Source organism: Mesoplodon bidens (assembly GCF_964165515.1).
Source record: "Mesoplodon bidens genome assembly, chromosome: 1".
Lineage (NCBI taxonomy): Eukaryota > Metazoa > Chordata > Mammalia > Artiodactyla > Ziphiidae > Mesoplodon > Mesoplodon bidens.
The window spans coordinates 128,530,258-128,674,436 of NC_138176.1; the positions used below are offsets into that span (position 1 = coordinate 128,530,258).

The following is a 144,179-nucleotide window of genomic DNA, read 5'->3' on the forward strand; positions in this document are numbered from 1 at the left end:
ACGACCTCCTGATAGTCTCTGCCCCTCTCCTAACATATCTCCTTCTGCAGTCTTAGTTGTTTATAACAAATCTACCAGCAACTCCCGTTTGTATCTTGTTCCAGATTTTGATCTGGGGACCAAATTATCCCCACTACTGCCTATCCAGTGTATGTCCATCATCTTTGGCCTAGAACATTAAAGCAACCTCCTAACTGGTCTCACTGCTTCTGTTGTCCACTCTTTAGTCTATCCTCAACAAAGTAGTCAAAGTGATACTCTTAATTCAGGTCATACCACTTCTCTCCTCAGAATCCCCAAAGACCTCTCATTTCTTTCCCAGTAAAAGGTAGATCCTCACCACAACCCCTAAAATCCAGCATGACCTGACCCTCTGGTACCATCTGATGTCATCCCATGCTCTCCAATGTCTCCTTCAATCCAGCATTCTGGCTTCCTACTCATGGCATGTTGCCACATTGAGACTTTGTACTTGCTGTTTTCTCTTCCTAGCATGATCTTCCAGATATCTGTATGCCTGGTTTCTTATTCATATGTTAATCAAAACACTTTCTCAGAGAAACCTTTCCTGGACATGCTAATATTTCACACAGCAAACCCTAATAATCTGTATCCACCTTTCCCACTTCATATGTTTTTTTCCTCAACATTCATCACATTTTTAAAAAATACTATATACTTACTATTATGTTATTTAATGCTTGTTTTCACCAAGTAGATTGCAAGGTTTCTGCAGACAAAGATTTTTCCACATTTATTTCACTATCATATCCTAATAACTGAGCATAAGAATGGAGAGATGGGAACAACTTAAATATTTGAAAGCTAGATGATTGTTTAAATTGGTTTATATATATAATACCATAGAGTCACCAAACTTATGCTGTAGAAGAATATTAATTATCTTGAGAAATAGTCTATGAAACTCATTTATATTAAATTTCCTAAGTATATTTTTTTTATATTTTAGTAAAACAAAATCGAAATAGTTGCTTATACTAAGATGTTATCATTTCTTGGAGTTGTGTTTAAAAGTGTTTTTTTGTAACTTTTCATATACCACAAATTTGCTAAAATGAACCTGAACTATAATTGTAAATAAAAATTCACACTATTTTCAAAAAAGCTAAACCGGGACTTCCCTGGTGGCGCAGTGGTTGAGAATCTGCCTGCCAATGCAGGGGACACGGGTTTGAGCCCTGGTTTGGGAGGATCCCACATGCCACGGAGCAACTAGGCCCGTGAGCCACAGCTACTGAGCCCGCGCGTCTGGAGCCTGTGCTCTGCAACAAGAGAGGCCGCGATAGTGAGAGGCCCGCGCACCGCGATGAAGAGTGGCCCCCGCTTGCCACAACCAGAGAAAGCCCTTGCACAGAAACGAAGACCCAACACAGCAAAAATAAATCAATAAAGGATTTCATTTCTAAAAAAAAAAAAAAAAAAAAGCTAAACCTAAAGTGAATTATTGAAGACAAAATGACCAAGACATACATAATTGAATGACACCAATTCTCACACTCTGTTAACCTAGTGACTCGAAAGGATGATAAGTAACAAGAAATTCCCAGACAGATATATTTTAGTGAAATCAGAACCAAAGATAAAGAGGGTATCTTTAGAGCATCCTGAAAGGGAAAAAGAGAAGTTGGATGGGATAGATAGATTATTTAGAAAAAAATGAAAATAGAGGTCCAGTTGATAACTTAGTAGTAACAATGGTTGCATAAACAACAAAATAATATCTTCAAACAACTGATATTAATTGCACACTTAATGAAACTCTCTCTTGAGAAGAAAAGGGGGAAATATTTCCAGATATACAGTATCATACTGGGTTAGTTCCAACAGAGCATGTCTGTAGAATACTGAAGGATGAGATTCAAGGAAAAAGAAAAATCATCTAAGAAATCTGAGGGAAAAAAATGGTAATCAAAGGAAATAGTAAATGTTTGGAAAATCTAGACAATCATTATTTACAGCAATACTGCATAATAATACCAAATACATGGGATAAATAAATCAATATAAAATAAACATGCTGAATAACAATAGCAAGTGTTAATCACACAAAATAATCTAAAGTTCATTATTTCACTTCAGAACTGAGAAAATCTATCAAATAGGATTCACATTCTTAAGTTGAATGTGAGTACCAAAATTTTCAGATAAACTGTTAACGAATATAAATATGTGTAAAATTCCCCCCAAAAACGGAATAGGAAAAAATAGTGTAACAAAAAGGAAAACAAAGAATGCATTAGAAAACAATCTAAGAAAGTGGTTAAAGACAGAATAGGCAAGAAACATATAAAAAAATAGAAATGAATCCATATTCATCATATTGCATATGAGAAATATATGATAAATGTAAATGGTCTTAATACTCCAGTTAAAGAAAACTATTATCAGAGTTGATTTTCAAAATCAGATTTCAGTTTCCTTGTTCAAAATAGGATACAACAGTCTGTGGCAGGCTAATCCTTACACTGAGAACAATCACTAAAACAATTTAAAATATAAAAGTGATTTGTTCAGTCCAGGCAGAGGACTACTGCTGGTGGAAAAAGAAAACAACAGAGCTTTTGGTGGTTGCATGGGGCTGCAGTGACAAATTTGGACACTTGAGAGTCCTGAACAAACAATGGGTCAAAGAAGACATCAAAAGAGAAATCAAAGAGTGTCTCGAGACAAGCAAAAATAGAAATGCAACAGCCCAAAACTTATAGGATGCAGCAACAGCAGTTCTATGAGTGAAGCTTATGGCAATAAATGTCTATATTAAGAAAAAAAGAAAGATTTCCAATAAACAAGCTAACTAAGAACTAGAAAAAGGAACAAACTAAGGAAACAGAAAAAGAACAAACTAAGCCCAAAGTTAGTAGAATGAAGAAATAACAAAGATGAGCAAAAATAAATGAAATTGAAAGTAGAAAGGCAATAGAAAAACATCAACAAACTGAGTTTCTTTTTTTGAAAAGTTAAACAAAATTGTCAAGATTTTAGCTAGATTAAGAAAACCAATGAGCAAACACTGAAATAAATAAATCAGAAATGAAAGAGGAGACATTATAACTGATACAACAGATATATGAAGAATCACCAGAGATTACTATGAATAATTATATACCAACTAACCTAGAAGAAAGAAATTCCTGGAAACATATAACCCTCCAATAATGAGTCATGATAAAATAGAAAATCTGAACAGACAAGTAAAGAGATCGAAGTAGCACTAGAAAATTTTCCAAAAAAGAAAAGTCCAGAAACAAATAGCTTCACTGGAAAATTCTACCAAACTTTTAAAGAAAAATTAATGTCAATCCTTCTCAAATTCTTCCAAAGAATTAAATAGAGAAGAACTTTTCTCAACTTATTTTTACAAGGCCAGCATTTCCTTGATATCAAACTCAGATGAGGACACTACAAGAAAAGAAAACTATAGGCCAATATTTCTGATGAATATAGATGGAAAAGTCCTCAATCTGGTCTGAGATTCTGGCCCCTCTAAAGTCTTTGTGTTTTTCCAAATCCCTACCTCTCTTCTTAGCAGCCCCCAGGAGATTAGAATATGTCAAGTCCAGTCAGTGACCCAAAGGTGGGGAAATTTCCACATTCCCATTCACATTCCCAGAGGACTTCTAATAGCCTGCACTGTCAGCTCCCAGATAGGGGCTGAGTGGAAGCCTTTCAGGCAGCAGCTGTGAAAGCTGGGATGTTCTATAGGCAGTCTAGCTCTTCTCAGGCAGAAACTGGGAACTGGTTATTCTGTCTACTAGCTGTTTGCTGAGCCAGAGGGAATAACCACTGGGGTGCTTGTGCATCCATATAAAACTGCCCTTTGTCTTTGTCTTCTGGTGGACTTGAAATTGTAGAACTCCATCAGCTCCTAGAACTAGGTGATTTAGGAGCCAGTCTCTTGAGTGGCAGCCTTAGAAATTGGGGCACAAGATGGTGGACACTTTCTTCTGGGAAGAAACTGGAGACTGTTTTATTGTTGGAGCAAGCTGGGAGGAGAAGACAGGGCAAGTGCCAAAAGCCCTTTCAAGCTCCCAGAGGACCCCAGTCAGCTCCCAGATGCAAGCTGATTAGAAGTTTGACCCTCAGCTGGGAAAGTATGCAGTGAAACCCCATTCAGGGAAAAACTGGGAGCCTTGAGTTTTCACCTGCTCCTTCTGAGCTGGTCAGGGTTGGGTCGGGGGTGAAACAAAGCTGCCTCTTTGTTTCACATGGTCCGGGAGACTTGCAAATGCTGAGCCTCATCAGCTCTCAGAGGTGGGTAATTTGGGAGCCAGTTTCTCAAATAGCAGCCTTAAAAGTTGGGATGCTAAATGTGCATCTCTGGGAGAAGCTGAGAGTTGAGGGTTCCATCCTGAATAGAAAACTCTGTACCAGGGGCTGTGTTGTATGGTATGAGTGTTTCTCAGATTTTCCTACTCTTTTCAGTGTGGGTATTTTCTCAGTCACTGAATGTATAGGAGTCAGTCAATTAATTTTTGTATTTCTCTCAGAGGGAATTTATCCCTGTGTAGTAGTGTATTCAGTGTACCTGTAAGAGGAGAGAAAATCAGAAGTCTCTTTTTTCATCATTCTTGCTGACATCTTGTCATCATTTCTTTTTAAAAATGAGTTACAAGTCCTAACCAGCAGAATAAGAAAAAAAGACAATGTAAAGATTCAAAATATTGTTATTTGCAGACAATTCAGAGAAAAAATATAAATCATACAAAATTATTAAAGGTAATAAAATATTAGTTTCTCCAAATCGTAATCACAGTCAAAATCTACACAATTTTCCAAGGAATGTGATAACATATATCTAAAATTAATATAAAAGAGAAAGAATCCAAACATATACAAGATACACCAGCTGAACAACCAAATGGAAGGATTTGTCCTAGTTCATATTATGGCTCCTTACAGTAATAAAAATACTGTAGTAATGGTACAGGAATGGGCAATTTCACCAGTTGCACCAAATAGAGACCCTGGAATCAGATTTATATGGAAATTTCATATAGAGAGAGCTGGTGTTGCAAATTAGCAAGGCAATAGTGGCCCATTAAATCAATGGTGCTGCGTCCATTTGTTATTCATGTGGGAAAAAAAACGAACCCTTCATTATAACATACATTTTCAGTTCTAATGAATTATGTAGTTATATTTGGAAGGAAAATTTTGAAAACCTTTAGAAGAAAATATAGAGGAAAACTTTACCATTTTAGTAAATAGAAAGTTTTCTTAAAGATCCAAAAGCAGTTAGGCAAAGAAAAAAACCAACAAATTATACTACGTTGAAATTAAGAATTTGTGTTTATTAAATACACTACAGAGAGGGAGAAATAACAATTCAAAAATTTGTATATTAAAAATATACATAAGCAATAAAATTTAAATACAGGAACTGTAAAAAGCCTATACAAATTATTTGAATGAGCAAACAATTTAATATATAAATAAATATATAAACAAAAATCTTGAGTTGGCTGTATTGAGCAAGGAAAAGCATATCATCCAAAAATCTACGATGACATGTTTAACCATATGAGTAATCTAGAAAATGGAAATTAAAATTGCAGTCAAAAAACATTTTACACATATTGTGTTGGAAAAAAATGAGGTCGGTGATAATATCAAGTGCAGAAAAGCTTGTAGGGTAATGGAAATTTTATGCACTCTACTGAAAGTTTATGCAACAACTTTGGAAAACAATTTTTATTTCCCAATACAATTGAACATGTATGCACATGTACTTCTGGGTGTACAGCACAGCTAATGTGTGTACCAAAGTCATGTTCTTACATTTTTGTTGCAGAATTGTTTGCAAAATAAAAAATTGCAAACAAAAACCCTGACAAACATATAATAAAAATATTATGTACAATCACAATTAAATAAATTTTACTATATGCCAAAACATGGAACGATATGATCTGACCATGTCATGTCTAATGATTGGTGACTATATTCTTCTATTAGAATCCCCTCTTACTGCATGCATGAATATATCTAAGTTTCAAAGAAAGTATATTTGGGAGAAAATGCAAATCACAGAAGAATGAGCACTGCTTATAGAGATACCAAAAATTTGTTCTCAAAACCCCAAACAATACTATGTTTTTTAGGAATAAATAACCCAAAATTAAGGAAAGGGTTAACTGAAAGAGAAACCAAGACGCTTTTGTGGAGGCGCATAAAAAGAACTTTAAATATTATTTTTTAATTCTATGCCATGATTCTTCAGTTTTGTTTTATTAATAGACTTTAAACTTTAAAGCTATATTATGTGGAGCATTTTGTATTCACAATACATTTCAGAAATAAAATGATTGAAACTCAAATGTACAACCACGTTTATGTATATTTTCTTTTATATAGACACAGTACCCACTACACTTATATAAACATGCACAAACACAAAGATTGGAGCCTGTTAGGGTTAAAGTTTTAATATATGTCTCCGTCATACAAGGAAACCTCCATTTTGCTTATAAATATTTTCGCTTCTCTTCATATTTTCTCCTGAACAAACTTTTGGGTTGAAATACTTTGTATCAGACAGTCATTTAAATTTTCCTCAGAAGACTTGGAGTCAAGCCCAGATGTGCCCTTTTTATAAATTTGTCAAATTGCTTAACCAACAGTTAAGGCTTTGCTACCCAGTTCTATTTAATGAAGACTAAAAAACCTTTAAAAACACACACACACACAAAAACCCTATCACACATGATTGTTTTGAGGAGCAGCTAAGATTATTAGAAAGTGTATGAGTGGCATTACACAAAATGTGATAATTTATTTGTTGTTTGTTTTCCAAAATCAACCTGTATGCTTTTCTGAAGTACAAACTGAAATAGTATTAATGTAATTTGAATCAAGAATATAGTTAGTTCTTCTCTGTCCTTCTATAATAAAAGCAAACATTATCTCATAGCAAATTACTTATTTGCTAAACTAATGATGACAAAATTCAAATAACTCAGTGTGCCAGGAGCTATTCCACACAATGGAGTTTTCAACATCCAACATGACCTGCCACAAACAGTATAAGATTATGACTAATGATAGTGCCAGAGGACTATTAAAAATGTCAATTTATTTGTTTCATGTTGGCATTGGATCTTCAATTAAAGTATGTAATTATTAAGTAGAAAATCAAACAAAATTATTTTTCAGTTTTTCAAAAATATACATTCAGTGAAATGAATGTACAATCAAATATAATGATTAAACTGTATTTTAAAATGAGCTTAGTTTTTTCTTAATCAGATTTGAACTAGAAGAGTAAGATCCTATAACTTTGAAGTGTCTTTCCTTAAATCTCTTCAGACATAGAATTTACAAATTTATTACAAACAGTAGAAATGGATATTAATTGCTTTAGTAACCTAAAGAGCATATCTTAAAAATTAGCCAGACTTTATAACAAGTTGAAATGAAAAGTGGTATAGAATGAATATGTGAGTCTGAGCAGCATGCATGTGTGATAAATATGTTGTTTTACTGATGTAAAACTTTAACACTTTATGTAATGTAACACTAGTATGGACCATAATCCCATTACAGGCTGAGCACATAAGGGAAAGCAACATTTAAGAGAAAACCCCAAATCTGAATCTACTGAAGCAGCCATCAGTACACATTAGTTTTTACCCTAAAAATATATTGTCCCTCTGCAAAAGGTAAGCCGTCTTCTTTTTAGTGCTGTGGGAAGTTTCATATCCCCATGTGTTCCTTATTATGCCAGGTAGTGTATTTATTTTCCGTTCTCTATTGATTCTAAATTTTCAAGTCAATATTCTATTCAATATTATTCTTTATCAGAGTAACTGGATTAATAGATCATTTAGTTTTGCCAAACTAGTAAGCATCGATGTGGACAATATGAAATACTGAATGACACAGGTTGATTTTTACGAGAAAAATGTATATTTAGAAATTTGACAAAAAATACTTTGTATAATTATGATGTGGATTGGGGGAAATGAGAGGCTGTGAGATAATGCATTAAATAAAATATACATAACTTTGTTTAAAGAACAATTTCATGATTACTTAAAACATTTTTTTTTTTTAATTTATGTATTTATTTTTGGCTGTGTTGGATCTTTGTTTCTGTGCGAGGGCTTTCTCTAGTTGTGGCAAGCGGAGGCCACTCTTCATCGCGGTGCGCGGGCCTCTCACTGTCATGGCCTCTCCCGTTGTGGAGCACAGGCTCCAGACGCGCAGGCTCAGTAGTTGTGGCTCACAGGCTTAGTTGCTCCGCGGCATGTGGGATCTTCCCAGACCAGGGATCGAACCCGTGTCCCCTGCATTGGCAGGCAGACTCTTAACCACTGCGCCACCAGGGAAGCCCCAAAACATTTTTTAAAGAATTGTGACATATAAGCACTTTTAAAAGATTTAAACTGTTGCTGAACACATTAGTTAGCCAGTGTTTGTGTCTGTTCTCAAAACTGGGATGGTCTACATCCACACTTTTTCTCACTTACTACATGGAAAATTCAAGATTTCTATTTAGATTGGCAGCTAAGAAATATTACTTATTCTATAGTATACTTGCATAATGTAGTCTACCTGAAGAAACAAGAAAAGAAATCCTGGAAATTCTTTTAAGAAAAGCTTCTGGTGTAAACATTTTTCTAAATGCAGAAGCAAATACATGTATATTTACATATACATACATTATTGTGTATCTTGTCCATTTTGGTTTTGAGAGCTACAAAACTACTAAATCTTAAGACTACTTTCAGTTACAATGATCTACAGTACATTTAGACTGTCTGCTTTGTTTCATGTTTAACTTATTCAAGATACATTTAATAAATATTTTTCTTATACCTACTATATGCCTGACAATTATTCTTGGTGTTGAATATACAATGGTAAACAAACAGATTACTTCCTACTCTGTGGAGCTTATATTCTAGTGGAAGTAGGAGGAGGATGTTTAAAATACATTCTTAATGTGTCAAATGATGATATGTGCTCAGAAGAAATGATGGAGGATAAGGACCCAGGCTTGTGGCCAATAGAGACAGAATGGTTAAGAACATCCTCTTTAAAATGATGATATTTAAGCAGAGACCTGGAAAAAAATTTTAAGTGGTCTTGAAAATTCTCTGAGTAATTGGACTCCAAGGAGAGTGAAGACAAGTTGCAAATCTCAGGGGAGAGATGTTTGATGTTTTCCAGAAACAGCTGAACCAGAGTGATGGAGCAGAGTGAGCAAAGAGAACAGTGGGAAAAGACAAGAGATTGGGGCTCCAGCAGTACAAGACTCTGCAGTGTACATTATCTTTGTGTTTACTTTTTAAGGAGATGATTAGATAGATTTGGTTTACTCAGGGCTTGGCTTTTGAGAAACAAGATTAGAAGAAGGAATAGGAGCTTGAAGGCTATTGCCATATTCAAAATGAGAGATGATGATGTCTTGAGCGATATGACGTCTTCACAGCATTTTCTGTGAAGGTTGTGAAAATGCTCGGACTCCAGTTATTTTTAAACAATAAACTCAACAGCATTTGCTGTTGGACTGGCTATGGGCTGTGAGAAAGGAGAGAGAGAAGGTTGATACATGAATGCTAGTCAGAAGAATTAGAATTGACATTTACTGAAATGTAAATGACTGCAGGGAGAATGTTTCTTGGAGGAAATCAAGATTTTCAAATTTTGTTTTGTTTTTAGACATGCCATACTTGAGATGTCTCTTAGGTTATTTATCCACATGAGATATAAGTAAGTAATTGGACATGGGAGTGTGGTGTTTATGGTACAGACCAGAGCTGGAGCTGTGATTTTTTCCCCCATGCATAGGCTGCATTTAAAAGTATATGACTTCCTGAGAATCCATTGCTCACTATTCCACTTTCTTCATGCCTTTGCTCAAATACCACCTACCCAACTTTTCTTAACACTGATTTATTTTTCTCCTTAATATTTACCACCTTCTACTACACTGTATAATTTGCTGTATATTACAGGTCTCTCTACCCAACAGAATGTGCGCTCCAGGAGGCACGCTGCTTGTTTAGTTTGTTCATTGATATCTCTACCAGTTGAACCAGGCCATCAAAAAGATGTGACCACCAATTGACCTGTGAGTTGGACCTGAGCAATTGGAGGCTCCCCACCCCCTCCCTGTCCTTTGAATATGCTTTCAGCTTGCCTTCCCTGCTCCCAGAAGCTGCTCCAAGCATGCAGCCTTGAAATAGAAATGTGAAGCTATCCGTAATGGTATGTGACTGTGACTGAACCCAGTTAGGCTCTAAATAAACTTTTAAGGTTCTGGTGGGCAGGTGAAGAAATCTACTTGTCTTTTGGCTGCCTAAGACAAACCTCATAAGTAAATTCCCTTGCTCTTTAAAAGTTACCCCTGCCAATCTGGAGTGGCTACCTTTTTCTTAGGATTCTCCCTACCCTCTGTGTAAGGGGGCCAGTTTCAGACAATACCCAGAAAGATCTGAGGAGTTTTTGAAGTAACACTATCACCCAGCATAGTGTCTGGAACATAGCAGGTGTTAAGTGAATATTTTGTTGATTAAAGAAAAAGCCATAAAACAGGATAGTATTATTTAGAGAGTGATTGTTATGTGGAGAAAGCAAGAGTTTTGGGACTAACTCAAGGGAAGAACAGCAGCATTTTGGGGTTCAGGAGGAATTCTAGAAAGAAATCCTTGGGAGACCATGCAAGTGATAAAGAAAGAATGAGGGGAGATGGAGTCTCAGAGGTCAAAGAATGAAAATGTTTTAGAGATTGTGACTTACTCGGTTAAATACTGCAGACTGGTTTGAAAATTGAAGACAGAATTGAAAATTTGATTTGTAAGAAGAGGAAAGGAAATGGGACAAGGATTTCAGATAAAATTTGTAAGGGTTTCTATATAGAGAGGAACATAGAAATAAAGGGGAGCTAGATGGAAGAAGACATGGGGTAAAGAGAAGTTGCTTATTTTTTAATATCAGTGATATTATGACATTTATAAGCTAATATTAATGATACTGTAAGAAGAATTAAAAATGATGATACAGAAAACAAAGGACTAATTGCTGGAACAATGTTCTTAACCAGCAAAAGGAAATGGGAATTTGTGTACAATTGGAGGCTCTGTCCTTAGGTGGAAGAAGGTCAGTCTTGCAATATGAGTGTAAAGAAATAGGAATATATGGGCACAGAGGCAGGTTTATTGACAGATGTGGAACTTGTCTTACCACTGCTTATATTTTCTTATTGGTATGTGAAGAAAATTCAACAGCTGAGAGACAGAAGAGTGGGGTAAAAATATTAGAAGAATAAGAAAAACGAGAAAGTTCCAGACACTCAGATATGTCCAGTTAAATACAGATGGGTCGGGAGTGGGTGGCAAAATGTACGGATTAGTCCTTTCCAAACAAAGTCTTACTATACATATTGGGCAGACGAGAAATGATTTTATAACACATAATCTTCTGTTAACTTTTATTATTAAGAACTCATTTTATACATAGTTTGATATATATGAATATTATCACATTTACATATATACACATATGCATTTTCCTTTTTCATTAGCATTTAACATTCAAAAATTTTAGTTTAATTTTCAGTAATTTATTCAGTTTAAGAGCTTTTGAGGTCGACAGGCATAATAATAAGATTTATTAACAAGAAAGTTAATAGACATAATACTTGTTTGTTACATAAACTTGAATAGATGTAAAATAATGTTAACAGACACATACTTGTTTATAGAAAGATTTTAAATTGTGTTATATCAATCAGGAGTGAAATAATAAGCACATTAATATTCATCACTTAGCTGATGACCTATGTGATATTTAGAGCCAACTTTAGAGTGTTTATAAAATCATCCTGCAGATTTACTATTTACAGACAGAAGAAAAGAGTCAAGAGAAATAACTCTAAATTAGAAGAAAAACAATTTATGGCATTTTTCACAGTTCCTGGTATAAGGTATTGGTGCAATGTAAATTTCATAGTCATTTTATGGTAATTATTCATTTCTATAATTTATTCTAAAGTGCCCTTTATGTGTAGACTCCACTAAAATATAAATGATGTAATGTCATAACAGTGAAACTCATTGCTCTGAAAACAAGTCAGGATACAAAGCTACTAATACACTTACTAGGAGGTTAAAAATTGCAAGATGCCATGGATACCTGGAGGAAAACTCCAGATCCCTACTATTTTTTTCCATTTAATCTCATTGCAAATGAGAAATACATTTTAAATTAAAAGCTTGTAGCCTTATATATTTATTCTTCATCTCTTTTGAGTCATATAGTTTGAACCTTTTTCATTTATACCAGAAGTACTTCTTATTTTTAAGTAGTTACAAGGTTAAAGAGTAACAATAATAATATAAAGAACATCCTTAACCAAGATTTACCATTTTTTGACTTGTATAAATACATTTTATTTTCCTAAAACTATTTGAGATTTAGTTCCAAACATCAAGGCGCTTTCTTCCTAAATAATTCAGCATTTATTTCTCAAGTACACTTTCTTACATAATTATGTTAAAAATTATTCAACTTAGAACATTAACTATTTTTACAAAGATACTATTTAATATACAGTTCAATGTGTCTTCATTTATCTCAGATTCATCCTTTATAGCATTACACTAATTTCTACCTTATCCTGCATCCAATTGAGAAGTAAATATTAATTATTTTTCATGTTTCTTTAGTCTTTCTTCATCTGAAACAGCTATTTAGTAATTATTTTACATTGTAATTTTGAGGAATTTAGTTCAGATGTCTTATTTATTTTTATCTGATATTTCCTTATGACTAAAGTGAACAATTATTTATGGAAAGAGTACTGCAGAATTAATATAGTCTTCTCAGTATGTCATATCAGGAGATACAAGATATCAGTTTATGGTATTTTGTTGATGTTAATATAGATCACTTATGGTGATGGCTCCCAGATTTCTTCAATGAAACATTACCACTTTCCCTCTATAATCTGTGATTATTTGATAGACACGTTGAAACTATGTAAATATCATGTTTTATTGTCCATTGAATATTCTTGCCAGAAATATTTTAATATGATGATAGCAAAATGGTGTTTTTGTGGTTCTCTTATTACTTGATATTCTACTGTAAAGAATTGCCATTCTTCACTATTTATGTAATTGCATAGACGAATAAGAGAGGAGATACAATAAAAATCCTGAATTTTATACCTTTCTGATATATGATATTTCTTAATTCATCTATTGTCAGTACATTCTACCAGGAGACAGAAATGGCAGAGTTTGAGTATGACTCTTCTGTTTTCTTTTCTTTCTTTCTTTCTCTCTTTTTTTTTTACTGGAGTATATAGTTACTTTACAATATTGTGTTAGTTTCTGCTGTACAGCAAAGTGAATCAGCTATACATATACATATATCCCCTCTTTTTTGGATTTCCTTCCTACTTAGGTCACAACAGAACATTGAGTAGAGTTCCCTGTGCTATACAGTTAGTTCTCATTAGTTATCTATTTTATACATAGTAGTGTATATATGTCAATCCCAATCTCCCAATCCATCCCACCTCCTCCTTCCCCCCTTGGTATCCATACATTTATTCTCTACAGAGTATGACTATTCTTGACTAGATGTTTCTTTGCTAATATAATCAAAGGAATATTCTGGTCCCACATATAATCTAACCCAATATTGATATTCACTGTACTTATTAACATAAAACTATACCTTACCCATTGTTTTATACCATCTTAAGCATAATTTTTATATTGCCATTCATTTGTACATTCATTAATTTTTTAGCACCTTCCATACTACACACTAGGTATTGTGCTGTATTCTTTTAAAAAAGGGTTAAGATAAATACTGATATTTAAAGAAAATACAATTCCTTTAGAGAAACTGCATAATATACCAAATCAAAAGACAAAACAACATGGCTCTGAGTATAGTGCAGTTTAATTTCCTTATATAGTAAACAGAAGGATCCTGTGATGTCCTATTTTAGTCCTTAAGAAAATTGTGTAACTCTAGGTATAACTATGGCCCAAGTAAATTCCAGAATGGCTAGCATGTAGGAATGGCAGGAAAATTGACTCATGGGGCAAATTTAGAGTGAACGGAAGTCAGAGAAGCATAAGCCTATATATATGTCAAGGGACATTATGTTTGTTATTTTGTTAAGAGCAAGCTCCCCAAAGAGCAGCACCAATTGTTCTAAGATATCACACACACACACGCACATGCATTTATAAGCAAAGATATACTCACACATAGATGATATTGTGTGTTTGCCCTTGCAAAATGTGTGTTTATCATTTTGCAGCCACATTTATATTTTGATAGTGTATACATGTAGCTTGTTGAATGACTTTAACTATGCAATGACAAATAATAGATCCCTACATATGTATTTAGCTCTGTATGTGTATGTATGTGGCCATAAAAGGTGATGCTGGAAAGTGATTAAGAACTTGGACTGGTTTGTGACTATGACATTTTTTGACCATTCACTTTGGTGAAGTTACTTAAATTCTCTGTGCCTCTTTCTGCATCTATAATAAAAACTATATTATACAGTTGCTATGTGGATAAGCACTGAGTATATTGCCTGAACCATAATAAGCCTCACATGGTCACAGACTATTATTCTGTGAATACCAAATACTTCACTACAAGCATAACTTCTGCTGTTTTCTAAATAGATTAAACTATGCAAATCTTGTGGCATAAAATGTATAAAAATGAAAACAACATTACAACCCCAGAGAATCACCAGACAAGATAATGTTTCAAATAGTGTTATTCAACCTCTCTCCTTCAAGGTGAAAATGCACCTCAAACATCTCAGGTCATGCTACTTAAATTATTTGAAATGTGCATGAAAAACCTAAATAAAAATAATATTACTGACTTTTAAATTATGAGGTTGAAGAGTTAATACCCTCACTCTGTTTGTACTGTCTCATTCTTATCTTTCTGATGTTTTTTAAGTTTTCTTGAATATCTATGAAACCAAAAAATGTGCTGGCCTCAATCCCCCAAGCCCAATGATGAAAGAAGCTGTACATAATAAAAAATGAACACAATGAGTTCTTATTTCTCAAATGGAAAACTTTTTGTTTGACCATGATTTCCTCACAACTTACCAAAGTAGAGATAAAACTGCCTAGAAAGTGTATGCATTTGTTTCTAAGTATATAGACCCCGAGTATTTGGATTTTTTTTTCAAGTTTTTCTTTCAACATTGAGAAAGGAACTCTATAGTCCACACAGTTCATGGCAACAAATCCCTTACAGAGGAGGAACAGGCATGGCCTCAGCTCCCAAAATAAAGGGCAGCACTTGCCAACACACATCAGAGAACAACTGCAATCGCGTGGCAGACTCTGGGAAGGGCAAGCCTGAATGTCTGGAAACTCTCCAGGGATGAATCAGAGAACACAGGAGAGGGCATATCCAACTGCCTTAATGAAAACATAATGTGCAATCAAGGAAAAATGAAGAAGGCAGAGCTGAACTAAAGACTGAGATTAAATGGTTTGTGGTGAGTTTGTAATTTATGTAAATGGCCCAAAGAAAACATTTTGGTAAATACTGAACTCAAAATTAAAAAAAAAAAAATAGAGACAAGTTAAATAGAAATACATGGTCTGCTTGAAACTGAATATGAAGTACGTTCCACCTCCTTTTTACTTTTACTTTTCTACAGATATTTTAATTTTACAAGAAATTTGAACCTTGTACACACAAGATGAGACTATGTTTCACTCAATTTAAAAAAATGATTAGATCTCCGTTCAATTGCTTCACTTTTCAGGAAACCATTTAGTTTCACCATAGTCTTAGTGAAATACAGAGACTTCCATTCCAGTCTAATTTGTTAATTACTAATAATGTATAGGATTTCATGGTTCATTTTCACAAACATTATTTTAATGGTACAATAACCTTGTGAGGGAAAGACTACTAAGCAGATCTTATTTCTATTTGTTTTTTCTTATTACAGCTGATTTTAAACAGGAAACAAACTTTTAAATATTACTTGGATATCATAGTTAGAAGGATCATTAGATATCATTCTGAGCGTGCGTTCATTTTATGAATGATACAACCAGTATTAAGAGAGGTTTCCCAGTTTATCCAGAATCACACAGCAGACATTGGCAGAGTTAGACCAAGAATCTACGGCTCTGAATTTAACTCCAGAGTTCTTTCCCCTACGTTTCAGCCACAGTCTTTTTTAGTAGAACAACTATTATTTATCTACAATCTGAATTAATTTATTCATCATTATTTCTTATTGATTACTGTTTTAGATCAACTATCCTAATCTGTTGGTCAAAAATGTAAAACTGAAACTTTGTCATGGTAAGAACACCTGTTTTTCTCTCTTAATCCTTTCCTTTATTAGAAGTAATTTATTTCATATAACCAAAATAAATACTCAATTATTATATAAAATGTTTCAATCATTATCTATTAGTTCAAATGTTAACATCAGTGGTTTTAACCACTTAGTAGTTTCAGGACTTTAATAAGTTTGTGTAATAAATCAGGATATAAAATATTCTTTTGGGAAAACTCATATCCTCTGGAGACTCAGAAAATAATTTATTTTCATATTACTGAAGTTCTTTCTATCTGCCTTTAGCCTGCCTATTCAGAGCCCATTTCATAGTTCATTGGTATCACTAAAATTGAGAAAATTAGAGAAAAAAATAAGACTATATAAACTTTATAGAGGAAGAGGATGATAAATATACTTGCAGATATTTTAAGGAGTCAATTGAACTAGGTTAGAAATCTGTCGGCCCATCAGTGTGGTAATTATGAGTAAATTTCACTTTCCAGTGACTGTAACCATTTAGATTTAGAAAAGTAGAGAAGAGGAATAATCTGAATGCTTGACTAGGGTGATTGGAAAGAAAAGCATAGATCTGATTTTGGGAGGTATAAATCTGATTTTGGAGACCAAAACTGAGAATGCATGTTGTATGTGTATATTGAATGCCCTCCATTTTTCAGAAACTTCTCTATTTACTTTATATGCATTGTCTGACTATATATCATAAGAGTCTTGTGAAATGCATGATGTTATCAAAATGCGACTGATAATGGAAAGCTTGATATCACATAGTTATTTAACTATTACAAGGAACTTCTTGAACCCATACTACTTCCACTAAAAATGTTATTTGCTAGACACATATTACTTGCTTATATATTTGCCTAAGTCCAAGTATAATATGACTTGATGTTTATTTTAATATTCTGCTCCCACCTTAACTTCCTAAAATCTAATTCTTTGTACCTTATATATAAAATTTTCTTATAAACATTGACCAAAAAATATCCATGACAAGTGTTTGGTCTTTTGCTTCCTATTTCTTTCTCTTTCACCCAGCTAACTCCAGGTTTAGTGTCTTTGAGGATTTACTCAGGAGACAGTACAGATTAAAGACATAGGTCTTATCATGAAGTTCTTTCTATTATCAAAGGAGTCCAGTGACTACCTTATTGTGATGTCATTGATTAGTAGCTCAACTTAAAGGGGAAAATTTATTCACATGATGATTTATTCGGTCAACAAACAATGTTGAGTACTTAGTATATGCCAGGAATTATACTATGCCTTGAAGATAGAGTGATGGACAAAATTAGATCTGATTTTTGCCTCATGAATTTTATGCTGTGGTGGTTAAATATCACAAATATGTTTGGATAATTACAATTTCCATTACTTGACTAAAGTATCAACAAAAAATGTAAATACAGAGAAATGAACTACTCTCTAGAAAAATGGCTGAGAACAATTTACCCAATGATGGGCATAATGTCCTTTCTTTTTACATCTTTGCCATTGATTCAGAGCAAAAGTGTATCAATTCTGTAAATTCCCAATATTATAATTTTATAAGAATATTCATTGTTAACATGGAGATGTTCAAATTTAAGAGACTATGAGTTAGAAAATCCACAATGCAATTTTGGAAATACATGGAGTATCTATCATAAAAATTGAACTAAGAAACAGAAGACCCTCAATATTGAAGAAGAAGAACAAAGTCAGATGGCCAACATTACCAGACATTAAGACTTATTATGAAGTTACCATAATAAGGATGATGTGGTGTTGGCAAAAGAATAGACAGATCAGTGGAACAGAATAGACAGCCTAGAAATAGACCCACACAAGTATAATCAAGAAATTATAGGCAGGCCAATGGAGAAAGGATAGTCTTTCCAACAAATGGTACTGGAACAGCTCGAAACCCACATGCAAAAAGAAAATGAATCTATTCACAGACCTTATATCTTTCACATACATTAACTCCAAATGGATCATAGACATAAATGTAAAATGCAAAACAATAGAATTTATAGAAAACAACACACCAAAAGCCCAGTCCACGAATGAGAAAAAGTGGTAAGTTGGACTTCATTAAAATTTAAAACCCTTGCTCTGCAAAAGATACTCTTAAGAGAATTAGAAAACAAGACAAACAGGTAGAATGTATGTGGAAAACAATATATGATAAAGGACTTATATCCAAAATACAAAGAAACTCTCAAAAATCAACAGTAGGGGGAAAAAAAAGCAACTACAATATGGACAAGGTATCTGGACAGACACCTCACCAAAGTTGTACAGATGGCAAATAAGCATAAGAAAAGATGCTCTACATCATTTGTCATTAGAGAATTGAATATTTAAACAATGAGATATCACAACACACCTATTAGAATGGCCAAATTCCAGCAACAGTGATAATACCAAACACTGTAGAGGATGTGGTGCAACAGGAACTCTCATTCACTCCTGGTAGGTATGCAAAATGGTACAACCATTTTGGAAGGCAGTCTGACAGTTTCATACAAAGCTAAACATAGGCCTACCATTCAATTAAGCAAGAACACTCTTAGTTCTTTACCCAAATAAATTGAAATTATACTCATACATAAACCTGAACACAAATGTTCATGGCAACAACGAAGATGTCCTTCAATAGATGAATGAATAAGTAAACTGTGGTACATTCATATAATGGGGTATTATTCAGTGATTTTTTAAAAAGCTCTAATTTTAAATGCATATTGTTAAGTGAAAGAAGCCAGTCTGAAAACCTTACATACTGTATGATTCCAACTAACGATATTCTGGAAAAGGCAAAACTACAAAGACAGTAAAAATATCAGTGTTTGCCATGAATTCAGGAGGATTGCAGAGAGGGATGGAAAGGTAGAGCACAGGACATTCTCAGGTCAGTGAAACTATTCTGTATGATGTTATCATGGTGGATACATGAATTTATCCATTTGTCAAAAGTCATAGAACTTTAGCTTAGTTTAGTCCTAAAACACCAAGACTAAACTCTAAAATAAAGTATGGACTTTAATTCATAAATATCTATCAATACTTGTTCATCAATTGTAACGAATATTTCACACTAATGCAAGGTATTAATAATAGGATGCATAGTGTATTGGGAGGGAAGAGAATAAATATATGGGAACTCTGCACTTTTTTTTTTTTTTTGCGCGGGGCTCTCACTGTTTTGGCCTCTCCCGCTGCGGAGCACAGGCTCGGGACGCACAGGTCCAGCCGCTCCGCGGCATGTGGGATCTTCCTGGACCGGGGCATGAACCCACGTCCCCTGCATCAGCAGGCGGACTCTCAACCACTGCGCCACCAGGGAAGCCCAACTCTGCACTTTTAATTGCCCAATTTTTGTTTGAACTAAAACTGCTCTAAAAATGTCTATTAATTATTTTAAATGATCTCATAAGAAGTAGCACTTCAAATGGAAAATAAATTGAAATGATATGCTTTCTGTCAAAAAGAAATGAAAAATATGAGGATAAAGAAAAATGATATTGTAAGCCCCCCTCTTCACACATTACTGTAAGTAAATGCAATTGGAATAAAGATTCCTGTTTTATACTGCATTGTTTTATAATAGTTTTCTATTATAAATATATTTAAACTGCAATCTAGCTTAAAGTGGTATGCCAGGTCTAGTATTAAACAAATAGTAATTCATGGTATTAATTTCATTATGATGTATTTAGCAATAATCTTAAAAGAACACCTTAGCATATATAAAACATTTTATTTTTAAAGCTACTTCAAAATACTAAATGAAACAATAAATAGCATAATATCTGAAATGTTTTTTATTCTCTTCCAAAATTTTTTACTTATGTGACCAGCATAGACAAAAATCTACAATTTTCTCCTTTTAAATAATGCCATTTTGCACCCATTTTTTTCCCCATTCCTTTTTTTTTTTTTTTTTTTGCATGTGTCGGTATATGTTTACTTCATATCTTTTACTTTAGAATAATTTTACAAAAACATTGAAAAGAAGGTTTTTGTGTAGTTTTTACTCAGTTTCCCCTATCTTAACATCTTGCATAACCTTGGTCAAAACTCAGAAATTAATATTGGTATAATACTATTAATTAAACTTCAGATGTTATTCTTATTTTACTGGATTTTCTATTCATTTATTTTCTCTTCCAGAAACCAGTCAGGATACCACACTGCATTTTTATTCATGTCTTTACATAGTCTCTTTTGATCTGCCACAGTATCTCAATTTTTCCTCATTTTTTATATTCTTGACAGTTTGAGAAAATATTAGGTATTTTTGTAGAACATCCCTCAATTTGTGTTTGTCTGATATTTTCTCATGGTTAGACTGAGGTAATGAACTTTTGGAAGGATACCCCAGAGGTGAAGTGCCCTCATCTCATGATATCAGTTGGTACATGATATCAGCATGACTCTTCATGGTGATATTAGACTTGGCCTCTAGGTTAAGATGCTGTTTGCCTGACAGGTTTTTCCACCATAAAGCTTCTATTTTCCACTTCCATTCATTGTGTTACTCAAATGAAACCCACATTCAAGGGGAGATTTTTATAATTTGTAATTCTTGTATATGAAAACTTCACCCCTTGTCTCAATTTATTTATCTATTATTTATCAATCACTTATTTATGACAGTATGGACTTACAGATATTTACACTGTTCTTTGAGTTAGAATATATTAGCATCAGTATTTATGTTCTTACTTGAATTATTCTAGTGTTGGCAATGGGAGCTCTTGCAGTTTGGCACCTGTGTCCTTCAACTATTCTTTTTTTTTTTTTAATAGAAACTATCTCTGAAGATTATATTATATGGGTTGCACAGTTATGTTACCTTGCTATAATGTGCTAGTAGTTTACCTCAGCATGCAATTAATTTACATCATTCTGCCTACACTGTTAAGATACATTTATTGATCAATTATTTATTAGTTGATTATTTGTTTAATACATATGTATTAGGCACCTGCTGTGTGCCAGACACTGTTCTGAGCACTGTGGATAGATTAGGGGATGAGATCAGAGATATAAAAAAATGCTGATGATGCAGAGCCTTGTATATCTCTTCAGATAAATTTGGTTTTTTCGTTACATAAAATAGGAATCCCCAAACAGTGTGTTAAGCAAATAATTGCATTACCTGTTTTAATATAAGGATTGATCACTAGCTGCTGCCTTAAAAAGAGACTATAAATTGAACAATATTGACAAAGGGAGGCCAGTTTGGAAAAGCAATACAGGTGAGACTGATGCTTTGAAGTTAACTATGGAGATGGTGACAAGATTGTGTTCTGGATTTCTGATGGATTAGATCTGAGGTGTGGGAGAAAGGGAAATGTTAAGGGTAATCCCAAGTTTAAAGTCCTGAACAACTGGTGTGATAAAATTGACAATGTGTGTGTGTGTGTGTGTGTGCACAAATATATATACATATACATCCCTGTCTTCTATTTTTAATAATAAATATTGAGTGTGCTGGTGGTCTAGAGTATGAAAATGATAACTGAACAATGTGTAAGTGAATCTCCAGCACATAATGTGTAGTCCAAATTTTTAAAACTACATTACTTTATTTAATTATAAAAGTAAAGATTAGTTTCATGTAGATATTTATATTTCCCCATCTACTATTGTAGCCATTTTCCTTCTCATGTTTTCATTGAAAATAACATCCCAGAATATTTTCCTGTAATATTCCTTTGAATCAGTGACACTATAGTTTGGATTTTTGTCAGTTCTTCCTTCACCAGATTTACAGGTCTCAGAGTACCTGGAATCTTTCACAAACCCTTCTTTCCAGTTTGTTTATCACTTTTCAGTGTTCATTCTGAGATTATTTGAATTTGCTATAACCTAGTTTTGTGATAAATGTGATGTTTAGTACTGATTTTGTATATAAACTTAATGATCTCCTTATGATATAATGTGCATAAAAATGTTAAAATAAGGTTTACTTCCTTTTCGTTAAATTATAAAGTTCCTCTCTATATATTCCAATCTCATAGATGATTTGCCATTTTTCTACTCCCTGTATGGAATGAAGAACTTGTCTGTTTTCTATCAGATGTATATGTGTGTATTCAAAACATGGCACAAATCTTTATCCTAGGAAGCATTTACCAAAAAATGTGGTTATGTAATAATGTACTAGGTATTTTAAAATCTAACTATAAGATAGCAATAAGCTAATTTTAAATACATCTACATGTGAATGTGTGAATAATAATATATATGTTTAAAGATTAGTGTATCCAGAATTCAGAGATAAAACTCTTGTATTCTTTTCTTACTTTGGAATTTCAGATACTACTGGCCATATTAAGAAGCAGAGATAAAAGGAGAAAGCTAGAAATAATTCGAATGCTGGTCAAGTAATCTACATTGCAGCAATTCACAATAGTGTGTTATATATAGAAAGAGATCAGTCATTGTTTTCAAGCCTGCTAAATAAAACTGAACTCTTGGAATTGCATGCCACTTGACCTTTCCAGGTTTCACCAGCAGTATTTAACTTGTTTGAAGGGAACACACTTGCAAGTGTCTCCCGTTGACAAGACAGATTCTCCTGGTAGTTCACACAATGTTCAAAAGGCACAAGTTCCTTGCTTCAGCACGCAAGAGAGAATTAATTTCCCCAGGAGCTACACGGTCCATACTGAAGAATGACCTGAGAAATTTTCACTCTTTGTCGCAATTTATACTCTCAGCAGGCCCTCTAAAATCAACTCCAGCAGTTAAACATTCAAAAACTACTCACTTTGAGATTGAAATACTTGATGCTCAAACCAGAAAGCAGATATGTATTGTGGACAAGGTGAGTTTCATTTATTTATTTAAACTTCTCTTTTTTGCCCCAAAGATTATTGATCACTTGCTTAATGCTGATAAGACAATACCAAAATGTATCTCTGGATTTTAATATTAATTTTAAGATGAGTGGGATGGATACTTCATAATATACTTTAAAGTACACTTTATATACTTTGTTTCAGTAGAAAATATTCACTGAATTTTCATACTCAATTTAAATGGTAGCCAATAATTATTAGGTTTTGGTTTTCCTCCTAACATTGGCCATTGGCAGGAGGTAAAATTTTAGTGCTCACCTTCTCAGCCTACATGACAAAATGTCTTTCTCTTCATGCACTTCCTTGCATATTCAAATTTTCATAGAGTCTTAATAGTATTTGTAGAAAACAGCAAGCAAAAGGCCCCAAAGTTATTAAAAGTAATATTTAGCATATGTGATAAAATCTAGTCATTTGAAAATTATTTATAATTGATTTAACTGTCTTGAAATATAACCATTTCACTTTTTATGAAAAGTTAACTCATTTCAAAACTACAGTGTTTAAGCTCCTAAAAAGAATGTCTTGCTTAATATGCTATTCCTCTATATTCATATCACATATCAATGTTTCACTAAGGAAAGATAAGATATATACTTCCTAGGTTACAAAATTTTAAAAAACAAATATATGTGTGTATTGTAGATATACATGTGTATGTACAATATTCCAGTCATTTTCAGTTTTTCTAAAGTTTGAAAAAGCATTAGTATTTCAATTTATTATGAGAAAGATTGACATTTTTAATAAGACATATCTTTATTTTGCTTTACAGACAGGTTGAATAAGTTTTTTTATGTTGTTCTAAAATTAAAATTCAATCACTGATTCCATTTATCTATGCTCTAGCTGTGTTTCTAGATAAGAGGAAAAGAGAAGAAATTGTTTACTTGCTTTTAATTGCCAAGAAGATAATATATACTTTCTTATTTAGTAATTATAACACTATGACCAGCCTATTACTCATGTAATATTAACTTTTATTTACATATGAAAATGAAAAATACAGACCTTTTACAAGTTCATGCAGGTCATATGTGGAAAATATGAAATTCAAAACCACTTCTTTGTAACTCTAAATCATATTCTTTTCTATAGTACCACTGGGGTCAGGTATAAATGATAAATATGAATTATGTATAATAGACCTTTAAATTACAAACTTCAGGCATGTTACCATTTAAGTATCTCAGTAAAATGCATTTTTTTATATTATACAGGAATAAGACAATTTTTTAAATTGAAGTATAGTTGATTTACAATATTGTGTTAGTTTCAGGTGTACAGCAATGTGAATCAGTTATACATATACATATATCCACTCTTTTTTATTTAGATTATTTTCCCATATAGGCCATTACAGAGTATTGAATAGAGTTCCCTGTGCTACAAGGCAGGTTCTTATTAGTTATCTATTTTATAAATAGTAGTGTGTATATGTCAATTCCAATCTCCCTATTTATCCCTCCCCACCCCTTATCCCCTAGTAGCCATAAGTTTATTTTCTACATCTGGAGAATTTTAAAAATAAAATTATCATCCAGAGGTTGTTGATATTTGCAGTTTCTCACTACTGAAAATTTAAAACTTACAAGGAAAATACAATGAAATGAAGGGGAATAAAACAATAAGTGGAATAGATATTATACTGGTCAAGGATTTCCAAAGACCAAAATTCTAAAATGTGGCTGGTTGTGTCTTTTCTGATATGTGTATAAATTTTGACACAAAATCTACTTTAAAGTAATGAGAAAATGTTGGGCTACTAATTATTTTCCTAGTACATTTAACATTTCTGTTTTTGAGATTTTATTTGAAGCTAAGACATGGGAGCTTTACATTTTTAGTTATTAATTAAACTGCACAAAATTTAAGCATGCAGAAAGTCATCATTCTTTCGAGGTAAGGATTTGGTTACACTTGAAGAGTCCTGGTACTTGCATCTCTAGTGGCAAACCTTTAGGGAAACTCAGTAGGCTAACTAGAGGATTAATTTTGGACTCCTCACAGCATTTATTGCACAATCAACACCATCTGATGTGCAACTTACTGCATCCAAATCTCTGACTTGTCAGCAGCACAAATTTGGTTTTGTCTTGTTTTAGCTTTGTAATTTGGTAAACTATCTCATAATAATGGCAAGACATTTAAAAGAAAAAAATATATATCTGGATTAGTTTACTTTTTTTTTGCTTAATGATTGTAAACATGAGAAACATTTTGTTTGTTGTCTAATATATTGTTTTGTTCTTGGACAAATTAACAGCTATATTAAGAGTAAGGTCATGTTAATTGCCTCTCATTAGACTTGGTTCTACCCAGTATACAAAAGAAGCGTTGCTTATAACTTAGTCCCTGTCTTTCAGTAACTATAATGTTATAAAGTAGTCAAAGTTGAAGGTCATATATTTTGGAACTAAGTATACCTGGACTGAATCCCTGCTATATCAGTCATATTTATCAAAGGCTTGGGAAAGTCACTGAATTGCTGATCCCCAGGACTCTTATTTAGAACATAGGTTAATAAAATCTATTTTGTAAGCCTATAGTTAAGAGTAAGATATGTAACACATTTAGCATAGTGTCTTGAACGTAATAGGGAAAATAATTTTTTTAATTTAATAATCACTTGGAAAGAGAAATTTAATTTGCATACTAATCCAAGAAAAAATAAGTGATGAAACTCGTGATACTGGCACAGTCTGTAAATTTGACTTCTTGACAATTACCTATTGACATGATCTGGTATAATACTTATGTTAGATATGAATTTTCAAATATGAGTAGGATGTATGTATTTTAGTAATATATGCTGATCTCAGAAATTTTGTTTTCATCTAGATATTATAACTTTAACTTCAGAATGGACAAAGTATTTACTCAAGATATTAATAAGATAAAAACATTAAATGAATTCCTTGGATTAAAGAAAACATATTGAATCATGTTCTTTTACTTACACACACACACAAACACACACCCCAAAGAACCACAAATCCTTCTATTGCTTTCATTATATTCTCCAGCTTCTATCCCATTTCTCTCCTTACTTTCATTGCGTTCATGTTGTCTGTACACATTTTCCTCTTCTCATTCTATACTGAACCCACTGTATTCAGGCATTTGCCTCTATCACTCTCAGAATATGAACTTGCTGAGGTCACCAAGGGGCAGTAATAAATACCTTGCTAAATCCAAAGGTCAGTTCTCATGCTTCACGTACTTAGTATATGGGCAACATTTGCCACTGCTAAACACATCCTTCTACTGAAAACATGTTTGCTCTTTGAGTTCCAGAATAACACACACATTTTTTTAAAAAACCCACATCATTGGCTTCTCCCTTTTCTCTTGCTGCTTCTTCATTATCTGATTCTTACGTGTGGACTGTCACCAACTCAGTCATCAGGACTTTTCCACATCTTTAGTCATTTACTTTATGGAGTCCTATAGCTTTAAATATCATCTGCATATTGATGACTCATAAACATAAAACTACAGCTTATTCTTTTCCCCTGAAATACAAATCCATTTATCTATGTATGTATCTATCTGTGTATTTATCTATGTATCTGTGTATTCATCCATCTATCTATCCATCTACTTGTATTTTTACTAGGCATTTCAAACTTGGTGTATCTAAAACTGAGCGCTTGGTCTTCCCAAAAAAATTTTCCACAGGGTTTTCCAAATCAACAAGTAACAACTACATCTTTCAAATAGCTCAAACCAAACACTTAGAGGCACCATGACTCATCTCTTAATCTCACAGCCCACATACAATCCATCTTCATGGTGATACTTTCAAATATATCCAGACTGAAAAATTTTCACCACCTCTAGTGCCCACATTCCTAAATCTCCTCTGCTCTGTCCTTAGCACATTCAATATATTCTCTACATAGCAACCAGAACTAGCCTGTTAAAATCATGTCAGATAATATCATTCCCTACTCAGAACTAGTCAGTGTCTTCCTTTAGGTCTTTACTTACCTGTCACTTTTTCCTTGGGGCCCTTCCTTACTACCTGTGTAAAATTGCAAAATCTGCCAGTATCCTCTATGACTCTTCTCTGTTCTACTTCTTTACTAACACATCACTATTTAACATACTGCTTATTTTCCTTTTTTTCATTTTGGTTATTATTTGGCCTAACCCTATTATGCCAGTTTCACAAAATCAGGGCTTTGGGTATTTTCACTCCTGTATTTCCAACATTTAAAACAGTGCTTGGCCCAAAGAAAGTGTTTAACCAATATTTACTGAATAAATCGATGCCTGTTCAAGGGATATATGGATTTGACAATGCACTCATGTTTAGCAGCGACAGTTTTTGGATGGAGGAGTATGATATTTGAAAGTACTTTTTACTATTTTCTAAATCTAATTATCAATCAAATAAATGTAAATATATTCACAGAAAAGGACATTTAATTAAATCATTCCACTGAATGCCCAAGTTCCTCTTGGCTTGCTCCCAACAAAAATGTATAGAATTCAACTTTGTACTGTGTATAATTTACTAACAAATATTAATGTTCTGATTACAAAGGCTAACAAGCCCTTCATAAAGAAGGAAATGCAGATGGGAATATTTAACTGATGTAGTTATTTCCCATGAATAATTAAAATAATATAACTATAAAGAACGATGAAAATGGAGAGCAGATTTTTTTAAAATATTGTTAAATATCACCTTAATTATTTTTTGGAACATCAAAAATGTATATGAAAAATACATTTTAAAAATTTAACAGTGTAAAATGGAATAATTTCCAGTTGCTAACTATTCCTGTCTCACTTCTACTTTTTAAAATGTCAGAAGCTTATCTAGTGACAAGTGGATGATTCAAGAGCAAGGAAAGAACTCTAAAATGTTAGGGTTGATAAACATTTCCAATATCATCACATTCTTTTTTCGTTAACCTTTTCTTCAAGGAACTTGACCTGAAGAGCTCTCTATCACCTATATATTCTAAGTAAAAATTCTCAAAGGTTTTTTAAAGGCTTCTTATGAATAAAATAAAGTACTCAATAATTCTCCTATCCTTTTAATGATAAAAATACCAATGTTCACCAGAAACCTGTAGAGAGAATAATAGGGTAGTGAGATTTCATAAAAACTGTACTTTTAATACTTCAGTTAGAAAATTTGAGAATTCTTAATGTCTGAGTTTGCCACTTTTAATATTTCACCTTGTGCATGTGAGTTAGCATATTTATGCCTTAATTTGCTCATCTGTAAAATGAGAATAGCACCTGCCTTAAAATGGCCTAATGGCAGTTTTCAGAATTTCATGTATAAGCAAGTAACAATATCTTCTTTCTCTTCCATTACTCCTCTTCTTCTTCCTTCTAATCTGTTTTTTATTCCTCTTTTCCCCCTCTATTTTGTTACTCTCTTCTTCCCATTCCTGTCCCCTTTTTTCTCCTCTCCATCCCCATCCCCGTCATCCTATTTCTTATGATGCAGCATGATATAATTGAAATTTTTGGCCTTTGGATTTACATAGACTACAATTTTAATATGCCTGGCCTGCTTTTTCTTTTTCCTTGGATATGGCCCAATACCTCTGCCCCTTATTATCTTTTAGAAAAAGATAGAATAAATCTTTTATAGAATAAAAGGATTTAGATATTATTATTCTTCCCCTGTGTAGATGAAGAAAAGGTGGCACAGAGACTTGAAAAGAAGAACTTTGTGTGTGTTAGAACCAAGCTTTGAACCTGGCTAATACACATTCTGTGCCTTGCTCTTAACTATTATACACTATAATGTGAAAGATTAATGACCTCCATTGGCCAAAATTCTCATGTTCTATTTAATTTCATGATTAGGGCATCTGACTTCCAATACAATGTGTTTCAGGACAGAGGTAGGAAGGATCTTAAGCATTCTATTTTATATATATACATATAAAATAGCATTATTTAATATTCAAACTTAGAAATTAAAAATATTTTAAATTCCTTTTAATAATAAAGACAAAATGTGCTCAAATTTTTACATCATTAAAAATTAAGAAATTAAAATAAATAGTTCCTCCCAAAAGAGGTAATTAATGTAATCATTTTCTATGAACCCAGAGTATCCCCAATGTGAACCTCTCTTTTATACATTCTTGAGAATTTCATAATACAGCATGTGGTTCTAATTTCAAAAAAATCAGTGTTTAATATTATCTGCTCTGACTTATATTTCTCTCAGAAAAGGTAGACCTATTATATATATTTGGTCACGATATATAGTCCAAATATATAATATGATGAGAGACAATGTGGTCAAATTGTTTATACTCTGAAGTCAGATATATTTGTGTCTGTATTTGAGCTTTGCAAATCATTAATGTCTTATTACCTTAACATAATGCTTAACTACTCTGAGTCTTGGTTTTCCAAGAAGGGTAAATCACAAATCAAAGTAGGGTAAATATCTATCTTCCAGGAGTATCTAAGGATTTTATATTTATATGCAAAATGTAGCACCTTGTCTGCCACATGGTTATTTTTCTGCTAATGAACATTGTATTTTAGATAGTGGCAATATATTTTAAAATATGATTATTCCATTAAAGTGGGAAAATAACTGAATTGATACTTTTCTGTTATGACTATAAAAATTTAGGCATTTTAAAATGATAGCTATTATTATCCCTTTCTGAAATGATTAGGAAGCGTTAGAATTAGAAAGCATAGTCACAGGGACCCATCTTTGTAGCATCAGTTTCTAGAATTCTATAACCAACTCTCATACTCCAAATAATATGCATTGGTTACTTATACTATGTTATACCATGAAAGATACCAATGGATAGACAAACATTGCATGTCAATTTAATAGTAAAGAAAAAAATAAATATACTCTAGAAAACTATTCATGAGTATAATTTATAAAACTAATATATAGTATTACATATAAACAACTAAATTATGTCTATATTTTTCTATTTTCCAATTGTATCACCATCTAAGAAAACTGTTTTTGTTTACAGTTAACCTAAGAAGATGTACTTGCATCTTACTTTCTGCTGTAAAATCTATGTAAAGCTATGTTATTTGCATGGCTACATGATATGAGCTCAAAGGTTTGGAGGCAATCATTGTTTGAAGTGATATTACCCTTAAAAAGTTTTCAATTGACTATTATCAAGTACCTACAAGAATATCTTGCAGGGGCATAATCCTAGAACAGCACCTGCCTTCCATTTCTCTCTTCCCCTCCTTCCTACTTTCCTTTTTCCCTGTTTTTCTTCATATACGTTGAAGAATACCAGCCTTCCAGTTGGTAGGCCCTTTAATAGACACTAGGAACATCAGCATAGAAACCAATCCAAACCACACAAAATCTTTTCCCTCTTCTTCCAATGTTCACCATACTGTAATGGATAATTACATGTAAATAGTCCAACACAAGATAATATAACCTAAGCTAAAGTTAGAGGTAAGAACAAGGTGCTGAGCACAGATGGATGATTTTTTTTCCTCTATTGAAGAAAGCGGCTTTAGAAATCTCTTCCAGTTATAAGGAGTCCCAGCACACTGAAGGATCATCCTGGGGATGGCTCTAACAGTAAAGGGCAATCTCCTAAAGTAGAAATTATCTCCTTTAAATGCCTTAACATCCTCGGCCTTTCAGGCTTTAACTGAAAGCATATTGCTATAAGCACACCTCTGGAGAATTTAGGAAGGAAGGCAAAGATGAACTCCCTACCTACTTAAGAACTTCAAATGTGCACACTTTTCAGGCTCTATACCATTAGTATACTATATTTTATTAGTGATTTTTTAAACTGACAGTCATTAAATAATTTTCAATCCCTGTTGATCTACTGGGATTCAACTAAGTAACCTGAACCCACCAGTCTGTCACCATATAAAGCCTATGAATGTCACACACATTTATTTTCCTATGAGAAGTTACTTCTCTTTTACACAGATTTATTTTGAACTGCCTACTACATCTAGCTAACATATATTTTATTTCAGGATTGATCTTACTCTTAAACCAAGGAATGCTGTATTTCTGCCTTCTTATAAACTCATCATTCTAACATCATATTGTAAAAAGACCAAATTAATTATTACCTCTCCTTTTTTTCTTACTGCAGTTTGTTTTCTCATTACACATTTTTACTGCCTCCCAAATAACCATGTAATATTACTTCATGTTGGGTGTCTCTGAATTGTAATTATTGGTTATTTGATTTTTAAAAAAAATTAAAATGTAATGTAGTTAGTAATATCTTTTTGCAAGACATTTGATGAATTACTGCCTAACTGAGCCCCTTACTTGTCAATACTGATCTGTGTGCCATTAAATATATATTTATTATCTGCTTCTCATAAACTTTATTTAATAAAATCCTGTAATAGTCTGAATTTAATTTAATCGTAACTTTAACATAGAATCCTGAGGCAATCATTCAGATATAGGCTACTACTTTTTTATAGATAGAAAAGTTTCAAAAAGCTCTCACTCTAAAATCCCTGAGAAACTACTTTTATCTAAAGAGCTATTTTATGTAGAATTCTTTTAACTTTTGACATGATAAGAACACAAACAGCAAGAATAGCCACAAACGCTGAGGTGTTGATTGCTAAAATAAAACTGGCTTTATTTCAAACTGGGAAGAAAGAAATCAAATAGGTTTTTTTGTAATTATAAATAAATAGATCCATAAATTTACTTGTTTGCTTTTACTTTTCAATTGGCATTTCTGGCATTGTATAGACATAATGTCTTCCTAGGCATTTGTTGATAATAGAATTAAATAACTTAATGCTCCATGTCATAGTTTAAGTATGTAAGTACAATTTGGATAAAATACCTAATTTTCTAGTTAACTGATATTGAGGCTATTCTGTATTATACTAGAAAAAAATCTGGACTCAAAGGTTAGCTTTGCTTCTGTACAGAAACACACTCATTTCCTCTTTGCCTGATTATGGCTCTTCAATTTACACATACTACTTATCACTAAAATGATGTATAATGCGTATGTGATGGGATGTGCAGTTTTTCCATATCTTTTTATTGCCTCAAAGTTATTCATTTGGGAGGTTGAAGAGGCCAACAATCAGCAAATGACTGCAACATGATCAAAGTGTCCCCATCAATAGAGAATCCACCTATGAATATAATTATTTAATGAACTGATGGAGAAAGCCTCACCTTAGCCAGTTTATCAAGATGCTGACTCTCTAGAAGCTCTCCTTGTTTTTACTACATGCAATCAATCAGTAAATCACTTCATTCTATACACAATATATCTCCTTACTGAACTGTACCCATCCTAGTTTAAATTACCATCATCTCTAACATACGGACTGATCTACACTCTACATGATTCTTCACTGAACACCCACAGTATATGTAGCAAAACAGAGTAAATATATTATATATACTAAAAATATACTATTTCTATCAGATGTAGTTACAGCCCACAGAGTTTCCACAATATTGCTAGGTGAAATAGAATTTGGCATTTGTTATTGCAGGTGAAATAGTTTTGTTATTGTATTATCACTTTGTCACCTAGAGTCTGTTCAATTTACAGAAGCCAGAAAACATACATCCAGAGGTAGAATTCCTTACCTGTAAAATACTTCTTATTCTTGTGTTGTGGTGCATTTAATGAAAACATTTTACATTTAAAACTGTCATTTGGGACTACGAATTCTGTGCTTGCCTTTTCTACATTTAAGCCTGTGAGATGAATGTACTCTAGAAGCCTATGCCCTGCATAACTATTGAAGACTAATTTTTCTAGTTTCAAAAGAAACTGATAATAGTTTCAAAAAAATGTTAACTGTACAACAATGAGGAGAATGATAACGTTACCGTGCCTAATAGCTACCACTTCTGGACCATGAGGAACAGAGACTAAACTGCCTGACATATGCAGTGGGGAAGGAATTTTGATTATTATTCGCTATCATGATTTTGTGGACATTACATATAAGATCACACTGGTGATAGAGGTAACTTTGTAATTCATGTAACAAAATAGTTGATCTTATATTTAGTTAATAGCTGATGAGCTGACTATATTTTATTTCTGTCATGTGCCTAGGAAACTAATGTATTTCTTGGTCAATGATGGAAAGCCTATGTCTTATGTAAAGCAGGGAAAATGAATTATATTTCATATTCTGTCTCCCCAACCTGAAAAAAACTAAATTTTCTGGCCTCCCTCTCTTCTCTCCTCCCTCCCTCTCTCTTCTTTCTCTCTCCCTCTCTCTCTCTAGCATGTATAAAATAATGTTTGAAATATATATGCAACATTATATCTATATACCTATATCTATCTATCATGAGAGTAAAATAACATGCATTGTGTATTCTTACTTAAGACACACAGAGAAACAATGGAAATAGTGCCTGGTCTTCTAGAATATTCTAGATAATAAAATTTTAATCATTTGGACACTGACTTTAGAAGCATTAAAAGCATTTTTGGTTTCTCAACATCCATGGGTAGGAAGTGGGCTCTAGGAGAGCAGGTACCTTGTCTTTTAGTTCATAGGTCTCTGAGTTGCATAAGTATATAATTCCTCACATCGTTCAGACATCTTGGACATTGAGATTGATACCATAATTGAAAATAATTTTTCATTGCTTCTGTGAGGACATGGTGTTGTATTTTGAGTAAGTGATAGGGATAAGTAAAGGATACTCACGAGTAAAGGATAGGGAACCAACTATTTGATCAGAAGGTAAATATTAAACTCTGGTAAATATTAGTATTGTTTATTAAGATTTTTTCTTGTTCTCACACAGAAACATGGTAGAATTAAACTTCCTACCTCTTCAAAGTAACGGATTTTGTTCTGTGAAATGAGAGTGAAAGAAATGTATTTATTTCCTGAGGGAAGCTTTGAAAGCCTAATCTAATTTCACTACCATTTTTCCCCCTAAATTTTGCCTTGGAAACAAGCAATTTTCCATATGTTGTCTGCTATGTCAATATAGAACCCAGACTAAGGAAAATGCAGAGTAGTTGCATCAGTCAACCTGTGGTATACATGTAGTGCATGTGAAAACATAGCATATGTTGTTTCAAACCAATGAGATTTGCAACACAACCTAAACTATTCTGACAGGTGCATTCAATGAACTTTGAATTAAAGATGAGATTCATGATTTTGTCATTTCAATATTAGTGATCCTTTCATCATTAGAAAAATATAACAAAGAGAAAGAGAGAGAGGAAAAACAGTTATACATATATATATGTGTGTGTGTATATATATATATATATATGTGTGTGTGTGTGTGTGTGTGTGTGTGTGTGTGTGTGTAATTTTTTCTCTTCCATTTAAAACTGTAGGATTACAGTAAGGCAGGACTACTCAAACTAAAACTTCTTCATGGTAAAGAAAACCATCAATAAAATGTAAAGGAAACCTATGAAATGGGAGAAAAATTTGCAAACCATATATCCAATGAGGGGTTAATATCCAAAATATATAAGGAATGCATATACCTCAATAGCAAAAGAATAAATAACCCAACTTTAAAATAAACAAAGGATCTAAATAGACTTTTTTTTCCAAAGACATACAGATGGCCAACAGGTACATGAAAAGATTTCAAAATCATTAGTCATCAGGAAAATGAAAATCAAAACCACAATATCACCTCAAACCTGTTACAATGGCTATCACCACAACAACAAGAGATAATATGTGTTGGCCAGGATGTGAAGAAAAGGGAACCCTTGTGCACTAGTTGGTGGGAATGCAAATTGGCACAGACACTATGGAAAATAGTATGGATATTCCTCAAGAACTCAAAAATAGAACTACCATATAATCCAATAACAGAACTTTTGTGTATATATCCAATGGAAGTGAAGTCATTATCTCAGAGATATCTGTACTCCCATGATTATAGCAGTATTATTTACTGAAGCCAAGTATTATTTACAAAACAGTATTATTTACAAAGTATTATTTCCAGTATTATGGAAACAACCTAAGTGTCTATCTACAGATGAATGGATAAAGAAAATATGTATATATACTGTGTATATATATATTCATTGTATATATATTCAATGAAATATTACTTAGCCTTTAAAAAGAAGGAAATTCTGTCATTTGCAACAATATGAATGAAACTAAAGGGCACTATACTAAGAGAAATGTCAGACAGAGAAAAATAAATACTGCATAGTATCACTTATATGTGGATTTTGTTTTTAAGTTAAACTCACAGAATCAGAGAGTAGAAAAGTGATTGCTGTTGGCTGGGGGGTGGAGGAGACAAAGAGAGGTTGTTAAAAGGGCATGAAATTTCAGTTATAAGATGAATAAGGCCAGAAGATCTATTGTATAACACGATGACTATAGCTGATACCACTGTATTGTATAATTGAAATTTGCTGAGAGTACAGCTTAAATATTCTCACCAAAACCAAAAAAGTAAATATGTATGGTGATGGATGTGTTAATTGACTCACTGGGGGAGTCCTTTAATAATGTATATGTATATCAAGTCATCGTGTTGGACATTTTAAGTATCTTATCATTTAATTTTTAATTTTACCTCAATAAAGTGAAACAAATTTTAAATAAAATATTTTAATAAATACATACAGAAAACTGTAAAGCAGGTTAATAAAATATCTTATTATACAAAGAAGATAATTCAATAAATTGACTATATTAGATACTCCACCTATTCACTGGATATTAATTTCTTCAATGAATGTTTAATGAGTACTTAGTGTATTTCTACTAGGAGATATTTAATAAAATAGGCAGCAGAACGGGGATGATTCTAAATATAGAAGGTTGGATCAATAGAACTCTGAAATTTCTCAGATAATGAAGTTGAAAATTCATGGTTTATAAAAAAAGATTCTAATTTGAAAAACTCTTTGAATATTAGTGTCATTAATAGAATAGAAAGAGTTCTTGGCTTAACCTACATAGCATTCAGTTCTGGATGTTTAAATTTGTGATCACTGTCAGATATCCATGTAAATGTATTAAATATCCAGTTGTATATATAAGTGTGCAGCTATGAAAACAAGTTAGTGCTGGAGATATACACCTGAGGGTATGAAAATACATGGCATTCAAAGTCAAGAGAATGCATTAGATCAGCTTTACAGATAAAGCATGTCTTATTTTTACCCAGGATGTAATGTAAAATGATGTAATGAAGGTATTGAAGCTTCATGGCTCACTTAATCATCAAACATTTTTTAGATTTTCAGGCATATTAAATAATAAATTTTTCATTGTTCTAAGATGAAATATACTCAGAATTTGTTTAATTGTTGATGAATTTGTCCATGAACATGCAATACACAGTGAAAATTGAAAAGTAATGCAATCACTTTCAGTGGCTGGCACTCTGTAGTAGCATTTATGAGGGCAGTGAGCCAGTGATGCAAAAATAATTGTAGCATCTATCTTTGTGGTTTGATGTCAAACAATTAATTAATAATATAAACTTTCTAAAGTTGGTTTTCCTCCCTAATTATTTTTGCTTGAAACTCATTTCACGTTCTCCACATTATAAAAACTGTAACATAAATCTTGAAGTAGCTAAAAAGAAGTTTATGACCATCACTTCAAAATTTGAAGTGATCTCTGATGTTTTGACAGTCATTTTAAATCTATCAAGGTTATAAGATATGGAGTCCTTCCACATCAATAGGTTTAATCTAGTTATCTAAAAAATATTCCTACGAATTTTTTAACAAGTAAAATTTATTTTATAAAACAAGTAAGAGTGACTTTCAGTCTAGATTAAGCAATGACTCCAAATAATCAATGACGGAAAATAACAAAGGTTTACTTCTCACTCGTGACATGCCAGTGTGGATGAGCTGTGGCTGTGCTCTGAGCTCTCTGTTCTGTAACCAGGTTGAAGAAGTAGCTCTTGTCATTGTCATTATCATGTCAGTTTCCAAGTAGAGTGAACAGAGAGAAAGCATCTTAGTTTCAGCTGCTATAAAAAGTAACATAGACGGGGTGGCTTTTAAACAACAGAAATTTACTTCTCAGTTCTGGAGGCTCGAAGTCCAAGATCAGGGTGCCAGCATGGTCAGGTTCTGGTTAGGATTCCCTTTTGGGTTGCAGACTTCCATTCTCTTATTTTATTTAGAAGACTAAACGCTCTCTGGAGTTTCTTTCATAAGGGTACTAACTCCATGATGAAAGCTCCACCCTCATGACATAATTATCTCCCAAAGACCCCCAGCTCCTAATAACATAACATTGTGGTTTAGGATTTCAGCATTTGGATTTTGGGACACACAAACATTCAGTCCATGGCAGTTGGTGAGCCACACTCTGGCTTGTAAAGCTTCTGCTTGGACATTAAACATTTGTTTTCCTCTCATATTTCACTGGTCAATCTGTGGCAGAGCTGAGTTCAACATGGTAGAGATACCAATTATTCCCTCTAGAAGGCCTGCCCTGGGAAGGACAACAAGTATTTTGAGCAATTATAAATCTACCAGAGTAAGCAGACTCTTTGCAATGAAGTTATTTATTCCAAAATTCATATTCCAAACTTCATTCACTTTAATCATATATGGAGACCCAATTTCTCATTCAAATTCTACTCACTGATTTACTTAGTTGAAACAATATTGGATGCCTGGTTTATAAGCAAAAAAGAGAAGTTACACTGTAGCAAGAGAATGAAGGGAACAGTTAAGAAATGAGAGCCAGCTTCCAAAACATGTACTTGTCATGGCAGAATTCAGTAGCTCCCAGATGGTCATGTGAAAGCTCATAATGCCTTTTAGGACCTAAGGCTTGAAACTGACATTGCCTCATCTGTCCACATTCCATTGTACAAAGCAAGCCGAAGAGCCAAGTCCAACACAACCAGCATCACTTTCTAGAGAAGTGAAAATGAATAGAACAAATATTTGCTAAAATAACTAATTTGCCACAGATATTCAGTTTCAAAGAACCAATAAAATTATCCTTCTTTTGGTAGGGCAAGAAAATTATTCAAAGTGGATGGATTTAAATATTTGATGCATAAAGAGGTAGGTAAAATCCTACATTTCTAGAAAACTGGCCACTCATAATAACTCTTTTCCCAAGAGATACTATGAATCTTAAACTGTGGATTTCCTTGAATCACCAGGAGGAAAAAAACCTCACGTTTTAAGATCTTATGCAGTATAAAATTTTGGTTATATTTTTTGTTACTGTTTTTTGTTTTGTGTTGTTTTGGTTTTTGCTGAAATTCAGTTTAACTTCATTGTGCATCTTTCAAAAGCAAATACTAGGTATCTTGAATATTAAGGTTAAATATTTATGGAGTCATGAATAGTTTCAGATTTATTATAAAACTAAACATATATTTCACAGTTGTACCATGTTAGTTTCATTTTGCATATAGAATTTGACATCTGAGTGTATTTTTTTAAAGTTAATTGACATATCTCTTTAACATCGTCAGTAGAAAAAAGCCAAAAATTAATTACACAACAGAGTTAACATCGCAGGTGATTTACAAACCTGATGTACATTTTCAAAAAGTAAACATCACCCTTCTGAATATGTTTGTAATCTGTACAATGAAATGATTGAGGGATAAATTTCTTTTCCTTGTCCTCCTTACATGATTAATGTTTTTAATAGTTCTTTACCACTTGAGAGAAAATACTCACATACTTAGCAACTTAAAATAAAGGCCATTTATTTATCTCATTATTCTGTTATTTGGTGATTTAGCTTAGAGATTTAGCAGGAGATCTGCTGACGTCTGCTGGGCTCAAGCCCGCTGCCAGGTAGCTGGGTGATTGATCAGGGAGTGAGCTCTAGGAAAGTGTGCAACAGGGCCATGTGTCTGTCATCACTGGGGAAGCTAACTCGAGCTTCTTTATGTGAGGGTGTTAGCAGAAATAATAGAAATACATGGCCTGTCGAGTCTTAGATTCATGACTTGCACAGCCTCACTTTCAACACATGCTCTTGGTTAAATCAAATCATAAGGCTAGCTTAAATATAACGTCCAGGGAAATAAACTCTACTTCTTGATGGGAGGATCTGCAAAATATTGTGGCCAATTTTACAATCACCACAATAGTATAGAATAACATATACTTTTATTACTAATAAATAGTATATACACATGTACATATATACAAAACAGATTGATAGATACTACTAATACTGAGTCCATTATTACTTATCAGTTTCATTGTTATTTTCACTATATTTGAGCCTTTATTCAAAATACATTTCGTGGCACTTATAATTGAAGCATTCATAAACATCACCTTTTCCATTTACAACTAAAAGTAAAGCAACTTTGGTAAATGTTCTTGTCATTGTAACTGCAAATCAATAAATAGAAACCAATTATGTTTTAAGCAATAATTTTTCAATGGACTATAAATACTTAATTCTTCCAAGACTTTTTATTCTATTATCATTAGGCAATTATATCACTTAAATATGGCCCTGAAACATTTTACAAACTGCAATTAAGAAAATTCAAACTAGATTTAAAATATATCACATGGGCTTTTTATTTCCCCTTTATCTGCATTATATTTTGATGAACAGTATTATTGATGTAGAATTTTTTTACTTATGGAAAAATCACCTTTTTCAAAGAAATGAATACAAATTAATTTGGATTATGCATAGATACATTAAGCCTTTTCCCTATGATTATGAAGCTGAATGATTAATCAATAGGTAGTAGAATATCATTCATTTGTTAACTATTTTCTTCATATAGTTAACTTTCATGTAATAATATGTGTGACTATTTGGAAAGGAATATGATTGTCATCTGATCACTACAGGTTTTGTTTTTTTTCTTTTTAACATAACAAAAGACAGCTTTATTACTCTTATCACTTAGGAAGTTCCAAGGGTTTTAGGAGCCAGAAACAAGAGGAAGACAAAATGTATATTTCTTAATATAAATCACAATTTCACACAAACCAAAAGAGTTTATAAGAACACTTGAAATAACCCCCACTGCTACACACACCTTTTATACCTTCTTAGTGGCAATTTCACTGACACAAAGACCTACCTACTTCATGACATATAAAAATAAGAAGCAAAGCTAGATATACACTACACCTCATGACCAATGTTTGAGCCTCCTATATTACTTAGAAATTACCCAGATATCTAAAATTATACTTACCATTCATACTAGATTTTAAAGTTAACTAAGGGTCTTGGGAATTATATTTAAGCTGAAATATTACAGAATTTAATTACTGTTGCTATCAAAAAGTTTGTCAGAATTGTACTTCAGTTTAAATAAACATATAATATTTTTCTTACTAGTTATCTATTTTATACATAGTAGTGTATCTGTGTCAATCCCAGTCTCCCAATTCATCACACCACCACCACCACCACCACCGCTTTCCACCCTTGGTGTCCATATGTTTGTTCTCTACATCTGTGTTCTATTTCTGCCCTGCAAACTGGTTCATCTGTACCATTTTTCTAGGTTCCACATATATGTGTTAATATACAATATTTGTTTTTCTCTTTCTGACAAACGTCACTCTGTATGACAGTCTCTAGATCCATCCACATCTCTACAAATGACCCAGTTTCATTCCTTTTTATGGCTGAGTAATATTCCATTGTATATATGTATGACATCTTCTTTATCCATTCATCTGTCGATGGGCATTTAAGTTGTTTCCATGTTCTGGCTATTGTAAATGATGCTTCAATGACCATTGTGGTACATAACTCTTTTTGAATTATGCTTTTCGCAGGGTATATGCCCAGTAGTGGGATTGCTGGGTCATATGGTAGCTCTATGTTTAGTTTTTTAAGGAACCTCCATGCTGTTCTCCATAGTGGCTGTATCAATTTACATTCCCACCAACAGTGCAAGAGGGTTCCCTTTTCTCCACACTCTCTCTAGCATTTGTTTATTGTAGATTTTCTGATGATGCCCATTCTAACTGGTTTGAGATGATACCTACCTAATTGTAGTTTTGATTTGCATTTCTCTAATAATTAGTGATGTTGAGCAGCTTTTAATGAGCTTCTTGGCCATCTGTATGTCTTTTTTGGAGAAATGTCTATTTAGGTCTTCTGCCCATTTTTGGATTAGGTTGTTTGTTTTTTAATATTGAGGTGCATGAGCTATTTATATATTCTGGAGATTAATCCTTTGTTTATTGATTCGTTAGCAAAAATTTTCTCCCATTCAGAGAGTTGCCTTTTCATCTTGTTTTCAGTTTCCTTTGCTTCATAAGAGCTTTTAAGTTTTATTAGGTCCCATTTGTTTATTTTTGTTTTTATTTCCATTACTCTAGGAGGTGGATCAAAAAGCTCTTGCTATGATTTATGTCAAAGAGTGTTCTTCCTATGTTTTCCTCTAAGAGTTGTATAGTGTCCAGTCTTACATTTAGGTCTTTAATCCATTTTGAGTTTATTTTTGTGTACAGTGTTAGGGAGTGTTCTAATTTCACTCTTTTACATGTAGCTGTCCAGTTCTCTCAGCACCATGTATTGAAGAGACTGTCTTTTCTCCATTGCATATCCTTGCCTCCTTTGTCATAGATTAGTTGACCATAGGTGCATGGGTTTATCTCTGAGCTTTCTATCCTGTTCCATTTATCTATATTTCTGTTTCTGTGTCAGTACCATATTGTCTTGATTACTGTAGCACTGTAGTATATTTTGAAGTCAGGCAGTCTGATTCCTCCAGCTCTGTTTTCTTCCCTCAAGAGTGCTTTGGCTATTTGGGGTCTTTTGTGTTTCCATACAAATTTTAAGATATTTTGTTCTACTTCTGTAAAGAATGCCACTGGTAATTTGATAGAGATTGCATTGAATCTGTAGATTGCTTTGGGTAGTATAGTCATTTTCAGAATATTGATTCTTCAATTCAAAGAAAATGGTATATCTTCCCATGTGTTTGCATCATCTTTGATTTCTTTCATCAGTGTCTTATACTTTTCTGAGTACAAGTCTTTTACCTCCTTAGGTAGGTATATTCCTGGGTATTTTATTCTTTTTGTTGCAATGGTTAATGGGAGTGTTTCCTTAATTTCTCTTTCAGATTTTTCATCATTAGTGTATAGGAATGCAAGAGATTTCTGTGCATTAATTTTGTATCCTGCAACTTTACCAAGTTAATTGATTAGCTCTAGTAGTTTTCTGGTGACATCTTTAGAATTCTCTATGTATAGTATCATGTCATCCAGAAACAAGAAAGGACACTACATAATGATCAAGGGATCAATCCAAGAAGAACACATAACAATTATAAATATATATGCACCTATAATAAGAGCACCTCAATACATAAGGCAACTACTAACAGCTATAAAAGAGGAAATCAACAGTAACACAATAATAGTGAAGGGCTTTAACACCTTACTTACACCAATGGACAGATCATCCAGACAGAAAATTAATAAGGAAACACAAGCTTTAAATGACAAAATAGACCACATAGATTTAATTGATATTTATAGCACATTCCATCCAAAAACAGCAGATTACACTTTCTTCTAAAGTCCACACGAAACAGTCTCCAGGATAGATTACATCCTGGGTCACAAATCAAGCCTCGGTAAATGTAATAAAATTGAAATCATATCAATCATCTTTTCTGACCACAATGCTATGAAATTAGAAACCAGTTACAAGGGAAAATATGTAAAAAACACAAAAACGTGGAGACTAAACAATACATTACTAAATAACCAAGAGATCTTTGAAGAAATCAAAGAGGAAATCAAAAAATACCTAGAGACAAATTACAATGAAAACGTGATGATCCAAAACCTATGGGATGCAGCAAAAGCAGTTCTAAGAGGGAAGTTTATAGCTATACATGCCTACCTCAGGAAACAAGAAAAATCTCAAATAAACAATCTAACCTTACACCTAAAGGAACTAGATAAAGAAGAACAAACAAAACCCAAAGTTAGTAGAAGGAAAGAAATCATAAAGATCACAGCTGAAATAAATGAAATAGAAACAAAGAAAACAGTAGGAAAGATCCATACAACTAAAAGCTGGTTCTTTGAGAAGATAAACAAAATTGATAATCCTTTAGCCAGACTCATCAAGAAAAAGAGGGAGAGGACTCCAATCAATAAAATTGGAAATGAAAAAGGAGACATTACAATGGACACCACAGAAATATAAAGCATCATAAGAGACTACAACAAGCAACTCTATGCCAATAAAATGGACAACCTGGAAGAAATGGACAAATTCTTAGAAAGGTATAACCTTCTAAGACTGAACCAGGAAGAAATAGAAAATATGAACAGCCCAATCACAAGTAGTGAAATTGAAGCTGTGATTAAAAATCTTCCAACAAACAAAAGTCCAGGACCAGATGACTTGACAGGCAAATCTATCAAACCTTTTGAGAAGGGCTAACACCCATCCCTCTCAAACTCTTCCCAAACTCATTCTATGAGGCCACCATCACCCTGATACAAAAAAACAGACAAAGATACTACAAAAAAAGAAAATTACAGACCAATATCACTGATGAATATAGATTCAAAAATGGTCAACAAAATACTAGCAAACAGAATCCAACACCATGAAAAGGATCATACACCATGACCATGATCAAGTGGGATTTATCCCAGGGATGCAAGGATTCTTCAGTGTACACAACTCAATCAATGTGATACACCATATTAAGAAATTGAAGAATAAAAACCATATGATCATCTCAATAGATGCAGAAAAACTTTTGACAAAACTCAACACCAATTTATAATAAAAACTCTCCAGAAAGTGGGCATAGAGGGAACCTACGTCAAAATAATAAAGGCTATATATGACAAACCCACAGCAAACATCATTCTCAGTGGTGAAAAACTGAAAGCATTTCCTCTAAGATCAGGAACAAGACAAGGATGTCCACTCTTGCCACGCTAATTTAAAATAATTTTGGAAGTCCTAGTCACGGCAATCAGATAATAAAAAGAAATAAAAGGAATACAATTGGAAGAGAAAAAGTAAAACTTATCATAGTGTTTTTAACAGATTGTTTTCTTCATGATTCCTTATTAGTTTGCCCATAGGTAATACTATTTTATTTGAAATAGTCCTTCAGTATTTATACAGAAATCACTTCATTTAAATAGGATTTGAGCTTCCTTATTTCAGTAATATCATGTTAAGTCTAAACTTTCCTGAATGCAAGGATTATTTTCTTGACCTCACAAACCTGCAATAGGAAAGCATAATCAAAGTAATCTAAGAATTAATCATACACATTAATTTCACCAGGCTTTATTTTATTCTTAAATATATGCTTTTAATTATGTGGTCTTCATGATCCTCTCTAGTCCTAAAATATTCTTGCCTAATTTATAAATCATATATCCTAAAAAATATTCTGGAAAGACTATTCACCATGGAAAATTGTGTGTTCTATAAAACCAGAATCATTTTCTACTTTAATAAAACATATTTCTTTTTTTCTTTATTTTCATAGGGTATCAAACTCTAGTTGCAATGTTAAATTTTCTTTCATATTTTCCATATGTTAGAACTTCAAGTTATAAGGCAGAAAACAAGTGTATAGAAATAACTATTTATTTAATACATAGTATATAAAGACTACCATTTTCATATTGAATAGAAATGAAATGGTTTTGCAATAAATACTATAAATAAATATTCTAGTCACTAAAGGACATTTAATTTTATTGAAGGATTATGAAAATTAAATATTAGCTTTAGAGTGGTTACTGAGATTTTATTTATGCCTGTAATGGTGAAATAATATGACTATACAAAAATTATATATAATAAAATTGATATTCAGTCATATTTTTCACCATATTTTCCCTCTACTCATATTTATAATATTTAGATGATATATATGTATATATAATAAGAAAATAAATAATATCTAGGCTATACTCCCAAATAAAATTTATATTTACACATAATTTACTGGGGGGTAAAGTATTTATTTAAAAGCTTATTATTCAAGGTAGTGGGAAGCAGATGCATAGCACAGGGAGATCAGCTCCGTGCTTTGTGACAACCTAGAGGGGTAGGATAGGGAGGGTGGGAGGCAGATGCAAGAGGGAGGGGATATGGGGATATACGTATACATATAGCTGATTCACTGTGTTATACAGAAGAAACTAACACAACATTGTAAAGCAACTATACTCCAATAAAGATGTTTTAAAAATTAAAGAAATAAAATAAAATCAATATCATCAGGGTAATGTTATATTAAAACAATGTGCAAATACATTTTTTCTAGTTATGAAACTTGAGGATAAAAATAAAGGGTCTTTTTTATTTTTTTTTAAGCATATTATTTCAGAAGAATATAGTTTTGAAAATTTCTATGGGGAAATTTTTAAAGAATTTATTAATGATTATTTTCTTTTTGAATTAAAAATGAATTGACCAAATGTGTTATTGCAACATATAAAGAACCAGTTGTTATGATACTAAAAATTGAAAAATATGTGTATATATGTACATATATTATTTTGACATAACAAAAACTCATTTTAAATAATCCTGTGTAATATGTAAAGAAATAAAATTGATAGGCTAAAAAACAATTATCGAATTTCTTAAATAGTAAATGAAATCCAGTTAAATTTAAAATGTTTAAACCTTATTAAAACTGATATTTCTGCATATCTATAGTATCATGTCAATTTCATTCATAGCAAAAATTCTTGATATTCTATAAAGTACCAAATATGTTCTGAATTTATAAGAATGTTTTCATATAGATTGCTTATTTGTATCTTAGTTACAATCTGAAGGTTATTCACTAGTAAAATAATATATTTTTACTCAGAAAACTTCCTGTCCATTCTGAGTAATGTATATGCACCTATATATTCTATGTGTCTTTTTGTTTTATGTATACTATATATTCTCTCTGTGTCTTTAGTAAACACATTTTTTTACAAAGTTCATTAACAATTTTTGGTTTGCACTTTGCAATTACCCTGTCAAACAAATTTCAAGTTGTTATTTTTCCTTACCATTTAATGTTCATTTCTCTAAGAAGGATAAACAGTATTCTGGAGATATCTGTTCATTTTAAGGAGTTCCTGAGAAAGTGGCTAAAATATAGTTTTAAAAATTAGTAATAGTGCAAAAAAAAAAGTTTTTTGTGAAATACTGCAGTATCTTCACAGAGGGCCAATTCAAGCAAATCCTAAATTTCACTTGAATGTGAAAAGCTTTTTCTAAGTCCATCAACTTAAGTGTTGAATAAAGTAATGATGACCCAAAATTCAACTATGATCAGTTGAAATTCAGAGGTAAATTTCTGTTTCAAACATCATTTACCTTGTGTACTTAACATTTTAAGATTAATTTCCTCTAATTAGAAGGAAACGTTAATGAAGAGAATTTCAGAATTTCAGATGATGGAATACTTATTTCTTCCATCTGCACAATTAATTGTGATTTATAAAAGTGAATACATTATTGTAATGATAGCTTGTCCTTTTTAAGAGGTAAAACTGGCTAAAAAGTAGTAGTTATTACGAATAAACTTCTTGATGAAGCTACAGAGTCATCAATTTAGTAATCAGAAAGTCCTATATGCTAATTATCATCTTTTCCTCTCTGTGCTCTGAGTACAGCTAAAGTACTGAAAGAGTCGATCAAGCATAGTCTTGTGGCTAATAGAGCAACGCTGTCTGAATCATTTAATGGTTAATTATATTATTTTCTGCTGTATTTGACTAAAATTGCTCCAGAAAGGTCAGTTCTCAAAGATTTATGCAAAATCAACATTTTAACAAGTGAAAGTCCAGTGTCATTTAAAAAAATAAAAAATAAATTTAAAACTTTGTGAGAAAGCTTTTAATAACAACCCACTTCCCACATGTAGGTATTTTCAGGAGAACATAATCTTAGTCTTGAAAGTTTGTAAATTCAGAAAAAAATATGCATATGTCAATTAGAAGATTGTCATTTAATGTATGCTGGTTTGGGAAAAAAAACATGCAGCTTTTCCATAATAATCTACTTGTGAAACACTTCATATCAGATCAAGGAGCTTCTGTTTTCATGTGACTTTGCATTCACAGCTTTATTTTTGACTTCAACAAAAGTAACTTAACACTTCCTTATATGCAATATGGTGTGCTACATGTTGAAACACAAACTGCAATACACCAGATCATTGTTTTCAAGGACCTGATAGATTGTTGGAACCACCAGCCCATAAGCACAAGATTATGTGCCTTTATAAAGCGGAAGCTGAGCATATAGCAAATCCTAACAGAGGAGTTGTTAATCATGAAAATTATTATTATTTTTTAAATTAGATGGCCCTTGAAAAGACTGATGGACCGGTATTTGTTACTCTAGAGATAGCATGTGGATTTTAGGCATCCCTGTCAGGGGACACAACATATAATAGTGCTTCGTGATTAAGTAACAGTGAGATAAAGCAATGAACATTGTTAAAACAAATCATCCCCTTTTAAAGATATAATTCAAATATCAAATGCAATGATCAAAATTAAAATGAAATATGACATGTTCAAGCAAATAAAGACACAGACCTACTTGAGAATGGACTTGAGGATATGGGGAGGGGGAAGGGTAAGCTGTGAAAAAGCGAGAGAGGCATGGACATATATACACTACCAAACGTAAGGTAGATAGCTAGTGGGAAGCAGCTGCATAGCACAGGGAGATCAGATCGATGCCTTGTGACTGCCTGGAGGGGTGGGATAGGGAGGGTGGGAGGGAGGGAGACGCAAGAGGGAAGGGATATGGGAACAGATGTATATGTATAACTGACTCACTTTGCTATAAAGCAGAAACGAACAAACCATTGTGAAGCAATTATACTCCAATAAAGTTGTAAAACAAAAACAAAAACAAAAACAACTTTTTCAAATATTTCCTAACATCTTCCAGAAAAGGACAGTGCTATGAACAATTTAAAATTTTTAGTAACAGAATCATTTAGGGTTCTTTTGTTATTTAAAGTATAACATAAATGGAAATTAATATCATGTTCAGTGCCCAAATCTTAGAACTTTCTTGTTAGTAAACTATATACATAGAAAAAATAAGAAAAAAATTCTGAATGGTATATCACACACTTGGTTATAGGAGGGAGTGGAATATAGTAAAAGAAATGTATGCATCATCATGCTTTTGATATATAATGCAATATTAAATATAATATAATAATGTTAATAAGAAGTGCCTGGAGTACTATTATGTGGCATCCTTTCATGCATTTTTTTTCATTTTGTCCTCCAAAATAGCCATAAGAAGATTTTTAGTGTAGCAAAAAATTAAATAATGTATGCAATATTCTATACATGTTTAGAGAAAGGAAATAAATTTGACTTGCATGATCATGAAAATGTCTTTGATGTAGACTTTGAAGGATTGTTGGGGTTTTCATAAGCCAGTGAAGAATCAGAGGCAGAGGGGAATTTCAGTTGGCAAGTTTGATATGAACAAAATTAGAAAGTCAAAAAGTACTGTGATGGCTTGAGGTGTTTGGATAAAACTCATATCCTCATGAATTTTCCTATTTAGATGAAGAAACATTTTTCCTTTATACACTTTTCTAACATTAGAAAGAGGTAATTTCAGTAGATTAGGATCAAATAACAATAATATACTTAGAGATTCCAAAAAAAAAAAAAGGTATCTAACATAGATTTTTGATGGACCTATTATATTTTTGGATGGAAGCTTTAAAAACATAACTAACTACAGGGCTTAGATAGGATATATATTTTTTTCTTATAATATTTTGAAGTAAACATTTCCCTCTTTTGTCCATGTAAATCAATTTTATATCCCTGGCCTCCTATGATAAACTCTTTTACTATATATTTCTTCTCTTTTTGCATTTACTCATACTTTTAATTGATAGTCTCATCAATTTGGAAACCAGAAATTTAATAATATGGGGAGGGAAAATTCAAAAGTATATTTTGAGATAAAAATTTGGATGAACTCACATAATTTCACTATTATTATTATATACAAATATAAAACTTTGGAAAAAGCTATATTGCTGAAATTTTTCAAGGTTGTCAAAGCAGTAGTGCCTAAAGAGCTAAACAAAACAAGCTGGCTATTTTGTACTTATTTTACATTTTGAATATATTAATTATGTTTTTTCCTTAAACAAATATGTAGCAAACAAATGAACACTTTTTCCTTATAATTCTATTTTACTTTTCAGGTGACACAAAAATCTACTATTCATGACGTGAAACAAAAATTTCACAAAGCATGTAAGTTTTATACACAATTTTGAATTTATATTACAGTCTTTTTTTTCTCAAATTGGTTAAGATTTACCTGTAAGGATAAGTTCAATATTATGATGGAAAGTGTGTGGAAATCATATTTTTACATGGAACTCAGAAATAATACTATGCTAAACACTTCTTCATTGTGAACATTTTCATATCTAACTTTCTAATTCACATTTTAATCTTCAACACTCTTTCAGTTTTTTATTGCACTTTTTTCATACTAAAAAGAAACTTCCTATATGTGAAAGGCATTAATCAATACAAGATATTTCTTTACACTTAAGCAAATATAGAGCAAAATTTTTACTTCAGTATTTATACTGGTCAAATATCTTCCACATAGGAATTCTATAAAAAATGCATTTAAATTGTTATTTAATTTTATTAGTAGCTAAATTTAAGAGATCTCCTATTACTATTTATTGGGAAATAACTATATGAGATTTCTTTAATTTTTATTTCTACAACTTTTCAATTAGTTTAGCTATAATTGTTAACATAGTGCTAATGTCTATAATTATTAGGTAACAATTTTTAAGAAACAATTTTTAGAGCAGTTTTAGATTCACAGAAAAATTATGCAGAAAACACAGAGTTCCCATATACACCTGCCCCACAGTGGTACAGCATTCTACACCACAAACATACAGAGTCGTACATTTTTACACCCCCCAAACCTACACTGAAACATCATTATTACCCAAAGTCCACAGTTTACATTAGGATTCACTTTTGGTGTTGTACATACTGTGGATTTTGCTAAGGAGCATTTTCAATACTTTTGGATTTAGTTGAACAACATTTCTTTTCTGAAAATAGTCAAAGCTCACAATTTAATACATCAAATTGTTTAACAATATTTGAGAGTAAAATTGGTAGAACTGTTTTATTATTTTCATTATTTTCTTTCAGGAAAAATGTAGACTATTTGCTGAATACTTTTGTGTATATGACATTATGCTAGGCATAATGAATAATCAAATGAAGATAGAAGACATCTTATTAGCCTTCAAAAAATTGCTCATGAAGAAGATTATATATATATATATATAGAATATAAAAATAAAACCCAAGTAGTCAATGTATATAAAATTTATAAATATTTGGGGAAAGTTCTCTTTAGAATTTTTAATAAGAATATAAAGCAGATACAGGATGAAATAGAAGTATTTGAAATATGCTTAGCCAGTTTAAAATTCTTGAGGCAGGTGAGTTCTGATATTTTGCCATAAAAACATGTAGGATTTGGATATGGAGAAGAGAACCAGAAATGCATTATAGTAGAGAAAAAAGAATAAAACAAGTGAAGTGCAGACATCTGTTGTGGATTAATTCTCTAACTTTTAGCTTGGTAATTAAATTCTCTGTATACTTATGCCAATATTTTCTAAATTATTGAAAACTCAAAATTTGTATCTTAGTACATAATATATGTGAAAGATGTTACCCTGGTTATTTCAAGTATTTCCAGTTTATTTACATTCTAAATGCATTTGTTTTGTTAAGCTAGCAATTGAATTTCCATCCTTTGAAAGACTTAGTAATTTTATATAGTAAAGTTTCAGAAAGTTTAGATTGTAGTAATAAGTGCAAAGACATTTAAAAAAGACTTTTTTGCTATAAAGCAGAAAGATACAACAAAATTATTTCATTTAAGTTAATAATGACAATGTAAGAATATATTATTTCTATCACTGTGTGGAAACAAGGAAGTTAATCAAAAGCTAATGTATGTTTAGAAAGAATGTGCAGTCACCTTTATGTGTGATATTATGACTATTTTTATGTTAGTTTGTATCTACATATAGACATAATTATACAGTGACTTAAAATTTTAGAGCCAGTTCTACATTTATGTGGTCTAGAGCCTTTTCTAGTATTTAGAAAAGTGAGGTGTAGTAGCTTGTGAAAAATCCTAGTAACATCCAGTTTCAGAACTGGACAGTTGAAAATATGACGATAATATGGTTAGTTTTAATACCTGTATCAAGACATAAGGATTTCTTGACCCCTATTATTTTATTCACTTTTTGAAGCACAGTTCTAAACTTTACCAGCTTTAAATAAATTGTAACTTTTTCTACTTTTTCAAAATTATCTTTACTTTAAAAGTATACCCATCACTTAAAGAAAAATAATATTCAGAAGATCTTGTATTTATTATAGTGTATTTCAAAAACATATTGGTCTTCAGGTTTTACAAAGTATAGAAACACAAAAACATTTTTTTCTGTATCACATTACAGAGAAATATCTAGAAGTGAATTAAATTGGACATTATGCTTAATACATTTGCCAAATGGTGAAAGGAAATAAAAATATATTGCTAAATCTAACAATATGTGACTGTTATATAATGGTAAAAAAAATTATGTGTTGATTTCCTTAATGTTTCATGTTTTTAGTTTTTAGATTGACCAATATTGAATACTTTATTCAAATTCATAAATTATTTTAACAATAAAAATATATATGTAGTTTTATATCTACAGTTGTTTTATAACTACAGTTCTGTAACAGTGAGGTTTTTACAGTTACTTCTTTACTTTTTGACACCAAATCATTTTTTATTAAGATGTTTTGGATGATGTTTATTTTTAGGCCCTGGAGTTATAATAGGAATTGTTAATCTTGTAAAGAAAAAAAAATTATATGTATATATATATATATATATATATATATATAACTCTTACCAGAAGACTAGGTTTCCTGAGAGGAAAATTCTCTCTACATGTCGTTTATCTCTATCCTTTCTTCTCTTAGGTGTTCTGACTGAACTTGATTTCTTGTCTTCCTCCTATTTCTCTGGCTTGTGTCAGTGTAACATTTTTCTTAGCTCTATTTTAGAACTTTCTTTAGGGTGACTTTTCTTGTCCTATAAAATGACTATCTTATGCTCTTCTAAGGCTCATAATTTTTCAGTTCTGCTTTGTTATGAGTCATATTTTAGATTACCTTGGTGACACCATAGCAATCAGACTGGTGAAGAGGTAGAAAGGGGAGGAAACTACAGTCATAATATTAGCTGTTAAGGCAAAAGGGAAAGAGCAATGGTTTTCATGAAAAAGAGATAAAATTATGAATTATATATATGCATACACACACAAATATATACTTTTGCCTATTTCTCCTCTTCTTATTTCATGTACCAAAATGGTAAAAAGCCCTCAGCTGCAAATCCTCCACTAGTCTTTCTTTATCTCCACCTATTTATTCATTAACACTTGTAATTATCATTCTTGTTTGTATCTTGAAGTCTCTCCTGGAGAGCTTCACTGATTTTCATACTCATGTCTCTATACACCACACTCTAGTCATTCTCATCTTCTCACAAAGGTCTCACAGAAGAATTAAACCTTGCTTTGAAAACTGAGATGAAGAATAAAGAATTATACAAGTCCAGGTGACACTCTGCCTAAAACTATGTGAATCTTTTTTAAGATTTCAAGAGACTTAAAAAAAAAAAACTTCCCGTGGGCTTCCCTGGTAGCGCAGTGGTTGAGAGTCCGCCTGCTGATGCAGGGGACATGCATTCATGCCCCGGTCCAGGAAGATCCCACATGCCTCGGAGCGGCTAGGCCTGTGAGCCATGGCCGCTGAGCCTGCGCATCCGGAGCCTGTGCTCTGCAATGTGAGAGGCCACAACAATGAGAGGCCATCGTACCTCAAAAAAAAAAAACACAAAAAACAAAAAACAAAAAAAAACTTCCTGTATGTATACTATTACATATGCTAGTTGAGTAGGATTATCCTATTTCATGTTACTCAATTCAACACCTACTCCATATATTATTTATTCCAAAAGTAATTTACTCCTCCCTTGGGATATAATATAACTTTAATAGAATCATAATTGTTATTATTTTTGGAAAATAATAGAACTCACAAAGAGCCACAACCGTGTATTTATTTATTTATTTATTTCAAATTCACTATATGTTTATTATGAAAGTAACTACAAAGATTACTTTTATTTTAAAGTTGTAACATATTTTAGCTTTGTTTCTTTTTTTGGAATTTTATTTTATTTATTTTTTTATACAGTAAGTTCTTATTAATTATCCATTTTATACATATTAGTGTATATATGTCAATCCCAATCTCTCAATTCATCATACCACCACCACCACCACCACCACCACTTTACCCCCTTGGTGTCCATACGTTTGTTCTCTACATATGTGTCTCAATTTCTGCCCTGCAAACCGGTTCATCTGTACCATTTTTCTAGGTTCCACATATATGCATTAATATACAATATCTGTTTTTCTCTTTCTGACTTACTTCACTTTGTATGGCAATCTCTAGATCCATCCACGTCTCTACAAATGATCCAATTATGTTCCTCTTTATGGCTGAGTAATAGTCCATTGTATATATGTACCACATCTTCTTTATCCATTTGTCTGTTGATGGGCATTTAGGTTGCTTCCATGACCTGGCTATTGTAAATAGTGTTGCAAGGAACATTGGGGTGCACATGTCTTTTTGAAATACGGTATTTATTAATTTAAATCTGTAATGATGTATTCTATTTTGTGGATTAATTAACAATCAAAATGTTTGCCAGAATAACAAATAAATTCCAGTAAACAAATTCTGCCTGAATGTTACAAGTTATTTTGTTATGCTTTATCATACTCAAAATTATTTAAATTCCTACAGTCTATATCTCCATAGAAGAGGGATGAATGTGCTAGTTGGCATTGATAAAATTATTTTATTTTAATAATACTAATTTAAAGAATTCTCAAAGCAAAGGCCTAGTGAATATATGCTTTTGGAACAGTATCCTTGTTGAAAACCAAAGAATCTCTGACAGAAATCGGAAAAATACCATTGCTGTACAAAACTATATTTATAGAGATAGTTTTCATATAAATTTTTTTAAAACAATTTTCTTCTAATTTTTGTAAACTGCTATAGGTTTTGTAGTTCAAATGGTTTGCAATCACAAGATAAGTTGCCCCAAAAAGCATTCCAATATCATGCAGAATATCTAAAAAGAAAGTAGACACCAAGCAGTTATTATGAATGTCCACTTTTATGATTGTTTAGTGGAGGTAAATACCTTCATTATATAACTAAAACCATAGTTTTAAAGGTGGTTGAGATATAAATTCCAATGAATATTTCAAGAATATTGAATGAGATTCAATCTTTTTGTGGTAACAGATCATATAACATTTACTAAATAACTTCAAAACCTATTTTCAAAGTTTATATCAAAGCTTATACATAATTGACAAAACTAATTATGAGATTCTGACTCATGTAAGCATATGTACCAAACACCTGATGAATTGTTTCTAGATAATTCACCATAAATATTTTGGATCCTTATTTGAAACAAAGTTTTATTACTTTTTTATTTAGACATTTTTAAGTAGTAAATGCTTTTTAGTGTTTCTAGCTCATATTTCTTATCAAAATATATTAGGATGCTGTGATATTGTGATTTATAATAAATAAATAAATATATATATATATATATATATATATATATATATATATATATATATATATATATATATATATTTGTTCTTTATCCCCTTTTTCTGGCACAGAGCTCCAAAAATCCTTGGAATTTCCTACGTGATAACAGCAGTAAAGGTGTTTTTTGTCATGTTAATTAGGTGAATTTCGGACCACACCAAAAAATGGGGGCTGACTGTCAAGCTATAATTAGAGAGTTGGAACTTTCAGAGGGGTTGGAAATTGAATCAATTGTCAATGGACTGTGATTTACTCAATCATGCCCATGTAATGAAGCTTCCATAAAACCCCCAAAGGAGGGGTTCAGAGAGGTTGGTGAACAGGTGGAGGTTTAGAGAGGGGGCCTGGACACTCTGTGATTTTTTCCCCACTCCTTGTCCTTTGCATCTCTTCCATCTGGCTGTTCCTGAGTTACATCCTTTTATAAGAAACCCATCATATAGTTAAGTACAATGTTTCTCTGAGTTCTGTGAGCTGCACTAGCAAATTAATTGAGCCCAAGGAGGGGGTCGTGAGAACCTCTGAAGCCTCTGAAGTTGGTCAGAAGCGCAGGTTATAACCTGGACTTGCAACTGGCATCTGAAGTGCGGGGGGAGGGGGAGGGAATTTTTGTAGGATTGAACATTTAGCCTGTGGAACCTGATGCTATCTCCAGGTAGACAGCATTAAAATTGAATCAAATTGTAGGATACCAGGGTGGTGTCCTGAGCATTGTTTGTTGGTGTAGGGGGGAACTCTACCTTACTTACACACTTGTTGCAGTTGGGTGCAGAATCCAAAATAGATGTTTAAAAATTAAATAAAGAAAACCATCAGAAATAATACCAGAATGAAATTAGAATAGCAATCTATGGAATTTTTCCATTCACAGAGTTTATATGGACTAGCAACATATTTGTCAAAATTGATAAACACTTGTATAAGCAAATTGGAGGAAACCATGAAGAAGGAAAAGGAAAGCTCTTTTCTTGTGATATTTGTCTTGTGGTTTATAATTCTAGCCAACATCAAAGTTCAGCACTTGCTATGAAACACTATGCCTTATAGTATCTTTGCATGTCAAGCTCTAGATACCTTGCATTAACATTTATAATAATAAAAATAAATATAGTTAGCTTTTATCAAATACTCACTTTGTGACATGAATCCCTTAAGATATTCCCATGTAGCAAATTTTTAAAAATATTCACAATGCCTCTATGATCATCTAGTAGTATTATAATTTTCATTTTACAGATAAAAGTCTTTAAAAAATTATTAGGTAACCTACCCAAGGTCATATAGCTAAGTGGCTGAGCTGGAATTTAAACTCAGGGACGATGACTCTATACCCTGTAGTCTAACCACTAACCTCCATTGTCTCTGTTTTACTGAGACATATATTTGTTAATTACTTCAGGCAGAAATCCAAACAATACCTATTTATTTTACATGGGAAAGGCTATTGTTAATCCCCATTGGCAAGTAGGGAACTAGGTAGAAAGTTAGTTTTAGAAATTATGTAATAAATAATAGTGCTATCAGTCTAAGCATAGTTCTCAATTTGTTACAATAACTGAAATCCCTGTCTAATGTCATATGGCACCATAAGACCAACTATTAAATTAAAAACATCTATTAATATGAATAAAAGGAAAGCATGCAAATATGGCTTAAAATTGGTAATGGAATTTTCTACTGTGAAACTAATCTAAGAATTAGTAGTATATAAACTGAGGTGAAAAAAAAAAGAACTACAATCAGCTGAAGTGTAATTTGTACACTGACTGTAAGTCATAAAATTCATTTCTGAAAGAAAAATAATTTTGCCCATGACTTGCATGGTATCTATTAGTTGACAACATCATAAGAAGTTTCAATGATATTTGTAATCTATTGGACCACTTGTCTCTGCAGCTGTCAAAAAGAGCTCTGGGAAAAAAAGCAAGAGAAGGAACAATGGAATTAGCAGTCCAGTTGTAGATTCAGCCACATGAAGGGATATATAATTGATTGTGATAGTATAAATGCATATACATCTCTGTCAAAAGGTCAGGAGGAAATAAACAATGCTAAATTTGAAAGGCTCAAGGAGAGTAACTCCAAAAAAAGATAACACAGTAGAAGGATTTATCACATATAGGATAAAATAATGAGCATTTTCCAGGCAATCTGAAAGGAGCCTCCAGGACAAGGCTGTAGAATTCCCTGATCTCTCAACAAAAGAAGCTAGAAAAATGATAAATGCCACCAAAGAAAGAAGTGCCAGAACGCTTTTCTTAAAAAAGCCCTATACTGCTAATTCAGGAAGCAGCTAATATTCTTTCTCTAGTAGTTTCCTCAGCGAAAGGAATTATGGGCCTTGTCAATAATCTAGATAGAGAAATGAAGTAATTTGGCAGCTTATTTATTTTTTGGTAAGAGTCAAGGTTACATTTTGTGAAAGCTATGGGAATTAAGTGGCTATCTGTCTTCTAGAAATTTAATCACTAATAGAACCCTTTTACAAGTGGGCAGCAATATCACCAGTTTTTTCATATTACATGTAGATTTCAAGACTGAGATAAGTTAATAATACCTGTCAATGCTGATATTCTGGTCTTTGAAGAAATGTTAACAAATGTGCCACTGGACAAAGAGAAACTGGGTTATATGGGCCCCCATAAACTGAAACTAACAAAAGATATCCATCAGTTAGCTGTATTCTTGATGACCTTCAGAAAAAAAAATATTTCAGGAAAAGAGAGTGAAATTTCATGAATCATATTTCACTCATTTTAAAATTTGACAGAATTTTCAAAATATCTCTTCTTCAGCATATTGTATGCTATTGTATTATTTACAATTTTATGTCACACACTTTTCTTTTTCTTCAGTTTTAGAGAATCATTATAATTTTGAAGCCAGTGTATATGGTAATTTACAAAATTTTATTTCACAGATGTTTTCTGTTTCCACATGATTACCTCACAACATAATAGCTTAAATTGTTTGTTTTAAATTTTATACTTAAAAAACACTTTTTTTTGCTACTTGAGTAACAAAAGATAATTATTTCATTCAATTTAATTCATCAGATACTTATTAAGCAAGTTAAAAAATCAGGAACTATGCTATACTACTAAAAAGGTGAATATTCATAGTCAAGCCATCAGGACTTCCTAGCATGCAGAAACATGCATGTGTGCATGCACACACACACAGACACACACAAATTGAATAACCCTCTAATATTGATTAATACTCAATGTATTAGTTAGAAATTTCAAAAATTTTACCTTACATTAATGTTAATCAATATTATTGTTTATCCACATATCCTCTCTTGATCCTCAAAAGTAGTTGACAGGCTATTTCCACCTTTCTTTTTCTTAAGCAAATTTCAAAATAGTTCAACAACTTACAAGTTAATAAAGAGAAATGTCAAATCTTTTTTAAAAAGTGATGCTAGATGAAGATAGCTTCTCTAATCTTGAAATTTCAGGAAAATCAAAATTTATTTGCTCTTAAGATTGACATATTGAGATAAAAATAAAACAAATAAATAATGTGTAATCCATCAACTTATTAAGATCTGCAAACATACTGAAACAATATCTTGAGAAGAAACTCTATTTCAGATCTAATTATGCTATGTGATATGTACTATAAATCACAAAGTATAAAAATATGTTGTTCAAAACATATTTTTATGATATGTTTTATGTTTTCTATTTTGAAAATCAACTAATGATGTAAAGAATAGTGCAATTTTGTTGTCTCTAAGTCTTCGTAACTGACTTACAGGCCCTTGCCATATGTACATCTCTTGAATTTCTTACTTTAGCCAGTGATTTCTTTGGGGTTTCAATCTAAACCACAGTATAAACCACTGGCATATATTAATATCCCAGGTATTGAAAATGGACCTCTTCTCACTGTGGCTACTTTAAAATACTATTCAAATTTACACTGCTGTAATCTTAATGTCATTGGATACTCACGTAAGTGTTGAGAATTCTGTTTATATATGTGACAGGATTGTTTGCAGAATCTTAGGAGATCAAACAGCTAAGGGATGGCCATTCTGCCAGTCAAGGTTCAAGTAATAAAACTGTCATAACTAATAACAATTCAAAAAGTGCATGAGGTGTGATCCTCTGTAAATTGTTCTGTCTTTCATTATGATGCAGCATTTAAGCCTGTGTATTGCTTGCAGTGTCAGGGTTATTTTGATTCATCTTTCATGACATGCTGATGTTTCCTGAGTATGATATTATGAAATATTTTATTTTATAATCCCCAAGCACCAAAATGGTTGGGTTAGCAATATTTGATCTTGAGCAAGTACCTATATTATAGATGCACCAACTATTAGAAGACTTAGTCTATCAACAGCAAATTATTGATTCCCAATTCATATTTGAATGTGAGACTGTGTGAGAACATTTAAATTTCAAAGAGATTATTTTTCTTTTCTTTCTTTTTCTAAACTTCGTTTTGTTTTGTTTTTGACAACTACTGTTTCTGATTAAACTGTATTCATTAGCAGCATTATGGAAATAATGTATGATAAGTAATGTAAAAAAGCAAGGGAGCCTATTAAGACATAGCTTGAAGCAGCATTATTCTTCTCTCTTCCCTGGGATTTTTTTTCCTTAAGGAAATATTCCAAAAGACTGGGAATGCATCACAGTGGAATTCTATGTAAACAATCTAAAAACAAGTACATGAGCTTTTAAAATGTGTTATTAATAATGTTTCATTATTGTAAGAAAATGTCATAAAGTGGTTTATTTATTCGTATACATTTTCTCATCTATCTAGTTGGTTAAAAACAATTTCGTTTTCCACATTCCACAAAACAGCTCATTTTCAAATAGTTACTCAGATCCTGTTATAAATCTCTTGAAAATATAAATAATCACAGTGTTAAATTTAGATGTGCTAAATTATAGGATAATATTCTCTATAATCTCAAAAGATAGTAGTGTGCCAATGTCTGATTTTCATGTATTAGTTTTTTGCTTAATTTGTATATCCTTTGTTGGCAAAACAACAGATTCAATGAATAAGATTATTTTTGGAAGATAATAATTGCTTCACTTTTTGCTATAATAAAATGATGAATATACAAGATAAATTTCAAAAATATGAAAATTTAAAAGAATAAAGCATTATCCACCTATTATTAACATTTTCACTAATATGATGCTGATATCTCTCTGTGTCTATATACATAATTTCACGTATTTTACACATTGTTCTCTAATAGCTTTCTCTGTCAGCATATTTTCTAGATAAATTTTTGTGTAAATAGTTTATGATCTACATGGTCAATATTACTGGAGATATACTTTTGCTTGGATGAGCAATACACATTCTCTGGATACATACCTAACTGTTTCCATAATAAAGCAATATTATGTTTGTTTATTCAGCAATATTTGTTGAATGTTGAAAAATATTTATTGAACATTTACCATGTACTATGCATTGATGTATTCATTATTGATGTAATACATTATTCATTATGTATTCATGTTTGTGAACTTTAGTCATACTTGTAAAAATAATAAGCTCATTTGAAATCCTAATTTTGTATTGCAAAATTTACCCTCCTAATTTGCAGACTGAAAACAATACTTCAGAATGTCTTTTTTCCCTTTTCTCAATAAACCTGGATATTCACAGATATCAATTTTTAGTAATTAAGGATTGGAAAAACAATTTCATTTAGATTCCATGTATTGGATCACTAGAGAAATTTTTCATACTCTTGTTTGTGATTTACATGTATTTTTTCAGGATATTGCCCATTCAAAGTCTTTACCCACATTTTTGTTTATTTAGATGTTTTTATTGCCTTAATAATATATGTCTTTATGAATTGGTGTACAGGCCACAGTCACTGTTTTTTATTTTCTTCTGGAAAAAAATAAATCTTATAAATCTAAATTTGTCAATTACATATTTCATATTGTCTGTTTTGTGTAGCTTAGAATTATTTTTTCATCCTCCAAACTTTAAAAATGTTATTGATGTTTTATTTTCACACTTGTAAGTTATGGTTTTGTTTTTTACATAAAATATTTTTGGTATCTGGAATATATCCTGGTATAAAGAATGGATATAGGATTCTCACCATTTCAATTGTGTTTATCATTTTTAAAAGTTTAGCTTCTACTCACATATTATTAATAAATTTATATAGCTATTTTCTCTCATATAGATATTTTATATATTTTCTTTCTTAAATGTCTAAATCTTAGATATTTAAATCTTAGAGAATTAATTCTACTTTAAAAATGTTCCCATGGTCATTTATTTTGTATCATGATTTCTCTGTTCTTTCATTCATAATTCTCAGAAGATAGCTTCTTGACATCCCTTTCATTTATTCTTAGGGTTCTATAAATTTGAATTCTAAACATTTTCAGGGGCATAATGTTTTACAAAATTATAATCCCAATATTTTTATAAATCAGTAATATTTAATTTTTAATAGTTACCAAATATCACCCTGAAGAGCACTCTTATCTTTTCACCATATAGTTTATTTTATTTTTTTAATAAATTTATTTATTTTTGGCTGCATTGGGTCTTCATTGCTGCACACAGGCTTTCTCTAGTTGTGGCAAGCAGGGGCCACTCTTTGCCACAGTGCAGGGGCCTCTCATTGCAGTGGCTTCTCCTGGTGCAGAGCACAGGCTCTAGGAGCACGGGCTTCAGTAGCCGCAGCAAGCAGGCTCATCAGTTGTAGCTTGGGGGCTCCAGAGCACTGGCTCAGCAGTTGTGGTGCACAGGCTCAGTTGCTCTGCAGCATGTGGGATCTTCCTGGACTAGGGCTCAAACCAATGTCCCCTGCATTGGCAGGCAGATTCCCAACCACTGTGCCACCAGGGAAGCCCTCACCATATATATTAATGAGTACTAGTTCTCTATTGAAATAAGTTAGAGTAAACTGTCAAATAAAGCCACATTGAAACAGCTTTTATTCAGAGTACCATCTAAATGATTATAGGGTAGCATTATGTGGTATTATATAAGTATTCTGTGCATTTTAATATACAGAACTTAAGGTGTGTGTGTGTGTGTATGATTAGATGTTAGGGCAAGATATATCATCAATTGAACATATTGTTAAAATATTTACCTTTTCCACCATAGAGCTGGGAAAGTATAGAGATGTTCTAAAGTCTTTTCAGAAAATTATCAAATGCATTTGTATGAATTAAGCAATCTTTCCTGGCTAACTTATTTAGTATAGACAAAAGATTTTCAGAAACCCTAAATAATGTATATATAATACAAATATATTATGATTAACACATTACTACTTGTTATATCTATATGTTCTTAACAAGAGAATATCTTAATTCCCTATTACAGTATCACTTGAGTCTGAAAGCCTATCTTGGTCATCTCTGAGCTGTACCTAAATAATGTAGGAGAGTCAAAAGTAAAATAATTTAATCTAAAAAGAATATTTTAGATAGACATATCTATAGTATAATTTGAGGTTGACTGTATGTTCAACAAGTAAAATTCCTATATTTTGTCATAATCCACAGTACATCATTCATCTAGTTAATTTTTAAAATTTAAGTCGTTAAATTTTCTTTCACATAAAACTTCACCTTCTGTAAGATTCATGTTATTCTAGTTTACTACCTTTCATTCCTCTTTGTTTTGTACTTACCTACATAACCTTTATCTATTTTCTTTGATGGCTCTAGAATCTGACTAAAATTTCACCTTCATTTGAAGTTCTGGCATTTCATTGAAAATTACATCTAAAATAATAACCATCCAGAATGCTAGTCCCAGAACTCCTTGATTTTCTGCTATTTTCACTTCCACTCTGCTTTAGCTACTTACCCCCTTATCAATACCATGAGATTTGTCATTAGTTAGAAGTTAATTTCAATATTTCAAACTCTGAACAAATCTCTTGACCATCTATTATTCTAAACATCTCGCTCTTCTGCTTCAGGACTTCCAGTTTCTGGAACTCAGGGAGATACATAGTCTCTAGAACACCACCTGTCTTTGGATTTATCATCTAGATTAACACTGATTGTTTTTTTTTTTTTGTACTTTATCTAAACTGCTCTCTTTCTGGTTGATCCATATCAAATTCTTAGCTCCACTGTGCAAAATCCTCTCTCCATATCCTTTAAATAAATGAGATTTATTCCTTTAATCTCATTCTCCCTATATCTTCAAATGCTTCCTCTTTATTCTTTTATCAAGAGTATCTGATGAAGCAACTGACAAAGGATTAATCTCCAAAATTTACAAGCAGCTCATGCAGCTCAATATCAAAAAAACAAACAACCCAATCCAAAAATGGGCAGAAGACCTAAATAGACATTTCTCCAAAGAAGATATACAGATTGCCAACAAACACATGAAAGAATGCTCAACATCACTAATCATTAGAGAAATGCAAATCAAAACTACAATGAGATATCATCTCACACCGGTCAGAATGGCCATCATCAAAAAATCTAGAAACAATGAATGCTGGATAGGATGTGGAGAAAAGGGAACACTCTTGCACTGTTGGTGGGAATGTAAATTGATACAGCCACTATGGAGAACAGTATGGAGGTTCCTTAAAAAACTAAAAATAGAACTACCATATGACCCAGCAATCCCACTACTGGGCATATACCCTGAGAAAACCATAATTCAAAAAGAGTCATGTACCAATATGTTCATTGCAGCTCTATTTACAATAGCCAGGACATGGAAGCAACCTAAGTGTCCACCAACAGATGAATGGATAAAGAAGATGTGGCACATATATACAATGGAATATTACTCAGCCATAAAAAGTAATGAAACTGAGTTATTTGTAGTGAGGTGGATGGACCTAGAGACTGTCATTCAGAGTGAAGTAAGTCAGAAAGAGAAAAACAAATACCGTATGCTAACACATATATATGGAATCTAAAAAAACAACAAAAAAAATGGTCATGAAGAACCTAGGGGCAATACGGGAATAAAGATGCCAACCTACTAGAGAATGGACTTGAGGATATGGGGAGGGGGAAGGGTAAGGTGTGACAAAGTGAGAGAGTGGCATGGACATATATACACTAGCAAATGTAAAATAGATAGCTAGTGGGAAGCAGCTGCATAGCACAGGAAGATCAGCTCGGTTCTTTGTCCCACCCTAGAGGGGTGGGTTAGGGAGGGTGGGAGGGAGGGAGATGCAAAAGGGAAGATATATGAGAACATATGTATATGTATAACTGATTCACTTTGTTATAAAGCAGAAACTAACACACCATTGTAAAGCAATTATACTCCAATAAAGATGTTAAAAAAAAGAATATCTGTATAAAATAGATAACTAATAAGAACTTGCTGTATAAAATAAATAAATAAATAAAATTTAAAAAATAAAAAAGAATATCTCAACTTACAAACCACTTCTAGCAATACCATCACTCCTTCTTCTGTCCATCACTTAGCACTCACTTCAAAATAGTTTTCTTTGTCAGCATGCCAAAGACCTGTTTAAAGTTACTGGCAGTTTCTGTTTTGCTGTGGCAGTGGATCATTTTTGGTCACGTATAACTTGAACTCTCAGTTGCATTTGACCTAATACACCATTCTTCTCTTTCACTGTCTTCTTTTGTTTGTTTGATTTTAACTCTCTGCCCATTTGATTTTAAGATATTATATTTGACTTTTGTCATCTCTAACTTCTTGTTCCCAGACTCCTTTGAGGACCGCTCTTCATTTTTTAGCCTCTTAAATATTCATTACTTCTCAGATTCTATCTTCAACAATTTCCCCTTTTAATTCTACATTTCTTTCTCTTATGTTATGTTCTCAATAATTCCCATGGCTTAGAAAATATCACTAATGAATAAATGAAATCAAAACTGTCTCCTTCTTAGAACTTTCAACTGTATATTAAACAGCCAATCTGGCATCTCAATATCTTGTACATATTGCAGACACCTAAGAGCAATTCATTAGAATTTTGACACACATACCTGGGGGAATAGACTCAATCTGGAAACATTCAAGGTTTTTTCCAAGTCCTAACAATTGGTGAAAACTGAAAAGAAGTAATCTTTGGGACAATATATAATAAAATGTACTTCATATTAAATCATCTTGTGATATAAAAATGTCATTTAAAAAGTCCTAGGGTTTATTGACATGGAAGATTTTCACCTTATGAACTGTTTATCTGCCTTAGCTGAAAACTGTGTTTGGATTTCTCAGTAATTGTAGTAGTTTGATAATGAGAAGTCATATATATCCTAAGCATTTTGTTTATATTTGAAGCTATTGGGTTTGGGGAATGACAAATTAATGTAAACTTTCCTAATCCCAAAAAAGGTGAAATATCTCAATTATAAGAGCAACTATTTGTGTTTGTTTGTATATAGGTATGGCTGTGTAGGCATGTGTATATAAAGCCATATTACAAGTATATTTATTAAAATTCTTAGATTGTGTTCAGAAATTGCAATGCAATTTTCTGAAAGGGGCCTCTGATTAATAAATAAATGACTACTACTGAAAAAATTACGAATTTCATACCATTGGTATATTTGAAATCTGCAAATCACCGTAATTCTCATAACCACAGTTTAAGTCTTTGTAATTTTTAATCTAGATGCCTGCGTAGACACCTGTTGGATACATTTTCTCATATACTGACCTGCTCTAGTATCTTGTCCTTACTACTTAACTACCTCTAGCATCAGGTTCAAGCTTCTTATGGCCCAGAAGATTCTCATAATGTCCTCATACTCTGAGTGTATGTGTGTATGTTTATCTAGGTGGTGACAAAGAAAAATCTATTTAATGTATAATTTGAGGTGTGGGGTGAGGAATGTTTCCTTGGTTTTGTCCCTGTTGAAGAGCAACTGTGTTTGGACTGTGACGTTATTCATACTCTATTATTTATTTGCTCTATTTGTTTCTGTAACTCTAGGGAGTTCGTATATGATTGGTAAATAGGAGAATTATATTAGCATAGTGTGAAATTTTTAATTGTTCATACACATTTTTTATGAGCATGATCACTTTGCACCACTGAGAAACAGTAACTTACTGCAAAGTAAATAACATGAACATATGAAGAAGATGTAGGCAAATAGACACTGTATCACAGTATTTATTTCTTACCTGGCTAAATTTGCCCATGCACTCTGTCTTGGAAATGATTACGATATATTTCCCCTTTATCTTTGTTAATTTCAGCAGTCACAAATCTTTCTTACACACATCACATCTTTCAATTAGTTGTTAAGAGTTTTTGGTTATTTGCATGCATTATATCATTTAAGTCTCAAAACATCCCTAAGAGTTAGACAACTTTGTTACCCCTCCTCTATTTGTTTTCAAAAAATTTTGCTTAACATACGAGAAAAATAGGATTCAGAAAGGTAACTTGCTCAAGATAAATAAGACAACTAGTAGATTATAGTCTCAGGGTTTAAACCCAGTCAATGTCCACAGACTTTGCAATTAACTAGTAACAAGGCAATGATTCATTATACAGGGAAAAGGATTTATTATAAATAACTAATATTACATTTTTTTAAAACTATGGTGCATATCTTCTACCAATTATTCTTCAATAAGAGGCCATGTGTTTATTCGAATCTTATAAATTCACACATTCCTCTGTGCCAGGTAATCTTCTAATTTCTCTATATAGTGGTAATATAAATGACTATAGCTACTTTCCTCATGATGTTGCACAACAGTAAGGAGGAATGTATACTAAGCATCTTAATAGCTACATAAAATCATTTCAGATAGAAAGATCAAAAAGCAAGGTAATGGGAAAAAGTAACGGGGAAGTAGTACTGGGGTCTGCTCATTCTGATAGTATCAGGGAAACCAGGGCAGTGATAGCATCAGAGGAAAACCATTCAAAAACTCAGATTCAGACACAGAGAATGGAATAGTTGAATATAACAAGGTTTAGCATTTTGTAAGTAGCGAAGTAGTTAAGATCATTGATTAGGTGTGATTACAATTATGGATACTAGAATTGAGCCTAGAGAAAAACTTAAATGTGGGAGAAATAAAAAACTTATCATAGTGAAAATAGTAAGATAATTGTTGGGAAGTCCTTGGAGAATCAAAAATTATCTGAGCTAGAAATACTAAATTAAATAGGAAGGAATGGTAGTGATGATGAGGAAGTAGGATGTTGGAAATATGTGTTTTGGAGGCAATGCATTTATTGGTGAGCATGAGACTCTGGGAAAGAGTGAGAGAGTAGACAGAGAATATTTGGATGAGTAGATCAAGGAACTAAAGGACAGGGAATTTAAGTGATATTAAAATCACCTACAATGGTACAATGGTAAATGAATAGTGGTAGAGAGGTTGCTCTGAGTTAAGTCCTCAGTGACTTAGATGGAAATACCTGTGGATCATAGATGGCAACAAGAAGAAATAATGCTAGGTAGTAAAGTCTGTTGATAGGAATTACCAAAGGAGAGTGGAGAAAAAATGTTTTGGATTTAATAGCAAGGAGGATTCCTAATATACTTTAAGGCACACAATTGGGTTTGGCATAAAGAATAAATACCAGTTGAAGAATATGCAGAAAAGTTTTAACGTAAGAAGATTGAGGGATTTTTTGAGTGGAAGTTGTTGATTTAAAAGTTGTTGCCGATGACAGACTATAAATGCCCTGAAGTACATTGGAGGAGTCTGAGAAAACATGGAGAGACGGACAGTTAGGTCTGATTAGTTGTTGTACAAAGCCAAATTGGGAGAAGTATCACTCTGATGTTGGATGCTCTGAGACATCTGAACAACTAAATGATATCTAAAGTAAATGGAAGTATAGGTATAGGCATGATGATCAATCCTGGTGGTTCCGTAGAAGTATGGTGGGTAATTACATGAATAAACTGGTTATAAACTTAAACCAGGGAAGACAAAGAAATAGTTCAGTTGTGCTCTGTATGCTCTTCTTCCTGTCCCACATTTTCTTGTTTTGTGTCCTGTATTTTACTGTGAAATTGGCTTGTTACTTTATGTCTCTTGCTTTCATATTCTTTATTTTATAATTCTGAATATTTGTTTATGCAGCTTTTAAATATTTTTAGAACAATGTCTGTTTTCCTACAGAAGGATTGCTTTGTGGTTGCTGATTATACAGCATTATAACACTTTGTCTTTCTTATTTGCGAACTTTGTAATAGCAAACTCTCTAGCAGATGCATTTTCTTTTCAAGGTCAGCAAAATTATACACATTGGTTGATGCTGGTTTGAGTGTTAAAACTTGTTGTTGTTATTATTGGGTATAAGATAGGAAACTGTCCTCTTATTTTTCAGATACATAAACACTATCACACATATTTTTACTGGTTTCCTTGATTCCACTTTAGCGTTTTCACTTAATTGAGTAGGTGGCAAATATAAGACTGCAAAGAAATGGTGTACAGGGAATAAAATGGTTCATTTATTGCTAGTGAAGTACTATAAGGAAGGAATCATTTCTCACAAATAAAACAACTGATTCAACAATATTAAGTATTTTAGTACATCAAGGAAGGGTTTTGTATGATACTTGGTGTTTATTTCCAATGAAAAAAGAAAGAGAATTCATGTGTTTGCCCTTTTGTTCAGGCTTTTAGGCTTTTACTGTTTGGAAAGAGTATAAAATTACTACTAAAGCAATGTAGCTAAAGTGATAATTCAACGTATGCAGGACATTCTGTAATGCTACCATGTTTCCTATTTAGCATTCCATGGCCTGGTCAATATTTCCTGTCCCTTAATTTTGTTTTGTACACATGAGAACTTCCCATTGGAGCAGGGCTTTTGCTGGACAGGAAAGGAGAAAGTTGTGTACATCTCTGGATGCCAGAATAAGGAAAATAGTTGGCCATTATTAAGAAAAAGTTTAGATTTCCAGATGTATAAAATTTTACTAATAAAACTGCTCCAAAAATTTTAAAAACCTTTTATCAAAATCTGAGATTAACTATTATTTTTTACATCCTTCTTAAATTTTATAAGGTATTCAGAATGCTAAAATCCAAAGAATACTTTCCACTTTGTACATTATTGCTGTCCAGTATTTTGTTTTTGTATATGAATGTAAATTATTATTTATCATTATTAATTTATATATTCAAATTATATAGATATTCTGCTAACTTATATAAAACATCTACTTATGTGCTAGTTTCTTTGCTCAATATTGTTTAGCTTATCTCAACTCAGTCCTAGAATTAATTTCTTTTTCTCAAAGTTGATCCTTTAGATGTTCATCTACTAACAGACAACAAGGGTCTATTGATGGTAAGATTTGTCAGTCTAACTAATAATGTTACTATTTTATATTTCCTTTAAAAAAGTACTCCATTTGGAAGCTATTTGGACAATATCTCTTGTTGCCATCATTTTGAAATCTGTTCTCAGTCTAATTGCCCTTCATGAAATTTGAAAATATCAAAAAATGTGAGGTAATTAAAGACTCTGGATAAAATTGTATGTCTCCAGAGATTAATTTTGCTTCTTCAGGCAGTAGGGCTGGACTTTGGAACTTACAGATCCCTTGAATCCAAACAAGTATTAAGATGATTCAAAATTCAGCTTCATTCCTTGTGAGAACTTGTGTTTCTGATTTGTCCTTATTTTGTGATACTGGTTGAAAAAGTGGGCTTTTACTAGGACTTCTCCTTCTTGATTGAGAATAAAATCTGCTTTTCAGTTTTCTCAGGCTTGTGAGTCTGTGGAAAGCCTTGCTCAGCTGTCTCTTTCAATATAAGCAGATATCCTGAGAGGAATGAGGCTTCAGTTGCTGGGCTCAGCTTTGTTGGATTCCCTTTCCCCCAGATATTAGCTTCATAATACTTCATTTTTATTATTAACTCTATGGAGATTTTGATAAAATATTTTGCCATACTTTCTTAGTTGTCCTCAATAGGAAGAATTGGGTAGAACATATAGTTTACTATTGTAGTTAATGGAATTCTTTGCATATGCTTAAGGATGAATAATGTATGGAATATCATTCAATTTTCTATTTCTTTTAATGTTTTTTTATATTCTCTTATTCCTTTTAATTTTCTACTTTTTGAGTAATTTCTTCTGGTTCATCTTCCAATTGAAAAATTCTCTCTTCTGCCTCGTCTTACTGACTATACCATCATTCTATTACATTTTTATTACTATAAAATTAACTGTTTTCTATAAATTTTATTTGGTATTTTATCAAATAAAACGCTAAATGTTTATAGTGGCATATTCTTTTCTCATGTTTTTGATTCTTTATTTTACATCTTTACTCATTTTTAATAAATTTAGGTGATTAAGTTTATGAGACACTTTACATATCTGATGCTCTCTGGACTTAATCTTGGTCTTTGATCATTTATTGTATTATATGCTGCATATAAATAAAATAAAAGTCTCAGTTAAGGCTTAGAACAATCAAGGGATTGAGGAATAAGAGTGGCTACATATATTCATTTTCCTTTCCTTCACTTATTGTTTTCCTTTTACTACTCTTTGACGTGCTATTTACTGATTTAAAAGAATCAGAAAAAAAAAAAACCATGGTATATTAGAAAGTTTAGTAAATTGAGAATTGAGAGTCTTGGGTGCTAGACCAGACTTAACCATTAAATCATTGATTTAATTTAGGCAAATAATTTCATCATACTTGGCCTTATCTTTTTCATTGTTATGATTAAGAGTAGATATATTTTGAAGAATTTTACAGTATGAATATTCTATGATGAAAAATTTTATGTCTGCTTATTATACATAAAAGCATTATGCATGTTATGTGTAGTAGTTTATGCTTATTATGCCAATTATTTTTCTTAATTTAATTTACCTTAAGCAAGGATTAAAAATATATATTATTAGGATGATTGGCAAAACCTGATGCAAAGTTTCAGGTATTCATTTTTAATAATACAGAATTATTAATAAATGCTTTTTTGAGAATTGATATGTATCTTAAAAGTTTTTCAGTCCACCTCCCCACCAAATAGAGGAGTTTATGCTACATTATCTTTATATATTCGCATTACACATATCTATGAGAGGAAACCAGTGGCTAACCACTTTCAGTGAAATTCTTACCTTGCACAAATACTCTTTCTTCCAGTTAACCCTAAAGGTGTTTTTAATAGTCCTTGTCTTTATTCTGCTTAATAATTTTTCAGTATTTAAAAATTACTTTCATTTTCCCCTAAATCTTTTTCTTTAGATAAAATATATACAATGTTTCAGAATCACCTCATGAAAAGCAGCATTTCAAGACCAATCATCATGCTTGATGTTTTCAACAAATGGCCTCTTGCCTGTTATCTTTTTTTCAAAGTGTTGTGTATAGATGTATGTTCAAAACTCAGATCTGGTGTCATAGAATTTAAGCACAGGAGACTACTACCATCCCTCTTCTGGAAAATTAATTTCTTTATTTTACCTCATGCTTATAGTTCCTTTAATTTATTCCTCATTACACTCTGGTTTTATTTGCTTGCCCTACAAGATTATCCTGAAACGGGATGCCATTTGAAATGCACTTAGCAGCTACTGGTTCACAATTGTTTTTCAATTACACTTGCAGTTATTTAGTTCATTTCAGGAAGTCATTTTAGATTAAATCAAGTTGATTTCATAAGTTTTAGAGATTTTTTAAAAAATGTTTCTTTCCTATAGGATTTTAATGGCCTTCTAATTATGTTTATTTTAGCATTTATAGTATTACTCTCATTTTCTGTGGTAAGAAAAAAGTCTACTGAAGGTGAAATGCAGTGTTCTATGCTCAGAAATTTACCATCAAAACCTCTTCATCAACTATTGATGATATCCTTCCTTTATTAATTTTCATATAGAGAATGTCATTAAGAGATTTTGCATTATATTAACTTTTAGTACATATTCACATTATGCCAGACTTTATTATTCCAGATAGAATTGTAAATGTTTCCTTTGTATTAATGTCTTGTTATTCATCCATTCATATAACTATTTTTCCATTTTTTATATTTTTAACCTTAAAATGAATCTGCATTATATATATATATATATATATATATATACACATAGTCCTTTTATATGTACTTGTATTTGAAAAAAGTAAATATATATAATATATAACATATTTATATTACATATAAACACATTAATTATATATAGTTCACTTTTCAAATGGGTTATTGAAAATAACAATTAATACCCTTTAAATTTATAATGCTACATTTTGAGGCTTTATTACCTAAAGGTTTTGTTGACATGTCACATATTTATTTTTCTGAACATTTCAAATGTATTTCCTAATATCCTGTATATATCAATTATTTAGAAAATATGGGCCTTCTTTGCTTCTTCCTCTCTGGAACTGTCATCTCCCAGATTAACTCTGACTGCAACACTTGTATCTAGTGGTAGGTCACAGTGAACAATCCAGACAAATTCACTTGTTTTCTCCTACATGCAGTTATGGAATTTTGAGGCACTGAACTGAGCTGCATAGAAACTTGTACAACATTGTTTTATCTTACTTCTGCTAAACTCTTGATCACAGCCAGCTCTGCAACGCATACTCTTAAGAACTGTATTCTGTTTCTCTTTACTCTTCATCCTATCTCACTGCACCAGCCACAAAGCACCCAAGATGTAAACAACAAAAATAAATCACTGCTTTCTTTCCCCAAATGTCTCTGTGGTCCACTATGAATATTCCACCACATTAATTAAGTGGTTTCTTTAATTAATCCTTAACTGCTCTCAATTTCTCCCTTCTAGTAAGACTGGTGGTCAAGAAAATGGTAGAGGTTAGGGGGCAAGTTTTACCTAGAGTCTTATGTAAGGGAGTCAAGTTCTAGGTCATGAAGGATACTAATTATTTCTGAAAAGTTCCTCCAGTACTTTTTCTTCTAAATTTCTCCTCTCTCAGTATTAATATGACACATATGTTTCATTTAAGTATTCAATACTATATGTAATCAAGAACTATCAAGAATAATTTTAATACCTTTTAAACTATACCACACTAAATAATTTAATCTATCCATACTTTAGTCTGTATGTTGTAACTACTAATTGGCTCTATATTTTCATATACACAAAGATAGAACACATGTCATCAGTGAGTCAAGAATAAAATATTTCTCTATTGCTGACTTTTATCATTTCTAAAATTGAATATCTGGAAATATGAATGGTGCATTTCAGTTAAAATTTATACTGTTGATCAATATTCTATAAGAGGAATTCCAATCATAATAAAAATGATGGCAGTCAACATGTTCATAGGTTAAAAGAAAGTAAGGACAGGCATCTGGCATATGTACTTGAGTGTATGTAGCTTATAACATACTTTAGATGATTTATTTCCAATATAATTATATTATTGCCTTCTTCCTTTATGTTTCAAAATTTTAAAACAAATCTTTTTGAAGAAAGAAAATGTTCAAACATTTTAAATATATTTTATTTATCTTACAGGATTTAATTCAATCACTGATGCCAATTTTTATGAAAAAGCTCTATAATACAGAGCTTTAGGAAATGTATTTTATTTTATAATAAAAATACTATATATATATATATATATATATATATATATATATATATTAGATCCATATGATTCAGAATAAAGAATGAACATTAATCTTATAAAAACACAAATGTATCTCTACAATTTAAGTTATTGAAGCAAAAGTTCAAGAAACAATACTGAACCCGTCTATCCAGAGTTTATTCTAATATATGACATCCCGGCCATGGCAATCCATTTCTGCTTTATCCTATTCTATTCTATTCCTTTATATAATGTTGAGAATAACATTAATTCTATTTTTCAACTTACTAATGGGTCAAAACCAGCAGTTTAGAAAACCCTATCTTATTAAAATATATTTGAATTACATGCAGACAGTACTTATTAGGATGTTACTACATAGTGATATGAACACTTCCATTCATCAAGGATAGAACGCAAAGTCATGGCTAGAATATGACAGGAGTTACACAAGTCAAGTTCAACATCTTAAGTAATTTAAGATACTGGCAGATGCATTAGATCTACTACATAGTCATAATTCAGCTGTGAGCCAGCTGTCCAAGTTCAAATGTACTCAGCATTATTAATAATATTCTAGACCATTCATATATGCTAAAAACCCTTGTACAACATGGGTCTTTTATCCTTTATAAACTGTCTTTTTCTCTGCTGTTCTTCCAGCCTATTCCATCTCACCCCAACAATCACAGAGCACTTCAGAAAATGTATGTTTTGCTCTTTGAAAAGACTGAAACTAATCTATAGCTTTAATAGGCAGTTATTAATTCTCTTTCACTAGGACACAGTGTTCAAAGATCACAACCATTAAGTGCCAGGTTTATTTCATAAGTAGATTTATAGTTTATCCTTGTGGAGAGAGTTGGAAGGACATGGTTTTCCCTAAAGGTGTTTAGAGCTTCTAACTCCTCTGACTGATCATTGTGGATTCAGCCAGTATTGATTCATCTAGTTCATAGACAGATCTATTTGCCTAGAATGATAGAGTAAGTTTTGCATTGGCATTTCCACCATTAAAGGCATCATAAAGTGCTATTGAAAATGATGTCTTACATGAATATTGTTAAAATGGACAGAACTTGACAGCTTATGCACACCAATCATAAGTGCTCAATGACTATTTGTCAAATATAAATGGAATGTCATAAGTTTTGTCTTTTCTTCAATATCCATAATTGGAAACAATTAAAACTGTAGACATCTCTTTGCATTTGTTTCCATCATGCTTCTTTGGCAGCAGATTTTCAATATGAATAATAAAGGTAGCTATTTATAAATACTTTTAAACAGATAATGTTAACATGCATTTCAGAACAACAAATGGCTATATAAATAATAACAATTATTAGTAAATACAAAACAAAAATAAAGTATCTTTACCTACATATTTTCTAATTAAAAACAATCAAAGGTCAGAGGTAAATGTTTGTGTCTTCCTCATTTGCCTCGCTATTACTAAATTTTGTTTAGATATAATCCTAAATAGCTTTTAACTTGTGATTACAAGTTTTGACTTGTGACTTTTTTGTCCATGAGAACTTGCATGTATAGTTGTCTTTTTGCAGTAAATTTAGAAAGAATTGATCCCAATAGTCTAGTTATGCCATGTTATCATTAATTACTCTGACACTTTAGAAAGTAATGTTTTGAGAATGAAATAACAACTGTGGAATATTCTTTTGATGATATTCTTCTTTCAATTTATTTTTTATTAATTGAATGTGCTTAAAATTGTACTTCAAAGTTAAGAATTAAATTTTCAATAGAGACTTTAAAATAGTAACATAGAATTCATTTTAAGAGAAAATAATTATATTCTGGTAATTGTGAACCAACTTTTTTTTTATGGCAGTGTGTAATAAAGGTATTTTGATTTTCCTAACCAGATAGAATTTTTAGTAATCTATGTATTACTAATAATAGTGTAAGTAAAAGATACTAAAGTGATGATTCTGCTATAATTAATATGCCCATAATACTAAAAGTCAATGGTATATATTATTCTGATAGAGTGCCTTACACCTGATAGAGAAAATAACTCACTTTCACATGCTAATGTTAAATAAATCTTAAATGAAGTCATAGTTCTCCAGTTTTAAATGAAGATGTTTAAGATTATTTTTTGAAGAGTAATTTTCAAAAAGCACACAAGTCATAGGTCACTTATTTTAGAACATGTCCACAAATTGAATGCAACTATTTAAAAAGTCCTCAGATCAAAAAGCAGAAAACCACCACCCCTAAAGCTCTCATCATGCTTTCTTCCAGAACTATCCACAGTGCTTCTCAGCACCCTGCAAAGGATAACCACTATCTCCATTTCTGGCACTGGATGATCATTTTTATTCACTTCCTGAGATCTAATCTGTCTTCCAATGGAAACTATTGCTTTTTAAATGTGTTTAGGGCTTCCTGGTGGCACAGTGGTTAAGAATCCGCCTGCCAGTGCAGGGGGCACGGTTCGAGCCCTGGTCCGGGAAGATCCCACATGCCGCAGAGCCCGTGCACTACAACTACTGAGCCTGCTCTCTAGAGCCTGCAAGCCACAACTACTGAGCCCATGTACCACAACTACTGAAGCCTGTGCGCCTAGAGCCTGTGCTCTGCAAGAGAAGTCAACGCAATTAGAAGCCTGCACACCTCAACAAAGAGTAGCCCGCTCTCACCACAACTAGAGAAAGCCCCTAAGAAGTAATGAAGACCCAATGCAGCCATAAATAAATAAATACATGCATACATTTAAAAAATAAATAAATAAAATGTGTTTACACCTCTGCTTACAATTAAATGTTATTTTTCATTGAATAGGTCCAAAGTGGTACCCTTCTCGAGTGGGCCTGCAGCTAGAACGTGGTAAGAACCAATTTCACGAATCTCTTTATTTAGAGTCCCTTTCCTGTCTCAATAGATAATATTTATTTATCACTTACTAAATGGCAGGTATTGTAGTAAAAACTTTAAATATATTATCTCATTTGATCCTCCCAAAAAGGTAGTGTTCCCCTTTTATAGGCGAGGAATTTTAGCCTCACAGAAATAAATTTCACACATTCACTGTCAGTGTGTATTGGAGACAGGATTTGAACTAACATCTATCTCAAAAGCTTTTACTGCTATATTCCTGCAATCTACTGCTTCCTAATATATTCTCAGGGATACAGCTTAGCTCTGTTTCCTTTTTTTTTTTTTTTCCTATTTAAAAGCAGACTAAGGGAGGTAAGGAGGAACAGAATGAATGAATTATAGGGAAAAGTATTGTATCCATTAATAACCCTCAAGTATTTCAAATTTTCAAACCCTATTCTCCATTCAGAAAATGTATAAATATACACACTAAAGCGAATACTGCTTAGAATCATTGTTTTTGACATTGCATAAATTTGACCTTAAATTTGGACTTGTTGAAAGCTGTGGGTAGAATGTAAATTTGGGAGGGATACTCAGTTCAGGTCCATGACAGTAAATCTACAAGAGGCATCTATTAAGGAATTTCAATATCTAAATTTTTCCATTCAATCGTGAACTGCATTTTATTTTTCTGCAGTTTTTGCTTTTCCTAATATTCAGGGTATCATTTCTTAGACATCACATTCACTTAAGGACAAATGATGATTTTCTTGGATTTCTCTAAGATATTCTGTTGTTTTCATTGTTATCTTAAATATTCCATCTTTCTATGAGACTTCTATGTTGAAAACATAGGAATCCACATAATTCTTAAAAGTCACACTTTCTTAAGGCCTCACATTTTTCCAAACTTAATTGTTCAAGACAAATTCCCATCTGGCTAGAGTGTAAAAGAGAATCATTGTCTTGTTTATTTTTGCCTCTGCAGGGCATAGTATGTGCCAGGCACATAAATACCTTTCAACACACGGATACTGAAATAACATAAAATGAAATAGTGGTTTTGTTTTCTGAACTTGACTCTTATATAAAGAAAACTGAGAATGCCACAGGCGTCAATGTCAATGTCAAATGTAACTTCAATTTGAAGGACACTATATGGGACTGGGGGATTTCTGTTACTTCACCCTTTCTGGTGAATGTGACTTTTTACTTTCCCCTCACTTATATACCTGGTTGAGTGTTCCAGGGTGTGATCTGAATAAAGTATAACCCTCCAAGTGTTCTTTGATAAGAATATGATGGCATATTTTTAAAAATGAATCAATTCATTTAGCAATACAAGCAGGACATGGTGCAAAGAAGAGGTTATTTACAGTAATGCAGAATTTTAAACCTGCCTCTTCTACTTATCTTTAGAGTCTTCTTTTATAAAGTAGAGCTAATAAAGAACTTAACTTATGTTTTTTTTGTGGGGGGGTGGGGAGGTTTGTAAATATTAAATAAGATTATGTTTATAAAATGCTATAATGAGTTGTACGTGGTAGATGCTTCATTGAACATAGTTGTAACTACTAATATTAAGGAAAAAGACTTAATACAAAAACAAAGCAAGGCATGAATATTTACATTATAGTTGCTGCCAGAATATATTTGCCAGAATGATTGCACTATAAGTAATGACGCCATGTGAATTTAGAGTCCTTTACAGTTTCCTGACACAAAAGACTGCTAAAACACAAATAAAAGAGTAAGCAATTGATTTTATGTGAAAAATAGCAAAGGTTTATTTAGCTCAGTGTTTCTTCTGAGCTGGGCTGGACTTGGCTTTGCTTGGTTATCTCACTCAAATAGCTACAGTCAACTGGTGGATTGTTGAAGACTGACCTTTTTAAGATGGCCACAACTACAGTCACTCCTCTCTGCTCTATGATTCATCAGAATATTCTGGGCTTGTTATCATGGTGTCGTCAGAGGTGCAAATAAATGAGTACAAGAACTCAAGAATTCATGAGATTCAGGCTTAGAACTGGGATATGATCCCTTGTCCCACATTCTATTTGTCAAAGCAATACACTAGGCTAGCCTATATTCAAGGGGTGGGAAAATAGACACCAACTCTTAATAGGAGGAACTAAAAGTCATATTGCAAATGGTGTTTTGGTAATGGTGAATAATTGCAGTCATTATTGCAATAAATCTGTCATACAAACTGGTAACTAAAATGTGCTCTCTCTTATTACTACAATTAATATACTTCATAATGTCCTGGAAGTACAGGGTTGAATTTCTAATTCTTAGAACCATTAGATTTGTCCAATAGAAAGTTGAAGCATGGGTAAAGTTGGTCCTTCTCTTCCCATCCCTGACTCCAACCATCCATACCCCATTATACAACAGCCTTGACAAACCTGTAAGGTTAGAAGTATGCACCTTAGTGTCTGGCCCATTCTTGGGAGAAAATGACCCCAAAAGATCCATCACTTGAGTTAATTCAGGCAGAAAATTCAGTGGTCTTAAATGGTCAAAGTATCATGTAGATGGATGGGCTTCCATTAGGCATGGTCTCCTGGACCCACATATTCCTCTCCCACTGGAAAATTTAAGCCAGCAATTGTACAGTGACTCTTCCTAGTGAGACAGGCTGGAGCCTGGGATCCTTTGCTGCAGTGCTGCAATGCTTGCACCTGGACACACCTCTCCTCAAGCAACAAAATACAAATAAACTGTATGGGACTAAAAATAAATTCATGTATGTGCAGTTGGGACAAATTCTGGACGGAAGATACAAAGAGACCAAAAAACCCACCTGCTACTTTTGAAGAGCCTGGAGGAAACGCGGGGGGGTCGGGAGCAAGAGCAGGGTACTGCGCATGACCCCTGCACACAACACCACCTAAGAGGTGGGCAAAACACCTAAGCCACCCCTCTGGCCCTATCTCTGGACACACCCCTACTCTCACTCCATATAAGGAACAAGTACGCCCCCGCCTCAGGGAGCAGGCAAGCAAGGAAATCTTTTGTTTGTTCTCTCTTCCCCCTGCTGTAGCAGGCGTCCCAATAAAACCTCACCTGAACTTCTTGTCTGATCAATTTCTACCAATTAAGGAGGCCAGAACCCTGGTCGGTAAAACTAGTATCAATATATTGAAGCTCTGTATCCTTCTTTCTGACTCCTTCATGCAGATTTAAAGAATTTGTTATTAACTCAGGCCCACCTAGATGACCTCTTTTGAAGTCATATATCATAACCTAATCAAGGAAGTGATAGCCTATTATATTCACGTTGTATTTATCAAAATTAATATATAACAATTTTATATTTTTATCTTACATTAAAATACCTATAATTGTAATTGTAAATCTATGCCTTGGAGTTTGAAAATTATCTAATGATAGTCACAAATTAACATCTTTTTCTTTCAATAATAGAGAATAAATGAAACCTGTACACGACTGAAGATAATATAAATCACAAATAGATTAGCATAAGCTATAATATAAATAAAAACAACAACAGCAACACTAATAGCATTATACTTGTGAGATACATCCATGTTGGTACATATGGCTCTAATCTACTCATTTTTCTTTCTGTACAGTATACTGTACAGAATATAAAAAAAATAAAAATAAATTATTTTAAAAAATGAAAAAAATAAAACAAAGTATAGTTATCCATATCTCATTTATGAACACAAAATTTTTTACAATGTTTTGCTAGTACAAACAGTGCTAAAAAGGACATCTTTGTACATATTCTTCAGGACACACTTGCCAGACTTACCTAGTGTTTATTTTTAAGAACAGAACATTTCCCTTACACATCTTCTGACATGTTCTGTTTACTTTCCTCCTATTTAATGAGAAATTCCTTCTCAGTAATCTTTGCAATATATATGTCTTCTTACTTCAAAAGCCTGGAGTGCTAGGAATCTCAGTCTTAGTTTCCATCTTTTCTTTTCAAACTGAATGCATAAATAATCTCATCATGCCCCATGGCTTTAACTGTTAATGACTTTTAAATAATCTACAGAACTACCCAACTGCCTACTTGACAGTTCCCACTTGCAGGTCTAATAGATATCACACACTAAATACACCCTAACCGAAATTTTCATTTTCACCCAAAATCCCGCTCTTTCCTCAATCTTCTTCATGACAGTTAATGATATTACAATGCACTTAAGTGCTCAGGTCAAAAATATAAGTACTGCCTGTATCTCACTGAATCCTTTTTTCTCTCAAGTTGAACCTGCTCTAAATTCAAAATATGTCTGGGATTGATGAAATTTTAACATTTCCACCAATGCCATGTCAATTCAAACAAACCTCATACCCTGATTGACGAATTTTGTCTTCCTCCTAAGTAATCTTGCTCCCTTTCTTCCCAGTTACCACACAGCACCCATAACCATCTTTTAAAAAGGTGAATCATGCCTATACCCAGGTGCTTTGCAATGACTTTTAAAATCATTCTACTCCAAATAAGTTATCTTATAATAAAATAATTTATAGAACAGTTGATATGTATATCTAATGGCACACAAAATTATACTTTAAAAATACCTCGTATCATAGTTGATTATGATATCACCTAATATTACATTTTCTCAGAACACAATATGATAGTAGCTAGTGGTAGTTTGTACTTTGTTTAAATAGCATTGGGAAACCACTGTGTATTTGAAAATTTGCCAGATATATTTTATAAAATGGGTTTATTCACGTTATCTTACTTTAAAGATTTACTGTAAATTGCGATTTCTATGTAAAATTCATCCTTAGCTTTCACTGGTTTCACATTAAAATTATTTATCATTATGCTTTGAAATTGTATTAAAATGATATTTCCTTGTTGTTTAAGGTGGGCCCTTTTTGAAGGACTACATAACCATTCAAAGTGTTGCATCTTCCTCCATTGTCACACTTTATTTTACAGACCTAGGTCAACAAGTCAGTTGGACTACAGTAAGTATCGATTTGAAATGCAATAAACATGTCCCACATTTTGACGTAATTTGTTGACATAGAGGACATTTTCTGTCAAATAAATTCATAGTGAAACAAAATATTGCACTAAAGGTATTTTAAATTTTCCATTCTTACTATGATCAGTGGCCAAATTTCCATTCAAGATTTGGAGAAATGAAAATACATGGTTGACAGAAGGAGGATAAATCCCTTTTTAAACATCTATCTATCTTATGACCGATGGCTTTCTGCTTTCCCTATGTTTTGTCAGTTACATAGTGTTTCTTCAACTTTTCCTTCTAAGAGCCTCGGGATAATGAAGACCCATTTGTTTGGAAAGAGTGGAGAGAGAATATTCAATAAAAAATATTCCAAGTCAGTGGGGAGGACATTTTAAAGACTGAGAATGAAGTAGTAAGACTTCTTTGTGTTCTCAGAGGTGGGGCATTCTTCTGACTTTCTTGAAGGAGGTGTTTTCAAAGTGGTGGCAACTGAATCCAATAACATTAGAAGAATGAAGACCATATTAAAAAACAGGAGGACTAAGAAACATAAAATACTTGACACTACTTCACAAGTATTGACGTATTCATGAGTAATGGAATAGATGGATGGAATATCTTCAGTAGAAAGAAGCTATGAATCTATGTGGTATTTAGTGACAGGCAGTTAAGGAGTTAATCTGATAAATAATTTTGACTAGTGCAATCATTCTATTATTCAATTAAATTAAACCTATTTTTATATTGTTCAACCTTTTAAAGTTTTTTTTTCTGATTACATTCTATTTCATATTTGTGATATGGTTACTTTTTAAATATTTTCTATTCAAAATGGCTTTCTTTTGCCAGCAGAGTGCTTTGAGTTTTCCCTTTATAGTTAAACAATCAATTTTTTAAATTATTACAGACACAGGATAATTTATACATTGTTATTTAATTCTCAAAAGGAGAAATTCCAGTTTACATTCATTAATCAAAATGTTGTCACATGCTTTACTTTTCCAGCAATTTCTCCTTTAACATACATTATCTTCCTGTATTTAGATAATTATTTTAGTGTGTTTGGTTAAATGGTTCCTTTAGTTTCCAAGATTTTCTGAGCCTTTGAGTACTAATTTGTTGCACTAAAAACTGAGTTTATAGTATTCTGAATCCTTGTGAAGTATATCATAATGTTGACAAAACAACATACTAATACATGCATCATATAAGAAAAGGGTTTAATGTTTAAATGTGATATCTACAGACCTTTGCTAAAAGAGATCTTAGACTAGCAGATTTTGATTTTTGAAGGTTAAAATATTCACAGTCTTTGTCCACATTTATGATGAAAAGGGAATTCTGTCTACAGAAGTAGTATCAGAGTGCGTGACAATAACTGTGAGTTCATAAGAAATTCCAGCTGCAGCATTTGGATAAGCACTGAGGAGAAAAAGTGCTAAGGTAGAATTCTATGACAATTGTACTAGAAAATTATAGCTTATTTGGGAAGAAAGTCATTTAGGTGACAAAGAGAACTCTGAAAATAGGCTGGCTATTTTAAAATCAACCCTATGGTTCACACACTCTTTTGCTCCAAATGAATCAGTCCTATTAAATGCTAAAAATATACACATTATATTGCAATCACACCCACTCTATATCAACCAAATTATACAATAAAAGCAATATTTTACCACACATAACATTGTTGCACATTCATAAAATATTAAAATGTACTCCTATAATAAAAGTATTATCATAAGTATTCTTTTTGTGAGAAATAATCTCTTTAATTTAGCAAAGTCAAAATTAAGATTTTAATAATATTTTTCATGAAATAAGTGTTTGTTACAGAATATTGAGAAAATTCTTGCCTCATGGAACTTATTGGAAGACTTAGGAGAAAGGTTTATTATAATAATATAATAATCCCCATCATACAAATCCTATTAACTAAAGATCTTATTCAGTTTTCACCATTTTTATATTCATTCATGTGTGTATATAGTCCTATGCAATTTATCTCTTGCATAGATTCATGTATCCACCACCAAAATCAGATACGGAATTATTCATTCCCACAAAGGAACTCCCTCATATTACCCCTCTGTATTCACACACTCTTTTTCCTGTCCTGGGGCAACAACCAATCTGTTTTTCAACTCTATATTTCTGTCATGTGGCAATTGCTATATAAACAGAATCAAATATTTTTTGATTGATGTTTATTTGTCTCTAAGCATAGTGCCCTTGGGATCCATCCTGGTTGTTGCATGTATATCAATACTTAGCTTCTTTTTATTGGTGAGTGATACTCCGTTGTATGTATGTAACAGGGTTTGTTTAATTATTCACCCATTGACAGACATTTGACTGGTTGTCAGTATTTTGCTGTTACAAATAAAGCTACTACCTACCTGAGTGTAGGTGTTGGTATGAACATAGTTTTTTTATTTCTCTGGGACCACTGTTGAGTTTTAAGAGTAACTTTTATATTCTACATACAAGTCCTTTGTCTGATACATGGTTTGCAAATATTTTCTCTCAGTTTTAACTAGTCTTTTCACCCTATTAACAGGACTTTTGTTGTACAAAAAGTTTTCAATTTTAATGCAACCTAATTTAGTAATGTTTTCTTTTAAGGATCTTGCCTTCACTATCATATGTAAGAAACTTTTGCCTAGCCTTAGGCCCAGCAGTTTTTCTTTTATGAGTTCTTCTAATAGTTTAATATTTTATGTTTTAATCATAGTTTTTTTTATTCTAAAGAATTATCTATTTTTAATTGTCAAACTTAATGTTTATTTTTAATTTGCCTCATGTGTCCTATAATCTATTTTTTGATTTTTTTTTTTCTTACTCCATATGGATTAATTGTCATACTATCTTTTCTATTAGCCTCTCTGGTATTTTGGTTGTTATATCTTATTTTTCACTAACTCTAGTGATTACCCAAGAGATTACAATGTGCATCTTTAAAATATTAAATACTAATAAAAATTGTTTGTTTATTAATGTGAAAATACTTCACAGAGAGTTGAATACCTTTAAGGTATTTAGGCTCCTCTTGACTTTTCTATTACTGTGATATATTTTAATTATATACTTTAAAGTTAAAATCTACTACTATAATATCACATGGCCAATCTTTATTTAGATTTATCCTTTTTACTGCAATTTCATTTTTCCTTCTAATACTGAGCTTACAACTGATACCATTATTCTTCTTCCTTAAAAACACTTTTAATGCTTTATTCTGGTTCTGTCTTTGATGAGTCCTCTCAATTATTGTTCATCTTAAAATGTATTTATTGAACTTATTTAACTTCTATTCTTAGAGAATACTTTTGCAGAAAAAAATACATGTTGGCAATTATTTTTGTCTTTATTTCACAAAATTGCATTATTTTGACTTCTGACTCCCATTCTTTTTGTTGAAAAGTCTACTGTACTCCTTAAGTCTTTTCCCTGGCTTATTTAAAATTCTACTTTTGTTTGATTATCAGAAGTTTGATTATGGTGTACATAGTTATGATTGTGGTTTTATATTTATCCTGCTTTGGGTTTATGTGTTATCTGAGTCTATGGTTTGATATATATTTAATTTGAAAAATTAGCATAATCTTGTCATCTTTTGATTCTCTATTATTCTCTTTATATTCTCCTTCTGGGATTCATATTACGTTTTCATACTTTTCTTTCCAGAGTTTTCAAATATCTGCCTAAATTCTCAACCTTTTATTTTTCTTTGAACATTAAAATATTGTTTTCTAAATCTAACTGATAATTCTGTTATGTGAATCTTTAGTTCTCCTGTTTTCAATGTCTTTCGGTTATGGTCACAATATCTTCACTCCTTGTATACCTTCATATTTCTGTCTTAGTGTGGGAAAATTTACGTGAATAAATTTAAAGATAACTTGAGGCCTAAGATGATGTTATTGTCTTTCAAAGATAATCTATCATTCTGCAGATGGACTAATGGCACTATTGTGTACAGGTCATCTCATTCCAATCCATGATTGAAATGATTTCAGACTGAGCTTCAGTATCTATGAAGACAGATCTATTTCTGCCTCATCTTCACTCCTAAGTTGTAACTCTTCTAGATCCCAACCCAAATCCTGGAGATTTTACAGAGCCACCTCGGTCTTTGAAAGATACCAAGCAATAATTTTTCTACTTCCATTCTCAAGCACCCTCAAAAGATTTGGTCTTTTTATCAGGCTGTTACCAAGCTTCATATCCCAGGTCAATCACTACTCTGGAGCTCCATTTAAAACATCTTGACCTTCTAATTCTTCAGTGACTCAGTAGCTCTTTGGAGCCTGAAAAACATTTCAATCAATTTTTCTTGCTGATCTCATTAGGATGGTTTGTTTGAATAACATGGGAATAGAATTCTCTGTTATATGTTATGCATATAATAGTTATTTTTTCTTTAAAAAAAAACTTCTAGTATCATATTAGCTTCAATAGTATTCACTGAGTAAAAAGTGATATTACTACTGGGAAATGTTTTTGTAATTTTACTTAGTAGCTCTCCTATCTTTGGAAAATTAAGGTTGGCACTACTTTATTTTTGTCAGCAATTTCCAACAACTGTGAAATGTGCAATTTATTTTGACTGTCAATTGCTATTTTAGAAAATAATTAAAGCCAACACCACCCTAATAACGACAGGACTAAAAAAAAAAAAAATAAGGGAGAATGAAATACATTAAGTGCAGTCTGAGTACAAGGGTCTTAATCAGTTCACAACATTTGCAGCTGAATGTTTCAATTTATATTCTCTAAACAGCTTATTGCCTTTTTCCTTTTCAATTTAGACATACACCAATTTGAATATTCCACAGAAGCTCCAAAAATCCCAATTACATAGCTTGCCTAGTAGAAATAATGGATTTTACATTTAAAGCAACACCTAGTTTAAAACAGAGAACTTTCTATAAGGAGAAGCATGAAAATAACTTGATGTCAGAAATAAATTGGAATTTAAAAGTAGTATATATCTTCAAAGTAAAAAGAAAGTGCATCTGCTTATTTTGAATATAGAATCTCTATTAAACTTTTGGATTATGGAGTTCCCAGTCTTTGTAAATTCACCTGCTTTGCTTAGGCTGTATACCTGTAAATACATATGTTTGTATGTTTATTTTGTCTTTAGTCTTGTTTTTACTCTCTTTTTTGGTAGAAGAAGAGCAATTCCTGTTTCAGAAGTCTGTTTTATTAATATTTCTCTACATGGCTCTTGTTTTTCTTTACTCTAAATCTATTTTCTGATTACTTCCTAAATATAATCAAACATCTCTATTCCTTCTATCTGCACCCAAATAGACATTTTGCTTGAAAGATGCATTGTCTAAAAGTTATTGCTTATTATCCTCCAGTTCTTTCAGGTCCGGATGTATCCTTCATACTTTGGTACTCTTTTAACCCCCATGTTTCAGCATGAACAATATTTGTGATAAAATGCTGGGTCTTCTACAACATATTATTGTAAGTTAGCAGGCTCCCCTGATTTTTTTAGGAGATGATGGAGATAAGATTGTAGTTTAATTTTCTCTGATCCAAAAAAGTTTCATATTTGTGATAACATTTTTACTAACTTAATAAAGAGTGACATTTGGTCACTCATACAACATTTTTCATTTTTGACATATTACAATAGAACTTGCTCAAAATTGACTTGACTAGGTCAGAGGCATTGAAATAGATATTTTAAACTTTTTGTTGTAATAAAACAATCACTATCCTAATTATTCTAGAGTATTATTAACTAGATTCTATTATCAGACATTCAAAAGTGGTAAATATTTTTATTCCATATCTGAATAATCAGGAATGCTGTATGCCATAAACTAATATAGTCTCTTCTCTAAGTAAAAATGTCACTTTAATACTGAATTTATCGGATATTGCACTGTTCTTATCCTCATATAAACGTCGTTCTTGCATCATGAGATAATAAGTATCATTTTTAAAAAGTATAACTGAAGAAACCTGCATGTATAAATAGCTATTTATACGTGTGTATATATACATATATATGTAATTATATATGTATGTGAATAAATCATATATTTTAACCATGTAGCTACACAAAATTCACACCAGAGATAAGAGCATAATTAATAATCAATGTGACCACCTGTATTTTTGAGCAAAATATGTACTTCAAGTTTCCTACCTTAGAAAAATGATGAAAATGGGCAAAGACAAAGCAAAGTAGTAATGGCAGTCAAATTTATCATTGTTATGTTTGTATTCTTTCTCTTCTCTTTGAACACCCATAGGGGAAATTATTTTTGCTTTTTTGTCTGAAATTTTCAGAATGTGACTTTAACCTGGTTTTAGCATCAAAATAAAACCAAATAATTGACAGTCACCAGATTCAGAAAACTATTAGAAAACAAGTCAATTATCTTTCTGCAATCACAAGGTCTCATTTTCAATTATCTTTCCAATTTTTATGGTTGTCTCTCTGTGGATTGAGTATCTCTCTCCACATACATGGTTGCCACTTAGCTCCAGAATTCAGAAGTCAATCTTATAAAACTACTCACTCAGACTCATTAGAATTAATCTAAAATTTCCAAAAGAGAGAAGTAAATTATTTCAATCTGAATAAGTGTCAAATCAATTGAGTTCAAAATGACATGGCCATAAAAAGATTAAAAGAAAGAAAGAGAAACTATTTCCCATTCCATTCAATGACAAAGACAGTTAACACAAAAGATTCATTTGTATGGGGCTGGAGAGACATGAGAAATGCATTTATGATTGTGTGATTAAATAAAAATTCCTGTGTACTATTTATGAAGAAATCATTATGTTCAATATTTTTAGTTAAATTAACCATTTATGATTGTCCTTTTCCTTAACACTTGGATACTTCTTCCAAGGAAGACTTCTTGCTATTTGCGATAGCACTTAATTTAGTTCTTTTTCAAGAATAGATGCTCACCTGTCCATTTCACAATTTACGTAGCAGGCTAAGTCTGTGGACATGTTTATTATGGTCCTAAGTAAATCTTAATCATATCTATAAAATGTACTGTTAATCTAAATCACCTTCTTTTTTTAGGTATTTTTGGCTGAATACACAGGACCTCTGCTAATATATCTCCTCTTTTATTTGAGGATTCCATATATATATGACATGAAAGAAAGCTCTAGAAGATTACGTCACCCAGTGGTACAGTAAGTAATACATATACATGGAACATATAGATTAAGGAGGAGACAAACTAGTACACAGATATTATGCTAATAAATACTTTTTGTAAATGCAATTATAGTGGATTCAGCTTTAGGGTAATATATTTTAGATAACAAGAAGTAATGTATGCATGCCAACTTTTAAGTTTATAAACAGGAACTATTACTTAATATACTTAATACTTTAAGTATACCTTAAAACAGAGGTAATTTCAGTTAATTATGATCACAATCAACAAGAGAAAAGCTTAATATTAAAAAGTTGAGAGGCCATATATAGGACTCAAAATATTAATACTTCTCTAAAAACATGGGCAACATGGCATAGAAAAGAAATAATGACTGAACTAATAAACTGGAAGAAAAAGGTTTTAAAAATTACAAAATCAAATTTTACTTTTAACCAGGACAGATATCAAAGCAGAATATATAGCTATAGTTCTTCACGTATTGTGGAAATAATCTCCCTCTCTCTCTCTCGCTCTCTCTCTCTCTCTCTCTCTCTCTCTCTCTCTCTCTCTCTTCATATCAAATAACAAATTAAAGAGAATGAATAATCATTCAAGATGCTATGTTGACATGTAGAGTTACCAATTTGTTAAAAAAAAAAAAAAAAGGAACCTGGGCAAATGACTAAACTCTAAGTGAATTAAGAAGCAAAATTCAGGTCATAAGGATGCTAGAAGACAGAGAATAATTTGACTCCTGGATTTCTCATCTCAGATTTGTCTTTCCTTCACTCTTAATTCTGTACTCCAGCCACAATTACCACCTTTCTTGTCCTGATACTTACCATGCCCTTACACACCATCCCTCTTCCTCCATCCTTCCTCCATTGCCTCCCTCTTCTTTATTTTTTTCAAACTTCAAATAGAGCACAATATTACTTAGTATTAGCCATTCCTATTCCTTCAATGAGAAATACGTTACTAAAATGTTTTTCCTTTATACAATTTATTACTTTAGAATTATATATTTACATAGTCATTTGTGTCTTTCCCTCTATAGAGTTTAACTTCTATAATGGGTGTCTTTTGGTGTTCAGTCAATTTTGCTGCTTAACACATTACCTGATTTATAAAAAATACTCAATAGTAATGTTCTGAATGAATAAATACATGAACCAGTTACATGAAAATTTATTTTACATTAGGCACTTTTAGAGTATAAAAACAGAGGAACCTGATCTGGATGTGAGTTCTGAGATGGGCTTTTCTACGAAAGTTATATTTGAACATTTTTCTTTGTTTTCTGAAGGGACGTGTCAGATTTTAACTAGTAAATCTGAGGAATCTTCATATGGAAATTATCTGTGGTACGTAGCAGTTTGATGCTTTGTAGGAGCAGACAGAAAGCTAGTAGAGCACAGGCACAGAGAAGCAAGGGGAGATTGGATCTCAGGGATCATAGTCAGGTCAGTATCTGACAATTTGCTCAGGGCCTTTTGGAATGTTAAAGTCTACCTTTCTTTTTCTTAAGTTAAGAGAATGCTCAATTCATTTAGAAAGAGTCTGGGGTGGAGTGTTCATAAGAGAATGTAATTGCCCTCATTTTTTAGATCAAACATATATATGTGTACCAGATATATATCACAGCATGAAAAAAGAACACTTTTTTTTCCTCAGCAGCATTCTCAAAGGAATTGACCGATACTTGGTTATTATTCTTAAACACAAACACAGCATGTTTTATAACATCTCAGTGATAAATGTATCTGTTCCACATTCTTCCTAAGGAGCAAATATGTGAAGTTTATATTAAATCATTCAGAGGAGATACACACAAACACACAAACTACTTTTGAAATTTAAATGTCTAGTAGAGGTCAGGTCATCCCTCATATACCACACTCCATCTAAAAAAACTCTAAAATCTTCTATTTGTTGCCTTTCCTGAGCCCTTCTCAACTCCTGGAATCCTTCCACTGTGCCCTCTGCAATTCAAAATCCACTGTTAGCAAAATTTCTTATATTGTCAACCTTTTATCTGAATATTGCCTTCATATTCTTCCTCAACAGAAACCTGGTACACTGCCTCCCTTGCAGCTCTATAAAGTGTCTTCTTTCACAGCCCTCATACCTTGAAACTTACTTGATGAAACATAAGATATTTTCAAATATTATATTTGGGAAAAAGAGACCCAAGCCTAGTTATGGATGTTCAATTAGTTTAGCACTGGAAAGAGAAAGAGTTGATGTTTGAAGGGAAGTCAACCATAATTAAATTGAAAGAATATTTTGGAATGAAATCAGACTTGGTAAGTGCAAAGTCCAATAATGTGCAAAGTGGTATATATCCAGATATTAAGTCATAGCTAGCTGCTATGATAATATCTATGCCCTAATGGTATAATATAAATTAAATATGTGAACTAATTTAATCATAGTTTAAATTAAAATTTCTCATTTAGTGCTCTGCTACATTGCTGGGCATAAGATAATTTTTCTGCTTTCTTACAAAATGGAAAATTCTACTACTCAAGTATTTATATAAATATTCTGAAAAAGAACCAACAAGTTAAGAGAGATGCTGATTCTCTTACCAGTCCTTTGAACCCACATGCAACCTTCTATATCAGGATGTTTGTTTTTGCTTCTCTTACTGTCTAGAAAGCTCTGTCCCCAAATATCTACACTTTGTTTTCTCACTTCTTTCAGGATTTGTCTATTGTTCTTAGATATACACATCACACAGAACATGTCTCTCCCATAATAGGTGCACAATTATATTTTTATGAATTAATGAATAATGATATATTCCCTAATGATTTAGCCAGGTTGGTTTGTTTTTGTTTGATTATTTGTTTTCCCTAAAGTCATTCTTATTAATACCAGAAATCATTAATTCATTGTGTTTAATATAAACACAGTGTAGACTCAATGTTTGATTTTACATCTGTAAATGAAATGCTTATTTTTATGCTTAACCTTTATACATTTAAGTATACAGTCTTTGATCCTTATTGATTTTCTTGAAAAACAATTATAGTTTTTGAAGTTTTACAGGTTTATTTATAATAAAATAGGTGCATATTTTAATAGAAATATATTTTAAATATAAACAAGAAAACATGCTTCTATAAATCATATTTGACATTTACTTTTTAAATATTAGTTATACAAATGACAAGAAGAGGTGATATGTTAGAATAGTAACAAAAACAAAGCAACACAAAATACTGCAATATGTTAGGCAGTCAAAGACCAAACATAAAACAAACTAAACAAAACAAAAGCTGCATTGACTCCATAGGAAAGGAAATTTGAACTTTTTCAGTCTATGGTACTTGCTAAAGGACAATCAAACAATGAAAAAAGTATTTTGAATATTATAAAATGTCAAATGCATTGTAAGTATGTTTTGAATACTTTTAAAGTTGTAAATTTTCTGCTTCAATCTTAAGGCATATTGATATGAGCATATTTACAATTATTATATTTATATATATATTCCTTGGGCAGATGTGAACATACAATTTATGACTGTTATTATGAAATATCTTGAGAGTCATCAGAAGTAAATTTATAGAAACTGTTGTTACAGTACTTTTATTATTAAATAAATTTAGAAATTTTCTAGAATAAAAATATCAAAAGAACTTGTGTTTTGGTTACCAGAAACAATATTTCCTGATAAATTGAAAGTTGTAGCATACAAGTGAACCTATTTACAAAACAGAAATAAAGTCACAGATATAGAAAACAAACTTATGATTACCAAGGGGGAAAAGTGGGGGAAGGATAAATTGAAAGATTGGCATTGACATATACACACTACTATGTATAAAATAGATAACTAATAAGAACCTACTGTATAGCACAGAGAACTCTATTCAATACTCTATAATGATCTATATGGGAAAAGAATCTAAAAAAGAGTGAATATATGTATATGTGTAATTGATTCACTTTGCTATACAGCAGAAACTAACACAACATTGTAAATCAACTATACTCCAGGAAAAATTAATTTTAAAAAAGATGTAACTTCAAAAATAAGAAAAAGGGACTTCCCTGGCAGTCCAATGGTTAAGACTTTGCCTTCCAACGTAAGGGATGTGGGTTCAATCCCTGGTCAATCCCTGGTCAGGGAGATCCCACATGCCTCGGGGCCAAAAAGCCAAAACATAAAGCAGAAGCAATATCGTAACAAATTCAATAAAGACTTTAAAAATGGTCAACATAAAAAAACAAGAAAATAAAAAAAAATAAGAAAAAGAAAGTTGTAGAAAACTAAAAAAAAAAAAAAAAATTAAAATATCTTATGTATAAAGTGACCCAGATTTTTGGAAGGGAATTTAATGTGTTTGTGTTTTATTTTCTTTCCAGCTTGGCCTGCTTCTGTCATTGTATACACTATATCCGATACCTTTTGGAAACCTTATTTGTTCACAAGGTTTCTGCAGGACATACGCCTTTGAAAAATTTGATAAAGGTGGGAACTGATATATTTTGTAATTTTAATTGTTATTGAGAAATTTTATGTATTGGATCATCTACATCATCATTAAATCATGTTTATTTCTCTCAAGCTTAGATTTTTCTTTTCAGCTTTATCAGCATATCTTAAACATTCTGCTCCTGAAATGCCCTTTCCTGAGCGATCTATTTCATTGGAGCTGCCCTCAACCAATAACATCACATAAAATATTTGGCATGACCTTACGTTACAAGTTACATACTTTTAGGCACCCTTAAGTTTGGAAATACTTAGCACTGAATTCAGATTAAGTGCCACTTGAAGAGGAAGAATTTCATATATAAACCCTCTTATAAATATACATTTGTGGGATTAAAATGATGATGCTACACCCTATATTTGTGATTGGTGTCAGTGTAATGCCAATATCTTTGCTCTTCCCCCAAATGGTAAATACAAACATTATTAACCATCAATTAACTATCAAGAAAACAGGAAATGTTCTGGAACATTGAAATGGAAATGTACATTAGATAACATGGTGCAATTCAGTTTTTCAATTCAAATTAAAATTTATTTTAATTTTTTTCCAATTTAAAATTTAGTTTCAGAATGAATTATTTCTTCACTAAAATATTCCTGAGTTTTAGCAAATATCTGTTTTCTTAGAATTTCAACAAGCAGACATTCCATTGTTGTCATTATAATGAAACAGTAAACTCTAGAACTTTTACAAACCTCAAAAAATCATTTAGACTAGCTTCTCTTTTGAGAGAAGGTATTAAAATTCGTCATGTATGATCAGCATCATAGCCTAGTACACCTAAAACCAGGCCATTTCCCTCTATAATCAATCAAGAAGCATTACTACTAATGATTAAATAATTCATTCTTTTATTCATTTACTGTTGGAAAATATTTATTATTTTTATAACTTCACTCCTATTTACTACTTGCTAGACAAAGCTATTCTTGAAAAATCTTCATAAAATACATTGTTACATTTCTCTATATCCTAAATCCTCATTTATATTAACAAGTATTGAGCAAAGAAATGCATTTTCTTAGTGACATCAAATAGGTACTTTTAAAATACTACTTTACTGAATGAAGAAGCATTTCATTTAACTAGCTTAGAAAATTTTTTATACCAAAATGCTGCAGTGTGACATATAAATGTATGGGGTGACTTCAAATGATGTGATATATATTATATATATATATATATATTCCCTAACTTTTATTTTGTTTTATTTGTAGAGTTGTGCCTTTTATTGGGGATTCACTTCTTGGATTGCCTACTACATTAATCACCCATGGTATACACCACCATGTATGTAGAATTTATTCTTCTATACCCATACTAAATTGCCAACATCAAAACTCTGTTCTAAACTACATAGAAATGATGAATGACATGGCACATATAAAGGAATAAGAAAATAATGAAAAATGTCAATTTTAAATTGCTTTCATAATACTCCATTAAATTTTTATGTAGGCTTAAAAGACCAAATTTGACTGACATATTTTGATTTAATTTCTTTCCATAGAAACTCTAGCAAAAAATGTAAGTTGACTATAAGCCTTCAAAATGACAGTAAAATGAAAGAGTAAAGATGAAAAAGAAACATGCCATACAATCACATAATCATGTACAACCATCAGGATTCTTAAAATAAATAATTAAATTATTCTTTTAAATATAACTTCAAAAGAAAAAAACATAGAGGCTTTTTTTCCTGTGACATATTGTTCCCTATTTATAACTTTATTAAATGTCTTATCCCTTGACTCAGATGAAGCAATTTAGCGAACTGCACACTGGAACCAAATCTAAATCCTCAGTTCCTAATCTTGGGGGAAACATACCTGTCCTGATCAAAGAATTCCATTTCTTTTATCTTCTGTGGACCTTTCTCTTCTCAGGTTTTATTGCAGCTTACAAGGCACACACAGCAGAGTGTTGACCTTTCATATTGAACTGAGAGTTATTCTTTGTGGTCTATTTCTAGTTTATAAAGTTTGAAAATAAATGGATATAAATGATGTATTCAAGCTTTATTTTAGATTTTATAAAATAACATAAAACTTAAAGACATTAAAATAAATTAATATCTTTTCTTGAAGCAATGACACAGAGAATTATATTATTCAGGGTTTTTGCCAAAATCAGCAAATCTAATTCAGCAATCACAGTAAATGATTGCAATGTTTAGAACTTTAACTCTTCTAAATACTAACAAATTAACTATGAATACTGAAGGAGAAAATTCCCTGATCTCACAAAACTCTAACTGATTTTTAAAAATATTTTAACAGAAGATGTGCCTTCTAACTTTAGAACATGAACAGAAAATTTTTTTAAATATTTTTTATCCATAGTATGTTTAAAAAGAGGAGCCTCTGAAAAATGCTACATTCATATACTGATACAAAATAATAGAGGTTAACTGTGTTAATATATGCAAAATATTTATGGAACACATTGTTTGTCAAGAACTGTAAAATTGCTATTTCTTTTGTAATTGGAAACAATATTACTATGTAAGTGTTAATATTCCCCACTATATATTAGGAAAATAAGGCTCTGAAAGTTTAATTTTACTGTGCTTAAGACTCTTAAATGAATATGATGCAAGGAGGACTCAAATAATGTGAAAATATATAGAGCATTACAATACCTATTCCAAGTGGAGAGTGAATATCATGTACAGGCACTGCATGCTTTGCATGGCTCTGATATGCATAGATTTCAGTTTTTATGGTTTATTTAAATAATACCAGCCCCTAAAACCATGCTTCAAATTCAGTTACCACATATGCTAATTGCAATTGCACAAAGTACAAACTTTGCAGCTAGCTCTTTAGTCCACATATCACTCTATAAATAACGGATGCACATCATGGTCAGTGACATCTGATGGTGGTTGATAACTGCACATCTCTTATTCAGTTCACTCACAACCAGCAAATAACTGGAACAATTGTGGAGTCTGGGAAGTCCAAGACCAAGGTGCTGGCAGATTGGGTTCCCTGGTGGGGGCTCTCTTCCTGACTTGCAGATTGCTCCCTTCTCACTGTGTGCTCACATAGTGGAGAGAGAGAAAGCAAGCTCTCTGGCATCTCTTCTATTAAGGACACTAATTCCCATCAAAAGGACCCTAACCTCATGACCACATCTAAACTTAATTACTTCCCAAAAGCTCCATCTCTAAACACCATTATATTGAAGGTTGTGGTTTCAAGATCTAAATGTTGGGAGGCACCATTCAGTCTATAGCAATAGTGGGGGGGGGCGCTAGGATAATTAGCCCACATTGCAGGCAAATAATGGGATCTAATTTGTCATGTGATTATGACATTTGTTAGATTTTATTTTTTCCTTAGAATTTCACTTTTCTGCATAAATGCTACAAAAAGTTTGATCCTTGCATTCATTATCTCTGCCTAAGATTTTTAAAGATTGTTCTTCCCCTTTTATAACTCTTTGATTAGAATTTATAGATTAAAAATTTTGATTATATATTAGGTTGTAAAAGTCCAATGCTGTTCCTTCAAAGTAGAACTAGTACAAACTACACTATCTTTACTTTTTAAATTAATTTTATTGAAGTATAGTTGATTTACAATGTTGTGTTAGTTTCTGCTGTGCAGCAAAGTGAATCAGTTATACATATACCTGTATCCACACTTTTTTAGATTCTATTCCCTTATAGGTCATTACAGAGTATTGAGTAGAATTCCCTGTGCTATACAGTATGTTCTTATTAGTTATGTATTTTACATATAGTAGTGTATATATGTCAATCCTAATCCCCCAATTTATCCCTCCCCCCCATTCCCCCTAGGTAACCATAAGTATGTTTTCTACATCTGTGACTCTACTTATGTTTTGTAAATAGGCTTATATGTGGAATCCAAAAAAAATGGTACAAACTTCTTTATCTTTGGATGAGATGAACCAAACCTGAAAACATAGATAAGTACAAAAAATTTTTAAACAAAAATTTTAAAACTAGATACTTAAAAACCTATTCCTAAATAACTATTGAATCTAAAAGTAAAAATACTAATATTACAGAAAAGACTATGACAGTGACAAAAGAGTAAACAGTACACATCAAAGCTTTTTTAGCCAAGTAGTTATAATCTTATTAAATAATCTTTTTAAGGAAAATGAAACAAACATACTAATTAAACAAGTTAAAAATTCCTTTATATTAAAACACTGTACTCAAACTATATGCTGCATTAAGTTCAGGTATTAAGAGTTGTAGAATAGTTGAGCCAATTTTTAAATTATTTCCCTTGAAAATTTTCTTTAAAACCTGAATGCTTACAATGTAATCTTCCTTCATTTCATCCTCACAATTAGAAGAAAGAAAGAAACAGTGGTTGTATTTTTTATGCGTGCTTAATTTTTTCATCATATTTTTCTGTGCTTTCACTTTGTATATGTTCTTTTGACTTACATACTCAAGTGTTTAATTCAGGATATTTTTTCCTTACTACAGATATGATAATTAATTTTCCGTTATTTTTATGTTGTCATAATTTACATTGTGCTTTGCCCTTTACATCAACTGGGTTTTTTTTTCACCTCTTTCTATATTCTCTGCACTAACAGTTTCACATTTTTTATAGCCCTATTCTCAACAGATCTGACTGCACAAAATAAATAGCATCTGCACATTTACACACACAAAGTACTTAAATGAAAAACAACATATGGTATGTATTTCCAACGCATATACCATTACGGAGGTCACTTTACATACTTGAACAATATTTAAAATAAATAAGAAAAATATATTATCATAACTGGACTGCCCAATGGCAGGAATATTCCATTAACCATAAACTGGAATGCATATGTTCAGGAAGTTTAATACAAAAATATTTAGTATCAAAAACAGTCAAGGAAAAATGACCTATATTTTTGCCTATCTAAATGTGAAATATTATACAAATTATAAAAACATTATAGAAAGTTTTAATGCTTTCTAATATTTTTTCTAGAAAGTTTGTTTCAAATTGTATTATTTGTAACTTTTTTTGGAAATAAATATAAAAATACTTTAAAATTACACTCTTTGGCCCAATACCTTTTTATCACATCATTATTTTTTCTCACTAAAAAATGAAAAAGGCATATCTTCACAGTCTTGATGCATGAAATGTTCTGAACCCTCTCATCCCTGTGTTAATATCTATTCATTTTTTTAGGTAAAAGTTCAGTCATGTACTCAAAGTTCTCCCTGATCTCCCTGATTACAACAAATCTTTCTTTTTAGCTCTTATATTAAATATTGCATAGATCCTTCTAAGTAACACATTAAAGTTGCATGCTTCCATTTGTTAGCATGTGATGAGTATTTGTTTCCTTGTCAGAAAATAATTTCTATTAAGATAAGGGTTGCATTTGTGTTTATTTATAATTACTTTATCCACAGTCACAGTCTGCCATATAAATTTCTAAAAACTAGTGTTGAATTAGTGAAGTTTAGTCTAGTAGTAGATACAAATTTTTAAAAATTATGGTCTCTAGGGATGAATACAAGCTAATTATTATGATTTAGCTAGAGAAAAATATTTAATTATATGGCAAAATGTGTATAACATAATATTAAGGGAATAAGTGATTATAAAATAATTCTATCAAATATGGTAAAAGTGTATAACAAATATGTATATTTCCAAAGGGAAAAATCTGAATATTAACTGGTTTTCCATGGATGAATTTTGTTTTCCCTTTACACTTTTATCTCTTTCAAAAATATCTCCATTAATATATTTTATTTTATAATAATATATATGCACTTTATAAAAACAAAACTTCCAATACATGTACATGTTTTACATATATCCATGCATAAATACTTATATAAAATTTAGCTATATTACCCTCTTAAGTTTCTAGCCCAAGGAAATAGAACTTAAATAAAAGATTTACATGGAAAAATGTTTGAAACAGTACTGTCTATTATTTATAAAATTAAAGTAATTCTAATTATGCAGCAATTGGATAATATTTAATGTTTTAAGACTAGTCACATTATACATTGTGATGTAGTTTCTATCATACCTTTGACCACGAATATTTAATAATATCGTAAAAGTCTTTAAATATATTCTTACATAAAAAACCCAAGATTCAAAATGAGTAATTACATTAATTTTTATTTGTGGATGTGTTTATATAAATAAATGCAATTTACATAAAACTAGAAGAAATGCAACTGTTAATACAGATAATGAGCTTATTAGATAATTTTAGTTTTCATTTTTTAATTTTTATTTTTATTTTTTATTTTTTGTGGTATGTGGGCTTCTCACTGCTGTGGCCTCTCCCGTTGTGGAGCACAGGGTCCGGACGCACAGGCTCAGCGGCCATGGCTCACGGGCCCAGCCGCTCCACGGCATGTGGGATCCTCCCGGACCGGGGCACGAACCCGCGTCCCCTGCATTGGCAGGCGGACTCTCAACCGCTGCGCCACCAGGGAAGCCCTCATTATTTTTGTATATTCCAAATCCTCCACTATAAACAAGGTGAATTTAGAACTCTCGTTCAAATTCCATTTTGTTCATTACTCTTTATGTGATTTGACATGTTATATAAAGTATAAATTTTTACTGTAAGGTGAGAACAATAATATTTGCTTCATGTGTTTGTTTTTATGATGAAAATATATAAAACACTTAAAATATTGCCTCTTGCAGAACATCAATGCAAAAATAAAAATTACTATTATTAGTATTTCTTTTTATTGTTGAACATTAAAAAAGAAGAGAGATTATTGAGTGCAATTACACACTAGGTCATACTAATATGCTTTTAAAATGACAAACAAGGTAAATTAAATCTGCTTTCAAAGAGTTTAATAATAAAAATTATAAATAGACTCCATTTATATTCTAAATATCATTACATCACTGGAAGAAAAGTATACATAGAAAGCAAAATATTGTCATCTCTTTAGATTGCAAAAGTATCATTCCAAAAGGTCAGAGAGTACATATCACATATCACATAGTACTTTTTATTAGAGAGTAGTGATATACAATAAGCCTTTCCTGAATTATATCTATAGTTTGCCAATCCAGAAAATGAGTGTTTACATAACATCTTCTTCTGCTTTCTAGCATTTGGAAACAGGCAAGTCACAGTATCTGCTATCACTTTTCTGGTATGTATTATTTATATAATTTGCTATTCATGCTCTAATTGTGACATTATTAAGCATTAAAATAGATTGCATTTAAGGATTTGTCATGTAGAAAATATGATTTATTTTTATATTATATGCATAATGGCATTACATTAAATAAATCAAATAACTTCCCATAGTCAAGTCATTAGCTCTCTAAATCTTTTCATCAAAATGTCCTACTCATCTATAAAGGATGATTAGAATTATTTGAAATATAGTAAAATGTTGGGGAAAAATTAAACTTAGTAATTCTTCCAATTGTCTGCACATTTACCAACTTACAAACTGCTAAGAGCAGAACGTTTTACAAGTCTACCTGATGATTATGCAGAAAACTTTGGCATAATTGTTAAGTAATTCTGAATGAAAACAAAGTCTACTTTTGTGAATGAAACAGGGCTCTATACTATTTGTCCTCAGTCCAGTTCTTTAGATCATTCTATTTAACTTCACATATGCATTGTCTGAATCTGATACAGATCAATCTGACTACAAAATAGTCTTTATTATTTCTGAAATGAATTATTTTATTAGATATATATTTAGCTCCACATGTCATATAACTCCATGATTTCATTCTTTAGTCGTGTTTTCCCTCATTCTTGCCCTTGATAGATTAACTCTCATTATTCCTGTCGCTGATACATTGATAAACACCCATGATTCACACACATGACAAGATCCTTTGTGAAGTCTGTATTGAACAACTTATACACCACCATCTCATACAAGGAACAAATTATACACTACACTTTGTAAAAAGCTCTCATATGAACCTCTATGTGTATGTGTGTGTATATATACATAGATATATATGTATATAGAATTAATAATTTAGTTAATAACATCCACTACTGTGTTGGCTGTGAGAGGGGCAGGTTATGCTTTTATCTTTTTAGCACCTAGTATTTTACAAGTGTAATCACCACTTGCTTGAATAAATTACAAATTATTTTATTTAGAATTTTAAAGCAAATTGTTTGTAAATATATCACTGCCTTTTACTTTTCCATGTGTGTATATTGTTTATAGTCAGCAATCTTGCAATTCATTTATTTTGATGCCTTCATTGTTAACCTATGTGGAACCAAGTCTAATGTTCTCTGTGTATTAACTACTCAGTAAATGTGAGCAAATGGAAGAATAAATTGATGAGTGAACAAAATAATAACCACACACTTGCTATTTATTCAGATATGTATTTAGATTAATATCTGATTGTTTTATTTTTCCTCCTTATCTCCTACTTTTTTTGGCAACTCATTTACTGTAATTTATTTCATTGTAAATATTTACACAGCTCCCATTTTATATAATACTCTGATTTCTTCCCTTTTCTCATATGTGATATGGTTATAAATCCATGGCTCTGGTGTGAAAGAAAAATTTTAACTTCTTAAAACACTATATGTCATAATAGTTATAATATTTTTCTTAAAAAGTGAAAAGAGACATAATTGGAAATAATCAAAATTCTAATAGTTTACTATGTACACTTTCCCCTAAAGATTTTTAAAAACTCTGTCCTTTTTATTAACATAGTAATTTACTAATTCTTCCTCCTTATACATGCCTTTATTAGTCAGTGCTATTTTATACATTATCAACTGGAAAACATTTATTAAATAATAACAAGAAGAATTAGGCAAATAGGAAAACTTTATCACAGTTGCTGTCTTATTTGAGCCAAGGCACCAAACTACACAAATACCAATTAATAGTAGCATAGACTATGTCCAATACAGACGTACTAGGTAAATGTAATAACTTTACTTCCACATTTCAAAGCAACATAAGTTCCACTGTGACTGTTAAAATTGTAAATTGTGATGACAAATATAAAAGGCCTTCTAGCATAACCCTCCCAGACTTCAGACAAGACTACAAAGCTACAGTAATCAAAACAGCATGGTACTGGCACAAAAACAGACATACAGATCAATGGAACAGAACAAAGAGCCCAGAAATAAGCTCCCACACCTACAGTCAATTAATCTTTGACAAAGGAGGCAAGAATGTATAATAGAGAAAAGAAAGTCTCTTTGGCAACTGGTGTTGGGAAAGCTGGACAGCGTCATGTAAATCATTGTAGTTAGAACACTCCCTCACACCACACACAAAAATAAACTCAAAATGGCTTTAACACTTAAATATAAGACATGACACCATAAGACTCCTAGAAGAGAACATAGGCAAAAGATTCTCTGACATAATTCATAGCAAAGTTTTCTTAGGTCAGTCTCCCAAGGCAGTAGAAATAAAAGCAAGAATGAAAAAATAGGACCTAATCAAACTTATAGGCTTTTGTACAGCAAAGGAAACTATAAAGAAATGAAAAGACAACCTATGTATTGGGAGAAAGTATTTGCAAACAATGCAACAGACAAGGGCTTAATTTCCAAGATATACAAACAGCTCATACAACTCAATAACAACAACAAAAACAAAAAACAACCCAATCAAAAAATGAGGAGAAGACCTAAATAGACATTTCTCCAAAGAAGACATACGGATGGCGAATAAGCACATGAAAAGATGCTCAACAATGCTAATTATTAAAGAAATGCAAATGAAAACTACAATTATGTATCACCTCACACCACTCAGAATGACAATCATTCAAAAGTCTACAAATAACAAATGTTGAAGAGGGTGTAGAGAAAAGGGAATCCTCCTACACTGTTGGTAGGAATGTAAATTAGTGCAGCCACTATGGAAAACAGTATGGAGGTTCCTTAAAAAACTAAAAATAGAGGTACCATATGATCCAACAATGCCACTCCTGGGCATGTATCTGGAGAAAAATCTGATTTGAAAAGATACATGCACCCAATGTTCACAGTGGCACTATTTACAATAGCTAAGACATGGAAGCAACCTAAGTGTCTATTGACAGGTGAATGGATAACAAAGATGTGGTATATATAATGGAATATCACTCAGTCATTAAAAATAAAATAGTGCCATTTGCAGCAACATGGATGGACCTAGAGATTATCATACTAAGTGAAGTAAGTTAGACAGAGAAAGACAAATATCATATGATATCACTTTTATGTGAAATCTAAAATATGATACAAAATGGAAACAGACTCACAGACATAGAAAACAAACTTATGGTTACAAAAGGGGAGAGTGGGGTGGGGGAAGGGATAAATTAGGAGCTTGGGATTGGCAGATGCAGGCTACTGTGTACAAAATAGATAAACTACAAGGCCCTAATGTATAGCATAGGGAAATATATTCAATATCTTGTAATAAACTATAATGGAAAAGAATAAAAATAAGTAAATAAAATAAAAAGGCCTGCTAATTCTGGAACTTCTTAATGTAGGCAAGACACATTGAACTTTTACTAATAAAATATGATAGTAAGATATAAATTTTAGGAAATTGATTCTAATACAGAATATAACAACTAGTGAGTTTATTGAGCTTGTATATAATCACCTAAATTGAAGATTCCTACCATATTTTTATGAACATAACACCCTATAGTTCAAGGTTAAATTTTTCATTCATAATAACTGAAAACATATGTGTGAGTTTCAGGTTTTATCACAAATACATATGTGCAAAGAGTTTAGAAAAAATAAGCAAACTGTTTTTAAGTCCAATCTATTACAAATTATTTTATATTAAAATTACCAGTATATAGTAGAATCAATTATATAGAAGAAACAAAGGGGAAATTCGCGGGTCAATCTTGTATAATATAAAATTCAACCAGAAAATGTGTATCTTATTTGCAAGTGCTTATGTTTTTGCTAATAAAATGTTATGTTTGGAAAACTTCATGTTCTTCATTTATTGATCTATACACTCTTTCAACACAGAAGAAGAAAAGTATTATTCACTAAAGTTGGTTTAGCTTCTGTAGAGCCAGATTACCACTTGGTAAGAAGATAATATGTTAGAACTGTGTTGAATATGATTACAGTTAATTCTTAATTATTAATGGATGAATCATCCCTTTTGCGGAATAACCATTAACAATTATAACTTTTTCTTCTACTCCCTCCATTTTCTTTCTACTAATATTCTGAGTTCCCTAATACACTAAACAAAATATGTCAAGCAAAACAAGACACTTCACAATGTGTACATAATATATTCCAAAATTAGGTAATGATTCTTTGTGGAAAATCTTTGATTTTGGTGAGTTTTGACATTTAAACTATGTTCTAAGAAGTATTTTATCACCCCTCCTTTTGTATAAATTCTTTTTGACTTTCAACACAATTTACCTCCCTTGAATATATTCTGGTATCACAAAATCTACAAGGAAAAAAATCAAATATGGAAAATCAAATATATGCAACTCTATAAGCACTTTAGAATATCTCTCTACAAAACTTTTAGCTGTAATTTTGATTTTCTGCCGCAAATATTGTTGAGACACACTATAATCCAGGCTCTTCATATTTCTATGACCCCCCTAATTATCCTCTGAACCCAACTTCACCCACAAAACACCAAAATTACCATTACAAAACAATATATATTTTACATAAATAATAATCCCGTTTCCTTTATCCACTCTTTCTTTCAACTTTATTTTTGCTCTCCAGAAGCAATTGATTGTCAATTCTTTGTACATTGAGCATTACATCAGAAAAGAAATTTCTTTCTTGCTTTTCTTACTGTCTTCAATAATGTACAAAATGGGAGGAATAGATAACAATGCATAAGACATGGTTTGAAAAGTGGTGACATTAATTTTTCTCCGTGGTTTTACCTCTGTGTCCTAATTTTCACAATTAGTTATTCGCTCATTTAGGTTGAGTTTGTTTTCTCATTATTAAAATGCAAATACTCTTGGAGAAATAATAAATTAGGCTCTTATCAAGAAGTCACACCTGCTCTTGTAGAATTTAGCTGAAAAGGACATTGTAAATAGCACAATAATTTTTGATTAGGGGAGAGGATTCTGGGAATGATATATCATAGCTTTTAATAAGGGTGGAGGAGAGTGGGGCCCTGCTGTGGAAACCACAGAAACGCTAGTGAAGTGCTTGTGAGTATTTAGTATTTGTGGATGAGATGAATGAGGGGAGAAAAGATGAACCAAAGTTAAATATTTTCAGCAGTTTGCTCAGATTTGGTCATGACAATTTTTTTTGGATCCTCTGCCAACTCTTGAGAGATACCAATAAAATGATTTACATTTACTCCTTACTGCAGACTTGAAATCTAGGACTCTTTGTTTTCTCATCATTTTCGCTTCTTCTTAAAGCCCCTGAAATATCTGACATAAATAATAACATAAATGGGAATCAACATTTATACCTAAATTTGAACTCATCACTTCTTCTTAAATAACTTATTTAGAAAACTAGTTTTAAGAAATTAATGATATAAAATTAATACATATTATATTTTGCTATTTCATTATAATTTGTTATAATTATTGTTGTTTTTCAGCTAAAACTGACTTACTCCTAATTATAGTAGTGATTTAAAATAAAATCAGCAGTTACTATAACCATAAAAATTGTCATCTTGATATATAATTATCAAAAAATATAATTATAAATTATATATAAATATATAATATCAAAGCTAATATAAAAGAATCCCCAAAATAATGACGTGTTTTAACAATAATTAACTACATAGTATATATTTATTAAAAAAATAATATTTATTTTAAAAATTCTACTCTATTTTAAAATTCTACTGCTATTCTTATACTATATTGTTATGCTATATGTGCACATTCTTATGTTATACAATATTTCATGAAAGCTCTATGGATTAAAAAAATTCAGATATCCCCAAAATTGTGCTAATGAGATGGATCAGAGAAATAAAATAAACTATTTTTAAGCATTAAGTCAATTCCAAAATCAGACTTTGAGGTGCAATTTATGAGTGAAAATATCCTCTCCTATAGCAAAGTTTAGGCAATAAAATATTAGTTTCATGCAAAAAATAAATTACTAAAAGAACTAGTAAATTTTATCATTCATATCATATAATAATATAAATATGATGTATGAAATTTTAGTTAAAATCCTTCAGTTTTTCACTTTTAAAAGTATATTGGTTAAAGCAAAGAAAATACAATGGAGCAAAGACAGTCATAAGTGGTGCTGAAATGACTAGACATTCACATGCCAAAAAAAAAAAAAAATCTAGACCTAGAACTTACACTCAACACAAGAATTGACTCAAAATGGATCACAGACCTAAATGTGAAACACAAAACTATAACATCCTTAGAAGATAACATAGAAGAAAACCTAGATGACTTTAGGTATAGCAATGACTTTTTAGATACAACACCAAAACACAATCCATGAAAGCAATAAGTGGTAAGTTAATTTATTAAAATGTAACACTGCTTTGCAAAGACAATGTCAAGAGAATGAGAAGACAAGCATAGCCTGGGAAAATAAGTTGCAAAAGACACGTCTGATGAAATACTGTTATCCAACATATTAAAAAAGAAAAACCTCTTAAAACTCAACAATAAGACAAACAACTTGATTAAAACATTGACCAAGACCTTAACCAATACTTCACAAAAGAAGATATACAGATGGCAAATAAGCATATGAAAAGATGCTCCACATCATTTATCATCAGGGAAATGAAAATTAAGACAACAACAGGACACCACTATACACCTATAGAATAGCCAAAGTCCAAAACACTGATGACACCAAATGCTGGTGAGGATGTGGAGCAATGAGAACTATCACTCACCACTGATGCGAATGGCACTGCCATTTTAAAAAGACTGACATTTCTTACAAAATTAAACTTACTCTTACCATGTGATCCAACAATTATGCTCCTTAGTATTACCCAGAGGAACTGAAAATGTATGTCTATACAAAACCTTGTACAGGGATGTTTATAGCAGCTTTATTTATAATTGGCAAAATTTGGAAGCAGTAAAGATATCCTTCAGTAGGTGAATGGATAAATAAACTGTGGTATATCCAGACAATGGGATAGTATTCAGTGTTAAAAAAAAAAATGAGCTATCAATCCATGAAAAAATCATGGAGAAACCTTAAATGTATATTTAAACCAATCTAAAAAGCTTATATACGGTATGATTCCAACTCTATGATATACTGGAATAGCCAAAGCTCTGGTGACAGTAAAAAAAAAAAAAAAAAAAAAAAATCAGTGGTTTCCAGAAGTTGGAGGGAGAAGGATGAACAGGAGGAATACAGAGGATTTTTAGGGCAGTGACGATACTCTGTATGATACCAAAATGATAGATAAATGTCATACATTTGTCCAAACATAGAATGTATAACACCAAGCAAACTGTAATGTAAACTGTGCACATCGGTTGATAATGATGTGTCAATGTAGGTTCATCAAATGTAACAAATGTACCAGTCTGGTGGTGGGTGTTGATAATGAAGGAGGTTATGCATGTATTGGCAGGGAGTCTGTAAGAAATCTCTGTAACTTCTCCTCAATTTTGCTGTGTACTTCACACTGCTCTAAAAAAAAATTGTCTTAATGAAAAAAAATCATAGGTTGGTATTCATGTACTTTCTGTTAAACCAATAATTAATATACTGAATATATTTCCTCTGAAGCACATGTATATTATCCTTTTTAAAAAAATGGAATCACATATAAGTGGGTTTCATAATAAAAGAGTAGAGATTAGGAATTAGAATAAAGTTCTATAATTTTATGATCATAGTAATATAAATTATCATGTTATGACTTAATGAATGCTGAGACAGTATCATATTGGCTTATATTATCAAATAGTATTTCAGTGTATGTGATATACCTTATCCCTTAAAGTAGAAACTAACTCTCCAAAAAGAAAAAAAAAAAAAAAAGAAAAGAAACTAACTTCCCAAGATCAGAAGAGTTGATATATTTTACAGGTGAAACTTTTTGTAATTATATATTTAGCCTAGATTTTCCTTATTCTTGAAATATTTATTAAGGTAAAATAAATATAACAAAATTATAATTATTGTTATTATCATTATTATAGAGAAAAAATAGCCAAAACTCAAGCTTTAGAGTGTTAGAAACATTTTAGCAGATTCTGTTTCATATAAATTAGTAAAATGATTATCACATTGCTTAAATGATAAAGTTATAAGATATTAGAACTGCCAATAATTAATAAAAATGCATATAAAAATGTAGGGATAACATATGCAGACAAAAGATAGATATGGTCATCTAAAAATATTATGAGATCATAGAATAAAGGTTACTTGTTTTTGCTGTGGAAACTAAAAGTATTTTACTTTGATAATATGACAGCCTGACTACTTGATTGATGGCTACAAATTCTATATTAGGGCATTTGTCTGCTGTTGTTTGTTTTTCTATAGACACATCACTTTCACTATTTAAAGCAGAGAATGCTTAACATGATGAAACTTGTTAGGAAGAGCAAGATATATATCTCCCTGCAAGTTGGTCTCTCTGGAACCTTTGTTATGGTCATTGGCCACTGGCACCTTTGCCACAATGCCAACATGCTATGACTGAGGCACAATACAGTCATCTCCCCTTATCTGTGGGGGATACATTCCAAGGCTCTCATTGAATGTCTGAAACCTCATATAGTACTGAACCTTATACATATCATGTATTTTTTCTTAACATACATACCTATGGCTAAGTTTAATTTATAAATTAAGCACAGCAAGAGAATGTCAGAACAGATTAGAATGGCCGGAGATTTCATCATGCTGCTTAGGATGGAGGGCAATTTAAAACATATAAATTAATTTCTGTAATTTTCCATTTAATATTTTTGGACCTCAATTGACTGTGGGTAACTGAAACCACAGAAAGTGAAACTGCAGATAAGGGGGAGGGGCTACTGTGCCTAGTAGTAGACAATAAGAATCTTACTGCTGAAATTTTATATATTCTGATCCAATAATATCTTTCAACCTGAAAACAGTGGCACTTAATCAGGAATATTTTCAGAAAAATCTGTGGAGTACAATGTGATGCATGATATGTCACTTCTAATATATTAACCAAAGTGCTTTGTGGTTTATTAAAATTTAACATTCCCCACATTGTACATTGTTACATGTTTAGGTGTACTGATTAAAAATAAAATTGTAATCTCAACGAACTGAGAGTACAAAGCGTGCTGAAAGAAGTAAAAATGTTTTCATTACATTCTGATTCAAAACATTCTTTAAATGATGATTTTTTCCATGTAAAAAGTGTGATTTTTTTCAATTCTGTTAGCTGAAAATTTCATATTTCTTATTTATCCACCGAATGATAACTCTGAAGAAGAGAGTGGACTATTGAATCATTTTTTCAAATGAATGCTAGTGTGAAGCAACAAGTAGTCAATAAAGTTTTTATAAAATCAAGCACAAATGAATATTTAAAAATTTACTTTAAGCCACCCATATGCATCCAGGTACAAGTCTATTCGAATTTTTATCATTTACCATTCTAATGTTCTTTCTCACTTAAAACACTTCACCTAGTGGCTTCTTTTACTTTTAATTGTGGTAAAGAGAAAAATAGCATAACATTTACTATCTTAACCATTTTTAGCGTACAGTTCAGTAGTGTTATGTATATTCATACTGTTGTGCGATAGCAATTTTAAAATCTAGACCATCTTGTTCTTCACAACTAAAGCAATTTTGGTAATATCTGTGGGTTGCTTATATTTTGGATAGCATAACCTGCTATTAATAACGTAGTATTTATATATTGAATACAGGCTTTGCATTGAATCAGGTAAGGTGTATATGACAGACAAAGGAAACAGTCCTACCTTCAGAGGCTACATGTTGCAAATTCAAACAGTATTAGCCCAGGAGATATTGTTAACCCTGAAGCTTCTTAGAGGGTCATAATGGTCTACCAAACAGGGACAACTAGTGGAGTGTACATGATTAAGAGGTCAGGTGACAGACAAGCAACAAGTGACTTTGTGGGGCAGTACTGCTTACAATATATTTTCTAAACTGAGCTGAAACAAGCCAGGAACCATACTACTACCCTTGCAGTGGAAGGGTTGCTACTGTGTTAGTAAACCTGGAATATATAAACCTATGCCAAATATATCTTCAGTGATATGGCTTGTCTCTTCATGCTGTGAAAATTTACCTATTGTAACAAATACAAAGCAGATAATCAACAGGACCTGATTAACAAGGCAATTTGTACATAACTATCAAAAGCGATCAAGAATACCTTCAAAATCTCTACCTCAATGTAACTCATTCCTTTGATTCTACATATGTCCACAACAGCTTCTTTCATTGTTAAAATACAAAATTTCTTCTTCTTACAGTTAGAGTAACAGTATATTTTTGGATCTTTAGAATCAATATATTACATGGATATTTGTATATCTAAAAATGTATTTTTAAAAGAGACCCAAGTATATCACACTGAAAAGGTTGAAATGTTTTGCAGATTTGTGAAGCTGGAAATCATTTCATCAATGTACTGTTGGCTCATCCCAATCACACAGGTTAGTCATTTTTTCTAATCTCCTCTAGAGTGTATTATGCTAATTATTATTTTTTAAAGCAATAGTTGGAAACACTTAAGATTAGTATTCCCCAATTATTGCCCTTTTATACCTAAGTTTTCAAAATATTTGAACTATATTATATTCCCTAATTATGGTTTCTCTAAAGTGTGCATGTACAAACACATACACACACACACACACACAATCTCTCTCTCTCTCTCTCATTTAAATATATGAAGAAACAAACATGATTAAGAAGAAGTATGAAATCCTTTGATGAATATCCACATTTCTTAGCTTAACTTTCAATTCTTAATCTAATTTGCACAGTATGTTACAATCCTACTGTATTTCAAATGACTTCTTAAAGTTTTTCTAATAAAAGTGAATTTTATCTGACAAATTCAATGGCAGTGTAATAGCAATGTTAGGGAGAACATTTTGAGTTTACTGGTTTGCCAAAAGATTTGAAAAAATTTACAATGTCTATATAATTTATTTTTGGTAAATCAATACTCTCATTCAGGTTAAATTATAGGCAGGGATTCACAATGGCTTACTGTACATTGTACATAATTTAACCATAATTTCCAATAGCAGTGGTCAACGTTTGGATTTCATGTTTTTATCAATCTAGTTGCAAATATAAAGTTGTGTCTGTCTCTTCAAGTTTGTTTTAATATCTACCTGAATTTGTTAACATTTTCTTGTTTTGAACAGTTCTGGCAGGCTGGGGAAATATATGAAACACTTTCCAGAATATTTTTTCCCATAATACATAAAATTACAAAAGAAATGTATTATATTAGAATATTTGTGAACACATAAAAAGCTGTAATATAATATATAATAACATAAATGTTTTGATTCCTACATTACATAACACTTTGATCAGTACCATATTGATGACCATAAATTATATATATGGAAATCTAAAACAACTGTAATATTATTTGAAAATATTTCTGCCTGAAAAAAAATAACAGAATAATGCAAATAATATTCTGTTTTTTTGTCTGCATTTGTATTGAAGTAAATCTTACATTTTATTAAGAGGTTAAATGCCATTTTTATCTAATCCAAATTCATAGATCTACTGATTTCTCTTTGGAAGTATGTGAAGCGCAGATGAAAAACTTCTGATAGTCTGATTTTTTTAAGTATAGAAGCAGAACACAATACAATTTTATAAAAATGCTAACATTGTCAAAGTTATGAATATCACAACTTTTAGTCTTGACCCTGACCCTCTAACAATGTGACTTTGCTCAAGTTTCTCCATCTATCTGGAATACGCAGTCATTATTTGAAAATGAAAATTTTAAATCATAATGTTTGCAAAGTCAAACTTTGGAAATGTTTATGTGAGAAAGACTTTTCTATGTGTGTGTGTATGCTTTTACTCCACCCTTTACCTTGCTTTGTATGTTGCTCTTGCCAAGTCAGAAGCCAATCTAATCTTCCCTACTTGATTAAATTGGCTTGGTCTTTTGCTTCTAGACTCAGAATACTTTTTCTTTATCACTGAAGTCTATTAATTTTGTACAGAGTTTTGTAGGATATGTCTTAGATTTGATAATTCCAGATCAGTTTTCCCAGAGACATGATGTAATCTTCTAGTAGGTTGACTCATGTCTTTTTTTTTTAATTCTAGAAAGTTTTCTTGTATTATAGTTGAAAATTTGGTTACATTGTGGACTGTGAGGAGAGGGTGGGGTTACATTACATACATGTTACATCTGCCTCTATTTTATATATCACTTTCTGGTTTTAGCTTTTTGTTTTTGTTTTTTTTTCACTGTTTTTGTTCATCTACTTAATATCCCCTATTCTACTGAACATTCTACCCTTAGGCAAACTGAAATATGTACCATATTAGTAATGTGATATTTTTCTTTTTCTACAATTTAATTCTTGAGAAGAATCAATTTTTTTTTTTTTAGAAGATGTTGGGGGAAGGAGTTTTTATTAATTAATTTATTTTTGCTGTATTGGGTCTTCGTTTCTGTGCGAGGGCTTTCTCTAGTTGTGCCAAGCAGGGGCCACTCTTCATCACGGTGTGCGGGCCTCTCACTATCATGGCCTCTCGTTGCGGAGCACAGGCTCCAGATGCGTAGGCTTAGCAATTGTGGCTCACGGGCCTAGTTGCTCCGCAGCATGTGGGATCTTCCCAGATCACGGCTCGAACCCGTGTCTCCTGCAATGGCAGGCAGATTCAACCACTGTGCTACCAGGGAAGCCCTCAACTATTTTTTTGTTCCTGTTTTGTCCATACCTATTTTGAGTTCTGGGATTTCTTAACGGTTATGTTCTTTATTATCTGCAAATGCTTCTGTGTGTTAAAATTGTTCTCTGTTTTAATTTTGGGGGGAGTTATTTTTATCAGTTGGAAAAATTCTGGGTTTTTTCATATAGAAGCCTTATGTGAATATTTATCCACTTATGTTCATTTTAAATGTGTAGATTGTCGCTGAAGAGAAGTAACAAATGTTTTTACAGATGGGGTGTTTGAAGTGAAGTCTCTAAAGAATAAAGTGTGCTCTGGAGGGGATGGGGTGTTTCATTGTGTCTTTTGATCCTCTATACACTCCTTTGTTTTCTAAATTCCTTAATTCCCAGAAATACTACCTTCTTTCCCTTCCCCTCTAAGCCTTCAAAGCATTTTCTCCTTTCTTAGAAGCAGTGCCTTCTAATATGAAAACCTCCAGACTCACTACTCTCAAATCATTTCATTTCAGTTCAATGTATCCAGTGTCCTGATAACCTCAGGTCTCAGACCTTTTCTCAGAGTAAACCCTCTTCTTCTGATCATGGATTCTTGATATCTACATACACAGTGCACTCTTTTTCCTTACATAAAATCCTTATCCAACTCTCAGTTCCTGTGTCAGCTCTAAATGAGTCTCTGTTGCTCTTGGATTTTTATTTCCCCACTTACATATTAATTGAAGTTTGTAGTAATATCTGTACCTTAGATATGCTTTAGGCATGAATTATGGATTGGGGGACCATTTTATATTGACTGTTTAGGCAAGATGTCACAAAATGTGTTCCCCAGAAAACACAATTTGATATAGAACACATTTTTAAAATGCTTATTACAAAGTACTTTAAAAAAGGAAAGAATTGTGCCTAGTAGGAAACTGAGTTGTGATGTCTGAAGGGTGGCCTCAGTCATTTCTCTAGGGTTATCTGAAACTAGGATAACCCTTCTGAGTTACCCTAAGTCGGAATGACTAGAGAAAAGGTAGGTTGGATTTGGGGCTCCCTGGAAATGGGGAAATTATCTAGGATAAGGCAGTTCTCTTTTGTCAAGACCATCCTTTCAGAGGGTATGTGAAAGTTTTCTGCTACCAGCAGAAATTTAAAAGAGACATATTAGTGGGAAATTACACAGCCTTCACTGCTGCACATGGCCTTGGTCTAACAACTGATTTGCACCATTTTCCTCATCCACAAACTTCTAGATTCCCTTCACTCTCAACGGACACATTTAACATCTCAGGGATTATCTGTGGTATGACATGGATCCTCACTTGAGGGTCCTTATCAGGATATGGATGTGGCCCCTGTCCATGGGTCAAGGGAATACCAGAGATGTCCAAATACTAGAGGCAAAATATACTCTTCTTACCCCACTGTATAATAGCAGGTTTACCTCCTTTTCATGATCAGGATCAATTACTCTGCCAAGAGTAGTGATTCATTCCCCACAACACTGGGGTTTCAGGTTTTAAGATCCTTGTTTCCAAGTGGGGAATTTCCTGTCATGGGACATGGGTAGATTACCATTCAACTGTAAACCTTATCTTATAGATTTAAAGGTGTACTTTGCCCCTAAGTTAGCATTTCAACTGTGCCTTCAACAGATTAGCCAATTAATCCATCAGGTTGGCAACTTTTTGATGATGCTGCATTTGATATGAGAAATTGTTCCTTTGGTTATGGGCCCACTTCTGTACCTCCTTTATGAAAAATGGATTTCTTAAAGTAACAGTGGATTGTGGATGGACCTAGAGTCTGTCATACAGAGTGAAGTAAGTCAGAAAGAAAAAACCAAATACCATATGCTAACACATATATATGGAATTAAAAAAAATGGTTATGAAGAACCTAAGGGCAGGACAGGAATAAAGATGCAGATGTAGAGAATGGACTTGAGGACACGGGGAGGGGGAAGTGTAAGCTGGGACGAAGTGAGAGAGTGGCATGGACTTATATACACCACCAAATGTAAAATAGATAGCTAGTGGGAAGCAGACGCATAGCACAGGGATATCAGCTCGGTGCTTTGTGACCACCTAGAACAGTGGGATAGGGAGGGTGGGAGGGAGATGCAAGAAGGAGGAGATATGGGGCTATATGTGTATGTATAGCTGATTCACTTTGTTATAAAGCAGAAACTAACACACCACTGTAAAGCAAATATACTCCAATAAACAAACAAACAACAAAAAAATAGTGTATTGTGGAAGAGAGTGTTAATTGATCAAATACTGTGTAAATCCTCAGATAATAGGACTGACTCAGGATCCAAAGGAAGGAAAGGGAAATCCATTCACAGATTATGTCTTTTCCTGCAAATATGAATTGCTGCCTCTTTCAAAATAGAAGGTGTTCAATAAATCACCTTGCCATCAGGTTACTACATCATATCTGTGCAGAATGGTGCCTTGTTACGGTCTTACTGGTGTTCTTTATTGGTGGCAGTTTGGACACTTGGTAGCAGCAGTAGTTATATCTGCCCTGGTAAGTGGGAGCTCATGCTATTGAGGCTAAGTATAGCTTCCATCCCTGCCACCATACTCCATTCATGCACCCAGACTAGCAATAAGTAATCCATTACAGAAACAGGCTGACAGTGACTGACTAAGTCAAATTTTCTACCTAATTTTTATTGTCTCTTCCATCATTGATGCTCCCTTTGGGGCATTAACATGTGGTACATATATCTTCATATTTTATAGCCACTCATATTCATGGGCAGTCTTGCATTCCTTACTAATTTGTCCATTTGACACTGCCTGTTATTTTATGTATATTGTAGGTTGGATGTATTTTGTTCAACTACAGAGACTCTGCCCAATGTGAGAATTTACCCCTCACTACTGTCTTTTAGGGTGTGACCCCTAAATGTGACTCTATTGCAGCTGCTTTGCATTTTTGGCTTCCTCCCACATGCCAGCCAACTCAGCCCTGAACTAAGCTCAAGGTCTTCCTACTTTTCAGCTGGCCTGAAGGGATACCTAAAGTTTTCATGCATGTGAGTTAGGAGACATGTTTGCTCAACAGTGGTGTGTGACATGTCTGGATGCCTGGTAATGCAGCTTGTTTTTATCCTATTGCCTATTTATGTTTCATTCTGAATATATCACTTCTATCTTACAATGAATTATTACTAGTCTTACCTAACCTTATGACTTGGTACATCTAACAGAACTCAGCTTATAGTGCTCAGTTAGGACCACATGGTCACTTGGTGTCCCTAGAGTAGAGTCTTAATTATACCAGGATTCAAAAGCATTCCACGACTATCTTGTCAAATAGATATAATTCTGTGCTACAAAGCCATGGCCTGCTCTAGAATACCAAGGTTCAGGATTGTGATTATTCCATTGGGGCTAACCATAAGTTCCACACATTAACATTTTCCACCACTGATAAATTTAATATGTAGAGTCTACCTGATTATAAGTCCAAGTGCAGGAGTGTTTGCACTAAAACTTGAACCTGCTGCAATTTTCTGCCTTGTGCCCTACTAAACTTTCATGGCTTTTTGTGCCCCATGGTGTGCAGTTCAGAGATTTCCCTGGTGTATAATATGATACCTGCCAAACTAGAAGAGGTCTACAAGGCATTTTGTTTCCTTTTTAATGATACGGGTTTCAAGTTGCCACACATTTTCTCTGTTTTGGAAAGGATGCCCCACAATAATTTGGTCCCTAAATCTTTGTAGTGTTTATTCACAACCCCCCTTCTTTGGACCACACATGTCTTAGTAGGCCACCAACATACTAGCCACTTCTTACTCATTCAGTATGAATAGCATAATGTTATTGATCTAGTGATTTTCAGTGAGATGCACAACCAACCTGGGTCTTCTTCAGTTATTTTATAGCAAAGGGTGAGAGTATTAAACAGTTATAGAAAACAAACAAACAAACAAACTGAAACTCTATGCTATTGCCTATTTTTTAAAAAAAGTAAACTATTCTGGCCTCCCTTTCTACTAGAGATGGAAAATACATTTGTCAATTCAGTGGCTATATCCATAGACCCAAGTTTGGGTTAATATGCTTTAGTAAAGATATTATATATAGTAATAAACTGCAATGGTGGATAATGTGTGATCAAGTTTCCAGTACTCCACTGTCACCCTCCAAAATACATCTGGCTTCTGCAGGACCTAAAGAAGTGAATTAAATGGAGATATAATGGAGAATATCATACAAGCATACTTTAGATCTTAAATGTAGCACTGATCTCTCATTGGGATGCAGATTGTTTATATTTACAAAAGAATGAGTGCAATTTCAGAGGCTTCCACTTGGATTTCCCTATTGGCTCTTGCCCCAAAGGCCAATAAATCAATGCACAATGGGATTATGCAAACTACAAAGTATGTATATTCCAGTTATTCATTCAGCATCTGGGGAAATAACCCCTATGAAGCAGTGGACTGTGTTTAGCAGTCCTTAAAATGTAGGGATAGTCTACTCTCACTAGTATACAGTTCCCCAGACAGATGACCGTAGATAGTTTAGTGAAGTGAGAATCCTTATATATATACCTTATATATATATATATATATATATATATATATATATATACAGTTATTTCCATGTTGCTGTCTTTCTCCTTGTGGTCCCAGACTGTTCTTCCATCAATGAGTTTAGTGTCTTACAACTAGTTTAAGTCCAAAAACTGGGAAAGAAAACTAGGTTTTTCTGTGTCACAAGACACATTGGTTATTTAATCTGCAAACCACATCTGGAAGAAATGTGTGTTTGTGGATTCTGATCATTCCACTACCTCCAGGAATTGAACAGTCATAAACTGGCTTTAACCCAAATTACCTTGTGTGCACATTCTGCACCTGAAAGTCAGTTACTATAACGTGGGTAGGTTCCTCAATTATCTTTCTTTTGACGAATATATGGATGCTACACAAAGGTGTTTACATAAATGTTACCAAGAGAATCTGTACTATCAAATGGCATACATATTTATCCTTATCTTGAAATGAGCAATGCATGAAATCTGCACATTGCCTAATATATTTTTCACTTTGATAGTTCAACAATAGTTACAATTTTGAAAACAACATACTGACATTTCATTATGACTTTAGAATTACAACTAAAAGAGATTACTTGACATGTTATCTGATTAAATCTTGCTATGGAGAATAAACAGTAATTTTATAATTCATATTTACTTTTAAAATGTCACAGCTCAAAGTTCAACTTGAAATCATTATAAATTTGTTATCCAAAATATTTCTCAAAAAAATTTGAAAGTCAAAAAGTAACTAAGAAAAATCAAGTGACAATATGCTAAGTATAATGAGAGTTGTAAATAACAATCCTGATAACTGAGCAGAAATAATTTATATGGTATTTCTGAATATTAACTATACTGATATTCACTGTAATCCTCTTATGAGCGATTTTCATACTTTTCTGATATAAATGACATAGTTATGAACTTCCCTTTGGATTTTCACTAATTTAATAGAAAGAGGTTTGAGGTATTTCATAATCTCAACCAAAAATATATTCTTTGACACTAAAAGGAGAATAGGAAGAGGCATTCAACTGTGAAAACACATTTATGAATCTCAGTATGCAATACTGCTGCTCCACTTTGATAAAGTAATAACTCTATATGTTTGATTTTAAAACTTAAACAATTGATTATTATGGTGGTATTCTGTAATGCTACAGCAACATAGCTGTAGACATGGTCAGAAAATGATAGGGATTCTATTTCAGTCAAAAGGTTATAACATTTGAAACTGGGTCTCTTCTGAGTAATTTGTGAAATAGGTTTCTATAAATATATGATGACATTTCATGTGGTATATAGTTGTTCTAGGGAATTTAGAATTATACAATAAATATGTCATCAAATTTGCAATATGTAACATCATTGACATTACTCTCCTTTTTAAAAGGAAATAATGCCTGTTTTCCAAGTCCAAACTATAACCCCTTTACGTGGATGTTTTTCCTGGTTTCATGTCCTAACTACACCTATGAGGTATGCTAGCTATGTATGCAAATAACTGAACTTTATTTGATAATATACTAAATACATGTTTATGTACTTACATGTATTATAGATTAATATATATATATATGATAATATGTGTATATGTTTTGTCTGTAGATATAGGTATAGCCAGAGATATAGATGATGATATTGATTTCAATTTAAGTTATAGGCATAGGAAACTGGAATAGTTCAACCACAATTTTCCCTGCAGAATATAGAATATATGTGCATATATTTATCTAGATTTAAAGAAAATTTTATAATCATACAAAATGTCTTGAGAAGCTTCAGGATTTTATTTTTTATCAAAAATTTTGGAATAATTTCTCATTTTCTTATGGGATTGTTTAATAACTTTGTTATATTTAACAATGAAATTATTGTCTTTAGGAAATTTATTCCTACTTAGAATTTTCCTACTGTTTAGTTTTTAAATTACCTATTTAATGTCACAAGTGAACAAATTTCTAGACTGACTATCAATATTTGTTAATTTATGTTTTAATCTAACAGATTGGATCATGGATTAGTTTCACAGTCATGACGCAAACATTGCCAGGTGAGATCTATGTTTACTGACATTTAATTGAAGTAGATACACCTTTAGGAGGAGTGGTTTCTGAGAACAGATTGCTATAGTACTAAAATTAGGCAAGTTTGTAAAGGGATTTTTTGCCTTTATTTTTATTTTGGATTTTTTTAGCAGTATTAAAATATATTGGAACATTATTTACTATGCATCTCTATATAACTGTGGCTTAATCCAAGCTAGAAAATGTAGTCCAAATATATTTATTAAGCAACAAGTTTTTGTTAAAAAGAAGTAATAATAATAATAATAATACACTTCATTTAAAACTCTCTCTTGTGCAAGTGCACAGACTTGCATGTACTGTGTCTTCAAGTGTTCATATGCATCTGTGAAGGGAAAGCTGGGAGCATGAGTGTGTAATCTTGAATGCTGGTCATTTTAACACACAAGGAAGTTAAATTGTAATGAAATGCATGTACTAAAGGGATATGTGTTATATCCTTTTCATCAATTCTTTGTTCCACTGTACAAAAAATGTGGATTAAAATTAATGTTGCTTGTCGTATGTGTATATGTGTATGTAGAAGTATTTTATACACATATGAAAAACTATTATTGAGAAATTCTAGGAGATTTTTAAAAATTCCTTATTTGGGAGTATTTTGTAGCAGTGGGATGTAAAAAACAGATTTATTTTGATCTCTATATACTTTTTATGTTTATTCAGCTATGTAATAAATATTGATTGAAGGTATATGATGCTAGGCAATATACATGAGTAAAGAAAATTGATAGAGAACTATGTAACATGAGAAATATTTTAAGAACTATATATGATACTTTTTCTAATATAGCTTGCTATATCCATAATAAAAATAAGAAATAAAGAACAATTATTTCTTTTTTCTTCTAGTTGGGATTTTTACACTTCTGATGAGTATCCAGATGTCTTTGTGGGCACAAAAGAAACATAAGATTTATCTGAAGAAATTCAGTTCTTATATGCATAGGAAATCAGCAATGATTCCATTTATATTGTAAGAAAAAATAAGTGATCTTATCTCATATACAGAAAGCAGTATATAAACTCACTAAATCAAACTTGATAAAGGATAGTTGCCTATTATGCTCCAGAAATTCACAAACAACAGTATTTTTGCTTGAGTAAAAATACAAAATGGTAGAATTTAGCTGAATTTAGAGTAATAAACTTGAGGTAAATGAAAAGTAGAAATTACTGATATAACTAATGGTAAATAGCATCCAATATGTTTGCAAGGGACTGATCCTTGAATGAGATGTTCTTACTGCATTAAATATTTCATAACTATTTGCTTGAGACCATTTTGAATATCTGAATTCTAAAAAGTAAATATTTTAAAAAGTGTAACATTTAAATCACTTGAATTTTACATATTATTTTGATAGTAATTTAATTTTTTTCTTTATTGTTCAATGTTATTGAGAAATATCAAATGTCTTATGTCAGTAGTTCAATTTCCTATATTAAAAGTTAAATATTTTTAATTAGGCATGCATCTTATTCATAACATATACATTGTATATCATTCTGAAATTATAACAATCAAAATATTTTCTAGATATTACTTATTAAATCATTGAATATACTATACTGAAATATATATTTATATTTATCATACATCATGTTTATATATGCATATATTTAGAAATATATATATATTTCAAATGGATTATATGTGATGATGAAGAGAGAGTTCATTGGAACTTTGAGATTTAGAGTGGAAAGATTTTTTGCTTTATTTTCATATTTTTAAATTCTTATGTCTTCTCAAAGCCAGTGTGGTATGTGTGTGTATGTAAATATGCATATATATTTTGACAAGAGGAGGGATGATATTACAAAAATTAAATACATATTAGGTAAATATATTTAAAAATCTTAGTTTATTCATATTTAAATTGGGGTTCTTTACATTGGTTAATTTCTAGAGCCTTTCCAATTATTAGATATAAATGTATCTAGATAAACAGATGGATAGATAGATGATAGATGGATATACATATATCAATATGTCCTCATTAAAGCGTTTAGATATATACATATATGACAAAATATGCTTGGTAAAGGTAGGTCTATATGCATGCATTCTGTGGGTGTTTACTGTTAATATACGTGACCAACTTTCAAGATATAACAAAAGCACCCATTTAAAAGCTTTATCATTCCCAAATGCACAGTATTAATATATCTCATGGGAAGACAACGACAAAGTTTATTTCACTAATATTCATTCAGCAAAATAGCATGGAATCATAATTATTTGTTGATGTAATAGGCTATCCCAAATATGTTTCATTATACTATATACCCGAAAAATGTGACTACTCTCATCTTATAAATAAGATGCAATTATATTATCAAATTCTAAAGTTTTTTTGTGTGTATTTTCAACAATTGTGATTTTTATGTCAATGTAAAGATTATGATGATATTAGCAACTCATAGATTCCCTGCTTTCAATAGAGAAAGACAAATAGGTATTATTTCTAATTTAAGTGAGGTATGTATATGCATGATATCATCATCAAAGTAATACGGGATTGGTCAAAAGAAGTCTTGTAGTGTGGGAAAGGAACAAGTTAAATGCTATGATCAGCCATATCAACTGAGAAACAGTACTAAAATACTGCCATTTAACATTCAAATTTTCATACTCTATTTATTGATAGATTTGTTAAAGGAACTAAATGTCAACTGTAGACAAACAGTAGATGAGAGTAGAAAAGGGAATAAATAATGCAGCCCTTGCTTTTTAGATAGTTTACTTAGTTAAAAGATAACATAATTCTTAAAGATAAAATGAATTGTTAGTAGCATTAATTGAAATTACTTAAAACAAGTATGAAGACAATATTAAAGTTAGTCTTTGTTCTTTTATTCCTTGGGCTACATGGGATATAAAGGAATGGATATTACCTCAACCTGTATATGCCTGTTAAAAATTATCTGCCCTGGTTGTATTAAATGTCCTGATTCACATGATCAGTCTTCTCTCAGGCCATTTCTCCATGATAATATATTAGAATGCATTTGCTCTCCATTTCTATCACTTTTGCAGAACATACCATTAATAATCAAAAAAACAGGGGGCTTCCCTGGTGGCGCAGTGGTTGAGAGTCCGCCTGCCGATGCAGGGGACGCGGGTTCGTGCCCCGGTCCGGGAAGATCCCATGTGCCACGGAGCGGCTGGGCCCGTGAGCCATGGCCATTGAACAGGCGTCCGGAGCCTGTGCTCCGCAACGGGAGAGGCCACAACAGTGAGAGGCTCGCGTACCGCAAAAAAAAAAAAAAAAAAAAAAATCAAAAAAACAAAACCCACAAAAGTTTAAAAACTGAAAATATACCATTACTTGTTGGTATATAAAAATATACTATGAATCTTTCTTCCAGAAAATGCATAGATATATGAATTAATGTCCAATGATATCTTCATAGATTGAGTTATCCATTCATTTACTATGTGTTTAGTAACTCTCTTCTACATATTTATACATGAATCAGTTTAAGGAGTCTTCAGGAGGAAACTACTCAAAGTAGACTGGACCAAGTAGGGAGTGAGTTTTTCACATAAATCTGCCCCCCATCCAAGTAGAACTTATTATATCTTTACTAATAAAGGTCCCATTCCAAACAAATGTTGGAAATAATCTTAAGCAGGAGTGGAAAAATAAAATCACAGGTCACAGATATTAGCTTCTGCCTCCAAATCATTTAATGTAAAAATTAGGATGCCTGGCAAGTTTTGCATCTTCGATTTAAATTAAATATTAATTTAAATATTAGGAAGGTACCTAATAATGTATTTAAATTTTATGAAAATAAGCATTCAAGATTTAATAAATTAACAGAATTTTCTGACAGATACTAGATTTGTGATTACATATAGTATTACAAAGAAGCATCATAGTTAAATTAATTTAGTCATTGATAGTTAATTTTTAAATAATTGTCTAGAATGACATTTTTTCTATCCAAAAATAAAAACTGAAAATAATGCTTTTAAAATACCACATCTTCATCTTTTATACATTTCTTATAAAAGGTGCTACAGAGGGAGAGAAATCAAAAGAAAAACAAAAGTACAAAAGTTGAATCAGCTGCTATACCACCCCGTATTATCACAGCCTCTTGCCTCTCTTCCCCACCCCTTCATCATTTCTCCCTAAAGCTACTACTTTAAAGGTGTTTTGGGGTTTTTTGCATGCGTGGCTTTTTTTATTTTTTTTAAATTTCTGGCTAAGTTTAAATAAAAATAGACCCAACACATTTTGCCTTTTAGCAAGAGTTTTGTGGAAAATTATTCTCCAACTCATATGCAGACACAGAAATTTTAAGCAATATCATTTCTTAAAAGAGACAACACAAATATGGTAGCATTAATTTTTTAAAAAATAAATGAAATATATTATTTTTTAAATGTGCATGTTCAATTTTATTTCCCTATGAAAAGATATTATGCCTAATACTGAGGGGTAATCAAATAATAAAATTCAACATTATAGCTGAATATCTTGTATATTGACCTTTAATCATCTTCCAGTAATTAAACATATTTTCAAGATATTTTAAGTTCAATTTTGAGTAACTATCATTCAATACCTGTTAAATTTTAGCAGTTGTTGTACTTTATTTATAACATTTGTGCTCATAAAATAAAATGACCTGTGAATCAATAATGAGGGTTACTTATATTTTTATTTTAATAAAAAAGAAAATTGTTGTAGTTGATCCTGGATATTAGAGGTGATTACAGCAAATGTTACTTTATAAGTACAATTAAAGGCATTTATGCAGCTTTTGCATAATGATAATAATTAAAAACCGTTTATTTTAAAGGCTGCTTAAAAGTTAATTTTCACCCAGGTGCATATTGAAGCCTATAATTAGCCTTCCTTCAGAGGAGGTTTGATCATGGAAATGTACAAAAGCACTTCCCTGCTAAAATGGGATTTTGGCTTTTAACTGTAGTTCTATAATGGTGTTTAAAACAGGTAACAAAAATATGCTCAGAAATATTTTTTTAAAATGAATATAATCATAACAGATTTTTTTTCTTGAGAATATAGATGTATTTTCATATTATTTGACTGAGTAATATGAGGGGCAGGATGAGTCAGATGGTGAGACTGTGAAGTTTCTCTCTAATTGGGTGACCTTTCAACTGACACTTTTAGGGTATTTAGCCAGGTGAATGATTACTGGAAGTATGTTTTAGACAAATAAAACTGATTTATATGAGGCACTGAGACAGGAAAACCTTGGTGTGCTTGAGGACCAGCAAGTCACCCAGTGTAGTTGGAACATACTGAGTAAGAGAAAGAGTCATTTATCCTGGATTTGGAGAGGTATTGAAAGGACATGTCATGCATGGCTCTTAGACCAGTCTAGATCTATGTTACTTTGATTTATTATTTTAGAATATTCAATTTTGTCATAGAATACAAGAAAACGAGGAGTTGGAGGAGACACATATGAAATTGCATCAAGATAATTTCCAAGAGGATAGTAGAGAATTTATATTTTATTCTAACTGAAAGAAAAAAATTTATTCAGGGCAAATAAATATAATGCAATCTGATATGTTTTTTAAAATGTATTATTCCATCTCTTATCTGGACAAATTGTTATGGGTAAAGAGATGACATAGGAGTGCATTTAGAAGAATCCAGTAATATCCAAGAGGAGAAACATTTAGTTGTCATCAATGCTCTGGGTTTTGCTTTTGTTATAAAGAGAAGAAAATTTATGGGATCCCCACCACCATCTATGGTACATTCTAGTTTACAGGGAAGGATTGGAGTGAGGGCAAGATGGGCCTAGATTTCAAGTATTATTTAAGAAGCCCCTTTATTGCCCTGAGTAAGCAGACCAAAAACCACTTCAGTGTCAATAACCCCTCCTCGAAGGGTTAGTAAGAGCTTCCCATGCCCATTCACATACCTACATTTGCCAAAAATGCCCCAGAACAACATTCCTAGTTAGAATATGTAGGACTTTATCAAAGCCTATGAGCCTGCACAAATGTATCTTTCTGAAAAGGCTGAAAGGACACAAAACCTGATTTTTCCAGATACACAAACTGGTCTTGAGGAAGACCACTCCATACAATTCTGATGAGTCCCCCACACAAACAATTTTATATGCACTGACCAGTCTGAACAATGTAACCATCAAGATAAACTGTCCTGATATTAGCCATATGAGACTGCTACATAAAAAGCTGGACACACTGAGTACATAAAGTGCTACAGCAGGTTCAGAGGTAGAATAAATTCATCAACCTTCATTAAATTTTAAATTCTGATTTTAGATCCAAAGAAATCTCCAGTAATTTTCCCACCCAAATCAATCAGACTTATTACACCCAAAAATTATGATACACAGTTGAACTTTGAACAAGGTGGAGGTTACTCTGCATATAACTTATGGTCAGCTCTCCTTATCTGCAGTTCTTTTGTATCCCTGGATTCAACCAAGTACAGACTGTGTAGTACTCTGGTATTTACTATTGAAAATATCCCTGTATATGTGGACCCCATGCAGCCCAAACTCATGTTGTTCAAGGGTCAACTGTATATTCAAATTTAGCACTGTGTGTCAAACACTGTTTTAGTATCAAGAATTTTATCTAGAAACAATTGAGACAGGCATGATAATCTATATATGTATGCATGATAATGTTCAGGCAGACATCAGGTATGGACTGAATGGATAATGGATCCAACAAATCAATTTATGTTATAATGGAGTTATGTGTAGCCTTTAAATACATATTCTAGGAATTTTAATTGGCATAATTAAATCCTCATATGAAAGATTAAATAAAATAGAATATAAAAATAGGTAAACAATTATCCTTTAGGTATTTTAAAAAACTAAAATAATAAAAAAATAAACCTACCAAAGAAGACAAAAGAAATTTATTTACATATTAAATCATAATATAAAAGCAAGAATACCACAAATGATATCAAAATATTCACAATGATTTTAGGCTAGGAGGATTAAAAAAAACTTTTTCCTGTCTGTTTTATGCTTTCCAGATAGTTTTCCATGAACAAGTATAATTGATTATAAATTTTAAACAACTTTATTAAACACAACAGATTCCTTATGGACTGGTTCCTGCATTTTTTCTCTAGCGTAATCTCCACACATATTTTCTCATACTCTCTACGTTTAAATAATAACTGATCAACATAAAATGTATTGAATTTTTCAAGTGATTTTATACGGCTAAATTTCTGTATATGTTCTTCATTTTATAATATGAACTCTCTTAAAGGTCTTTTTTAGTTTACTTTATATTAAAATTCACCTTTGTACATAAAATATGTAGCAAAAAGTATACATTATTCTAAGTATAATTTTTCAAACTGCATATAGTCAGATTATTTCAGAAACAGAATGTACCAGCATCCCAGAAGCCCCCCTTCTTTCTACCTTGTAGTTACTAACCTCCCCAAAAGTAAAACTAGTATGACTTCTAATATAGATTAATTTTACAATTGCTGTAATTTATTCTTGTTTTTTTTTCTTTTTTACTAAAAACATGCAAGATTAATATTGTTCATGTAGTTTTGCACACAGTTTTCTAATTTTGTGACATCCTCATCCCTTTCAATATCTTCATCAGAACCCTATGACACTGGTACCCTGATCCCAGCCTTTAGAACTGGCAGAAATATTTTTCCCCATAAGGTACTCAGTCTATGGTGTTTTGTTATAGCAGCCCAAAGTAAATAAGACACTGAAATTCTTATTTCCCAGCCATAATACATACAGTAACCCCTTCCCATAACAAATGAGAACAGGTAAAAACAGAGATTCTTTTAGTTTTGAGGCGACATTTCTTTGATGGTAGGTCATAATCACCTGCAGTCTGGATAAGATGCAAAAACAAACAAACAGACAAACAAAAAACAATGTGGAGTATTTTTTATATTAAGTAGAGAACTATAACAACCTCTCTCTTCTTGGCATCTCTTTTCCAGCTCCAACATCTATATTCTTATTTCCCTAATTATTTATTCAATACACACCTATATTTACTACTATTTCCATCATCTAATTAGCATATCTTTATTTAATAGAATTATTCAGAGTTTTCCTGTTTCACAAGAATAATTATTGTTTCCTCTTGGGGCTTTGCCATCTCCATCATCTCAAAACACAGAGCTGTACCCACCCACTTGAGTAAATCGTCTTCTCATTCTTCCATTTCCCACAAAAATCTAACATAATCACAACTTTCTTTATTCATAATTTATTTTTCAAACAGGTAGAAAAAACATATATGCATAATTTATATATAATAAAGTAATCCTTTGTGAAATATATACCTCTATAATTTATATATATTTCACAAAGAAAAAACACATCTATATATTAACATGTATTATGATAAAATCAAAATAACGTGACAATTTATTGACAATCGGGAACTACATATTTTCATTTAATGTGCTCCAAATCTTCACAGTATTACTGAAGACATTGAATTTTGAGAGGGTATACATCAGTGACTTACCAACAGGGTGTTTTTCTCCCACAGGAAATATTTTACAACATTTGGGACATTTTTGATTGCCATGACTGGGAGGTTACTACTGGCACCTAGAGAGTAGAAGCCAGAGGTCCTGCTAAACATTCTACAATACACAAGATACACCTCCTCCAACACCCCCCACATATGTACAATAAAGGATTACCCAGTTAAAAATGGTAATAGTATTGACATTGAGAATCTCAGATATATAGGATAGGTAACTTGTCCACAATTACACTGTCTGTAATTAGTAGAGCTGAAATCAACTTTTTCATAGACTCTATGTGTATATATATATATATATATATATATACATACATATATATTATAAGTCACCTAGAGAAGGAAGAACAAACAAAACCTAAAGTTAGTAGAAGAAAAGAAATAAAGATCAGAGCAGAAATAAATGAAATAGAGACAAAGAAAACAATAGCAAAGATCAATGAAACTAAAAGCTGGTTCTTTGAAAAGACAAAATTGATAAACCTTTAACCAGATTCATCAAGAAAAAAATGGAGAGGACTCAAATCAATAAAATTAGAAATGAAAAAGGAGAAGTTACAATGACATTACAGAAATACAAAGTATCATAAGAGACTACTACCAACAGCTCTATGCCAATAAAATGGACAACCACAAGGAAATGGACAAATTCTTAGAAAGGTATAATCTCCCAAGACTGAACCAGAAAGAAATAGAAAATATGAGCAGACCAATCATAAGTACTGAAATTGAAACTGTGATTAACACACTCCCAAGAAACAAAAGTCCAGAACCACATGGCTTCACAGGCAAATTCTATTAAACCTTTAGAGAAGAGCTGACACCTATCCTTCTGAAACTGTTCCAAAAAATTGCAGAGGAAGGAAAACTCCCAAACTCATTCCATGAGGCCACCATCACCCTGATACCAAAACTAGACAAAGATACCACAAAAAAAGAAAATTACAGGCCAATATCACTGATGAACAAAACTGCAAAATTCCTCAGCAAAGTACTAGCAATCCAAATACAACAGTACATTAAGAGGATCATACACCGTGATCAAGTGGGATTTAACCCAGGGATGCAAGGATTTTTCAATATCTGAGAATCAATCAGTGTGATACACCAGATCAACAAATTGAAGACTAAAAACCATATGATCATCTCAATAGCTACAGAAAAAGCTTTTGACAAAATTCAACACCCATTTATGATAAAAACTCTCCAGAAAGTGGGCATAGAGGGACTTACCTCAACATAATAAATGCCATATACGACAAAACTGCAGCTAACATACTCAACGGTAAAAAGCTTGCATTTCCTCTAAGATCAGGAACAAGATAAGGACGTCCACTCTTGCCACTTATATTCAACATAGTTTTGGAAGTCCTAGCTATGGCAATCAGAGAAGAAAAAGAAATAAAAGGAATCCAAATGGGAAAAGAAGAAGTTAAACTGTCACAGTTTGGGGATGACATGATACTACACATTGAAAATCCTAAAGAAGCTACCAGAAAACTACTAGAGCTCATCAATGAATTTGGTAAAGTTGCAGGTTGAAAAATTAATACACAGAAATCAGTTGCATTTCTCTACACTAACAATGAAAGATCAGAAACAGAAATTCAAGACAATATATTAGTTCAAAATGTATCTCAAAAGTTATTTCCTAAAAGTATATCATAAATTGTTCTTCTCCTTATATTATTTTGTGTTTATTAACTTTCACACTCTGTGGCATTTTTGAAACTACTCCTAGTTGATATACATTTTTTTCAACAAAATGGATAGAGTGAGTTACATCAAATGGTAATCTGGACATATCTCTCCTATTTAAAGCCATTAAGTGGTTCTCCATTAATACTAAAATTAAGACCAAGTTGGTTGCTTTGTGGGTTTTTTGTTTCTTTCTTTTATTTTTTTTTTGTTTTATTGAGCTATAATTGGCATGTCACATTGTGTAAGGTTAAGATATACAACATAGTGATCGGATATACATATATATTGCAAAATAATTATCACAGAAAGGTTAGTTAATACATATATCACCTCACTTAAGCTTTTTAAAATTGGTTTTCTGTTTGGTTTTTGTGGTGAGGACATTTAAGATCTACTCTCTTAGCAAGTTTTAAGTATACAAGCAAGCTGGTTACATTGGTACACAGGTCTCTCCATAATCAGGCCATAACTATCTCAATTCCTACTCAGCCAGAACAATCATTTATAGTTACTCAATCATAATATCCTATTTTCAATATGTCTGCTTTCATTCATGCATTGTCCCTGCTTATAATACACTTGATCTCATCCCACGTTTTTCTAATACCCAAGATCCAGCTCAAGGTTTATGGTCTCTAGAAATTCTTTTCCAAATCTTTTCTTCTCCAGTAAGTTTTATATTTTCCTTCTCTCTTCCCCTAATATCATGTGCATATCTATTTATTTGCTTTGTATTTAAAGTCACGGAGCTAAAAATAGGCAGACAAGGCTTCAGATTGTGTCCTCATATATATTAAATATATGATATTTTATAAGGCGGATTTTTAAGTCTCAGTAAAATGAGGACAAATAACAAACTAAATAACTTTGGCAAAGACATTGTAAATATAGTCCAAAAAGAACTAATAGAGAACATAAGTCAGTGATATAAACAATTTTCTGGAATCAAAATAGTAGGATACTTTTTCTCATTCAGTATCTGTCTAAATGTAGATAATCTGCCTCTGTATAACTTAGTTTCTTCCACAAGACACAGACATGCTAATTTACTCAAATAAATTTATCTTATAACTATCTTGTAGGCCTTATCAGGGTATGGTTTTGATATAAAGCTACTGTAAAATATTATATACTATAGGAATTATGATTTGAAAATTTAAATACTAAATCTAATTCACAGCAAATTAGTGTTTAAATTAGTATTAAATACTAAAAATATATTTAGCATTTACTAAAGTTAGTCTTTAAATACTATAAAGATGATAATTTGGAAATTATAAACTAGTAAACTGGTCCTAACTGTCCTGAAAATAATTACAGGGTATATGAGAAAAAGAATGTAATCGTTATAGATTTTAAAATAGTCTTCTATTACTACTTAATAGTCATGAAAAACCACGTCACAAATTGCATTTAGAATTCAAGGGGGAAAAAGATATCTGTATCCACAAATTTTTCATTTGGAAAATCTCTCCAAACTACTTAATTCATAAGCATCAGCAATAGGCACATCAAGTGCATTTGGTGACTTTCTATGTTGGTACCACTGTGCAGTTTCACTTTGACTTTTCACTTCATGAGGGAAAAGTATTTTACATACCTATAACCTATGTTATTCTCAGAGTACTTTCCAGTTTTTATAAATTATCCTGCTAAGCTGATTCTTAACCCAGTACCTGAAGTCATCCCACAACAGCAGCAGATCTTGATTACAATCTACCTTCTCATTTCTGCACACTCTAAGCCCTTGTATCAACTGGAACATTTCCACATTATTCACCAGTGTATTCTCTGTTGGTCCAGAAAATCTGTTTATTGATTCATTTGTGCACCTTCAGCATTTGAATACATATAATCTCCCTAAATAAACTAACCTCATTACTACCCAACAAAGTTTCATCAAGAGAAAAGATGAAAGCAAATAACTCTTTTAGCTATTTTGCTATTTAGCATATTTTATTTTAAATAGCAGTTTCTCCAACTGATTCTCCACACCTGTGATTAATTGGAGGAGAATAGGTACATATATACTTTTAAATGTTAAGGCCCTGATTATAATTACTTGTCACTATTTATTAAGCACTTACAACTTAATTAACATGTGGGTTTAAGTTAAATTTAAATGTAAGTGAAAATAACGTTCTGCCTTCGGGTAGTACTAACTTCTGAGCCAACCGAACAATATTGGGCCGAATTTTAATATTCAAAATGTCCCTTGAAGGTGTTTGTCCAGTCTGACTTTTAACAGCCTTCATCTCCATTACAATTAACTCTGTGTGTGTGTGTGTGTGTGTGTGTGTGAGAGAGAGAGAGAGAGAGAGAGAGAGAGAGAGTGTGTGTGTACGCACACACATGTGTGTTTATCCAGAAAGGGGAAAATTTTTATTTCATAAAGCTATGAAATCATATTTAAAGATGAACTGAATTGACAGCTTCTCTATGAAACTTTCCATAACCTGACACTTTCTTCTTCTCTTCTCTTCTGGCAGGTTCTGGTTGTTGTTTCTTTTGGGCACCCAAATATGCTTACTATACTCTGTTATGCTCAAATATACTATATTAGAGCAGGTTATTTATCTTATATCATATTATATGTACTTATTATCTTCCTGCATTAATAGAGAGTATACTCTCTGCTTTTCTTAAAGTCAAGAATCAAGCTTTAATCATCTGTGCATCTGCAGTGATGAGTAATTATTCAAGAATATTATAGAGGTTTCAATCTAGAGATGACACACTTATAAAAGCTCAATTTTAGGGTTCTTTCTTTCCCTTTCTTTTTCTCTCTCCGTTGGAAATGTTGAATCTAGAGTTCTTAATGTGAAATCAGTTTTTGTTCTACGATAGTATGATTCAGATGACATCTTTTCTGGCAACTGCTACATGGGGAAAAGCTCAGTTTTAGAAGACTGACAATTGGACTATCATCCAGTAAGTATTTAGAGAAAATAATCACTTTTGTCTACTTGAACTCAGTTCATGTAAGAACACCATGTCTGTACACGTGCAACAGGCTACTGGGAAATGCAAAGCAAAGCAAGCAGCTTTATGTTCTAAGGACTATAAAACATACAGCACGTGAGAAAAAATGTTTTTAATTTTCTCATTCCTAGAGTAGGTATAGTGAATGATCACACTTCTTCTACACTATTATTTATGAATAGTGCATTATAAAAGATGATGACAAGACATTTACCCCTGAGATGCACTGGGAATGTTATTTTTCAGGAATATTTTGAAAATGTAATTACAATTTTATTTCTCTTGTTGACATATACAATCTAAAGACAATAACACACGAAAAAATTACAGCATAAAAAGAAATGAAAGTAGACAAAGGAGAACAGTCATTTAGGATTTTTTGATAGAATAAATAAACTAATGGCCTGGGGATATACTAGACAGATTACTAAAATTTGCCAAAATACTATTAAATGTTTGTGGTATTGAATGGAAATTCTAGGCAGCATTAAATAAAAATTAAACTTCAATTAAACATTTACCTTCAGAAATCAGTGATGTGGAATGGAAAGGTTAAATAAATCTATGGATAGATGTTTCTAGTCTACCAGAGATTAAAATAACATATTTCATTTTGGGCGCTTTATTTGAATTGTGAATTTTTCTGAGTCTTTTTAAGTCTTCCATTTCATAGAAGTGTAGTTGATTATTATTTTTCCTCCCAAAGGATGATGGTGTAAATGTAAAGGTAGATTTCACACATGTCTTTATTGGCAAAATATGTTCATTAGAAACTATATAGTCTCAGATTGATTAGTTCTCTTTTTAGTCCACTGAATAACATGGTTTCTCTGAAGTACAGAACACTATTTTAAAAATCAAGAGAACATTTTTAAGAGACAAATGGAAATGTCTTTGGTCATATGAATTATGAAATACATTTGAAAAGGCAGTACCATTTCACATAAATTTAATTCAAAAATATGGTGAAAAACCTGAATATAAACATCCAAAAAGTTTAATGAACTCCATGCAGGATGACCTCAAAGAGGCTCAAACCAAGACATGTTATAATCAAATTGTGGAAAGACAAAGACAGAGAATCTTGAAAGCAACAAGAGAGAAGTGATTCATCACATACAAAGGATCCTCAGTAGTTTTCTTACCGGAAACATTGAAAGCCAGAAGACAGTGGGTGATATATTTAAGTGCTACAAGAAAAATCTTCCAAGCAAGAATCTCATATCTGGTAAAAATATCCTTCAAAAATGAGGGAGAAATTAAGACATTCCCAGATAAACAAAGCTGAGGAAGTTTGTTATTGCTAGGCTTATTCTGAAAGAAGTTCTAAAAGGATTCCTACAGGTTGTAATAAAAGGATACCAGACAGTAACTAGAAAGCCATTTGAAGAAATAAATATTTCAGTAAAGGAAAATACATGGGCGATTATGAAAGCTAGCGTTGTTGTAACAATGGTTTATGGCTCCATTTTTTGTTTTCTACATGATATGAGACTAATACTTTGTAAAGTTATTGGTCTAAAAGCTAGTATTATTGTAACTTTGGTTTATAACTCCTTGTTTTGTTTTCTAAATAATTTAAGAGACTAATGCATTAAAAATTATTACTTTATGATTTTGGACACATAATGTGCAAAGATGTAATTTTGTGATGTCAATAAGTGAAAAGAGTAGGGACAAAAAAAAAAAAAGAGTAGGGACAGAGCTGTAAATGAGAAGAGTTTTTGTGTGTTACTGAAATTAAGCTGGTATAAATTCAAATTAGAGTGTTATAATGTTAGGATGATAAATGTAATCCCCATGGTAACCAAAAATATAGTTATAGAATATACACAAAAGGAAATTAGAAGGGAATTAAAACGTTTCACTAGAAAAAATCAGCTGAACATAAAAGAGACAGTAATGTAGGAAATGAGGGACAAAAATGTTAGAAGGCATATAGAAAAAAAATAGCAAAATGACAAAATTAAGCCCTTCCTTATCAGTAAGTAATTTAAATATACATTGATTAAACTTTCCAAGAAAAGAATTATATTGGTAGGATGGATTAAAAAAAATTACATGAGCCAACTATATGCTATCTACAAGAGTCTCACTTTAGACCCAAAGACATAAATAGGTAGAAAGGGAAACATTGGAAAAATATATTCATTGCTGGCGTGGCTATACTAATATAAGACAAAATATACTTTAAATCAAAAATTTTACTAGAGACAAAAAAGACATCATCTATTAATACAAGTTTCAATATATTGAGAAGACATAGCAATTATAAACACCTATGTCCCTAATAATAAACCATCAAATTATATGAAGCAAAAAGTTACAGAATTAAAGGGAGATATTGACATTTCTACAATAATAAAGATTTCAATATCACATTTTAAATAATGAGTAGAGCAACCAGCAAGCAAATAGAGTACTTGAACAACGCAACCAACTAGATCTAACAGACATATACGGGATACTCTACATGTTGAGCAGGAAGTTCCAAACTACCAATCACAAGTGAGGATTCCCATGGTGTGGAAGATGGCAAAAGTCATAATGCCAACCTCCAGAAGTAGGTGCTTGCAGACATAGGTCCATGGCATATTTTACAGGTTTGGAATCTCCAAGAAAGACTCAACTCACAAGTCACTGGTGGAGCAATGTTTTACTTACAGAAAGGAAAAGAAATAAAACAATTCAGTGTTTGTAGTGTGTGCAGGTCTCCCACTAGCCAGCAGGCCCTCCCCATAGCTGATTCAGGGTGATGGACAGCATGTACCCCTCTTGTGATGCAGGTGAAAATACCATTCCCTTCCTGGAGGGACAGATATATTGGTGAGACTGGCCAAAAGCCATATAATGCACACCCTTAAGCAATACAAAGAAGTTCACTGTGTCCCTAGAAAATGGCAAAGGTTTCCCCTAAGATGGACGAAGAACCTGTTGCCAAGCAGCAAATAAGCGCTCAGCTTTCATATAGTGGAATGTTCCAAATATGGTGTGTTTTTTGTTTGTTTCATTTTGTTTTACGTATAGGTAGGGATTACAATATGTACAACTAACCTTTACAATCTATTTAGAGTTGTTTTATTATTTCAAATAAAATATATAACACTTACAAGTCATATAAGTCCCTTTGTTCCCCCCTTTATGTTATTGGTGTCATATATACTTCATCTACATAAATGAAAACCACACAAATGTTCTAATTTTGTGTTAAACAGTAATATATATTTTAAATTATTTAAAAGAAGAACATTAGTCCTTTATATGTATCCAGATATTCACCATTTCTCTTGTTTTCTTTTCAGTTTGGTGTGTAGAATGTCATGTAATTTTTTGAAAATATTTTTGCTTTTAAGTTGTTCTTTTTTTCTACCTCCCATGATTCTGGTGATATATCTACTGTAATTCATATTATTGTTACCATATGTAATATTTTATTTTTCTCTGCCTGATTTCAGGATTTTTAAAAATTTTCAGCAGCTTGTTTATAATGTCTTTGTATTTTTATATTTGTTCATTTCTTGTTTATTGAGCATTTGCCTTTTACCAGATTTGGGAATTGGTGGATGTCATACATTCTTCTTCTCTGGGAAGTCTCTGCTGAAGGCTACTATGACATGAATGTTAGATCATTTGACATTGTTTCATATGTCCTTGAGTCTTGATTCATTTTTTTAAAAATATCTTTATTCTCCATTCTTCAGATTGAGCAATGCTCATTGATCTATCTTTCCAACTACTCTCTCTTTCATCAGTTCTCTATTTTGCCATTTGACACATCTAGTAAATTATTTGTTAAATTTGAAGAATTTGTTGTTCAAATCTTAAAATTCCATTTAGCTATTTTTTATAGTTTACATTTCTCTGCTGAAAATTTAATGTCTTTTCATCATTTCAAGGCTGTATATGTTTTATTACTATCACATCCAAAATCTTATTGAAATTAAAATAGTCAAAAAGGACAATGGTTATTATAATATGTATATTTTTATTTTGCCATCCATCAATTTTGCTAATTTATCTAAGATCCCCATGGATACCAAAATCCTCTGATGTTGAAGTCCCTTAGAGTCGGCCCTCCATATCCACGAGTTACACATCTGCAGATACAGAGTGCCCACTGTATAAAATTTGGGCCCCATCAGTCTTCTAGGTAGAGCTACATAGAAAATTCATGGTTTTGTAATTAATAATTTCACACACACATAAATATTTGCATTTGAGATTCTATATGTTCAAATCTTACATTTATGAGTGCTTTCTAATCCTATTTAATTTTGAGATAATTTTAACAGAAGAATACTTTTTTCATATTTCCAGTTTGGGGGTAAATTTCTAAAATCTCTAAAGATAACATACTAGATTTTCAAGTTTTTTCAACATTGCATGGAAAGTGAATGTTTAATTTACACAGTTTGTGCTTCAGATTTGATTTTTATTTGGAGAAGAAAGGATGGGCCTGCCAAGAAGAAAGGTATTTGAGAATTTAAAGAAAACTCACTTAAAACTCTTCTTAAATTGGAATGTAGCAGTCATTTTTGTCTTCCCCAAACATGCTCAGTTGCAGAAGAACGTTAATTGACATCTTCCAAGTTGACCTCTAGATGGGATTTTAAGTGTCCTCATTGTTATCAGCACATGGAATCATTAAAGTAAACATATCTTTGATTTCTTATTTATAAAAATGGGAATTAAGATACTAAATTATTAGATTAAGTGAAACACTATATGCATAATGCACCTGTCACATAATAGGAACTCAATAATACTAGTTACTTCTCCATTCATCCCCACTTAAGTCTGACAATTGATAAATTTCCAGAGCCTTAGCCAAGTAAGTTTTAATCTCTTCCCTTAACCTCCACACTCTGTTTCTAAATCAGGTAATAAGCATCATCTTTATTCATGATTTATGTTCATTTTATTTTGGTCTTAAGTCCTGCCTGAATGCACAGCCTACTTGTTGTTACAGAAAGTATTTATTGAACTCAGAGTGCTTGGGACCTTCAGTTCACATATCCAAAGATTGATTATGTATTAAGTTAACCAAAAGGAGTGTCTAGAAGGTACACTACAATGCAGCACATAATAAATATCTCTATAGCCTCAAAATGTCAATGTTCATGTTCTTGTATTCCTCTGCCAAGAGAACTTAGTAAGCCACACAACTAAGTCCACTGGGTTGAATGAAAAGGTTTGCTGTCTGCACAGGAAAGTTTTGAAAATAAATATTTTTATGTCAAAAATATTTGTACTTCAAGCTGGTTTTTTCTTATATGAAAAGAATCAAGGCAATTTAGCCAGGATTTGAAGGGTGTTGTGCTTTAGATTATAATACTTTCTACTTCCTATCTAATCATTAGATTCTCAATCACAGGTAACCTTTGAAACTAGAGAAAATCACTGAAATGGAAGCAGAATTTTTATTTCAGTTAAGTAATATTGTCCTTTAATAAGACAAGTGTTACATCTCTATTTTCTCATAAATAGAGACTTTTGAACTAAATCAGTTATTTTAAGGTATCAAGTATTTTTTCCTAACCAGATCTTATGATACTCTTGGTAATTTGAACAAAATTATGTAATCATAAAGAAAATGTTCATGGTTTTCTACTTAAAAACTCTTAAATCAGATATCTAAATATTATTGTAAATTAATTAACATATTTTCCGGGTTCCCTGAAAATGCACAAAATAGAGGATTGCATCTCATAATAGAAAGCAAAAGCACCTAAAAATCTAACTCATTCATTTATTTTTTCGAAGGCTTCTTTATAATGGTAGCTCCTCCACAAAAATATCAATTTAATCTTCTCTGTTTCTCACGTTCTAGATCTGCCATTTTTCTTCAATAAATAAATCTGATTTTAAATGTAAATATGTTTAGATGTTCAATTTATATACTCATTTATATGATTAATGTGTATACCTTCCACCTCACAAAATTAAACCATACTTCACAAAGTTCCTAAAAAGACTAATATTAACACAAAAAATCTTGTAATTTTTCTAGTAAAGGTAATCTAAAAGCACATTCTAACTGACCATAAATGACTGCACTGAGAAATATCTTGTAGTTATTTTTATCTCTTAATTTATAATTATTTTCCTTGGGTGTTTTGTATTTTTTGTATTTCTTAATCTTAATTGCTCATGTTTATTTTTAAATGATGTGTGATGAAGGCAACTTTCTCATTAGCATCCTTGAACTTACTTTTAAAATATTGACAAGGGCTTCCCTGGTGGCGCAGTGGTTGAGAGTCCGCCTGCCGATGCAGGGGACGTGGGTTCGTGCCCCGGTCCGGGAGAATCCCACATGCTGCAGAGCGGCTGGGCCCGTGAGCCATGGCCGCTGAGCCTGCGCGTTTGGAGCCTGTGCTCCGCAACGGGAGAGGCCACAACAGTGAGAGGCCCACGTACCGCAAAAAAAAAAAAAAAAAGAAAGAAAAAAAAAGAAAAAGAAAATATTGACAGTTGTAGCTGAATATCATGTTTCTAAATATAAGCAATTATTTGTATCATTTCACTGAAATAGGAGGGGTCAATTCTTCTGGTATGATCATACAAGCAAAAAGATAAAGCTTCCAGAACTAAAATATCTATACATTTTTATACTGGATAAATAGCCAAGTGTTAAATATAGTTAAAAAATAAGAGAAGTTGTGTTATTCTTTTTCAGCAGACTCTCAGTTTAGAAGCATTCCCATATTTATTTCAATTCAGAATATTCATGTCTCTGATACACCTCCACCGGGGTCTATTTCTCCTCTTGCTCTATGGCAGTGAACAGTGGATCATCCCACCAATTATAATATTTATTAAGTATTGTTCTTAGGTCAATCCAATAAGCCTGGAGGAATAGATGGGTTACCTGCCTCATTAGCATTAGACACTATACCGTAGTGTTTTCACTGTACATTACTGAGTCAAGTACACAGGTCCAGATTCTGCTCAATTAAATTTACCTAGTAGCTGAAGTGAAAATATCTGAGTAGCTGATGGCTGAAATTGACCTTAGGTGTTTAATAACTTGATTCCACTGAGAGGGTATCACCGATACTCATTACATCCTTTTCAATCCATTATCCTGATCAATGCATTACTGTTTTCATGGTTCCTTTGCTAGACTTTTCTTGAAACTGAAATCACAGCAGTTTCAAGCTAAAAGAGATTTTACAAATAATAAAACTAAAGAATCAGGAAGGTTAAATGTCTTCCTTTTAAGTCATTCTTCTGAAACTGGTTTCTTTTTTATTTTTAACTTGAATGTTATGTAAGGATAATTAGAAATATGCCCTATTTGCTAGCTCTCTTCTAGCCTAACCCAGACCGATTTTTTAGATGAACATGCTCCAACGACATGATTTTGTGGTTTAAAAATTCATTGAAGGAGAAAGCCTAAACAACAAAATCAAGCAACCAATAAAAACTTGTTTGGGACTTTACAAGTGGTATATAGTAGAAAACAGTTGGTTCCCTTTTCACAGACCCAAGCCTGATTATATCAAAACCTTGAAAGAAGTTCTTATAGCTCTCCTATATCATAGGGCCACATGTCATTATTAGAAGCACAGTGAAAAATTCTGGTTTACAATATATTTGTCACATAATGTTAGTTATTGATTGATTTCAGCAACAGGCACTGATTCTGCTGTCATTTCTTTTGTCTTAGGCAATGCCTTTTTGTGTGTAATATGAAAATTGTCTTTAAGTGTTAATTTAAAGGCTTTAAATCCAGAAGCAGAATTATTTTTAGAGTCTAAGTTTTCACAATAAAGTTAAAACATATGTTATATTTTTTTTATCCTAATGTCATAGCAATCATCTTCCTGTTAATGACCATTTTGGTTCATGGTTCCATTTTTTAATCTACTAATATCTATAGACTTTTTTTTCACCAGAAAAAAATCACATGCACAAGCATGCATACAATTTAAGGGGATTTAAGGACACCAAAATATGTCCATGTATCTCAGTTAAAAATACCTGCCTGAATTAAAATCAAAGATGAAAATATCATCATTTACTTGGGAAAAAGGATGACATTCACTTTAAATGCCTAAAATTTAAGCTCAGTGTAAACTGAACAATCAACAGCTATAGTTGACTGATAGTGCTTTAAAATTTCTAATAATGTCATTTCACATAGGGGAAAAAACAAATCTTCTTAACCAGTCACTGTTCAAAGTAAAAACATAGTGACATAAATATTCAATAATATTTGAACTTTTGTGTACAATTAAGAATAGATTTTTTAACTTGAAATGTAATTCTTCTCTCAGAGAAGCATGTCATATTACTCAAAATTCACATTAGTAATATTTGCAGGCGAATATTTTTATCATTTGAGTGACAAAAATGTGTGTGGATTTAATACAACTAATGATTTACTTTAAGAAGTTCAGTTATGGAGATTGGGATTGAGACATATACACTAATATGTATAAAATAGATACCTAATAAGAAATATATATATATATATATATATAAAAGAGAAAAAAAGAAGTTCAGTTATGGTATAAGAAAGAAACAGCTGGCTGTCAGAAATGTTTACTGTGACTTTAACAGACAACAGCAGCTACAGAATGTAGAGTCTTAATGAAGGAGAGGCTCTAAGCTGCCTGTGGATAGAATTACAAACGTTTTAGGAATGTCACAGTAATTTGTTTTCTTCTGAGGGTAACCAAATAAATCTGAGATTTCATTGCCTAAAAGAGGTAAAGTCCACAAGATGTGAATGTTAACAAGTTCTTCAGGCTCTTTAAACTAGTGTTTCATTTATTATTTCTATTTTTCACTCTTTAGGTGTTATATTATTAGCAAGGAGCAAAGGGAATAAATCCTCACATTTGCTTTACAAGCTGAAGTTCAGTATTGTGGGGCTTAATCAATTTAAATTTCATGTACCACTATTTCCCTTGACATTTTACCATGGGGGATCCCACACATTTACCAGGTTTCCATAACAAATATGAGAGGATATTTGGAGCATAAAATGAGCTGATACACAAGAGATTGTGAGAGTTCAAGCCTATGTAATTTGTCAACTGATATGTGGAATTAGACTTTAATTGGAAATGAGCTGTACATTTCAAGATTCAAAGTGTAATAACTAAGATATTTAGTGTCAGAAGAAAAATGCATGTGTGATAGAAATTAGGGAGTAATGAATGGTTAAGGCAGGAACATGTAATAAAATATGGTTTGCACATAGCAGTTTTGTAAGTTAATTAAGTAGAATCCAAAGTAGAATAGATTCTCAGATTCTTCTCTTTTTAGTTGTTTCAACCTGATTCCATAGACCATGTTCAGCAAACTATGGTCTGTGGACCAAGTCTGGCCTGTTAACAGTTGTTTTGTAAATAAAGTTTTATTGGAACATAGGACAATCATTTTTTATGTATTGTCTATGGCTGACTTAACACTGCACCTGCAGAGTTGAGTAGTTGTAACAGAGACTATAAGGCCTACAAACTCTAAAATATTATCTCATCCTTTGCAAAAAAACGTTGCCAACCCCACTCTAGATGTATGAAAATTCTTGAAGGTTAAATATACGTTGTTTGCTTTGCAAATTTTTTATGTTCAAGATCTCTTATCCAATGATGTAGCTCTAATATAAGCTAGAGAATTTAAAAAAAGGTTTATATTTCCCAAAGACATTTTTGTATATAATAGGAGATAAATTCATGGTTGTATTAATCAGTGTTTAATTAGGACATAACTATTTAAAATGCTATAGGGCTAAGGAGTTTACTGTAGAAATTAGGACTTACACAAATGTGAGTGAAATTGTCTAAATGAAATAAGAAAGATGGGAATTGGTAATAAGGTACAATCACTGTCAATAACAGCCTGAGTCACGGAAACAGTTGGGCAGATTCGAGCTTTAAGGGAAATCCTGGAAGTCACACATGTCTAGCTGTCAAAGTGAAACCACGAATGGAAATCTGGTGGAGATACCTGTGGAATTTGCTATTTTTCAACTTCAGTGAAGGGTTTGGCAGCTGTCTTGGGTCCACAATTGGCTGCTGGGGCCAGTAGTCTGAAAGATCACTTGGATTCTGGAGTCCTCTAGGCACCTCTATGTCTAGCTCTAACCCGCTCCTAAGGTCTTTGGAAACTAATGCTTCTTTATTTCCAACTTTTAATCTTATTCATTTTCCTGTTTTGGTCAACTCTAACTTAGAAATATATATGAAAGAGGAATAGGGAAAATATAGTTTCCAGTTTTAACTAAGTTGTCAACTATTTATTATGCTCACAGATTCTGTGAGCCAGAAATTTGGACAGGACACAGCAGGGAAGACTTGTCTCTGCTCTACTTGGCATGTATTATTGCAGTTTGAAGTCCAGGACATGGAATCATCTCAAAACATATTCATTTACAAGTCTGGTGATTGGTGCTGGGAAAACTCAAAGAGCTAAGGGCCAGTAAGGCTGAAGCTCCTTGGGCATATTTATTTTATGTGGTGCCTACATGTGACCACTTTAGCATAGAGGCTTCAAAGTATTTTGACTTTTTTGCATGTCCACTCAGGTCTCCCATGGCACCTATCATTAGAGAGTGAGAAGTCATGTGGAAGGTCTATGCTTTTTATGACCAAGCCTTAGACTTGACAGCATCATTCCAATATCCTTTAACAAATGAATAGTCCCAAGTTTCTGTTGAGATTCAAGGGAAGCAAATGAAGACCACACCTCCCTTTGTTGGAAGAAGAGTCAGTCATATTGTTGGAAGAGCACATATTTCTTCAACCAGCTTTAGAAAATAAAATCTGCCACACTTTAAAATTTTGTCATTCTTTTTGTAACTTCCTACAAGCACATTTAAAAATACATTTTTAGTGTTTCTAAATATTTTGATATTAGCCCTCAAGAATATACATTTTCCTCATGGAAGAGCTCAAATTATTTTAAAATTTGATTATTGTTTCTTCTTTGAATCATGAGATATTTACAAATAGTACTCAGAACTGTAAATTTTTTATAGCATAGCTTATAGTATTTTACAATTTGATTGCTATACTTTAACTCATGTGTTATTTATAATGGTGTTTACAAGTTTCCAAATGTATAATTATGTTCTAAATATATCTTTCTTCATTATTAATGTCTATCCAAATTCTGTTATTATCAGAGCATGTTATTTAATGATATAAATGATTTAAGTTTACAAACTTTCTTAAATGGTTCAGTTTGCTCTTAAATTATATAAATATCTTTTCTATGTTAAAAAATGCATATTCTTCAGTTGTTCATTTTATTTTTTAATACACAGACGTACTAAGTTATGCTGTTTAAACTTGGTCATGAAAGAAGTACTTATTGGTACCTTCTATATCCTGAGCCTTGGTCTTTATGCTTGGAAAATGTGAATGAAGAAAACTGACAAATCTTTCAATGAGTGGAATTCTGTAATGACAGGTAAGGAATGATCAACATACTAACTAAATAATTAAATGGAAATTAGAGATGATAAATTGTATGAGGGAACCATG

The 144,179-nt window shown here is 31.9% G+C and overlaps 1 protein-coding gene across 1 annotated transcript; it reads left to right on the forward strand.

The window, feature by feature from the left end:
* Nucleotides 1-22,940: 22,940 nt before the first annotated feature.
* Nucleotides 22,941-120,445, forward strand: TECRL (trans-2,3-enoyl-CoA reductase like; the record flags this gene model as incomplete). Its single annotated transcript, XM_081231091.1, has 12 exons — nucleotides 22,941-23,174; nucleotides 49,385-49,436; nucleotides 76,277-76,321; nucleotides 81,183-81,286; nucleotides 88,361-88,476; nucleotides 92,823-92,928; nucleotides 94,174-94,246; nucleotides 100,060-100,103; nucleotides 110,535-110,592; nucleotides 118,772-118,857; nucleotides 119,386-119,431; nucleotides 120,318-120,445. 12 exons carry the CDS (start codon nucleotides 22,941-22,943, stop codon nucleotides 120,443-120,445), a joined length of 1,092 nt encoding a protein of 363 aa, XP_081087217.1.
* Between the last annotated feature and the right edge of the window lie 23,734 nt (nucleotides 120,446-144,179).